Source organism: Staurois parvus, unplaced genomic scaffold, assembly GCF_062004578.1.
Source record: "Staurois parvus isolate SC_StPar_1 unplaced genomic scaffold, SC_StPar_1.0 ptg000456l, whole genome shotgun sequence".
Taxonomy (NCBI): domain Eukaryota; kingdom Metazoa; phylum Chordata; class Amphibia; order Anura; family Ranidae; genus Staurois; species Staurois parvus.
This window is the reverse complement of record NW_028318252.1, coordinates 1,554,926-1,699,104: the sequence shown is the minus strand read 5'-3', so window position 1 is coordinate 1,699,104 and position 144,179 is coordinate 1,554,926. Positions and strand designations below refer to the sequence as shown.

The 144,179-nt window shown below is 44.4% G+C and overlaps 1 protein-coding gene across 1 annotated transcript; it reads right to left on the bottom strand.

The window, feature by feature from the left end:
* Positions 1 to 63,874: 63,874 nt before the first annotated feature.
* LOC149452908 (TLC domain-containing protein 4-A-like) lies at positions 63,875 to 122,736 on the bottom strand. The gene is made up of 8 exons (XM_089688856.1): positions 122,605 to 122,736; positions 117,352 to 117,454; positions 108,886 to 109,213; positions 106,241 to 106,330; positions 93,100 to 93,158; positions 72,043 to 72,137; positions 69,965 to 70,038; positions 63,875 to 66,748 (listed from the first exon to the last, which is right to left on the bottom strand). Exons 3-8 carry the CDS (start codon positions 109,038 to 109,040, stop codon positions 66,439 to 66,441), a joined length of 783 nt encoding a protein of 260 aa, XP_089544982.1. The 5' UTR covers positions 109,041 to 109,213; positions 117,352 to 117,454; positions 122,605 to 122,736; the 3' UTR covers positions 63,875 to 66,438.
* Between the last annotated feature and the right edge of the window lie 21,443 nt (positions 122,737 to 144,179).

Sequence of the window (144,179 nt, the reverse complement as noted above, 5' to 3'; positions counted from 1 at the left end):
CCCAGGACCCTGCATTCACTATATCTAGTCTCCCTGCACCCTGCATTCACTATATCTGGTCTCCCCAGGACCCTGCATTCACTATATCTGGTCTCCCAGGACCCTGCATTCACTATATCTGGTCTCCCCGGACCCTGCATTCACTATATCTGGTCTCCCCGGACCCTGCATTCACTATATCCGCTGTCCCCGGACCCTGCATTCACTATATCTGGTCTCCCCAGGACCCTGCATTCACTATATCTGGTCTCCCCGCACCCTGCATTCACTATATCTGGTCTCCCCGGACCCTGCATTCACTATATCTGGTCTCCCCAGGACCGTGCATTCACTATATCCGGTCTCCCCGGACCGTGCATTCACTATATCTAGTCTCCCAGGACCCTTCATTCACTATATCTGGTCTCCCCGCACCCTGTATTCACTATATCTGCTCTCCCTGGACCCTGCATTCACTATATCTGCTCTCCCTGGACCCTGCATTCACTATATCTGGTCTCCCCGGACACTGCATTCACTATATCTGGTCTCCCTGGACCCTGCATTCACTATATTTGGTCTCCCCGGACCCTGCATTCACTATATCTAGTCTCCCCGGACCCCGCATTCACTATATTGTGTCTCCCTGGACCCTGCATTCACTATATCTGGTCTCCCCATACCCTCAATTCACTATATTTGGTCTCCCTGGACCCTGCATTCACTATATCTGGTCTCCCCAGTACACAGAACATGGAAATGCAATTATTTTAGTAAATATAAACTGCTAAATACCTTTTCTCCTCAGCAGTTGGAGCAGCCTTCTGACTTCTATCAGTGTCCAGCCCAGCACTAGCTAAATCTTGTAGGAGGAGTTTTCTTTGTGCTCTAGGAGGATGCAGAACCCCTGACCTCTGTCTGGACAGTGCTGATTGGCTCTGTGCTGATCACATGCACTCTCCCAAGAAAAAAACCTCTCTAGCAATACACACCAAACTGAGAATGTGCATGCCTACGGTTTGGTCTGGAGATAAGCGGTGGTTGCTTGAAAAAGGGGAGGAACAGAGAAGAAAGGATCAAACATTCTTTTTACACAATACAGAGGATTAACCCCTTAGGTTCCACAGTGAGTATAACAAACATGCTTTACTGCATATACAGACTGATTGTACTGTTGTGGGTTTAGTAACACTTTAAGCTTACATTGTGTCTCTGGATCACTAAAAAGCAGTATGTAAAATGTCAGAACCTAGAGCAGGGGTGTCAAGCTGTTGAGAACTAGTCGCATCATGCCTGTCTTTGGGAGTCATGCTTGTAACTGTCAGCCTTGCAATGCCTCCTGGGACTTGTAGTTTGGCAACAGCTGGAGGGCCGCCAGTTTGACACCCCTGACCCAGAGCGTTAGAAGAGCTGGGAAGTTCCCAGGATCAAGGCAGCTCGAGAGGACAGGCATCATCCAGCGGCCCTTACGGGGGTAGCGCTACATATATATAAATATATATACAGTATAAATACTGTATAAGAATTATGGTTCATTTTCCCTGTTACACAGAAATTTAGAACACTAATGCTTTATGTTAGGAAATATATTTTATGTGTTTGTAGGCACAATCAATTATAAGAGTGAATTAAACCAAGAAAACAATTACTAACACACACTTCTGATAAAAAAAATACTTGTGTCACCCACAGCAACCAAATTCTATCATTTTTCTAAAGGAACTTAGAAAATGAAAATACACCATTTAACAACTACTATGGACAACATCAAGGATGGCTGAATTCAGCAGTGCAGGATTAAATTAAAACCTAAAAGCAATTTAAATACTTTTGGTAGTTAAAAGGGACATTTGACTATACAATCTATAAATCAGATCCAGGAGATTGTGGATGAAAGAGAAGCAGAGGAATTTGGATCCAAACACTGGAGAGTTAAGAGCTACAGTAACTAAGAAATAATAATCTAAATTAAGAAGAGAGGAAGCTAAAACAAAATTAAATTTGAAATGTAACACTTGCCAAAAAGAGTTGTCATTCTGTGCAGCCAGTCTCGTGATTTACAATGCCACACCCCTGACACTCTACACAGTCAGGCAAATGACACACCTATTTCCTTTTTGGTCTTTAAAGCTCTTTGTGTCCCTTCTTTTCCTTCAGCCTGTTTATTGCTTAGAGGGTCAGCACTATTGCACTGCAGATTGGCTGTTCAATAAGCAGGCAGGTGAAATAAGAAGCTGTAAAGCTGTTCCAGGAAACAGTGGTGTCACCCACCTGGATGTGTGAATCACAAGACTGAAAAAACAAAATTACAAATCCCTTGGCAGGTTAAACAATTCTCATATATGCAATTTCAATTGTGTGTTTGGGCTCATGTACACTGCAGCTGATAAACTGATGTTCAGGAGAACAGAGTTGTTTACAGTCGTTTACAGGCAGTTGAGTTTACAGTGGTTTTTTTTAACGCACCAAACTTGCGTTCAGGAGTAGATTTTACCGGTGTTTCAAATGCCTGTAAACGCGATCAACCGCGTTTACAAGCGCTTGCGTTTAAAAGCGGTTTTTAACTGTTCCATGTTCAGACGCTGTCCACAGCCTTTTTTCATCATCAGAAATGCATACAAAGCGTTTTCCATGTATTCAAATGGACCCGGTACACCAGCGCAGTCAGTTCCAGGTTTGGCGTGAAGGGAACAATGGTAGAACGTGCCGCATTATGCTCATGATGGGATCCATAGTGAATACAACCAGAAAAGACAGATCATCTCAACACATACTGCTCTCTCTGCCTCTGCTTCTGCTCTCTCTATTGCTCTCAAAATGTCTGAAATTGTGAATTTTTTTATTATTTATTTTTCAGTGCATTCTGGGCATTTGGGAAGGTCTCCTGAGGTTATCTTTTAAAATGCTTCTAAACACAAACGGACATAAACGCGGTATACAAACGCGGCTAAACTGACATTTTTTAACCTACGTTTTCCAGCAGTCAGTTTCCATCGTTCAGAAGAGTTTTCCAAATGCCCCGTGTACATGAGCCCTTTGCCTGTTTTTCTGGAATAAAAATCCCACTCCCCCTGCATTTATTTTTCTGATGATGGTTTGAAAAGAATAAGGAGTGTGTTAGAATGCCTTAGCCCAGTCTTCTTCCAATAACTGCCTTCCCAAAGCCCATTCCCAAGTCCATTCAAAGAGATATTTTTTCTCTATTGGCCATCTCTCTGAATATTGCACATACTGTAGGCCTGAGGGACTGCTGCTGAGAAGGTGCACAAGCATTCAAGCATTGTCATGGGCCGATTTAAGGTCCCTTCTTTTCATATTGACCTGATATAGTCGGAAAGCTGCCATGTCTGGTACCACTCCTTTATGGTGGGTTGAGATTGGGGCTCACAGTTGATTACAGTCCGGTTGGTGAAAATTAAGGATTTGCGTTTTTGTAATATTATCTGGATTGCAGAAGGTGACTGGGGACTTTCTGGGGGTTGTGGTAAAATAGGGGTGAATGGGTCAGGTCTGGAGGATAATTTCGTAGGAACCTAATATGGCATCCCAGTGTTGCAGGAGGTAGGTGTGTCAGTCAAGGGACGGTGTGCTCCATGGAAAGGATGTGAGTGGGAGAGAGAAGTCTCTTCCCAGTATTATTCCCATCTTATATGTGGAATCAGTATAGGATCCTCACTAAAAGTGATGCTTTACGGGACAGTGCAAAATCTGGAAGCCCTCTGCCACTTTGGATTTGATGGGTTTGAGTTCTATTCCCTAGCCTTGGGAGCCCTTGTCCCAAATTAACCTAATGGTTGCTGAGTGTAAATGTTGGAAGTAGGCAAGAGGTAATTGCATGAAATTATTTAAAATGTATGTAGCATAGTAGGTATCGCATTTATTTGTACTCACTTCTTTTTGCAGCTGTCTTCTGTCCAGTCTTGTCGTGAAGGTGGTTTCATTCCTCCCCTTTTTTTCCTCTGGCACTGGGTGGTCCTTACTGTTGAACATGTAGTGATGTGTGAGCGCTATTCTGTGCACTAGTACTTTGAGCCCAGGCCAGCATGGTGGTGCACCTCCAGGAGGTGTATCTTTGATGCTCTTGGCCCACAGAAGTGGATTAAATGACCCTGGGTGTTATTCAGCACAGAACAGCAAGGGCAGGAGAACGATGGGTGGGAAGTCTATGTTGGACAGCGCCAGAAAGAAGATGACTATTGCATTGGAATGTAGCACCAGCTGGTGGCCTTTCTAGGCCGTCCAGCAGGACATTGCACCGTGACCACATATAGTTGCTCCCTCCATCCTGGAGATTGACATTGACGGTGTAAGAAGAGGAAAGCAAAAGGAAGACTTTAACTGGCTGCTGGAGGAAGCCTACTCCTAGCCACATGGCAGGTGGATATAAATTTGGGGCTGCATCTGGAGAGTAACTCACGGAGTGTGCCCATGGGTGCTGTTGGTGCCAGGACAGAGCTCTTGGGTGTCTGGGGGAGAGGCACTTAGACCAATGAGAACTGGGCAGAGAGAACTATTGTGGGCTGCAGAGCAGACTGAGATATAAAGAAACAAAGCTACAAATGTGGCTGCTGTGTGTTGTGGCTGGGCTGAGCTCCTGGAGAGTCTGCAGGACTATGAGCTCTCAGCTGGGTGCTATCCTAAGAGCTAAGCTTCTGAAAGCTCATATGTTCTGAACTGCTGTATGGTCTAGTATAACTTCATCCAGAGGTACTGCGGCCTATTCTTCAATCCCATACCATCCTGACCGCAGGAGCAGACATTGAAGAACAGACTGCTCCTATGAGGATATCCCCAGAGCATCAGGGTGGGGAGAGGCGTATTGGCAACCGCTGTGTGTTTAATTGGCTTCTGCCACAAGAGGTAGATGGCCCCAACTCTGGCAGGACTGTATCTAATACTCCACTGGCCAATGGTTTAGGTAGACCCCATCAACTGTCCTCAGTGCTATAACGCTGACGTTGCTTGTGCATGTATTGATGATCGTTCTGGATTAATTGTCTTGCATTTGTCTAACTCAGGAGTTTTCAAACTTTCTAAACAAAAGGTCAGTTTATTGTCCTTCAGATTTTAGGGGGGGGGGGGGTAGAGAAACTGTGGCCAGAGGAATTGGAAGTTTTCCTGGCATTAGTGGGAGAAAACATCACCACATTTGGTATTATGAGGAGGAATAGTGCCCCATCATTGATATCATTGGGAAGTATAGTACCCCATTGTTGCCATCAGTTGAAGAGATGGTGCCCCATTGTTGACAAATAAGGGCCAAATAAAGGCAAGCAAAGGGCTGCATGGGGCCGCAGTTTGAAGACCAATGGTCTAACTCATACTTCCATTCCAGGGTTTTTCCCTGATTCAGTAAAACCCATTCAACTTTTACTGATATCTCAATGAATGTATGGTCCAGGTACATGGCATGTCATGAGAGCGGCAGAAGGACTCTTCTATCCAGTGGCACCTTAAGATGTAGGTCTTTTTTAACTAGTCTGGGCTATGATATTATTTGTCAATTGTAAAACCAGGCTTTACCTAAATGGATCTCTGACAGTCCCAATTAATGATCCAGCAATAAAGAAACTGTTAGTTTCTTTGACAACTTGCTTACATAAATTACCCTTTCTTGGTCCCAAGACATTTGGCCATTTCGAACAGTCTCATGTAGCCAGTCCATTACTCAGTTCCCTGTCATTCCCTAATCTTCCATATAGCTTATCAGTTTTTATTTTCTTTATGGCAACTGTACATACCATATGAACTAATCTCAAAGGTATTTTGCATTTTAACATAGTTCAGATCTAAGGTGCCTTACTGCCTTGGAAGTGCGCAGGTGAAGAGGCTCCCTTGTAGCCTGCTGGAGTATCATACAGCAATCCTGGCCCAGTGCAGCCTTCCACTCACTGAGCTCCTTATAAGTCCCTCTCCGGGAATCTCTGGGTTTTCACTCTTAAATAAATCTGGTAGCAATGCAGAGAGCAGGAGCCTGAGCGAGCGAGCCTGGCAGAGAGCCGGAGGGAGGGAGAAAATCACAGAGGAAGATAAATTCCTGTCTTTAAACCGACTTTTATAAACAGATGAATGTGCCACTGCTTTAGTCTTTATATGGAGCGGAGGGTCGCTGAGCCAGAATCTGACATACAATCCTCTTCTTCTCGACATACACTTCACACCTCTGAACCTGGAGAGCTTACATTCTAGAGTACACAACGAAACGTGCCGTACTGCACTGAAATAACATGATGTCTATTTATCACATTAACCCAGCTCATGTCTACTTACCCCTGTAATACCGTATTGTGTCAGCCCGGGTCCTCGTTGTCTTCTCATCCCTGTAATGTCTTTTCAGAGAAAAACTGGCCATACATTATTTATTGTTTTCATTGTACCAGGGGGTTGAGCAAAAAAATAATGGTTCGATTTCCATATCCACACACTCGATGTATTATTGTGTTTGGAGAGCACACTGATCAATGTTGCCATTGTTCAGGAAAACCACAACAGGCTGATTGCACAGAACTCGATCGTGAGATCGACTTCTGTACAACCGTCCATCCCATATATGGATCAAAATTCGGCTCATCCTTGCTGAACCGGCAGAATTTCAATTCATGTATGGCTGCCTTACCCCGGCTCCCGAGTGTCTTATTCCCCCTGTAATATCTTATTACAGTAACCCGGCTCCCGAGTGTCTTATTCCCCTGTAATATCTTATTACGGTAACCCGGCTCCCGAGTGTCTTATTACCCTGTAATATCTTATTACTGTAACCCGGCTCTTGAGTGTCTTATTACCCCTGTAATATCTTATTACGGTAACCCGGCTCCCGAGTGTCTTATTCCCCTGTAATATCTTATTACAGTAACCCGGCCCCCGAGTGTCTTATTCCCCTGTAATATCTTATTACAGTAACCCGGCTCCTGAGTGTCTTATTCCCCCTGTAATATCTTATTACAGTAACCCGGCTCCCGAGTGTCTTATTACCCTGTAATATCTTATTATGGTAACCCGGCTCCTGAGTGTCTTATTACCCCTGTAATATCTTATTACAGTAACCCGGCTCCCGAGTGTCTTATTCCCCCTGTAATATCTTATTACAGTAACCCGGCTCCCGAGTGTCTTATTCCCCTGTAATATCTTATTACAGTAACCCGGCTCCCGAGTGTCTTATTCCCCCTGTAATATCTTATTACGGTAACCCGGCTCCCGAGTGTCTTATTACCCTGTAATATCTTATTACAGTAACCCGGCTCCCGAGTGTCTTATTACCCTGTAATATCTTATTACGGTAACCCGGCTCCCGAGTGTCTTATTCCCCCTGTAATATCTTATTACAGTAACCCGGCTCCCAAGTGTCTTATTACCCCTGTAATATCTTATTACGGTAACCCGGCTCCCGAGTGTCTTATTACCCTGTAATATCTTATTACAGTAACCCGGCTCCCGAGTGTCTTATTCCCCCCCTAATATCTTATTACAGTAACCCGGCTCCCGAGTGTCTTATTCCCCCTGTAATATCTTATTACGGTAACCCGGCTCCCGAGTGTCTTATTCCCCCTGTAATATCTTATTACGGTAACCCGGCTCCCGAGTGTCTTATTCCCCCTGTAATATCTTATTACGGTAACCCGGCTCCCGAGTGTACTATTACCCCTGTAATATCTTATTACAGTAACCCGGCTCCCGAGTGTCTTATTCCCCCTGTAATATCTTATTACAGTAATCCGGCTCCTGAGTGTCTTATTCCCCCTGTAATATCTTATTACAGTAACCCGGCTCCCGAGTGTCTTATTACCCTGTAATATCTTATTACAGTAACCCGGCTCCCGAGTGTCTTATTACCCCTGTCATATCTTATTACAGTAACCCGGCTCCCGAGTGTCTTATTACCCTGTAATATCTTATTACAGTAACCTGGCTCCTGAGTGTCTTATTACCCTGTAATATCTTATTACAGTAACCCGGCTCCCGAGTGTCTTATTCCCCTGTAATATCTTATTACGGTAACCCGGCTCCCGAGTGTCTTATTACCCCCGTAATATCTTATTACAGTAACCCGGCTCCCGAGTGTCTTATTCCCCCTGTAATATCTTATTACGGTAACCCGGCTCCCGAGTGTCTTATTCCCCCCGTAATATCTTATTACGGTAACCCGGCTCCCGAGTGTCTTATTACCCCTGTAATATCTTGTTACCGTAACCCGGCTCCCGAGTGTCTTATTCCCCCTGTAATATCTTATCACGGTAACCCGGCTCCCGAGTATCTTATTCCCCCGTAATATCTTATTACAGTAACCCGGCTCCCGAGTGTCTTATTCCCCCCGTAATATCTTATTACCGTAACCCGGCTCCCGAGTGTCTTATTCCCCCTGTAATATCTTATTACAGCAACCCGGCTCCCGAGTGTCTTATTCCCCTGTAATATCTTATTACAGTGACCCGGCTCCCGAGTGTCTTATTCCCCTGTAATATCTTATTACGGTAACCCGGCTCCCGAGTGTCTTATTCCCCCCGTAATATCTTATTACAGTAACCCGGCTCCCGAGTGTCTTATTACCCCTGTAATATCTTGTTACGGTAACCCGGCTCCCGAGTGTCTTATTCCCCCTGTAATATCTTATTACAGTAACCCGGCTCCTGAGTGTCTTATTCCCCCTGTAATATCTTATTACGGTAACCCGGCTCCCGAGTATCTTATTCCCCCGTAATATCTTATTACAGTAACCCGGCTCCCGAGTGTCTTATTACCCTGTAATATCTTATTACGGTAACCCGGCTCCCAAGTGTCTTATTCCCCCTGTAATATCTTATTACAGTAACCCGGCTCCCGAGTGTCTTATTACCCTGTAATATCTTATTACGGTAACCCGGCTCCCGAGTGTCTTATTCCCCCTGTAATATCTTATTACCGTAACCCGGCTCCCGAGTGTCTTATTCCCCCTGTAATATCTTATTACAGCAACCCGGCTCCCGAGTGTCCTATTACCCCTGTAATATCTTATTACAGTAACCCAGCTCCTGAGTGTCTTATTAACCTGTAATATCTTATTACGGCAACCCGGCCCCCGAGTGTCTTATTACCCCTGTAATATCTTATTACAGTGACCCGGCTCCTGAGTGTCTTATTAACCTGTAATATCTTATTACGGCAACCCGGCTCCCGAGTGTCTTATTACCCTGTAATATCTTATTACGGTAACCCGGTTCCCGAGTGTCTTATTATCCCTGTAATATCTTATTACGGTAACCCGGTTCCCGAGTGTCTTATTCCCCTGTAATATCTTATTACAGTAACCCGGCTCCTGAGTGTCTTATTACCCTGTAATATCTTATTACGGCAACCCGGCTCCCGAGTGTCTTATTACCCTGTAATATCTTATTAAGGCAACCCGGCTCCCGAGTGTCTTATTCCCCCTGTAATATCTTATTACAGTAACCCGGCTCCGGAGTGTCTTATTCCCCCTGTAATATCTTATTACAGTAACCCGGCTCCCGAGTGTCTTATTACCCTGTAATATCTTATTACAGTAACCCAGCTCCCGAGTGTCTTATTACCCCCGTAATAGATTATTACAGTAACCCGGCTCCCGAGTGTCTTATTACCCTGTAATATCTTATTACAGTAACCCGGCTCCCGAGTGTCTTATTCCCCCTGTAATATCTTATTACAGTAACCCGGCTCCCGAGTGTCTTATTACCCTGTAATATCTTATTACGGTAACCCGGCTCCCGAGTGTCTTATTCCCCCCATAATATCTTATTACAGTAACCCGGCTCCCGAGTGTCTTATTACCCCTGTAATATCATATTACTGTAACCCGGCTCCCGAGTGTCTTATTACCCCCGTAATAGATTATTACAGTAACCCGGCTCCCGAGTGTCTTATTACCCTGTAATATCTTATTACAGTAACCCGGCTCCCGAGTGTCTTATTCCCCCTGTAATATCTTATTACAGTAACCCGGCTCCCGAGTGTCTTATTACCCCCTGTAATATCTTATTACAGTAACCCGGCTCCCGAGTGTCTTATTCCCCTGTAATATCTTATTACAGTAACCCGGCTCCCGAGTGTCTTATTACCCCCGTAATATCTTATTACAGTAACCCGGCTCCCGAGTGTCTTATTACCCCTGTAATATCTTATTACGGTAACCCGGCTCCCGAGTGTCTTATTACCCCTGTAATATCATATTACTGTAACCCGGCTCCCGAGTGTCTTATTACCCCCGTAATAGATTATTACAGTAACCCGGCTCCCGAGTGTCTTATTACCCTGTAATATCTTATTACAGTAACCCGGCTCCCGAGTGTCTTATTACCCTGTAATATCTTATTACAGTAACCCGGCTCCCGAGTGTCTTAATCCCCCTGTAATATCTTATTACAGTAACCCGGCTCCCGAGTGTCTTATTACCCCCTGTAATATCTTATTACAGTAACCCGGCTCCCGAGTGTCTTATTCCCCTGTAATATTTTATTACAGTAACCCGGCTCCCGAGTGTCTTATTACCCCCGTAATATCTTATTACAGTAACCCGGCTCCCGAGTGTCTTATTCCCCCCGTAATATCTTATTACAGTAACCCGGCTCCCGAGTGTCTTTTTGCCCTGTAATATCTTATTACCGTAACCCGGCTCCCGAGTGTCTTATTCCCCCTGTAATATCTTATTACAGTAAACTGGCTCCTGAGTGTCTTATTCCCCCTGTAATATCTTATTACAGTAACCCGGCTCCCGAGTGTCTTATTCCCTTGTAATATCTTATTACAGTAACCCGGCTCCCGAGTGTCTTATTCCCCCTGTAATATCTTATTGCGGTAACCCGGCTCCCGAGTATCTTATTCCCCCGTAATATCTTATTACAGTAACCCGGCTCCCGAGTGTCTTATTACCCCTGTAATATCTTATTACAGTAACCCGGTTCCCGAGTGTCTTATTACCCTGTAATATCTTATTACAGTAACCCGGCTCCTGAGTGTCTTATTCCCCCTGTAATATCTTATTACAGTAACCCGGCTCCCGAGTGTCTTATTACCCCTGTAATATCTTATTACGGTAACCCGGCTCCCGAGTGTCTTATTCCCCTGTAATATCTTATTACAGTAACCCGGCTCCCGAGTGTCTTATTACCCTGTAATATCTTATTACAGTAACCCGGCCCCCGAGTGTCTTATTCCCCCTGTAATATCTTATTACAGTAACCCGGCTCCCGAGTGTCTTATTACCCCTGTAATATCTTATTACAGTAACCCGGCTCCCGAGTGTCTTATTCCCCCTGTAATATCTTATTACAGTAACCCGGCTCCCGAGTGTCTTATTACCCTGTAATATCTCATTACGGTAACCCGGCTCCCGAGTGTCTTATTCCCCTGTAATATCTTATTACGGTAACCCGGCTCCTGAGTGTCTTATTCCCCTGTAATATCTTATTACGGTAACCCGGCTCCTGAGTGTCTTATTCCCCCTGTAATATCTTATTACGGTAACCCGGCTCCCGAGTGTCTTATTACCCCTGTAATATCTTATTACGGTAACCCGGCTCCCGAGTGTCCTATTACCCTGTAATATCTTATTACAGTAACCCGGCTCCCGAGTGTATTATTACCCCCGTAATATCTTATTACTGTAACCCGGCTCCTGAGTGTATTATTACCCCTGTAATATCTTATTACAGTAACCCGGCTCCCGAGTGTCTTATTACCCTGTAATATCTTATTACAGTAACCCGGCTCCCGAGTGTCTTATTACCCTGTAATATCTTATTACAGTAACCCGGCTCCCGAGTGTCTTATTACCCCTGTAATATCTTATTACGGTAACCCGGCTCCCGAGTGTCTTATTACCCTGTAATATCTTATTACGGTAACCCGGCTCCCGGGTGTCTTATTCCCCCTGTAATGTCTTATTACTGTAACCCGGCTCCCGAGTGTCTTATTACCCTGTAATATCTTATTACGGAAACCCGGCTCCCGAGTGTCTTATTAACCTGTAATATCTTATTACGGCAACCCGGCTCCCGAGTGTCTTATTACCCTGTAATATCTTATTACAGTAACCCGGCTCCCGAGTGTCTTATTCCCCCTGTAATATCTTATTACAGTAACCCGGCTCCTGAGTGTCTTATTACCCTGTAATATCTTATTACAGTAACCCGGCTCCCGAGTGTCTTATTCCCCTGTAATATCTTATTACAGTAACCCGGCTCCCGAGTGTCTTATTACCCTGTAATATCTTATTACAGTAACCCGGCTCCCGAGTGTCTTATTCCCCTGTAATATCTTATTACAGTAACCCGGCTCCCGAGTGTCTTATTCCCTCCGTAATATCTTATTACAGTAACCCGGCTCCCGAGTGTCTTATTACCCTGTAATATCTTATTACGGCAACCCGGCTCCCGAGTGTCTTATTACCCTGTAATATCTTATTACAGTAACCCGGCTCCCGAGTGTCTTATTCCCCCTGTAATATCTTATTACAGTAACCCGGCTCCTGAGTGTCTTATTACCCTGTAATATCTTATTACAGTAAATCGGCTCCCGAGTGTCTTATTCCCCCTGTAATATCTTATTACGGTAACCCGGCTCCCGAGTGTCTTATTACCCCCGTAATAGATTATTACAGTAACCCGGCTCCCGAGTGTCTTATTACCCTGTAATATCTTATTACAGTAACCCGGCTCCCGAGTGTCTTATTACCCTGTAATATCTTATTACAGTAACCCGGCTCCCGAGTGTCTTATTACCCTGTAATATCTTATTACGGTAACCCGGCTCCCAAGTGTCTTATTCCCCCTGTAATATCTTATTACAGTAACCCGGCTCCCGAGTGTCTTATTACCCTGTAATATCTTATTACGGTAACCCGGCTCCCGAGTGTCTTATTACCCCTGTAATATCTTATTACCGTAACCCGGCTCCCGAGTGTCTTATTCCCCCTGTAATATCTTATTACAGCAACCCGGCTCCCGAGTGTCCTATTACCCCTGTAATATCTTATTACAGTAACCCAGCTCCTGAGTGTCTTATTAACCTGTAATATCTTATTACGGCAACCCGGCCCCCGAGTGTCTTATTACCCCTGTAATATCTTATTACAGTGACCCGGCTCCTGAGTGTCTTATTAACCTGTAATATCTTATTACGGCAACCCGGCTCCCGAGTGTCTTATTACCCTGTAATATCTTATTACGGTAACCCGGTTCCCGAGTGTCTTATTATCCCTGTAATATCTTATTACGGTAACCCGGTTCCCGAGTGTCTTATTCCCCTGTAATATCTTATTACAGTAACCCGGCTCCTGAGTGTCTTATTACCCTGTAATATCTTATTACGGCAACCCGGCTCCCGAGTGTCTTATTACCCTGTAATATCTTATTAAGGCAACCCGGCTCCCGAGTGTCTTATTCCCCCTGTAATATCTTATTACAGTAACCCGGCTCCGGAGTGTCTTATTCCCCCTGTAATATCTTATTACAGTAACCCGGCTCCCGAGTGTCTTATTACCCTGTAATATCTTATTACAGTAACCCAGCTCCCGAGTGTCTTATTACCCCCGTAATAGATTATTACAGTAACCCGGCTCCCGAGTGTCTTATTACCCTGTAATATCTTATTACAGTAACCCGGCTCCCGAGTGTCTTATTCCCCCTGTAATATCTTATTACAGTAACCCGGCTCCCGAGTGTCTTATTACCCTGTAATATCTTATTACGGTAACCCGGCTCCCGAGTGTCTTATTCCCCCCATAATATCTTATTACAGTAACCCGGCTCCCGAGTGTCTTATTACCCCTGTAATATCATATTACTGTAACCCGGCTCCCGAGTGTCTTATTACCCCCGTAATAGATTATTACAGTAACCCGGCTCCCGAGTGTCTTATTACCCTGTAATATCTTATTACAGTAACCCGGCTCCCGAGTGTCTTATTCCCCCTGTAATATCTTATTACAGTAACCCGGCTCCCGAGTGTCTTATTCCCCTGTAATATCTTATTACAGTAACCCGGCTCCCGAGTGTCTTATTACCCCCGTAATATCTTATTACAGTAACCCGGCTCCCGAGTGTCTTATTACCCCTGTAATATCTTATTACGGTAACCCGGCTCCCGAGTGTCTTATTACCCCTGTAATATCATATTACTGTAACCCGGCTCCCGAGTGTCTTATTACCCCCGTAATAGATTATTACAGTAACCCGGCTCCCGAGTGTCTTATTACCCTGTAATATCTTATTACAGTAACCCGGCTCCCGAGTGTCTTATTCCCCTGTAATATCTTATTACAGTAACCCGGCTCCCGAGTGTCCTATTCCCTCCGTAATATCTTATTACAGTAACCCGGCTCCCGAGTGTCTTATTACCCTGTAATATCTTATTACGGCAACCCGGCTCCCGAGTGTCTTATTACCCTGTAATATCTTATTACAGTAACCCGGCTCCCGAGTGTCTTATTCCCCCTGTAATATCTTATTACAGTAACCCGGCTCCTGAGTGTCTTATTACCCTGTAATATCTTATTACAGTAAATCGGCTCCCGAGTGTCTTATTCCCCCTGTAATATCTTATTACGGTAACCCGGCTCCCGAGTGTCTTATTACCCCTGTAATATCTTATTACGGTAACCCGGCTCCCGAGTGTCTTATTACCCTGTAATATCTTATTACGGTAACCCGGCTCCCGAGTGTCTTATTACCCCTGTAATATCTTATTACGGTAACCCGGCTCCCGAGTGTCTTATTTCCCTGTAATATCTTATTACAGTAACCCGGCTCCCGAGTCTCTTATTACCCTGTAATATCTTATTACAGTAACCCGGCTCCCGAGTGTCTTATTCCCCCTGTAATATCTTATTACAGTAACCCGGCTCCCGGGTGTCTTATTCCCCCTGTAATGTCTTATTACTGTAACCCGGCTCCCGAGTGTCTTATTACCCTGTAATATCTTATTACGGAAACCCGGCTCCTGAGTGTCTTATTAACCTGTAATATCTTATTACGGCAACCCGGCTCCCGAGTGTCTTATTACCCTGTAATATCTTATTACAGTAACCCGGCTCCCGAGTGTCTTATTCCCCCTGTAATATCTTATTACAGTAACCCGGCTCCTGAGTGTCTTATTACCCTGTAATATCTTATTACAGTAACCCGGCTCCCGAGTGTCTTATTCCCATGTAATATCTTATTACAGTAACCCGGCTCCCGAGTGTCTTATTACCCTGTAATATCTTATTACAGTAACCCGGCTCCCGAGTGTCTTATTCCCCTGTAATATCTTATTACAGTAACCCGGCTCCCGAGTGTCTTATTCCCTCCGTAATATCTTATTACAGTAACCCGGCTCCCGAGTGTCTTATTACCCTGTAATATCTTATTACGGCAACCCGGCTCCCGAGTGTCTTATTACCCTGTAATATCTTATTACAGTAACCCGGCTCCCGAGTGTCTTATTCCCCCTGTAATATCTTATTACAGTAACCCGGCTCCTGAGTGTCTTATTACCCTGTAATATCTTATTACAGTAAATCGGCTCCCGAGTGTCTTATTCCCCCTGTAATATCTTATTACGGTAACCCGGCTCCCGAGTGTCTTATTACCCCTGTAATATCTTATTACGGTAACCCGGCTCCCGAGTGTCTTATTACCCTGTAATATCTTATTACGGTAACCCGGCTCCCGAGTGTCTTATTACCCCTGTAATATCTTATTACGGTAACCCGGCTCCCGAGTGTCTTATTTCCCTGTAATATCTTATTACAGTAACCCGGCTCCCGAGTCTCTTATTACCCTGTAATATCTTATTACAGTAACCCGGCTCCCGAGTGTCTTATTCCCCCTGTAATATCTTATTACAGTAACCCGGCTCCCGAGTGTCTTATTACCCCTGTAATATCTTGGTACAATAAACCAGCTCCAGCAGGGCCTTATTACCCAGCTTTATAGTACATGATAATTGCAGCAAATGATTGCTGTGTGGAATGAGTTAATGACCGAGTTCCGGAATTGTTAGGAAAGTGATTTTCCCTTTCTGTACATATTTAGTGAACAATGTATGTTTGTCAGCTGAACGCCGTGTTACACTCCCCAGGGCATGGAATCTTATTGAATTAGGATGTGCCCCAACCTGACACACAAGCGTGCAGAAGACAGAGGTTTGCTGCCACTTTACAATCTGATCACCAGCTTGCCATGCACCCATCACCATTTTCCATAGCTCTATAATCACTCTGTTATTCTTTTTCTTTCTGTAAGGTTTATAGCAGATTATTCAGATACAGAAAATCCATCTGCAAGAGCAGACACTTCCAGAAGAATGATTCAATTCACATCCAACAATGTGATCATTAAAAGGATTGTGTTAGGAAAATACATTTTATTGGCCCTGGCAGAGTTAATCATTCTGCAATTGACACAAACATCTTATGTGAAGGGATAGAATTTAATATTGTTAGGAGGTTTGACTACACGGAATATTTTCTGAATTTTGTTATAGGTCCCTATGTGGAAAATGGTGGACTTTTTACGGTTATAAGAACCTTGGCAGTTTGAAACTCTTCAAAAGGCATTGCCAATTTTCTCCATTTTGTCGTGAATATATACCGTATTGTATAGTATGCAGGTATCACAGAAAATGTTAGGGGGTTCCCACTGTTGTATGCAGCTTTCATTTACTGGTTTTACCCGAATAAGTCGTTTCAGTATGAAATCAAGTCTAAAGAGATAATATGCGAGCACTATCCGGGGATCTCAAAAGGACTGCAGCTAGAACATCAAAAAAGGTAACCAAGAAAGAACCTTCCAGTAAAGTACATGTAAATATATATAAGGTGCAGCGCTAAAGTAACATAAATACCATATTATAAATAAAGTGCAAATATCAGATCACACTAAGGTGAGATTGAGTGAAATGAAAAGTCCCAAAATAAGGCCCAGCGTGGGGATCCGATAGATCCTAATGGATGCGTAGGATAAAGTTCCAGTGTACCACACGGTGAATCTGGGGTAAAAATTGCGCACTCACCAGAAGTGCGTCAAAAATACGCATGTAAGATTTATCCTGTAGTATCGGGTAGCGGTCATCAATTGCCAAGATAAGGACAGGGTCATACACCTTCCAATCGCAACTTGGGTTGGATACTCCAAAATTCATAAACGTGTCTCAAGCGTGTCACCACCTGGGGTCCCCTTTTTGAACAGGTTCTGCAAGTAGGGACTCTCATTGAAGAGAGCCCAATAAGGGACACCACATAGCGTGATACCGTATACACTGAGTTTATTGAATCAGAAGGTAACACAACATGAATTGTAGAGGTAAATGAAAGTAAACACTGACCAGATATTACTCAGGATGGCCACCTTCGGTGGTCAGACGTCCGGATACTGTAGCCCCCTTGACGCGTTTCGTGCGATGCACATTATCAAAGGGTCCTGGGCTTGAAACCAAGTCTGGCAGAATAACAGGGAGTTTTAAAGGGAGCAGAAGGTAAAGCAGCACTCCGGGTAAAGCACTACATATACAGTGGGGGCTCTTTGGATCCTAACATGACTGTCATACTGCACATATAGGCAGCTGGAAAAGTATTCCGGTAAAATGTAGAGAGAAAGTGGCAATAAGAATTGCTGGGTGATTGGCACTTCCCACCCCATGTGACTGCACTCACCGCTGTCACATGGGGTGGGAAGAGAGTCCTCGGCCCTCTGTAAGTGTTAGGTCACCATTTAGGCTGCATTCACACCTGAGCATTTTGTAGCAGGAAGCTCGAAGCTCCAAAATGCACGGGGGGGAATCATTATTACTCTATGGAGTAATACGGATCGTTCACATCTCCACTCCAAGTCGCCTGAAGCAGAATGCCTGAAGCCTAAAAACATTTTGGAGATACTTTTGCAGCTCAGTTTGAGCAGATGTGCACGTTTTTATACCCATAGAAAAGAATAGAAACGCGTCTGTGCGATTTTCTGCTCAAATGAAAAAATGTGAAATAAAAAAATAGTAAGGGTATATGAATAAATAAATGTAAAATAAATAAACCTATAAATAAAAATTCATGATCAATAAATCATACATAAATAAATAAATATTAATTAACCCCTAATCTTAAAAAATTTAATAAATAATAACAACAATAATAATAATAACAATAATAATACGTATTATTATTATTATTATATTATTATTAATAATAATAATAATAATAATAATAATAAATGAACACCCAAACAAAAAATACAATATTAATTATAATAACAATAATAATAATAATTATTATTTATTTATTTCTGGTACTTATATAGTGGTGTCAATTTACATATATACTGTACATTCACACCATTATTATTATACAGGATTTATATGGCACCAACAGTTTGCTCAGCGCTTTACAATATAATAGGAGACAATACAGCAACAATACAGTTCAATACAAGAGGGATAGGAGGGCCTGATCCTTGGAGCTTACAATCTAAGAGTATAATAAATTATTGTTATTATTATTTTATTACTTTTTTAGATTTTGGGGTTAAAATTATGGGTTAATTATTATTAATATACTAATTTACTATTACAAGTATTTATTTAGAATTATTTTTATTTATTTGTGGATTTATTTTACATTTATTTATTCATTCATTACTATTATTAATATTATTATTAATAATGTACTTTTTTTGTTCGGGTTTAGATGTTTAGGTTTAGGTGTTTATTTTTTTTTATTATAATTAATAATAATAATAATAATAATAATTTGTTATATTTTTTAGGGGTTAGAGGGTTAGGGGTTAATTATTATTTATTCATTAATACCTAGCATTTATTTATAATAATTTTTTTTATTTGTGTATTTATTTTACATTTATTTATTCATTTTATTAGTATTATTACCCTAAAAATAAATAAATACATAAATAAATAGAAAATAATAAGTAAAATACTAATCCCAACCCAAACACAAATCTAACCCTAATCTAACCTTAACTAACCCCTTACCCTAACAAAAAACAAAATAATAAAAAATGAATAATAATAATAAAAACTAAAGCTATTAAAAAAACTAAATTAGCAACAAATGTAGTAACAGATTATATTTTTGTCTATTGCTCTATTGGCTAATAAAAATACCACCAAAGTTCAAAAGCGTCTAAAAACCCGCAAAAAACACACGCGACAAAACGCGACAAAAACGCAGAAAAACGCTATGCTCAGATGCCAATGGAGCTTTAGGGTTTACACAAGGCTAATTATCTTAACTCCCAGTGGTTGAAAAGAGAATAGGGGGGGGGGTGGGGGTAAAGAAGGTAAAAAATACTGATTGGCTGCCATTAAAAACAAATAACAGTTTCACTCTAAAGTGAAATTATAATGGTTTTTGGTCAAGTAAACTTATTTTTTTAGGATGATACATTATTAAATTGATATTGTATAACTGTAACATTACAAATCTGGTGTGCATGTGATCTGTTATACACATTTACATTTAATACATGACAAAGGTCAAACCCACTATGGGTTAGCTAAAGTGACAGTTCAGCAGATGCTGCTTGTTTTGCAACTCTACTGGTCTGACTGAAACCTTGTAATGAATCATCTCATGAATGAAAAGCCACCGCTCTAATGATACATTGTGTTCTGTAAACAATGGCCTTTCTCCAACATCGTATCAGCAATGATATCATGCTAACCGTGAGAAGAATTTTAATGTTGCAGCTGCCCTTAAGAACATTGCAGACATTAACATACGATCGTTGTCTAATGTTTATGGCTCGTCCCAATGAATCAGTCCAAGATATTTCTGTGCAGGGGTGGACTGACAACTCATGGGGCCCCCGGGCAATAGGGGATCATGGGGCCCCTGTGTCCTTGCCCAAACTCAAAAAAGCCTATGAAAAAGTACCAGGGGCATCTCATGGGGCCCCCTACTGACCCCGGGCCCATGGGCAGTGCCCAAGTTTCCAAATGGTCAGTCCGCCCCTGGGACCAAGTGACTTGAGAAACTTCAGTTGAAAGAAAATGATGGAGCCGGGCACCACCTAGTTTGACAAAAGTCAATTTAGAAATCCATGGAGCATAATCGGTCAAACAGTGACAGCATCCTATCAGATAAAACAGTCATCAGCAGGGGAGGATCCTCCATCCACACTGTTTAGCACTTAACGTGATTGGGATTTAATTTTTGCTGTGGCCACGCATGCATACAACCCTTTCCAATCTTCGTACAACCCAGTCCAATCCCTGTACAATCCCCGTACAAGCCCGTCCAGCTGCGCTTGGAGTGTAATGGGACAGTCAGGTGGCAATAAAAAAAAGGTCCTAACTAAACCACCTATTTTTACTGCCCCCAGTCACAAGTGTAACCACTTACAGACCGCCTCATACTGCGGGGGGTGGCTGTTCTGCGCTGGATCATATAGATGTACATGATCCAGCATTTTTGGGTAGGGGGTGCGCACCCGCTGCCCCATCTATGTTGTCATTCGGCACAACACAAGTCGATTAGTAGGTCCTGACCAATGATTTATGGCTGGGACCTGCTCATTGGCTTAGTGACAGTACAGAAGTAGATAAAACAGTCACATCTCTGAGGAAAAGCAGCATACATTACACTTGTTAGGCACACAGTTACATAGTTACATAGTTAGTCTGGCTGAAAAAAAGACAAAAGTCCATCCAGTTCAACCATTAAAAAAAAAAAGTTATAATCCTATACCCACAGTTGCTCCAGAGGAAAACCCAGCAAAGCATGATCCAATTTGCTCCTGCTGGGAAAAAGTTCCTTCCTGATCCCCTGAGAGGCAATCAGATATTCCCTGGATCAACTTTACCTATAAATGTTATTATCCAGTTATATTCTGTGTAACTAAGAAACAATCTAGGACTTTTATGTATTATACATGGAGATCATATCCCCCCTTATGTATTATACATGGAGATCATATCCCCCTTATGTATTATACATGGAGATCATATCCCCCTTATGTATTATATATGGAGATCATATCCCCCCTTATGTATTATACATGGAGATCATATCCCCCCCTTATGTATTATACAAGGAGATCATATCCCCCCTTATGTATTATACATGGAGATCATATCCCCCTTATGTATTATATATGGAGATCATATCCCCCCCTTATGTATTATACATGGAGATCATATCCCCCCTTATGTATTTATATATGGAGATCATATCCCCCCTTATGTAATATACATGGAGATCATATCCCCCCTTATGTATTATATATGGTGATTATATCCCCTTATGTATTATACATGGAGATCATATCCCCCTTATGTATTATACATGGAGATCATAACCCCCCCTTATGTATTATACATGGAGATCATATCCCCCCCTTATGTATTATACATGGAGATCATATCCCCCCTTATGTATTTATACATGGAGATCATATCCCCCCTTATGTATTATATATGGTGATTATATCCCCCTTATGTATTATACATGGAGATCATATCCCCCTTATGTATTATACATGGAGATCATATCCCCCCTTATGTATTATACATGGAGATCATATCCCCCCCTTATGTATTATACAAGGAGATCATATCCCCCCTTATGTATTATACATGGAGATCATATCCCCCTTATGTATTATATATGGAGATCATATCCCCCCCTTATGTATTATACATGGAGATCATATCCCCCCTTATGTATTTATATATGGAGATCATATCCCCCCTTATGTAATATACATGGAGATCATATCCCCCCTTATGTATTATATATGGTGATTATATCCCCCTTATGTATTATACATGGAGATCATATCCCCCTTATGTATTATACATGGAGATCATAACCCCCCCTTATGTATTATACATGGAGATCATATCCCCCCCTTATGTATTATACATGGAGATCATATCCCCCCTTATGTATTATATATGGTGATTATATCCCCCTTATGTATTATACATGGAGATCATATCCCCCCTTATGTATTATACATGGAGATCATATCCCCCCTTATGTATTATACATGGAGATCATATCCCTCCTTATGTATTATACATGGTGATCATATCCCCCTTATGTATTATACATGGAGATCATATCCCCCTTATGTATTATACATGGTGATCATATCCCCTCTTATGTATTATACATGGAGATCATATCCCCCCTTAAGTATTATACATGGAGATCATATCCCCCTTATGTATTATACATGGTGATTATATCCCCCTTATATATTATACATGGTGATCATATCCCCCCTTATGTATTATACATGGAGATCATATCCCCCCCTTATGTATTATACATGGTGATCATATCCCCCCTTATGTATTATACATGTAGATCATATCCCCCTTATGTATTATACATGGAGATCATATCCCCCCTTATGTATTATACATGGTGATCATATCCCCCCTTATGTATTATACATGGAGATCATATCCCCCCTTATGTATTATACATGGAGATCATATCCCCCCTTATGTATTATACATGGAGATCATATCCCCCCTTATGTATTATACATGTAGATCATATCCCCCCTTATGTATTATACATGGAGATCATATCCCCCCTTATGTATTATACATGGAGATCATATCCCCCCTTATGTATTATACATGGAGATCATATCCCCCCTTAATCTCCTCTTCTCAAGAGAGAATACATTCAGTTCCTCTAATCTTTCCTCATAGCTGATCTCCTCCATGCCTCTTATCAGTTTGGTTGCCCTTCTCTGTACTTTCTCCAGTTCCCCAATGTTCTTTTTGTGAATTGGAGCCCAAAACTGAACTGAATATTCCAGATGAGGTCTTACTAATGATTTGTACCGGGGGAAATGATATCTCTCTCTCTGGAAACTGCAGCTTGGCAGTGCATGCCATTATTAAGCTTGTGATCTACCAGAACCCCAAGATCCTTCTCCACCATTGATTCCCCCAGTTGTACCCCCCTAGTATGTATGATGCATGCTTATTCTTAGCCCCCAAGTGCAGAACCTTACATTTATCAACATTAAACCTCATTTGCCACATAGTTGCCCAATTACACAGAGCATTGAGGTCGGCTTGTAAGTTGGAGACATCCTGTAAGGACGTTATTCCACTGCACAGCTCATCTGCAAAGACTGAAATGGGATTTTTAACCTAACGAACGACAGATTGCAAAAGATAGCAGGACCAACCCCCAAAAATTCTTCAAATATATTAATAGTAAAAAGGTTCGGTCCGAGCATGTAGGCCCTTTACAAAATAATCTAGAGTGGGTGACTGGGGACAAAGAGAAGGCAAGTTTGTTAAATACCTTCTTCAGCTCTGTGTATACAAAAGAGCATGGGGGAGCTCGGTACTGACACAGCTCCAGATGATCCACATTGGCTCACAAATATTTAGACAGAATAAAGGTGAATAAAGCACCTGGACTGGATGGCATACACCCACGGGGCCTTAAAGAATTACATTTATTATTATATTATTATTATTTTTTATGATTATTTATTCAATTATAATTTATGATTTCATGTTTCAGATTTTATCCTACCCGGGATGTTTACTAGCCTCTTGTTTGGACAGATTTCAGTGAGTTATTCCTAAAAATTACAGGCCTACAATAAAAAAACAACATATTTCCATGCAAAAAAATGTAGCACTTTGAGCACAGAAATACTGACATAATCAGACTGCTAGGGAGGTTGAAGTGACTCTTTCAAGTAAGGGGACTGCCAGTGCTGGCCTCTCCTTTGAGGATGTTAATTCTCTGGCCTTCATGTTGATACCATAGCCTCAGTCCTTTCTGGGTCTCTGACCTGAAACAAACATAGAGGTAAGGTATTCCGACACTCATTTACAAGGCTTGTTCCAGGTTTCTTTGTGACTAAATGGCAGATGAATTTGCAGAAACATTTGCTGTGTATTTGAAAAGTAACCTTTTTTTTCCATTAACCTCCTAGGTGGTATTCCCAAGTGTAGCTCGGGGTAAAGTTTCAGTACCACAAACGGTAACCCCGAGCTGCACTCGGGAATACACTGCGGCGCTGCTCTGCGATCCCTCGATCACTTACCTTGTCCTGCGCTCCCGCGATGTCCCTCCTGCAGTGTCCCCTGTAATGTCCTCCGGCAGATGCCGGCATCTGTCTTCTGGGTTCCATTCCCTGCGACGTCGGGACGTATGGGGACAGAACGGCGGGAAATGTGAAAATGACAAAAAGTGACATTCACTAAAATCACATAGTATAGCATTACTGTATCAAACCATTTCACATACATTTTGTCCCGAGTGCTTTGTCCGGCGCCCTGCCTGCATTTTGACTGTTCTTTCTGCCTGGAAACTTAGAAAAGTCCATGGCGTCCAAAAAGCGTCCCTTTAGGTCAAAAGCGGTTTTAGACCGGCTAGAGAACAGCGATAGTAAATCAGAACCACTTGCAGAATTGAGTGATAATGATTCGTGGGGGAAATTCGTCATCAGACACTGAAAACGATTCTGCGACTTTGCTCAGCGATGTGCGAATTTGCCTCTGTATTTCAAATTTCAGTGTTTTTGGTTTGATTATATTATTGAATTAAATGTATTATTATATTATTATTTTTTATGATTATTTATTAAATTATAATTTATGATTTCGTGTTTCAAATTTTATTATACCCGGGATGTTTACTAGACTCTTGTTCGGACAGATTTCAGTGAGTTATTCCTAAGAATTACAGGCCATGCAAAAAAATGTACCGCTTTGAGCACAGAAATATTGACATAATCAGACCGCTAGGGAGGTTAAAGTGACTCTTTCAAGTAAGGGGACTGCCAGTGCTGGCCTCTCCTTTGAGGATGTTAATTATCTGGCCTTCATGCTGATACCATAGCCTCAGTCCTTTCTGGGTCTCTGACCTGAAACAAACATAGAGGTAAGGAATTCCGACACTCATTTACAAGGCTTGTTCCAGGTTTCTTTGTGACTAAATGGCAGATGAATTTGCAGAAACATTTGCTGTGTATTTGAAAAGTAACCTTTTTTTTTCCATTAACAGACATTTTAGGCTGAGGAGAGGCTGACAGGTGCATCCTTCCCTTGGACCATTGCGCAGGAAAACTCTAGTGTTGGAAAACGCCCAGCAGGCTTGTGGTTGATTCTCAATGCTCTTCACGCTTGATAAATGTCCCGAAATGTATTCTGTACATTTCATCCATAGTTCCAGTCTATAAACCTGCTTGTATTTGTTTTACAAGACCATAAGTCTAGAAAAAGGGCCATGTTGAGAAATATGGCTTTACATGTGAGAACTGGCAAAACTACAAAAAAGAAGAGAATTTTCTGTTTTATTTGTCACTTGAGAGAAAGCCAAGAGAGGAGTCCCCATACCAAGTTCCCATACCATGATGTCTCATCAACTGCTCTGCACTGCTTTTTTTTATAGCTCGTATAATTATAGAAGAAAAACAGTGTGCGAATACCAGTCTGTGTGGTTTCGGGTTTCGTTTTCCAAGGAAAAATATAACTTTTTCTTGGGGCAAGAACTCATTTGAGATGAACATTTCCTCTTCTCTATCTAAAAACAGAAAGTGCTTCCTGACAGCAGGTACCACAAGGTCCAGAAAAGTGTCATCGGGGGACAAGTTTCAGATTACTGTGGAGGCCTTACTTTCTTGACCTGGGCACAAAGCCCACAAATACCCAGGTCAATAAGTTGCCTAGTGGGCTGGATTTAGTCTGCGTTTTCAGAAGAAGTGCAAGGACTTCATCCCTGCGTGTCTCGGGGCTGGGGAGTCCATTCAAATGAATGGACTCTTGTGCCCATGCAAAACGCGGCCCGCATGGCCGCATATATGTGAACCAGGGCTTAGGAGGAACTTTTTGCTTTTGATAGTCATAGCTCCAAAATGTCCTTCATCTGTCTTTCTGTTGGATTCAGATCCTCATTCTTTAGCTCTGTTGTAGAGATCTGTATAAATAAATGTACCCAATAACTGCCAAGGTTGTTTATATTGCACTAACTTTAATTTCATCAGTTATTTTTAAACGCTAATATAAAAGTAGCAGTGAAATCCAATCAAGTGGGTTATTCGTCATGGTCCACGTGATTGTGGGGTGCAACAAGGGTGTGATCCTTGCCTAAATATCTTGTGCTTGAAGATATCTAACTTTCCCAATATCATATTGTGGAGTATATTCCACTGGGGAGATTTACTAAAATTGGAGCACTCAGAATCTGGTGCCGCTATGCATGGTACTCAATCAACTTCTAACTTCAGCTTGTTCAATGAAGCTTGGACAATAAAATCTGGAAGCTGATTGATTTCTATGCAGAGTTGCGCCAGATTTTGTACTTTCCAGTTTTAGTAAATACCCTCAAAATCTATTTTTAGGTTCACGTAGAAAACTCTGGGGGTAAGTGGTGCAAAATATGAGGGGTTAATAATGGTGCACTAATTGGGGGCATGGGCAAAATACTGCCATGTTCAGGGTTGTGGTTTGATGGTGACTGGGATTAAATTATTGTATTACAGTCTTTAAACAAGGAACGGTGACTTGACAATATACGGGATAGCCCAAAGACCTGTATGTGGGCTACAAATGGGAAATCACCACAATACCTAGGAAACAAATGTCTAATTGCGGCATTACATGGACAACAAATGGACTTGGTCCTAAAAACGAAATCATTACAATATACACTATATTGCCAAAAGTATTGGGACACCCCACCAAATCATTGGATTCAGGTGTTCCAATCACCTCCATGGCCACAGGTGTATAAAATCAACACCTAGGCATGCAGACTGCTTCTACAAACATTTGTGAAAGAATGGGTCGCTCTCAGGAGCTCAGTGACTCCAAGCGTGGTCCCGTGATAGGTTGCCACCTGTGTAATAAGTCCATCTGTGAACTTTGCTTGCTACTAAATATTCCACGCTCGTCTGTTAGTGGTATTATAGCAAAGTGGAAGCAACCGGGAACAACAGCAAGGTCACGTAAAATGACAGAGCTGGGTCAGCGCATGCTGAAGCGCAGAGTGCGCAGAAGTCACCAACTGTCTGCTGAGTCAATAACTAAAGACCTCCAAATTTCATGTGGCTTTCAGATTAGTGCAACAGTGCGTAGAGAGCTTCATGAAATGGGTTTCCATGGCCGAGCAGCTGCATCCAAGCCTTACATCATCAAGTGCAATGCAAAGCATCAGATGCAGTGGTGTAAAGCATGCCACCACTGGGCTCTAGAGCAGTGGAGACGTGTTGTCTGGAGTGACCAATCATGCTACTCTGTCTGGCAATCCAATAGACATGTCTGGGTTTGGCAGTTGCCAGGAAAGCCTGACTGCATTCTGCTAAGTGTAAAGTTTGGTGGAGGGGGGATTATGGTGTGGGGTTGTTTTTCAGGAGTTGGCCCCCTAGTTCCAGTGAAGGGAACTCTTAAGGTGTCAGCATGCTAAGATATTTTGGACAATTTCATGCTTCCAACTTTGTGGAAACAGTTTGGGGATGGCCCCCGCCTGTTCCAACATACCTGTGCACAATGCAAGGTCTATAAAGACATGGAGGAGCCAGTTTGGGGTGGAGGAACTTGACTGGCCTGCACAGAGTCCTGACCTCAACCCAACAGAACACCTCTGGAATGAATTAGAGCTGAGACTGTGAGCCAGGCCTTCTCATCCGACATCAATGCCTGACCCCACAAATGCACTTCTGGAAGAATGGTCAAACCTTCCCATAGACACCCTCCTAAACCTTGTGGACGGCCTTCCCAGAAGAGTTGAACTTTTATAGCTGCAAATGGTGGGCCAACTCAATATTGAACCCTACAGACTAAGACTGGGATGCCATTAAAGTTCATGTGCGTGTAAATAAGGGCATCCTTATACTGTTGGCATTATAGTGTAGGGGCTACAAACAACTGATTCTTACAACACAACAGTAACAGACAGACATGCGTGACAATACATGGGCAGCAAAGGGGAATTTTCTATAATACACAGGAAAAAAAATGCATAATTGTAACAATATGAGGGCAACAAACAGGCATTTGTTACATTATGCAGACAGTGATAACAATCAGCCACATAATAACATAAAGATAAGCCTCCCAACTTTTTAGGAAAAGAAAGAGTGAGGCCATTTTGCACAAATATGTAAGCAAAGGACAAGTCCCCAGTTACTTGGACCATAAAAATAAATTTGCAGTCAATTATCATTTTTTCCAATACATTTCCTTTATGCTGGCTTCTTAAAATAATTGATAGTCAAATAGTATTTTCATAAAGGGGTATTGTAACAGAACCGACCCCAGACTGTGCTTGGGTACTTTCGTTAGACTCCCGCTTCCCCGTCCGAACACCGACCACAGACACCACAGCAGACCATACAAGACTAGTTTATTTGAACACAGATACAAGATATATACATTCAAGGGGAAAATCCTCCCTCCCTGCATAATGACGCAGGGCGGGGCAATCTACATTTAGTAACAAGAGACACACCAACAGACAGTCCCATCAGGAGGGAGAGCTGCTGGAGACACCCCCCCCCACCAAGCCAATACACATAAACACATACATCCCATAATAGTTTGCTCCCAAGCCAGATACACAATAGAAAAATGGGATGCAACCACATAACATCAATAACATCAATCAACAAACCCCCACCCCAATATTAGGACAGATCACCCTGTACCCCTAACAGGCACAGGGTGATGTACACATAAGAGGGATATGGGGAGCTGAGATAGGGGTCTCCCCACCTCTCCAATGGGAGCTGTGTTCCATGGGCCCCCCACCCAAAGTGACTCCCGTGACACACGTCCCGTCAGAACAAGAAGAGGGGCAGCTGAGAAAGTAAAGAGGGACAGAGGGATTAGTTCAAAAAAAGGGATAATCCCTCCAAATAAAGGTCAGTCCTCCTATACCCCCATCTTGCATAGCTTCCAACATTCCTGATTTTCCTATCCTGAAAATGGTGAATGGCTGGTCAAGAGTAGGTGTCATCTGTCAAATATAATCAATTTAGGTAAGCTCTTGGGCTTTAAAGATACAGGCTTTCAAAATGCGTTAGGTTCCTACTTTTTTTTCACACATTATTTGAGCAAGAGACATGGGTTTTGTAGGCTGTAATAACCTACAACAGAACTGTGGCCAAGCTAATGACATTCAGATACAGTCAGGTCCATAAATATTGGGACATCGACACAATTCTAACATTTTTGGCTCTATACACCACCACAATGGATTTGAAATGAAACGAGCAAGATGTGCTTTAACTGCAGACTGTCAGCTTTAATTTGAGGGTATTTATATCCAAATCAGGTGAACGGTGTAGGAATTACAACAGTTTGCATATGTGCCTCCCACTTATTAAGGGACCAAAAGTAATGGGACAATTGGCTTCTCAGCTGTTCCATGGCCAGGTGTGTGTTATTCCCTCATTGTCCCAATTACACTGAGCAGATAAAAGGTCCAGAGTTCATTTCAAGTGTGCTATTTGCATTTGGAATCTGTTGCTGTCAACTCTCAAGATGAGATCCAAAGAGCTGTCACTATCAGTGAAGCAAGCCATCATTAGGCTGAAAAAACAAAACAAACCCATCAGAGAGATGGCAAAAACATTAGGCGTGGCCAAAACAACTGTTTGGAACATTCTTAAAAAGAAGGAACGCACCAGTGAGCTCAGCAACACCAAAAGACCCGGAAGACCACGGAAAACAACTGTGGTGAATGAGCGAAGAATTCTTTCCCTGGTGAAGAAAACACCCTTCACAACAGTTGGCCAGATCAAGAACACTCTCCAGGAGGCACATATGCAAACTGTTGTAATTCCTACACCGTTCACCTGATTTAAATTAAAGCTGACAGTCTGCAGTTAAAGCACATCTTGTCCTTTCATTTCAAATCCATTGTGGTGGTGTATAGAGCCAAAAATGTTAGAATTGTGTCGATGTCCCAATATTTATGGACCTGACTGTATTTACATATTCTCAACAAGTGCTAACTGACCTTTGTAGCTGCAGGCACTGCAATGAATTTGTCCTCAAAATTTACAGCAGAAGCTTTGTGGTTTCAATTTTAGTAGCATGGCAAACCCTTTTTAGCAGCGACTTTGCAGTATGCAAACCTTTAATGTATATACAGAGCATGTGCAGGGGAAGAAGGGAGAGCAGAGTGCTAAGATTCAGCTTGAACCACTTCACAGCTTTTATTGGGAACTTTGAGAATGTCCAACACTACACGGGACAGTGATGGCTTATTTTATAGTTTACAGTATTTACTGCTTTTCAGAACATGTAAATATTTGAACGTCCATAGTCTGGCCACATGGGTGTCATTTAAATTGCAAACTTTCTGCATTATTCAATAGCTAACTTGGTACAACACGTTTCTAACCTAATAAAGTGCATAAACTGAAATCAGAAGGTAGCTGCAAGCAAAGGAACTACTGGTATATATATATATATAAATTGGGAGATGGGATCAGTCTTTGCAATAATTCTTTTACTTCAAATATTCATCTTCACACAAGATTGAGACATGAAGCGACTGCACAGTTTCAAACATATCCATGTTCTTCATCAAGCTGCATGTGTATGACTGCTCATCTTCCCCTAGTCTATATCCCCACACAGGGTGTAAGTTACTCAGGTGTATCAAATCAATCTCCCAACCAAACTGGTGATTGCAAATGAATTACCTAACAAACCCATATTACAAAAGAAGAAATATTTTACATACAAATTAGACACTTACATATAATGCTTAAAGCGGAGCTCCAGTCAAACCTAAATAAAATAAAAGACAGCAGCTACAAAAACTGTAGCTGCTGCCTTTTAAAAAACAGCCACCTACCTGTCCCACAATCCAGCGGTGTCTTCACTGCATCCGGTTTCATCGGCCATCCTCTTTCCCCGATGTCGGCAAGTGTGGGCTCTTGGCTGTGACAGCTTACGGATTCACAGCCGGGTGCCCACTGTGCATGCATGAGTAGCACTGCGCCTTGTGAATGGTCCCGCAGTTTTCTGGGACCTGTCACGTGTCCCAGAAGACAACAGGGAGGGAGGGCTGAGGACAACTTCCGCTTCTGATCACCTAGGCAATTGTAGTGGAAGTGGGAGTGGGTACCTGTCAAAATCAGGTACTCGCTCCCCAAATGTGCTAATTCCTCACAGGGAGCGGGGGACCAGTACTTCAAGCAGAACTTCCTCTTTTGGGTGGAGCTCCACTTTAATACATAATATCTAGTATAGTAATACTCAGTATCCCCCCACTGTATCCTATATTCAAACAAGTATCAAAAAAACTCTAAAAAGTCTATTGTTCCATCACAGCAATGATTCCATTTCACCTTCCATATCTACAAAAGATCATATCAATAGTAAAAAATGAGTATCAGATCTATACACTGTACAATACATAATGTCTCACAAAAATAAATATAAATCGTAATCTCTATTCAAGCCATGTTGATGTAATGAATGGAGTTCATTTTCCACCATACCTCCCTTTGTTTTAATTTTACAATTCGGAAACCTCCTGTCAGGAATGGACTCAGCACTGGTGGTGGGACTCACCTGCCGTGTGGGCTGCAGTACCAGGGCTGACCAGCGGGTGCTCTCAGCAGCCAGAAGCTCACTCCTGCAGTCAGCCAACACCTGGGGCTGATTGCAGGAGGTGTATTTAAGGAATGACCAGGCCTGTGATCAGTACCTTGGTGTATGTTTCCCATGTGCCCCCTGTACCGCGTATCCTGTGTTCCTGTTCTGCTGACTATCTGATTTGTTGCCGACCCTGCCTGATCCTGACCTCTGCTGACTTCTCCTGCTTGATCCCTGGCTTGCTTGACCATCCTTCTGCCTGATCCTCTGTACCGCGCTGCCCGTGAGTTACTGAACCCGGCTTGTGACCCTGACTATTCTCTGCCTGCTCCTCCGGTACCTCGCTGCCCGCACGTTGCTGACCTGGCCTGCCTGACTACGCCTGACACTACCCAGACGATCCATCCATCCGTCCCGCATGGATCTGTCCCTGTTACCAGGTCTGCCAGCCTCTTCACGTCAGGCTTTCCCATGGTACATACCCTCGGTGGACCCCTCTACCACAGTTGGGTCCACTCAGGGGCCGCGACCTGGTCTCAGTCCTGCGCCAAGTCCATCCCCACCATCAGGGGCTCTGGTGAAAAGGCAGACTGGGGCTTAGACTCCGTGCCCTGGGGAATCCCGTTCTGTGGGTACAGTACCTAACAACCTGCCTGACCATTCCGCCTCTCCAGCCCTGACTACGCCTGTGTTCCCACACATTTCTGGTCATACCCGGATCTCTAACACCTCCCTTCCTATCTTTTCATATTTCCTCCAAAACCAAGAATTGTAGATCAGTGTCTTTATTTGGAAACACGTAAACCAGGATGTCTTCCATGAATGGAAGAACGATGTTGGGATACGTGGTCCATGATTTTTCGTATGGTCTCTCCAACATACAGTTAGGACCATATATATTTAGACACAGGCACAATTTTTGTTTTTTTCAGGTATTCACTAAAACACATTCAAGCTATAGTTATATAAAGGATATGGGCTGAAAGTGCACACATTTAATTTAGAGGGTATGTACATCCAAATTAGAGGAAGGGTCCAGGAATTACAGCTCTTAAGAGTAGCCATCCCCCCTTTTTCAAGGGACCAAAAGTACTTGGACAATTGAATAAAAATGTGTTTCATGGCCAGGTGTGGGCTACTCCTTCATTATTTCTTCAACATCACAACATCCAGACAAGTGAAGGACACTCTCCAGGAAGTGGGCGTATTATTGTCAAAAATCTACCATCAAGAAAAAGACTTCAAGAGAGCAAATACAGAGGGTTCACCACAAGCTGCAAACCATTCATAAGCCTGAAGAATAGAAAAGCCAGATTAGACTTTGCCAAAAAACATAAAAAAAAGCCAGACCAGTTCTGGAAAAGCATTCTTTGGACGGATGAAACTAAGATGAATCTGTACCAGAATGACAGGAAGAAAAAAGTGTGGAGAAGGCTTGGAACCGCTCATGATCCAAAGCACACAACGTCATCTGTAAAACATGGTGGAGGCAGTGTGCTGGCATGGGCATGCATGGCTTCTAGTGGCACTGGGTCATTGGTGTTTATTGATGATGTGACAGAAGACAGAAGCAGCCGGATGAATTCTGCAGTGTTTAGAGATATACAGTCAGCCCAGATTCAGCCAAATACAGCAAAGCTGATTGGACGGCGCTTCACAGTACAGATGGACAATGATCCAAAACACACTGCAAAAGCAACCCAGGAGCTTTTGAAGGAAAAGAAGTGGATTATTCTGCAATGGCCGAGTCATTCACCTGATCTCAACCCAACTGAGCATGCATTTCACTTGCTGAAGGCAAAACTAAAGGCAGAAAGACCCACAAAAAAAGAACAACTGAAGACAGCTGTAGTTAGAGCCTGGCAAAGTGTCAGAACGGAGGAAACACAGTCTTTGGTAATGTCCATGGGTTCCAGACTTCAGGCAGTCATTGCCAGTAAAAGATTCTCAACAAAATATTAAAAATTAACATTTTATTTATGATTATATTTATTTTTCCAATTACATTTCAGCCCCTGAAAATGGAGAGACTGTGTATAAAAATGGTTGCAGTTCCTATAATTTCTATTTGATATTCATGTTCATGTTGAATGAAAGCTGAAAGTCTGCACTTCAAATTCATTTGCATGGTTTCATTTTAATTTATTCTGGTGGCATACAGAGCCAAAAGTATGAAAATTCTGCCTGTGTCCAAATATATATGGACCTAACTGTATATTAAATTGCACGGGCAATTTAATAAATAGACTACATATGAGGTTTGACATGTATAAAAACCCCGAATTGTATTTTTTGCCACTTGTAGGGTGTACTAACGCTTCTCCTTTTCTCCTTAAATTACATTGCACACAACTGAGACAGGGATAAGATCCATTTCTCCTACTCCCCAAAAAGGTCTTTTTCTCTACACCTCCAGGTATTCTGAAATCTGAGTGTACTAGCAAATCTCTCAATGTTTTATTCCTATGGTAAGCATTAAGCGGTATTTGCTGAAAATTTTCAATCTCATGATATGCACGTTGCAGAAGAGGCCAATGTTTCTTTAACAATTTTAAAAATGTCTTCACTATAGCTATGATATTAGATAGAAAAGGGTAAACATTTACAGTATTTATTTTGTTTTCTATCTGTATATGGGGGTTTCCTGATCATATTGCTATACTAATGTTTCCAATTTTTGTTGTACTCTCTGGATATCCTCGATGTCTGAATTTTTGACACATTTCTCCTATTCTTTTTTTAATACCTTTCTTCATTGTTAACAATTCTTTTTACTTTGCATATATCTGAATTATTGACACATTTCTCTTATTCTTTTTTTAATTCCTTTCTTCATTGCTAACAATTCTTTTAACTCTGAATAGATCTGAATACATGCAGAGGATGGAAATGATCAAATGATAGCAACTGATTCTTATCTGTTGGTTTAACAAAAATATCATATTCTATTTTTCCCTCCTCAATACAGACCGCAGTGTCTAAAAAAGGACACCGATTTACCACCAAAATATATACTGAATTTTATGTCTGAACTAAAAATATTCCATACCTCATCAAATGCATATAGTGCTCCAATGTCGCCCCGCCAGATCCCGAACACATCATCAATGTAGCGCCACCATGTGACGCAATGTTTCTTGAATGTCTCCTCTACGTACTGTATATGTATTTTCTTTCAAAGTCATGCATAAACGCACGTAAGAAAGACGGAGCGACATTGGAACCCATAGCAACACCTTTAAACTGATGAAAGTATGTATCTTGAAAAAGAAAATAATTATTACTCAAAATTAAAACCAGTAGTTTTTTTGAACTGCAAAATTTGTGATGTTATATACATGTGAATACAGATTTCTTCCTCTAATCAGCTCTGTAGCTGCACCGATCCCTGATTTCTGCGGTATAGATGTATACAGACTATTTACATCCTATGTCAGCAGAATTTCATCCTCATGACATTCAGGTAAAGATTTTAACTTATTCAAAAATTAATTTGTGTCATTGATATATAATGTAGTGTCTCGTATCAGAGGAGATAGAATTCCGTTCAAAAATTGTGAAATGGGTACAAAGTTAGATTCCCTACCCGAGACTATACAGCATCCCCTCCCTCTTAGATTGTAAGCTCCAAGGATCAGGCCCTCCTAACCCTCTTGTATTGAACTGTATTGTTGCTGTCAGGGGCGGACTGACAACTCATGGGGCCCCCGGGCAATAGGGGATCATGGGGCCCCTGTGTCCTTGCCCACACTCAAAGCACACCCAAAAAAGCCTATAAAAGGTACCAGGGGCATTTCATGGGGCCCCCTACTGACCCCGGGCCCTCAGGCAGTGCCGAGTGCTCGGATGGTCAGTCCGCCCCTGGTTGCTGTATTGTCTCCCTTTATATTGTAAAGCGCTGAGCAAACTGTTGGCGCTATATAAATCCTGTATAATAATAATAATCCTGGAGGGTTTTCACTACCCTTGTGAATCTTCAGTGATGTGTATAATACAGGAGTCTTTGTATGTGTAGGTAAGAGGTATTCAAATAAATCTTGAGTGATTATATCCTCCTTAAGGGCTCATTTTAAGATTCCTTCTAGTTGCTTATGTATATTCCAAGTGGGATCACCCGTTAATTTTTTATACACATCCTGGTCCTCCAATTGTCTACTGATCTCCCTCTCATATACAGTACTACTCATCTCTTTCCTGGCCTACCAGACTGCATGCTTTTTTTTTCCTTGATTTTTATTAGGGTTAAGGGGAATCTAAAGTGTTGAGCATGAATTAGGTGGCAACCTGCCCATGGTTTTCTTTTTTAAACCATCCCAGCTTGATTGCACCTGGCCATGTAAGTGAGTGGGACCAGTGAAATCAGTTCATCAATCCATATGGAAGAAAAATATATTTGAAATATATTTGAAATATATATTTTAAAAATATCATTATCAAATATATTGACATATATTTGAAATACTACAATTTTGGCCATATTCGATATATTTAAAAACAAATTATATATATATATATATACATATATATATATATTGAAATGCATTTTTATTACAAAGTTATATGAAAAATATTTTTAAAAATACATTTTCAAATATACTGTATGTCTTTAAAGATACAAATCTACATTTTTGGAATGCATTTACAAATATATGTAAAAATATGTTAAAATATGTTATATATATGTTAAAATTACTTTTTTATATGTAAAAAAAATCTGAAGAATATATTTTAAAAAAATATATTTTTAAAAATATTTTTCATATATTTTGTAATATATAAAAAACGCATTTCAACATACAGTAATATATATATATATATATATATATATATATATATATATATATATATATATATATATATATATAGCACAGCACATATGTCCGCGACTCCCAGAAAGGTCCCAATCTCCCCTTTCGATCGGGACCTTTTCCGACCATGTGACCTCCATGATGACGAATCACGGCGGTCACATGACCCCAAAACCCCGCCCCGCCTCCCAGCTTCTGAAGCTCTTAAAGGGCTGGGAGGCGCCGGTGAGAAGAGGTTAAGTTCATCCCTACTGGTGATTGTTGTCACGTGGACTGAAAATGAGGGCGTAACCAAAATTAGAGGGGAAATATTCCAATGGGGACAATTGTTTCATTGACAACTGTCTATGAGAGAAAGAAATATTTTCTCTGAAATCTTGTTGTGTCTACAGAACAGGAAATGTAAGGAAATCTACCCAATGGGGCACAAGTGGAAAATATAACCTGACAGGGTTTTACCTTCCCCTACAAATGAAAAGTTTTGACTTTAGTTATACTTTAATCAACTGTGCCACCATATTTATTATTATTATTATACAGTATTTATATAGCGCCAAAAAGGTTTGCTCAGCACTGTACATTATAGTGGGGGACAGAACATGTGACAATACAGCAACAAACAATACACGAGGGGTTCAAGGGTCCTGCTCTTTCGAGCTTACAATCTAGGAGGGAGGGGATATTATTCCTGTGACGCTATAACAGGAACGTAGAGGTACAGCTAGTAAATTCAAGATTTGTTGGCGTTAAGAGTAAAGGTCTCACTGGGAGCACGGGCAGCAATATACCAGTGAGGGGCAGTCGTACAGACACTCATGCCATGGTAAAATGTGAACTTTTGCTAAATATCCAGGGTACTCTCCTCTAGCACACTCCTCCCCAGCAGCTCTCAGATGGATTTGTGGCCTTGAAATCTTTGGTACCTAAGAGAGCACCTCACCCTACATACTTCCTCATTTCATGAACAAGTCTAAGCCATGGACTTATCACCACTCCATTACTACCTCCTTTGTCCTGGACAGTAAACCACCCTCTCTGTACTCAACTTCACCCCAGATGGACTATGGCCAAAGACTAAGGACTGGATTGGCTACAGTGCTACTCAACTTCACCCCAGATCGACTATGGCCAAAGACTAAGGACCGGATTGGTTAAAGTGCTACTCAACGTCACCCCAGATGGACTATGGCCAAAGACTAAGTGTCAGACATCTGGGTATGACCAGAAATGTGTGGACTGACACAGGGAAGTAACAGGCTTCAGGAATGATATAATAATATAATTTATTATTAGCTACCCAAATATACAATGCTCAGTAAATAAACCAACCTTCCACTAATCTTAGTATGTGCAGGAACACAGGCACAGTCAGGGCTGGAGAGGTGGAAGGGTCAGGCCGGCCATATGGTTCTGTTAACGACCGTCTGGTGATACCCCTAGCAGTCCTCAGGACAGGATTCCCCAGGGCGCGGAGTCTAAGTCCCAGTCTGCTTATTCACCAGGGCCCCTGATGGTGGGGATGGACTTGGAGCAGACAGGAACCAGGTCGCAGCCCCTGAGTACACCTGCTCGTGGTAGAGGGATCCGCCAGAGGTATATGCAGGTAGGAAGCCTGATGTGAAGAGGCAGAAGGTGTGAGCAGGGATGGCTGGATCCGTGCAGGATGGATGGATCGTCTGGGTAGCGTAAGGCGTAGTCAGGCAGGCCAGGTAAGCAATGTGAGGGCAGTGAGGTACCGAAGGAGCAGGCAGACAATAGTCAGGGTCACAAGCTGGGTTCAGGAACTCACGGGCAGTGCGGTACAGAGGATCAGGCAGAGAATGGTCAGGGTCACAAGCCGGGTTCAGTAACTCACGGGCAGCATGGTACAGAGGATCAGGCAGAAGGATGGTCAGGCAAGCCAGGGGTTCAACAGGAGACGGTCAGCAGGGTCAGGAACAATGCAAAGTCGGCAGCAAATCAGATAGGCAGAGGAACAGGAACACAGGATACAAGGTACAGGGGCTCATGGGAAACATACACCAAGGCACCGATCACAGGCCTGGTCATTCCTTAAATACACCTCCTGCAATCAGCCCCAGGTGTTGGCTGACTGCAGGAGTGAGATTCTGGCTGCTGAGAGCACCCGCTGGTCAGCCCTGGTACTGCAGCCCACACGGCAGGTGAGTCCCACCACCAGTGCTGAGTCCATTCCTGACACTAAGGACCGGGTTGGCTAAAGTGCTACTCAACTTCACCCCAGATCGACTATGGCCAAAGACTAAGGACCGGATTGGTTAAAGTGCTACTCAACTTCACCCCAGATGGACTACGGCCAAAGACTAAGGACCGGATTGGCTACAATGCTACTCAACTTCACCCCAGATGGACTATGGCCAAAGACTATGATATGTATCAATAAAACCTCTCTTTCAGAAGTTTCTGGGCACAGGGAACTGGTTGCCCTTTCTGATGGGGGCCCAACATAAAAGGTGATCAGCTCACCATGCCCAGCAACATCTAGACAGTGGTACACTGGCAATCATGTCACTGTCAGTGACAAGATCGCTTTTTGGAAGACACAGCAGGGAGTAAAAACACTCACCTGCTTCCATGTGCTGCTCCTTTGCCAGGTGGAGGAGTGAGAAAATGCTGTCAAGTCAGGTTTTTGAGGGTTTCTGGCAGCAAGGGAAGAATGCCGTGTTCCCAAATTTGAGAGTGATAGATAAAAAGCATGTATGTATCCTACCTGCATTTTTTAGCAATCCTGATGTTGAGGAATACTCACTAGTGGCAGGATCACAAGTGTGACATAGGGCTTGGTTACCCTAGATGCTCAGGGCCTAACTGCTTTCTCCTTGATACTGACCAACTCTGCACTCTTGACTTCTCTGTAGGCAGTTTTCAAACTGTTCCCCTTTCAGTGATCTCATTACCGGTTATCTGTTATAGTGCAATGGGGTAAATGGAGTTCACACTGTTGGGTTTTCTTGCAGAATATCAGCTTTCTACTACAATGTTTCTCTTTCTATATTAAAAACGTTCTCAATTAAATTCATGGTTCACAAGGATCACTCAATGCAGTAACATGTGCACTATCCTCTATTCTTGACTCTGATAGGGAAGAATACTTGGAAACCCCAGGGGGTACACAGCCAGCACTGCCATGCTTTTCCAAGAATGAGAACACCATTAATTGCTAACATGACAGTCTTTCACCTACTTACTCTTCAGAGACTTCTAAAAAGGCAAAACCGCTTTTCACCAGGCCTTCTCTACACTATGAACCCTACACAACTGGGAAAATCCACCAATCCGAAAAGTGACCTTATCGGAGATTAAAGCTGATGTTTAGAGATGGCAATTTTTACATAGTTACATGAATCTAGGCTAGACCAGTGTACTGTAAGTATGAAGGTGCCATACCTGGGGAATCCACCTGGACGCTGGAAATCACTGTAGTAGGGCCCACTGCTCCAATGATCTCTACTTGCTTCTGGGTCCCATGTTGAGCAGCTTCCCTGCTGCATTGTGAACAGAGGAGGCCACTTGTTTGGCACAGCGCCATTCAGGTATCACTTTGCATTTTCCTAATGCTTGTAAAGTGTTATCTGATTGGATTAAGTGGAGATCACAATATCTCAGCCTCGCCTCTCCACCTTGTCCAATAAGAGAACGATTTGCATTAATTTTGAAAATACAAAGTGATACCTGATTTGCACCTGTGCAGATTGATTACCCTCCTGTGTTTACAGTGCAGCAGGGTAGCCTCTTGGCATAGGACCTGGAAGGCAGTGGAGGTCACTGTAGTACAGGTACCTACTACAGTCACTGCCAGCTTCCACAGAGATCCTACAGGTATGGCACATACACTCACCAGCCACTTTATTAGGTACTCCAGTTTAATTGCTTGTTAACACAAATTGCTAATCAGCCAATCACATGGCAGCAACTCAAGGCATCTAGATGTGATGAAAACGACTTATTCCAAGCGAGCATCAGAATGGGGAAGAAAGAGGATTTAGGTGACTTTGAATGTGGCATGGTTGTTAGTTTCAGATGGGCTGGTCTGAGTATTTCAAAAACTGCTGATCTACTGGGATATTCACTCACAACCATCTCTAGGGTGTACAGAGAATGGTCCAAAAAAGAGGAAATATCCAGTGAGCGGCTTTTGTGTGGACAAAAATGCCCTGTTGTTGTCAGAGGAGAATGGGCAGACTGGTTGCTATGACACTCAGATGGTAGGGTCAGAATTTGGCATAAACAACATGAAAGCATGGATCCATCCTGCCTTGTATCAACAGTTCAGGCTGGTGGTGGTGTAATGGTGTGGGGGATATATTCTTGGCACTAACAAGGTGCACCTAATAAAGTGGCCGATGGGTGTATTTATTTACACTGGTCCAAGCTGGACTAGTGTAACTAAGTAAAAATGACCATACCTAAATTTCAGCTTTGAAAGCACCTCTCAAAGACCCTCTAGCATACACCCAGTGGTGGTTCTAACTCCACCCTACACAACCTTTACTAGTTTGGTGCCCGAATAATTTGTTTCAGTGGTGTTATCACCATTTGCTTAGGGCAGGGCAAGCCTGGCCTATCGGTTCTGATGACATCAAGGGAAGTGATGTCGCTGTTGCTGATGGTGCCAGAAAGACAGTAGAGCAAATGAACCAGTGAAGGGTGTTGCACAACAGCTGCAGCACAAGTACATCCAAAAAATAGCGTAGGTTCTACTGTTGGGAATCAGCTTTAGTGACACGGTACCATGAGGTTGGAGGACAAACTCATATGGTGCAACAGTAAAAAGGGTCAAAGAGAATCCAAAATATTTCTCCACACAGGTGTGTCCACCACTGACCATAACTATTCACACTGGTAGCCAAAATCTGGATCATATACAATATTCCCAAATAGTTAGATCCCAACATCTGGCGCCTTAGTCTTTTAATCCACCATTATAACATACTGTATACAACCCATTCCTACGGTGTTGATTTGACAGTTCTGTCGTGGGGAAGCCTTTTCAGTGATATCATAGCATGTCATGGTGGCACATTCTTGCTCCTGCCTGTCAGGATGCAGAAATTCCCATTGAGTGAGGTCCGGGTGTGTAAGGAGGTGGAAGGGATGTCTTACATAAGGGTGGCAGCATAAGTACATCCAACAAATAGCGTAGGTTAAACTGCTGGGGATCAGCTTTAGTGACACAGTACCATGAGGTCAGAGAAACTCATATGGTGCAACAACAGTAAGTATCCAAGAGAATCCAAAAGCTTTCTCCACACAGGTGTGTCCACCACTGACCATAACTCTTCGCACTGATGGCCAATATCTGGATCATATACAATATTCACAGTTAGATCTCAACATCTGGTGCCTTAGTCTTTTAATCCGCCATTATGATATACTATATACAACCCATTCCTATGTTGTTGATTTGACAGTTCTGTCGTGGGGAAGCCTTTCAGTGATATCATAGCATGTCATGGTGGCACATTCTTACTCCTGCCTGTCAGGATGCAGAAATTCCCATTGAGTGAGGTCCAGGTGTGTAAGGAGGTGGAAGGAGTGTCTTACATAAGGGTGGCAGCATAAGTACATCCAACAAATAGCGTAGCTTCTACTGTTGGGGATCAGCTTTAGTGACACAGTACCATGAGGTAGGAGAAACTCATATGGTGCAACAACAGTAAGTATCCAAGAGAATCCAAAAGCTTTCTCCACACAGGTGCGTCCACCACTGACCATAACTCTTTGCACTGGTAGCCAAAATCTGGATCACATACAATATTCACAGTTGGATCCCAACATCTGGCGCCTTAGTCTTTTAATCCGCCATTATAACATACTGTATACAACCCATTCCTATGTTGTTGATTTGACAGTTCTGTCATGGGGAAGCCTTTCAGTGATATCATAGCATGTCATGGTGGCACATTCTTGCTCCTGCCTGTCAGGATGCAGAAATTCCCATTGAGTGAGGTCCGGGTGTGTGAGAAGGAGGAAGGGATGTCTTACATAAGGGAGGCAGCATAAGTACATCCAACAAATGGCGTAGCTTATACTTTTGGGGATCAGCTTTAGTGACACGGTACCATGAGGTTGGAGGACAAACTCATATGGTGCAACAGTAAGTGTCAAAGAGAATCCAAACGTTTTCTCCACACAGGTGTGTCCACCACTGACCATAACTCTTTGCACTGGTAGCCAAAATCTGGATCATATACAATATTCACAGTTAGATCCCAACATCTGGCGCCTTAGTCTTTTAATCCGCCATTATGATATACTGTATACAACCCATTCCTATGTTGTTGATTTGACAGTTCTGTCGTGGGGAAGCCTTTCAGTGATATCATAGCATGTCATGGTGGCACATTCTTGCTCCTGTCTGTCAGGATGCAGAAATTCCCATTGAGTGAGGTCCGGGTGTGTAAGGAGGTGGAAGGAGTGTCTTACATAAGGGTGGCAGCATAAGTATATCCAACAAATAGCGTAGGTTCTACTGTTGGGGATCAGCCAGGGGCGAACTGACCATTTGGAAACTCGGGCACTGCCCGAGGGCCCGGGGTCAGTAGGGGGCCCCATGAGATGCCCCTGGTACCTTTTTCATAGGCTTTTTTGAGTTTGGGCAAGGACACAGGGGCCCCATGATCCCCTATTGCCAGGGGGCCCCATGAGTTGTCAGTCCGCCCCTGGGATCAGCTTTAGTGACACGGTACCATGAGGTTGGAGGACAAACTCATATGGTGCAACAGTAAGTGTCAAAGAGAATCCAAACGTTTTCTCCACACAGGTGCGTCCACCACTGACCATAACTCTTTGCACTGGTAGCCAAAATCTGGATCACATACAATATTCACAGTTGGATCCCAACATCTGGCGCCTTAGTCTTTTAATCCGCCATTATGATATACTATATACAACCCATTCCTATGTTGTTGATTTGACAGTTCTGTCGTGGGGAAGCCTTTCAGTGATATCATAGCATGTCATGGTGGCACATTCTTACTCCTGCCTGTCAGGATGCAGAAATTCCCATTGAGTGAGGTCCAGGTGTGTAAGGAGGTGGAAGGAGTGTCTTACATAAGGGTGGCAGCATAAGTACATCCAACAAATAGCGTAGCTTCTACTGTTGGGGATCAGCTTTAGTGACACAGTACCATGAGGTAGGAGAAACTCATATGGTGCAACAACAGTAAGTATCCAAGAGAATCCAAAAGCTTTCTCCACACAGGTGCGTCCACCACTGACCATAACTCTTTGCACTGGTAGCCAAAATCTGGATCACATACAATATTCACAGTTGGATCCCAACATCTGGCGCCTTAGTCTTTTAATCCGCCATTATAACATACTGTATACAACCCATTCCTATGTTGTTGATTTGACAGTTCTGTCATGGGGAAGCCTTTCAGTGATATCATAGCATGTCATGGTGGCACATTCTTGCTCCTGCCTGTCAGGATGCAGAAATTCCCATTGAGTGAGGTCCGGGTGTGTGAGAAGGAGGAAGGGATGTCTTACATAAGGGAGGCAGCATAAGTACATCCAACAAATGGCGTAGCTTATACTTTTGGGGATCAGCTTTAGTGACACGGTACCATGAGGTTGGAGGACAAACTCATATGGTGCAACAGTAAGTGTCAAAGAGAATCCAAACGTTTTCTCCACACAGGTGTGTCCACCACTGACCATAACTCTTTGCACTGGTAGCCAAAATCTGGATCATATACAATATTCACAGTTAGATCCCAACATCTGGCGCCTTAGTCTTTTAATCCGCCATTATGATATACTGTATACAACCCATTCCTATGTTGTTGATTTGACAGTTCTGTCGTGGGGAAGCCTTTCAGTGATATCATAGCATGTCATGGTGGCACATTCTTGCTCCTGTCTGTCAGGATGCAGAAATTCCCATTGAGTGAGGTCCGGGTGTGTAAGGAGGTGGAAGGAGTGTCTTACATAAGGGTGGCAGCATAAGTATATCCAACAAATAGCGTAGGTTCTACTGTTGGGGATCAGCCAGGGGCGAACTGACCATTTGGAAACTCGGGCACTGCCCGAGGGCCCGGGGTCAGTAGGGGGCCCCATGAGATGCCCCTGGTACCTTTTTCATAGGCTTTTTTGAGTTTGGGCAAGGACACAGGGGCCCCATGATCCCCTATTGCCAGGGGGCCCCATGAGTTGTCAGTCCGCCCCTGGGATCAGCTTTAGTGACACGGTACCATGAGGTTGGAGGACAAACTCATATGGTGCAACAGTAAGTGTCAAAGAGAATCCAAACGTTTTCTCCACACAGGTGTGACCACCACTGACCATAACTCTTCGCACTGATGGCCAAAATCTGGATCATATACAATATTCACAGTTGGATCCCAACATCTGGCGCCTTAGTCTTTTAATCCGCCATTATGATATATTGTATACAACCCATTCCTAGTTGTTGATTTGACAGTTCTGTCGAGGGGAAGCCTTTCAGTGATATCATAGCATGTCATGGTGGCACATTCTTGCTCCTGCCTGTCAGGATGCAGAAATTCCCATTGAGTGAGGTCCGGGTGTGTAAGGAGGAGGAAGGGGTGTCTTACATAAGGGTGGCAGCTTTTCCTAAAATAGGCATAATAGAGAGAACATAGCAGAGAGTATAATGCGAGGACTTCTGGTGATCATCACTGTGCAATTTAAACACTGGAGCTAATGCTGGTCCTGAAGGGGAGGAGGAGGAGGAGGGAGTGCAGAGAACACAGAATTATAGAAAACCTTTCTTCCCAAAGTCTAAATAGAATTCCATTATCCCCCGTTTTTTAAATGTGTACTTCCTGGTAATAATTTTGTCCTGTTTTTGGGAGGGCAATTTACATGCTAATTTACTGATGTTGCAAGCCAAAGAATCTGCGTTGCTTTGTGTCTTCTGCTCTGCATTCCTGAACTGAAACAAGTATGCCGATCTGGAGTTCTGATTCTACTTTGACATCAATGGATACAAAAAGAAAGCGCACCAGCCTTGCGCATTACCTCAATAAAAAGATGAGATTTTATTAAAATAAGATGTACACTCACAAACGTGGCAGTATAAAACACAGGCAAGTACACGCCGCAGCGGCTGACACAGGATTGATTGTTGCTTTGTGATTTTATTTTTATCTGAAATGTGAGTGTAATTGGGATTGATTATAGAATAAAATCACACTGTTTTAAGGATAAAGCACTATGGTGTCCGTTTATGAACCAGCGGTAACAGATCGCTGCTCAGTTCTCCGGCATTCTCGGAGAACACAGTTCTCCTGTGAATGCCGTTTATGAAGCAGTTCTCCGAACGAAGGGAGAACAATCTCCAAACGCTGGAGAACGGTCTACAAACTCTGGAGAATGGTCTACAAATGCTGGAGAACGGTCTACAAACTCTGGAGATCGGTCTACAAACGCTGGAGAACGGTCTACAAACGCTGGAGAACGGTCTACAAACTCTGGAAAACGGCTCATTTTACTATAATCTCGCGAGATTACAGTAAAAGATCAGTTTACTAAGCAGAGGTAAATTATCTCTGCTTAGTTTGCGGTCCCTCTGATTCTCCAGCTCTGGGACGGAGAATCTGGAGGGAGAACACAGATCTCCAGTGAAGGGCTGAACATATTCTCCTGGGTGTTATAAACTGTGAATGACCAGAGAATAGCTGCGATCCTCTGAATCTCAGCTATTCTGTGTGTCATAAACGGACACCTATGTCTCCAATTTTTATTTATCACTGAGGAACGAATAAGGTGGAGACAATCAGGAGAGATAAGCAGGTGATTCCTGGCAAATCAAGGAGGGATCAATCCCTGCAGGGATATCCAGCCAACAAAGGGCTAATCGTGCTATCAACAGGAAAAGATCATATATCCATGGCATGTTGCAGTTACCCCAGCAGGTTCCAGGTTATGTGAACCACAAGCGGGTATAGCCTATTTTGTTAGGCGTAAAAGGAGGTGAGCGCAAAATCTTATTGGTTGGAGGATCACGGAAAGTCACTATTGCATGATTTAAAATCATCACGTCACAAACAAATTTTCTGAATCACTTAATTGATGGATGGGACTATAAATATATATTTTTAAATTAAAATAATAATCACAAAGTTTGAAATATACTGTATATATAATTATTTGAGATAAATAATAATCACAAATTTTGAAATACACTGTATATATAATTATTTGAGATAAATAATAATCACAAAGTTTGAGAAATATATATATTTTTTATTTTTATATATCACTATAAGTGGATTTATGTGTAAAAATATGGTTTGATTATGTTATGTGTTTATCACAGATTATGAGCATATATTGATTTCAGGAGCGCTGCGTTTATAAATATATCAGTATAAAACACGTTCCTATCTTGGATTTTATATGCCTTTTATATTTCCACGTTTGTGAGTATACATCTTATTTTAATAAAGTCTCATCTTTTTATTGAGGTAATGCGCAAGGCTGGCGCGCTTTCTTTTTGTTCCTATTTGCAGTACTGGTCGGGCTTCCCCAGCTTTGTGCACAACCTTTGATCCGTTGGTGGACGAACTTCCTTAGTGGTTGATCCATCCACCCACTTCTGATCTGGGTCCCTGAGGGCAGGAGGTGTTGTTTCTGTTATCACTGGATACATGCTTACTGTAGTACTGAAAACAGAGGACCTGTATGACTGCCATTAATATATGAGGGAGATTTTCATTACTGGAGTTTGCTTCATTTAAACATGTTTTGCTGTTGTGGTAATTCACCACTATCTCGCATCTGTGATATACAGTCCCTTATCTGCAGCCTTGTATTAGTGGTGGTCAACCTTCTTGATATGGGGGACCTCAAGTGTGGCCCTCAACATCACCAAAGGGCCGCACATAAAATTCAATGATAATTCAGTGTCAGTGACAGCAGGCGCACAACATTATATAGTGTGAGACAATGGGCATGATAGATGAGATGGTCAGAGACTGCAGACATGATACAAAAGATGGTCAGAGACTATGGGCATCATACAAGAGATGGTCAGAGACTGTAGACATGATGCAAGAGATGGTCAGAGATTGTGGACATGGTAGAGGTGTTGCTTAGTGACTGCAGTCATAATACAAGAGATGGTCAGAGACTACAGACAAGACACAAGAGATGATCAGAGACTTTGGGCACAGTACAGGAGATGGGCAGAGACTGCATACATGGTACAAGAGGTTGTCAAAGACTGGTGACAGGTTAAAGAAAATGGTCAGAGACTGTAGACATTATACAAGAGATGATCAGAGACTGTGGGCACGGTACAGGAGATGGTCAGAGACTGCATACATGGTACAAGAGATTGTCAAAGACTGGTGACAGGTTAAAGAAGATGGTCAGAGACTGCAGATATTATACAAGAAATGATCAGAGACTGCAGACGTGATACAAGAGATGATCAGAGACTGTGGACATTGTACAATAGATTGTCAGAGACTCCTGACAGGCTACAGAAGATGATCAGAGGCTGTAGACATAATACAAGATATAGTCAGAGACTGCAGACATGATGCAAGAGATGATTGGAAACTGCAGACAAGATACACAAGATGGTCAGAGACAGTGGAAATGGTACAGGAGATGGTCAGCGACTATAGACATGATACAAGAGATGGTCAGAGACTACAGACAATAAACACGAGATGGTCAGAGACTGCAGACATGGTACAGGATATGGTCAGAGACTGCAGACATGATACAAGAGATGGTCAGAGACTGCAGACATAGTACAAGAGATTGTCAAAGACTGCTGACAGGTTACAGGAGATGGTCAGAGACTGCAGACATAGTACAAGAGATTGTCAAAGACTGCAGACATGGTACAGGAGATAGTCAGAGACTGCAGACATGGTACAGGAGATGGTCAGAGAATGCAGACATAATATAATAGATGCTCAGAGACTCTAGACATGGTGCAAGAGATTGTCAGAGACTGCTGACAAGTTACAGAAGATGGTCAGAGATTGCAGGCATAATACAAGAGATAATCAGAGACTACAGACACGATACAAGTGATGGACAGAGGCTGTAGATGTGATACAGGAGATGGTCAGAGACTGTGGAAACGGTACAGTAGATGGTCAGAGACTACAGCCATGGTCCAAGAGAAGATCAGAGACTGCTGACATGTTACAGGAGATTTGAAAAATGATGAAATGAACTAAAATGGGTTTTTTTTCACAAAATTGTCATTTTTCACACACATCATAGGCATATTTGCACCTACACCCAACAAAAAACCACATTGTACTACTTTTCCTGAGTATGGTGATACCACATGTGTGAAACATTTTCACAACCTAGCCACAAAGAGAGGCCCAACATCCAAGGAGCATTATCCACTTTAAGACCAAGCCTTCTTCTGATATTGTTTGTGTACAAGTAAAAATCAGAATTTTTGCTAGAAAATGACTTAGAACCCCCCAAACATTATATGTATTTTTTTTAGCAGAAGCCCTAGAGAATAAAAAGGTGGGTTTTGCTAATATTTTTGTCATGTGGCATTTGCACAGTGGTTTTTTTCTAAAGCAATTTTACACACCAAAAAATCCACTTTAATGAATTTTAATGCACACAAACACAATATAATACCCAACTTTTTGGTAAAATATAGAATATGGTGTTGCACCAAGTAAATAGATACCAAACATGTCACGCTTTAAAACTGCGCATGCTTGTGAAAAGGCACCAAACTTCGGTATTTAAATCTCTGCATAGGCGACGCTTTATAAGCCTTTACAGGTTATCAGTTTAGAGTTACAGAGGAAGTCTGATGCTATAATTATTGCTCTCGCTCTGACGTTCACGCCAAAACCTCACGTGTGTGGAGCGGGTGCTGTTTATTTATGAGTACAAGACCAACATGTGCTTTTGCCTTTGCATATGAGCACAGGGGGACGGGGGAATTTTATATTTTTTATTTATTTTTTGGTGGGACAGTAGTACACTGACAGATGTTTTTGCGCACTTGTACACTGTGACAGATCTTTATTGTCCACTCACAGATGTTGACGATCCACTAGGGACACCGACAGATGTTGATGTTGCAATGGAAAACTATTGCAGATGTTTTGGTACACTGTGACAGATGTTGATGGGACACTAGTACACTGTGACTGATTACATTGTGATGGCTGTGATTGGTCACAGCCATCACTGTGACGGGAGTCACTTTGGGTGGGGGGCCCATGGAACACAGCTCATTTTGGAGAGGTGGGGAGACCCCTGTCTCAGCTCCCCATATCCCTGTTATGTGTAAGTCACCCTGTGCCTGTTAGGGGTACCTATACTATCTAGGTTCCTATAGATAATATGATGCCCCGGAAGATGTCATCTGTGACAGAATGCATAGGGAAATGACGTCATCATGTTTTGCTGGAATTGTGATGTCTGCTCCAGTTTTGGTATTTTATTACTGCTGATCATATTTTAATCTCCTTTAAGTGCAATTTTAGCTACTTTTATTAAATCTTACTTATCTGCATGCACTGATCTATGACCTGGTGGAAATTGTGGTGGCTTTCCCAAGCAAAGTGGGGTCATCTTCTAAAGAGAGGGTTGCCTGGAGAGCATTGCAGTTGTCCCAGGATGGTGTTCTTACAAAGTATTATATGACTTTATGATATGAGATTCATATCTATTTGGAAAGCACATTTAAGTCTCCTTGCGGTGGGAGTGGAGCACATGTGGTGGCTTTTGAAGGTTTTTCTTCCCTTGCATTTATCACAAGAGACTCGTATACTTTGAACTTTTATATTACATGTTTTGTTCTTTTGGATTAGTAGTGCATCACATTTTGCAAAAATTTTCTTTGCTGGCAGCTCTTTTATTTGCTTTATCCTTTTTTTCCTTTTTGCTTTCCACAAGTGCAGTAACCACTTTATTTACATTATGTGTAGTATAGCCATACCTGGAGTTCTTTAAAGTGTGTGGTGACCAGGGGCGGACTGACCATTTGGAAACTCGGGCACTGCCCGAGGGCCCGGGGTCAGTAGGGGGCCCCATGAGATGCCCCTGGTACCTTTTTCATAGGCTTTTTTGAGATTGGGCAAGGACACAGGGGCCCCATGATCCCCTATTACCTGGGGGCCCCATGAGTTGTCAGTTGCCCCTGGTGGTGACATGTTGTGGCATGTAGATGCCCTCACTTACAATACTGAGGGCATCTAATAGAAGAAAGAAATTAGTGCCGGTGATAGCACTGGAAAGGGGATGAGTATTGCAGCTGCAGAAGTTTTTTAACACCTCCAGGGAGACTATTTAACCAAAAATATTACATTTACCCAGGTTTGACTTCAGAAATTTTACTGTTTATCACAAATATAATTTCATTAAATATTAAAATCCCCAGGTGTGTCCTTTGCCTACATATTTTGTACTAAAAGGTGTCCTCCGGCTCATCTCAGAAAATTTGGAAGTTTGCCCTACTATAGTATTCCAATACTTATAGCCGAAGCAGTATTGAGAATGTGCCAATCCTCTAAGTGTCAATGAACCCTAAAAGCAATGGGTGGGGGAGCAATTCCAGCTGCAATGACTACAGCCTGATACAATGAGTCCTCCACACCTGCCTTCTGACACTTTGCAGAGGCTGAGCTGTCCCTTGACTAATCCAGACTGTTCTTGCTGTCCTTGACATCTTCCTTGTGGTTGCTGGCTGATCTCCAGAACTACCTCTGGTCTAGTTAGTGAGGAACTAGAGAAGGAATGTATATTGTTTAGTGTAGGATTTCCATAGGAAAGATGGATGTTAAATGTTGGCTGCACTCTGGGACTGGAAAAATCTAGGAGTGAGCCATCCTTGAAGGCCTCATGCACACTGGGTGTTTCCCCACTCTGGTGTTTAGGTGTTGCTGGTACAGGGGCAGACTGACTATTTGGAAACTTGGGCACTGCCCGAGGGCTCGGGGTCAGTAGGGGGCCCCATGAGGTGCCCCTGGTACCTTTCATTGGCTTTTTCATAGGCTTTTTGGGGGGGGGCGAGGACACAGGGGCCCCATGATCCCCTATTGCCCGTGGGCCCCATGAGTTGTCAGTCCGCCCCTGGGCTGGTAGGTACTGGTGCACCATCCAGCCCTGCTGCTGGCAGCCTGTAAAAGTCTATGAGAGGCTGAGAGCTGCTGTGGCTAACTGTATTGTGGAAGTGGAAAAAGTCAGATACTCCTGCGCTTAGGGATGGGCTCTATGTCATAGGGACCACACAATGAAAATCTTGAGATATGCACGCCTTGCCGCCCTCAAAGAACCGGGGAGTCCAAAAGTACTAATAGAGAAAAATAAAACAGAGGGCGCACTGGCCTTGTGCATTACCTTTAAAAGTGTATTTATTAAATATAAAAATATATTCTACTCACAATAGTAAATAAATATAAGGCACATCATGAAGGGACCGATCTGTCCAAGTCGCACTGCGTTTCTGTCTTATAATGAGAATGATGGACATCCAAAAGTTTGACGCGTTTCGAGGACTAGCCTCTTCCTCAGAGCCTCGAAACGTGTCAGCCTTTTGGATATCCATCATTCTCATTATAAGACAGAAACGCAGTGTGAATTGGACAGATCGGTCCCTTCATGCTGTGGCTAACTGGGCTGGACGGTAATTTTTTACCCTGAGGAAGTCACGTGACTAACATGATGCAACGCGTAGGTACGCGGTGGCATAGTTCCGGTACGCGGTGACGTAGTTCCAGTGTGGACGCCATCTTGGCACACCTGAAACCCATGCAGAGGTACACCCATAGCATGTGGTTTGAAAGCTTATGTTATACTGGCAACAAATGAGTGGGCAATTGGCGTTTTTTGTGCTTTATTGAAGTAATAAACCATATTACACTATGGAGGATCTTTCTTTTCTATTATAATCCTTATGGGAGAGTGAGCTTTATTGTGTCTACCTGTATCTGGAGGGGACCTGAGATGTGTAAGTGCCACCATTGATGGGATTGCTTACGGATACCATCCAGTGATGAGTTACTGCCCGTGAAGGATCCTGGTGTGATCCTAAAGGTGCGCTGGCCCAGTGGGTCGCAGTAAGAAGGTGAGGGGGCAATTTAGCCATTTGAGGATTTCACTATTGGTGTGAATGCGCTTCACCTCATCACCTCCATGAATCTGTTCCATTGGATCACGGCTTGCTATTTACACTATTTTTTGGACTTTTTATGTGTATTTTATATTTGACATATATTTCACTTTATTTATTCATATTGGAGCATTGTGTTTGTTTATATTTATATATTGTCTTTGATTGAGTGTTTATATTTATTTTTTGAATATTTAAGCACTTATCACTTTAAGCACTTTAACTTTAATTACTTTGGGCAGCACAGTGGCTAAATGGTTATCACTTCCGCCTGGCAGTACTAGGGTTGTTGGTTCGAATCCCAGCCACGGCACCACCTGCCTGGAGTTTGCATGTTCTCCCTGTGCCTGCGTGGGTTTCCTCCAGGTACTCCGGTTTCCTCCCACACTCCAAAGACATGCTGGTAGGTTAATTGGCTCCTGTCTAAATTGGCCCTAATATGTGTATGTATGAATGTGAGTTAGGGACCTTAGATTGAGGGTCAGGGACTGATGTGAATGTACAATATATATATGTGTAGAGCGCTGCATAAAATTGATGGCACTATATAAGTATCTGAAATAAATAATTAGGTGGATTATCCCCCTTTTTGGGGCTTCCCTGTTGATTGCACTAGTTCTTATGAGATTTATGTATTGATCCCAATTTAGGGATTTGGGGGGATTTTTGTTGGTGTTATTTGGATTTTTCACCATACTGGGTCCTAATTGGGACCATTTCGCTATTTCACATTTTCGAGTCACGTGTATGTGTATCACAAATAGTTCCCATTTGGATCAGATCACTTTGGATTTGTTATTCTATTTATTTTTATGGTTTATGTATGTTTATTTATATGTGGTATATTGACTAGCGCTACACTAATTTATTTATACATTTTGCACTTACACCTATAAGGTCTAGGTTTTGGGTGTTAGCAGCTTATAAAGTTCATCACTAATATATTAGGAGTGCAGAAGGATCACATTATCTGTTTAATGGTAATTATGTTTAGTACGTATGTGTCCCGGGACAAATGCAATAATGCAAGCAGTCTGTGTTCCGGGCATCCCATGTAGCATACTGCCCTAAAAGTAAGTACCACACCGTGCACCATTCAGCCCCATCCAGCTGCAGGAACATTCATCCTATTATAGAGTTTTACAATCTGCCAGTAGTGGGGCTGGATGGTGTGCCTGTGCCATCTGCTTGCACCAAAACACCGAAATCTCATGAAGCAGGGCTAAACGGTCCTCCAACATCCTTGTTTACCTGTTAGAGCCAAGATTAAAAAACGACCCGTGCAATTTGGTTTGTTCACACAGGAATGAGGGCCCTTCTCCCACCTGAACATTACAGCATTTGGACAGCTAACTGACCACTCAGGCACCAAGTGTTGATTTGTAGGGGAAAAAGTCACATGCTCCCCACACTTAGAGATTTCAAGCATAGAGACAGGTTGAGAGGTAGGCAGAATGTAGGCAGGTGCCTACAGGTTAAGCTGTTTGATAGGGATTTTGGGCTGCCCAAGTTGGTTAATGCTGGGTTTGTGCTTTACTGGGCTTTTCTAGGCTATGCCTTCTGCCCCGTGGTTCTTAAAAATATGGGAAAGCCTGGGTCCAAAGGAGCTGGGAGGACCACATGGAAGGGCAACAAGGGTCCACACAAGAAGATGTAACCTGCAGAAACCTGCAAATGCTACCACAAATGAACCTACCAGTAATGCATTCTTACAGAAATTGACTTCTGCCTGTAAAGGTATGCCTGGGCAGCCCAGAAAAGCTAGTTAGGGAATGATGTGCACTTTAAACTGTATTGATGCAGAATCTACAAGTAAAATTTTCTTAACCTTCTCTGAGCCTTTTCTGAAATGATGGGGTCCATGGTGGCACATGGTGTATTGAAGAATGGGGCCTATTATGCACACTTGGGGTTAAGAGACAGACATGTGGTTGCCAAGGGTAACCAGCGCAGGGGAATGAGGTGACAGCCAGTCAGTTGGAGAGTGGTACCAGCAGGGGCGACGGGTCTCATGCAAAAAGAAGGAAGCGGTTCGCTGCCCCTCTTCCCGAGTGGTCAGTGCCCCAGTTACTGGGACCAAAGCCGCATGGTGGAGATCCTAGGGAACTAGTCGCAGGTACAAGGGGGGTCAAGACCAGGGGCGGACTGCCCATTTGGAAACTCGGGCACTGCCCGAGGGCCCCGGGTCAGTAGGGGGCACCATGAGATGCCCCTGGTACCTTTTTCATAGGCTTTTTGGAGTTTGGGCAAGGACACAGGGTCCCCATGATCCCTATTGCCCAGGGGCCCCATGAGTTGTCAGTCTGCCCCTGGTCAAGACAAGTCATGCACACAGTTGGGTACACACTACACCTGGCAGAATTAAGGTGGAACAGGACATTGCTCTGTGGTGCCTCCTTCAAAATTTAGCATTCTTACAGGTGTACAGATCATGGGACAGTGTGGCACATACATTAAAGCAGAAAGTTATGGTACAACTGCACCAGGGTGTACTGCTGGCTTCTAATTTGGGGCACCACCTTAATGTTGAAGTCACATGACCACGGCTCTATCTTGTCCTGGGTATTAGCAAGTGCGTACGCTGGAGAAAGAAATAGAGAAAAATGCCCCATATGCACGGGCAAAGAGGTCACCTTGGGTGCCTCAGCAAGATTGGGCTTAAAAAGGACAACCTAAGTTGCTGAGGCAGTTCAAAATGTACAAGTGGGCAAGGTTTGATCTTTTCGATTTGGGTGCTAAACAACCTTTCCCCAGCACTAATTAAGCATTCCCCTTTGCTACAGTGGGCAAACTGGGCAGTAGGGAACATGTTGGAGGAGAGTATTACTTGAACCTGATTTACTTTAAGTTTGCTTCTTTGCATCTAGTCCCACCATTGTGGTCACCAGGATCCGACATCCCACAACAGTGGTACAGTCAATTTGTTGTGTCGATTTAGGAACTTCTTGTGTGTACAGGTCACTGACGGCAACCAATAAATACATTATGACTAGATAATAATAACATCCAGATAAAAGAGTCAGGCACATATCTGCAGTATCATTTTCTAGAGAGGACAAAGGAAGAACATGGGGCAAATCCCACCAGATCCAGCAGATTAAAAGGCCTGGACTCTGTGTTCCACCTCTACCAGCAGAGACAATAGATCTACCATCACACAGATGCCTCAGATTATCAGGATTACTCATGATGTGTGTCACACAACCAGGAACAGAGTGACACAACGGCACATGTCACACCAACCAAATCCTACAGATTAGTAGCACCAAGGCCCGAACGTGTCACTAGAAGGGCACACTATACATATCCTGTTGTTGGACCTACTATAAAGGTTCCTGGTGAAAAAAAAAGTTATTTTTCCCTCAACAACCATTCATCTTCCGTCTTTCTTTTATGATCTCAGTACTATACTGAGGATGACAGGAAGACTCTAATTGATTGCTATGAGCAGCAAAAACAGCTGTTCCATCAGGCCTATTTAAAGTATCTCCAATACCCATTCTGGATAGGGAGTAGGGAAAGGTTTAAACCACTGTTAGATTATTTTTGTCATCTGTATTCCACTGGGGAGATTTTCTTCTACATCCAGTCTTGGGGACACAACATAAATGTCTCCAGTCTGACATTAATCTCCTCTTGGCTGATTGTCATCAGAACAAGTGTCTCCAATGGAAGATCTCTCCTATGCTGCTGTACCCTTACTTTCAGTCCCAATGACGTTGGTCACCGGGACAATGGAAGATCTCTTCTATGCTGCTGTACCCTTACTTTCAGTCCCAATGACGTTGGTCACCGGGACAATGGAAGATCTCTTCTATGCTCCTGTACCCTTACTGTCAGTCCCAATGACGTTGGTCACCGGGACAATGGAAGATCTCTTCTATGCTGCTGTACCCTTACTTTCAGTCCCAATGACGTTGGTCACCGGGACAATGGAAGATCTCTTCTATGCTGCTGTACCCTTACTTTCAGTCCCAATGACTTTGGTCACCGGGACAATGGAAGATCTCTTCTATGCTGCTGTACCCTTACTTTCAGTCCCAATGACGTTGGTCACCGGGACAATGGAAAATCTCTTCTATGCTGCTGTACCCTTACTTTCAGTCCCAATGACGTTGGTCACCGGGACAAATACAATGGATGAAAATGCTTTTTTTTGTGAGTCCGTACTCTTGCTATTCTGGACAATTTCAGGCTTCAGCATTTTTGTTTTAACCAATGGAAAGCTAGTTACTAGGAAGAGGACAGGCAAGATAATGCTCATTATGCTCATTTTCAGGCACTTTCACTGATATCTATGGAGCCAAAAATGTGCGTTTCTACCGAAAAGTACTTTCTTTAACCTAAAGCGACAAACTTCAAGCGACAAAATACTCTGGTGTTAACGAGCCCCTTTGAAAATAATGGAGATCTTAAAGCGGTACTCAACTCCCGCCAGACCCCATGTTTTTTCACATTTACCTGCAGTGCTGTAGTGCTCTTCCAAGCTCATACTCACCCACACAGCAAATCCATTACTGTTCCTCTGCATATCCACTATTCGGGTTCCACACAGCAGGCCCCCTTGCCGCCATCTTGGTCCTGTTCAGCTCGCTGCTTCTTCTGGGTGCAGGTAGCAAGCTCTGATGATGCGCTGGACCTGCCCCAGGACCACCTTCCAGCTGCTCTGTGTGCTGATCCTGCATTCTCCTGGAAGATGTGATGTAAGTATCCCAGGACTGAGTACAGGTCATTTTGGCCTAAACCGAACGGTGAGCCTAAAAATTAAAAAAAAAACAAAAACACAAAAAAAAACAAATGTAAAAAGAAAAAAGATTCCCTGCTATTCTTGCAGATAAGGGGAGAGCTGAAGTGGAACTAACTTCCTTTTGGGAGTTTATTTCCACATTAATGTTGAAGCTCATTGGGAAATGGGCTTCAGATTACTGAGGTGGGAATGGGGTCTCAAGGGGACAAAGGCAGCAATATAACCCAACAGAGGACTTTTTTTATTCACAAATAATTATGACAGCTTGGACTCTCACACTCTGTATAAAATAGTTAAGTATATAATTTGTATAAAGAGGAATGTCTTCTATGTTGGCATGCTTACAAGTGAATGAAATATTAACATAAGGAACAAGAAGCAGTCAGAGTTAGTTAAAAAAAAAAGAAAGTACATCAAGTTCAATTTAAGAAAAGCACCTTCATCCTTAGAAACACCAGCTAATCCCGAGGAAGGCAGAAACACAATATATTATCATTTTGTTCTTTCAGGAAAACATCCAGACCTTTTTAGGGAACAATCAGCTGCTTGTGTTAAGAACTAGTCTACATTTCTAAAGCTTTTACAGTAAAGAACCCTTTTTTTTGTAGGTGGTAAGTGAAAATCCTAGCCAAACGGCTATTTAATTTTTTGTAGATCTCGGGAGAATTTACCTACCTGGCAGTTTCTTCTATCTCCTATGGACTTATGGTGAGATCTTTGCACCAGTTCTTGGATCTGCACCTGCTGTGGCCCTTGAGAGGAGCTCCCACCATTCTTGCCACCAGTGGGTGTTTAACCCACTGGTTGAACGAAAAAAACGGACTCATCTATGACCAGCTTAATGCAGGCCATAGACAAGTCGAAAACCGGCTGTTTTTTTAAAAAAAAAGAAGAAAAATGGGTCGTTCGATCAGCCGACGTTACCACCAACGGTAAAAAAAATTCGCCGATTTTCATCCCGTCGACGGCCGACATTTAACCCCATAATTACTTCTGTCCCTGCAGAGAGCTCCGCTATTATATTTTACATGAAAAAGTCTTGCGGTTGCAACAATTTATCCATTTGTATCTATTTCAGATACAGATGGATCTTCTTCTTCTTTCTTCTTCTTTCTTCTTCTTTCTCCTTCTTCTTCTTTCTCCTTCTTCTTCTTTCTCCTTCTTTTTCTTCTTCTTCTTTCTCCTTCTTTTTCTTCTTATTCTTTCTCCTTCTTTTTCTTCTTTCTTCTTTCTCCTTCTTCTTTCTTCTTCTCCTTCTTTCTTCTTTCTTCTTCCAGGTCACGGCTCATGCGCATATTTTTTATCGGTAAAACATTCGTCCAATTTGCCCATCATTGCCGGGAAAATCGGCTGATCGTCAAAATCGGCCACAAATTTTCCAACATGCCCGATAAAAAAAAAATGTGCAAAAAGCCCCAAAAACGGCCAACCAATTAACCCACTAATGGTGCGAAAATCGGCCGATTTTTTTTTTTTGGCCAAAAAAATCGGTTGATTTTCGACCCGTCTATGGCCCCCATTAGGCTGGCCATACACTATACAATTTTCTGGCCAATTTCTGGCCAATTTCCTTTAGATTTACCTTCAACTATGTAGCACAAGGGCCTGCCTAAGTGGATACAACTGAAAGTGTTTAGGTTTGACCTCATATTATATGGTTTTTTGGTAAATCTAACGCAAAATTCTCAAGAAAATTGTATCATGTATGGCCAGCCTAAGGCTAGGAAAGGAAGGGTCAGCACTACTGTTCAGTCAGACTCCACTGCATTGCACAATGCTCTTGGGGCCATGTCAGATGAGTAATTTATCTTGCTTTTTTAAAAGCAATTTCTTGTGAAGGAAATAATTATTTTCTATGGAATTGCTCACTTTACAATAATTCATTGCACACTGGCTTGGTGATCGAACATGTGCAGCAACAAGCTTACTAGCACAATCGCTCATCATTCACCTCTGTGGTGCAGCGTAATGATGTAGCTCTAGTTTGAACTGTATAGCAGCAACAAATCACTTCTTGGTGACAACTCCCCGACAACTACAGCAATCAAATAGCTAGCTACAAATTGTTTGCATCAGTGATTTTACCCGCTGCTACAAAAAGGCCTATTTGACATGGCCCTTAACCCCTTCCCGTCTGCCCTGGTATCCCTTTAAAAAGTTCCAAACACCCAGGGGACGACAAGGAGCAGGGATTATGTGACCGCTGTGATTGGTTTTCACAGTGATCACATGGTTGGGAGCCAGTCTCATTGGCTGCTGATTATTAGTCCGGACAGAGAGCTGTCTTTGACAGATCAGGCTCTGTGCTGGGAGCAGGGGTGGACTGACCATTTGGAAACAGTCAGTAGGGGGCCCCATGAGATGCCCCTGGTACCTTTTTCATAGGCTTTTTTGAGTTTGGGCAAGAACACAGGGGCCCCATGATCTCCTATTGCCCGGGGGCCCCATGAGTTGTCAGTCCGGGACCCTGCATTCACTATCAGGTTGGCTGTAGGGCCCCCGTGGTTTCTAACAGCAGCCCTGGATAATGTCATACGTCTCATCTTGCTCATGCACCTTATTAGACTTTGTTTTTACAATTTGCAACTGGCGGGGCACGAAAAGCACTAAGAGTGGAGAAACTGTGCAAGGAGGGGGAGGTAATTAACACTAACTTGATTGGTTTTAGTTAGTGGAATGTTTTTAGGTAGTCAGGTTTATTAGGTTGGAGTGTGGAAGGGTCCGCTTTACAGGATAGAACCATTTACTGTCATTGAGTACACATCTTGAGGGGGGGGGGGGAGAGAAGAGAGAGAGGAGAGAGAGGGGGGAGAGAGAGAGAGGAGAGGAGAGAGAGGAGAGAGAGAGAAAGAGAGAGACTGTTCAGCATAGGCTCAGTGGTACATGTGCAGCAAACACAACCATTATAACTTTGATGAAGGTACAACAGTGACCTCCACAGGCTACTATGTGGAATCACATCTTCAGCAAAAATAAAATGCGTCATAGTAAAACGCATTTTTTTTCTTGGTCAGTTACATTTTAATAAATAATATCTGTAATAAGATGCATTTTATTGGTCATATTTCATGACTTATAAAAAAAAAATACATTTATGCATGTACATATACACACACACACTATATTGCCAAAAGTATTGGTCGGGTGGCCTTTACACACACATGAACTTTAATGGCCACCCAGTCTTAATCCGTAGGGTTCATTATTGAGTTGGCCCCACCCTTTGCAGATATAACAGCTTCAACTCTTCTGGGAAGGCCGTCCACAAGGTTTAGGAGGGTGTCTATGGGAAGGTTGGACCATTCTTCCAGAAGCACATTTGTGAGGTCAGGCACTGATGTCGGGGGAGGAGGCCTGGTTCACAGTCTCCACTCTAATTCATCCCAAAGGTGCTCTATGGGGTTGAGGTCAGGACTCTGTGCAGGCCAGTCAAGTTCCTCCACCCCAAACTCGCTCATCTATGTCTTTATGGACCTTGCTTTGTGCACTGGTGTGCAGACATGTTGGAACAGGAAGGGACCATCCCCAAACTGTTCCTACAAAGTTGGGAGCATGAAATTGTCCAAAATGTCTTGGTATGCTGACGCCTTAAGAGTTCCCTTCACTGGAACTAAGGGGCCAAGCCAACCCCTGATAAACAACCCCACACCATAATCCCCCCTCCACCAAACTTTACACTTGGTACAATGCAGTCAGGCAAGAACCGTTCTCCTGGCAACCACAAAACCCAGACATGTCCATCAGATTGCCAGACATAGAAGCGCAATTGGTCACTCCAGAGAACACGTCTCCACTGCTCTAGAGTCCAGTGGCGGCGTACTTTAGACCACGGCCTCCGACGCTTTGCGTTGCACTTGGTGATGTAAGGCTTGGATGCAGCTGCTCGGCCATGGAAACCCATTCCATGAAGCTCTCTACACACTGTTGTTATGCTAATCTGAAGGCCACACCAAGTTTGGAGGTCTTTAGCTATTGACTCTGCAGACAGTTGGTGACTTCTGCACACTGTGTGCTTCAGCATGCGCTGACCCCGCTCTGTCACGTTACGTGGCCTACCACTTGGTGGCTGAGTTGCTGCTGTTCCCAGTTGCTTCCACTTTGTTATAATCCCACTAACAGTTGACCGTGGAATATTTAGTAGCCAGGAAATGTCACGGATGGACTTATTGCACAGGTGGCAACCTATCACAGTAACACGCTTGGAGTCACTGAGCTCCTGAGAGCGACCCATTCTTTCACCAATGTTTGTAGAAGCAGTCTGCATGCCTAGGTGAGGATTTTATACAAAAGAAGTGGGTCATCGCCCTGGTCTATAAATGGCTTTTTCAGCAGTGAACATGAACAGGCATTAAACACAAACTACCAAGGCTACCCAGTTTAACTTGTCAGCCAGCCCAAGTCTAACAATGGCTTTTCCACAAGGAACATGGCTAGGTATAACTTATCAAAGAGGGGGATAAGATAACCAGTTCAACATGCCAGCCAGCCAACAACCAAATTAACCTGTCTAACAGTATGCCTTTAAAAACAGGGGTTTAGTTAGCACACATTTGCAAATACATACGTAAGCCACAGAGCCACATCATGGCACCCCGATATTCTGTGGTCCTAACTCTATAATTTTTGGAGTCCTCATAGTAGAGGCACATGTATTTAATGGATAGACCAAGGGCAGGTGATCCGAGGGAGCCCTCCCCTCCTTAAAGGTGGGTGTATTTGATACCCTGGCTGCCATTGTGCTAGATGCTGGGTGTCCTTTTTGCTCCTGTACCTTTAAGGAGGGGTAGCTCAGTTTACAATTTTTTTTCGCAATACGAACGGATTAATTGGTTTTCAATGCATTTACAAATTTTTTTTCTAATAATGTTCATGTACAGTATTTATGCCTTTAAAGTGCACTTTATAAAGAGTTTTGAACAGATAAAACTTTTTTTGGACTTTTTCCTGACCTCCGGAACGGATTAATTGGTTTTCAATGCATTTACGAATTCATTTTTAATCATGTCCCTGTACAGTATTTATGCCTTTAACCACTTGAGCTCCTGAGGATTTACCCCCCTTAATGACCAGGCCTCTTTTTGCTACTCAGCGCTGCACTAATTCAACTGATAATTGCGCAGCGAAATTTACGTCCTTTTTTTCACACAAATAGAGCTTTCTTTCGGTGTAATTTGATCACCTGTGCGCTTTTTATTTTTCACGCTATAAACAAAAAAAGGCCAAAAATTTTGAAGAAAAACAATATTTTTTACTTTCAGCTATAAAAAATATATAGTAAACTCAAAGTTGGTTATAAATTTAGGCCAAAATGTATTTTGCTCCATGTTTTTGGTAAAAAAAATCCCAATAAGTGTATATTGATTGCTTTGTGTGGAAGTTATAGCGTCTACAAACTATGGTATAGATACTGCAACTTACGCCATTTTTCTGCTATACAGCACTGCGCTAGTTTAACGGACAATTGCGCGGTCATGCAATACGGTACATAAATTAAATTTACATCCTTTTTTTCCCCACAAATTGAGCTTTCTTTCGGTGGTATTTGAGCGCCTGTACGGTTTTTATTTTTTGCGCTATAAAAAAAAAAAGGCTGACAATTTTGAGGAAAAAAAAACAATATTTTGGACTTTTTGCTATAAAACATGCCCAGTAAAAAAAAAATGCAAAAATCAAATTTAGTCATAAATTTCTGCCAAAATGCATTCTGCGACATGTCTTTGCTAAAAAAAAAAAACAATACGTGTAAATTAATTGGTTTACGTGAAAGGTATAGCGTTTACAAATGGCGGGAAAGATACTCGGATTTTTAGTTTTTTTTTATACTAATAATGGCGGCGATAAGTGAATTATGGCGGCGATCAGGGACTTATGGCGGGACTGCGGCGGATATTCTGACATTGGGGGGTACTGACTTGGGGGTCACTGACATCCCCAAAAACACTAATACAGTGATCAGTGCAAAAAAAAAAACACCGACACTGTACTAATGGCAATGGGGAGGAAGGGGTTAACTTTATTTTGCAGGGAAGGGTTATAGGAGTGAGGGGAGTGTTTTACTAGGGGGTGGGGGTGTGTACTGGACGGGACAAGGCTGATCGAGAAAGAGAAAAACTGTTCTCTCTCGATCAGCTCATCCTCGAGCTGACAGGGAAGTGACAGACAGCACAGCTACTGCAGCTGTGCTGTTTGTCACTGTTTGTCGCCGATTGCCGGGAAACAGCCGCTAAGGACCGGCTGTGACCTGGCGACTCACATCTGCGGCGTGATCGGCGGGACAGATAGGGCGGCGGCGCGCCTCGCGCGGGCCCCCTATTTGTTTACAAAACACACGTTTTAAAACGTGGTTTTGCCTGCGAGTGCCGCCCTGCCGCCGTATATGTACAGTGGCTGGGCAAGTAGTTAAAGTGCACTTTATAAAAAGTTTTGAACAGATAAGACTTTTTTGTTTTACTTTTTTCTGCCTTCCGCAACAGATTAATTGATTTTCAATGCATTCCTATGGGCAACTACGTTTCGGTTTACAAATTTTTCACAATACGAAAAGTCCCGCAGAATGAATTAAATTCGTAAACCGAGGTATGCCTGTATTTACCTTGTTATTGCATTGGGATTGTGTTGAGCGGGTGGTGTAAACGAGCCCAAAATGTCCTTATTTCTGCTGTTTTTTTTCTCTAAGTCAGAAATGTAATGAGACCGTTTGGATGGTTTTATATTTATTTTAAAACTAGTTTGCACGTATCACTGGAACATGGTAATAACAAGTAATAAAAAGTTAGAATGGATTTCATATACCAGTATGTATTGCATTGCTCCTACATAAAAATAATCACATATCTGTTTTGCAATCTCTGAGGCCATCTGTGCCCATGTTACAACACATTTTGCACTTAAATGAAAAACAATCCAGGAATGAGAACGTTTCAGAAGTTCTACCTTCAAATTGAGAAAAAGACTTCTGGATAAATACCATTTTTACGTGGTAGCCCCATAAGTTTACCGCACACTAGATTTCAAAATATCCTCTAGCCTCCCCACCCACGAACATTACTTTTTTTTTTTTTAAGTGATACTAAACCTAAAAACATTTTTTACCTTAATTCACTGCTTGCATTAAGGTAAAAAATGTTTTCTATTTGTCGGTGCTCCCCCTTCCCTGTGTGAAAGGGAGAAGAGATCAATGCTGTGCACGGCTGCATCTCTTCTCCCCTCTCTTCCTCTTTACACAGGGACTCTAGCAGCAGCAGGAGCCATTGGCTCTTGGTGCTGTCAATCAAATGAAGAGGAAGTGTGGGGGAGGGCTGAGTCCCACTGTGTATGTCTATGGAGTGCGGCTCCATAGACACACAGGTCGGGAGTGTGCACGCAGCATGTGTCCCCACAGCAAACAGCTTACTGTGGAGGACACACAAAGAAAAGGAGCCGAGATTACTGGTGGGGGACCCGAGAAGAGGAGGATTGAGTCCGGTCTGCGTAATACCACTGCACAGAGCAAGTGAGTATATCATGTTTGATATTTTAATTGGAAAAAAAAAAAAAAAAAAAAAAATCAGACTTTAGTAACACTTTAACCTAACCAGATATTCAGCCTTGTCCCTTTGCTACCCACTAGTTGTTACTCAGCAGTGCCACATTCTGCAGCACACACCTGTCCTAATCAAGAAAGCGCTTTAGAAGACTGCTGGACGTTCAGCCTGTTCCTGATAAATAGGTTATTCTATTTGCTAATGCCCTGGACACAGGTCTGTCTGACTGGTTGTTCATGTCTTTGTTTATTCCTGTGCATTGTTTGGACTGTTTTTGTAGCTGTCTGCGCTTATCCTAATTGTCAGCCTATTACCTAAATTGTCAACCATTGCTCAGTGTACAGGTCTGGATCCTGGCCTATGTTTAGGATTAGTATGCCTGCTCCTGTTCTATCAACCTGCTAACTCGGCCACTGTCTGCTCTGGCATCTGTCCTGCCCATTAGCCTTCATCTCTAAGTGGCACTTTGGGGTTTATTTACTAAAGCTGGAGAGTCCAAAATCAGACTCCCTTCTGCATAGAAACCAATCAGCTTCCAGGTTTCATTGCCAAAGCTTCATTGAACAAGCTGAGGTTAGAAGCTGATTGGTTTCTATGCAGAAGGGAGTCTGATTTTGGACTCTCCAGCTTTAGTAAATAAACCCCAATGGGTCTACCAAGCTAAATGACACTGGAGTAAAATTTAGAAAAAAAATGTAAGGGGATATATATACATACATTGCTTCTCAGGCTGCAAAGAACAATGAGTCTCACACTGATAAAATGAAAAAGTACCATCCTACAAACTATATATAGTCATAGATCAATCATTTTTCTTTCTTTCCACCCCAAATCACTCAATTCCACCATCAAAATAGTCAGTGTTGATGGGGGAATGCCTCATACAGTACCATTGTGTTCTGCCAACGGGGAGGTGCAGGAGTCTTCACAACCGGCAAAACACGATTACTGCTAGCGACTATAGCTGCCGGCAGTAATCGTATGAAAAAATTCCGACAGGCTGGTTCTATGGATGTATCAACTTGGGTACAATCAGCCTGCCCAAACATGGATCGATTAACGGCTGGTCCCTGCTGAACCGTCCAAATTTCAATTCATGTATGGCCAGCTTAGGTGTCCTGGCTTAGCAAGCACCAGATGCTTTAGAAGCAACGTGGATTGGACGCTCATTTACCATGTAAAATGGTATTTACCCAAAGACCTTTCTTTATGTGGTTAGCTTATCTGCATATATATTTCCTGAGCAGCATTTGAAGACCCCTTACTTGGCACTCAAAGTCCTGAAGTCTTGTCCAACTAAAAAAAAATAAAAAATTTGGCACTTTGTAGAACTAGTTTTGCAGTGTTAACTGGTTGCAATATATGGTCTTGTCATTAAGCTGTGATCATATCTTGGTGGAATTAGGGCTCCTACTTACCTCAATTTATCAAAAAGTTCCACATTTTACCCTGGAAGCTTAAAACCCAGAGCAATTATATTTCTAGAATTTGTCATCAGGCAGATTCAAGTAACTGGCATTAGTACCACAAACCTTCTCAAACACAATTTTGGATAGTGGTTAGTATAAAAAACACTGATTAAAATGATCTCAAAAGGCATCCTACTTATACATTCAAAAAACTAGGACTAGGAATGTGACTTTTCTGAAGTATCACATGAGGTGGTCTCTTCCACAGGAAGGCTTAAAATTTGGAGTCTCTCTTGGTAGGTTGGACATTATGGCAGTTCACATGTTCTCATTCTGCATGGTTTCTTTTAGGCTTGCCTCCAGGTTTGCCTTTTGTCACTACCCGGTAAAATCCAGCTGCGATTTTATACATCCAGAAGACATTGAGAATGTCCAAGATGACACAGGAGACAATCCACGCCACTTGTGGGCCAATGCCCAGCCTGATGTAACCTTCCGTGCCAAACGTGGCAAAGACTTGTGAGTAATAGCTGGGAATGACGGCAATTCGGACAATGAAGAAGACCACGGCCATTGCCAAGCCATTGATCAGGACGGGCTGGGAGGAACGTGGCAGTCCAACAGCATCGAAGAACCACCTATATTGAAGGATAGAAATGCATTAAATCACCAAATGTGAATATACTGTACATCAGGCTTTAGAAACCCTATGAGCCTGGTAAGGAACGCATGAAAGATCAGCTTTTTTTAAAGCCTTGTGGTTTGTATACAGTTGAAGCACATGTATCAGGATTAAAAACAGCGGATTACCTGCTGACATATCTAGGAATTGGTCATTTGATCTCTGATGAAGGAGAGAGTCTATGTTTAGGTAGAGAAGATGGTGGTAAGCCAGTTCCCTCAGCCCCTTCAGCTTCTTGGCTGCTATACTGGACTGAATGGACTGAAATGTTTTAAAGCCTTTTTTAAAAAAAATCAGGCCTAAGACCAGGTACAATGAGGCTCCTGCTGACACCTTGTTAGCCTGAAAACCTTTTCGTTGTGCCCCAATTATTTTGCTTTCACCTTGTACATAAAGGTTTGCTCATTTTGACTGTGGGAGTAAACTCTACTCACTTCCATCCACCAACATCCCCTGATAAGTGAGAGTGCACCACTGGCCAATAAAGGGTGCTCTCCATTGACAGAATAGGAAGCTAGTTGGTTGCAGCTTAGCCCAAGGTTACAGAAGTCAAATCTTTGGTACCAAAGTGAAAGCAATTTCATAGGGAAGCATGGAAGATGACAGCAGTACAAAAAGCAACTAGTAAAAAATAAAACAGAAATTGTAAATCTTAAAGACGATAAAGAAGGAGGTAGCATGTCACCTGAACTTCCTCTTCATTTATATTGCAGTGTGATAATAAACAGAAGAATTGCATCCTTTTCCACATCAGAGCCCCCCTTATATCAGGGGGTTCACCTTAGGCGTCCCCCTTACATCAGAGTTCTTCCTTACATTAGGGTCCCCATCAGAGACCTCTCTTACTTCAGGGTCTCCATCAGAGCTCCCCCTTTACATCTGGGTCCCCATCAGAGTGTCCCTTATATCAGGGTACCAATTTATATTGTGGTATGATAACAGAAGAATTGCATCCTTTTCCACATCAGAGCCCCCCTTACATCAGGGGGTTCACCTTAAGAGTCCCCCTTACATCAGAGTTCTTCCTTACATTTGGGTCCCCACCAGAGACCCCTCTTACTTCAGGGTCTCCATCAGAGCTCCCCCTTTACATCTGGGTCCCCATCAGAGTGCCCCTTATATCAGGGTACCAATTTATATGGAGGTGTGATAATAAACAGAAGAATTGCATCCTTTTCCACATCAGAACCCCCTTATATCAGGGGGTTCACCTTAGGAGTCCCCCTTACATCAGAGTTCTTCCTTACATTAGGGTCCCCCATCAGTGACCCCTCTTACTTCAGGGTCTCCATCAGAGCTCCCCCTTTACATCTGGGTCCCCATCAGAGTGCCCCTTATATCAGGGTACCCATCAGCAGAGGGTGCACTCTGCTCGTGCATTACCATGATAAAAAAGAATTATTGAAAATGACAAAAGTGTATACTCACAAACCAAGAGTCATAAATAAAAGCAAGGAACCAAAGTGACAGTCCCAGCAAATGGTGGTCTTGCGACAGGGTGTGCTAACGCATTTCGGGAGCCGAGCTCCCTTCCTCAGAACTGAAACAACTAGACATGGTTGAAGCCTCAGAGCTGAAAGAACTGAAACAACTAGAGCTGAAACAACAAGACATGACTGAAGCCTATATAGGGAAACAGGATCCTGCTCCCTTATACAGGCTTCAAACATGCCCATTTGTTTCAGCTCTGAGAAAGGGAGCTTGTCTCCCGAAACGCGTTAACACACCCTGTTGCAAGCCCACCATTTGCTGTAACTGTCACTTTGGTTCCTTGCTTTTATTTATGACTCTTGGTTTGTGAGTATACATTTTTGTCATTTTCAATAATTCTTTTTTATCATGGTAATGCACGAGGAGACTGCGCCCTTTTTTACCTTTTTTCAGTATAATCAAGATTCCCCGATCTTTAGAGGGCTGCCCCTCAGCGAGTGACTGGTACCGAATTCTTAGGACGTGTATGGACCTGAGCGCTGGTTTTGCTTTTCTTTCATGTATTACCCATCAGCAAAGATGAACTGACCCGGATCCTCAGTCTGTGCACATCAGCTGCATGCCAGATAAAGTTTTGTGGCAGGCCACAGTCTGGAGACCCCTGCTCTAAGTTATTAAAGTTACTGTCATGTATCTAATTATTTTTTTCCCCATTTGGATTAGGAAACACGAGCAGTAAAATGCCATCCCATATGAATGCTAGGATGGAAATATAAATGCCAGATGGTGAGTTGTGTCCTTAGTCATTTTAAAGTGAACCCGTCACACACAGACAATTTCAGTTGGACAAATGATGAAAAAAAAGTACATATATGCAGGTTGCCTTCAGTAAAAACCTCACAACACAATTGTTATTGTCGCCTAGGCAATAGGCAAGAAATGCGGACGTCCTGCGTTACAGCACACATTTTTTACCCCCTTCATGACCAGGGCATTGTTTGCTATTCGGCACTATTATTTATTTATTTATTTCAAGTACTTATACAGCGCCGTCAATTTACACAGCGCTTTACATATATATTGTACATTCACATCAGTCCCTAACCCTCAAGGGGCGTACAATCTAAGGTCCCTAACTCACATTCATACATACACATACTAGGGACAATTTAGACAGGATCCAATTAACCTCCCAGCATGTCTTTGGAGTGTGGGAGGAAACCGGAGTACCCGGAGGAAACCCACGCAGGCACAGGGAGAACATGCAAACTCAAGGCAGGTGGTGCCGTGGCTGGGATTTGAACCAACGACCCTAGTACTGCCAGGTGGAAGTGCTAACCATTTAGCCACTGTGCTGCCCAATAAGTGTCATTAAAAGATTATATAATTTACCTGTATATACAATTTCTAGAAAGGAAGGGGGAGGAGGCAGGACAATAAGTCATGTACACTGGAGTGAAGGTCCACTTTAACTATCATACTTTACTTCACCTCCACCTATCACATTAAAGGGCCAATAAGGAGGTTCAGCAGCTGGAAGAGGATGGAGCCAAAGTACAACAGTTTAAATGTACATATAAGTTCAGCCATCCATACCTCTGGATCTAGTGATGGTTTTAGCATGAAGCTAACCTCAGTTGTTCTTTTGTTTTGCCATCTTAGTCTCAGTTTGAATTTCCCAGGTTTGTCACAGATTTTATTTTTGCACTTTGGCAATTTTCCTAATAAGTAGGATTCTCACCTCAGATTTACAAAGGGCGTTGAAAGTTCAGATATCAACCGAAAATTGGCAAAATATGGCAGCACTCCTCGGTTCTGTAAGGTAAAATAATGACTTTTTAATCAGCAATTGCATCAATAAATAATAGAGCAAACGAAGCATATAGTAGTTCTATAGTTGTTTAACCCCTTCCTAATATTAATGCACAGCAGAATGATGCATTTGGGGTGTTAATAAATACCCCTAAACAGAACAGGTCTAGTTTGTCAGATACAGTGATCAAGAACCAGTCAGTATTTTTCCCAGTCATGTTCAGGTTCCCAATCCATGTACCTTGGCCCCAACCCCCCTCCCCCCAAACATTTCCCCTTTCCTAATGTGGACACTGAGAAGAGAAAAAAAAGGAAGCGCCAAGAACTAAGCGCAGATTATTGTTGTATAGCACTTTTTATAGGCCTCCTGGATACAGACGCCATTGATGGGCTCCAGCCCAGCCACACACCCAGGGGAGTCCCTCCACTGCACCCACGGCTCCAGCTGTCACTCTGGCTTGCCCGGTGGTACCCTATAGGATGGAGGAGAGTGGTCCCACACAGATGACCTTTTATACAGATGAGCTTTATTATATCTTTGTTCTTCTGAGTGTTTTTATACCTATCCATTAAATGTGACAACAATAATCTGCACTTAGTTTTTGGCGCCTCCTTTTTTCGCTTCTCTATTTCTGCATGCAGAGTTGGTCTTGCTCTATAGGACGGCAGCCATTAACCACTTACCACCTCATTATACAGAGACTCTTTATGTACTTTATGTATTTACCACCTGTGTGCCTACAGCACTTATTATGGTTTTTTGCTAGTTCATGTTGAACTATACTTTTCATTTTTATCCCTATTTTCCCCCAAAAAAACCCTCCCCTTCCCCTCCAACTCCCTTTACTGTATTGTGGAGTATCTATGGACTGAGCGCCGGATCCTTCTCCGTTTCTAATGTGGACACTGGACTGTCACACTTAATGTAAGGCAAAAAGTGCATGAACTCCCCTTCAAACAATGGAGTAAAGGTTTTTCCAGTGAAGGGTACAAAGACATTTTGTACACAATTGTGTGCTTTCATACAGTTTGGAGACAGGTCTTTTTCTCTTGTAGCATGAATGCACCCCTGTGCACAAAGACATTGCTTCCTGAGTTTGGTATGGAGGAAATGGAGTGTCCTACACAGAGCCCTGACCTCAACCCTACTGAAAACCTATGGGATGAATAGGAATTCAAATTGTGAGCCAGGTCTTGTCCAAAACCAGTACCGGACTTCAAAATGCTGTTTTGGCACAAACTTCCTACAGGCATCTAAAGCTCTTGTGGAAATCCTTCTCAGAAGAGTGGAGGCTGTTATAGCCGTGGGGAACAAACTCCATTTTAATGCCCATAATTTTGAAATGGGACATCCAACAAGCTCATAGGGGGAAAATGGTCAGGTGTCTACGCAGAGCCCTAACCTCTACTGAACACCTATGGGATGAATTGGAAAGACAATTGCAAGCCAAGTCTTCTCAACAAACATCAGTACCTGACCTCACAAAATGTTTTTTGGATGAATGAGCTCAGAATTCCTACAGACATCTACAAATCCTGTGAGAATCCTTCCCAGAAGAATGGAGGCTGTTATTGCTGTGGGTAACCAACTCCATTTTAATGCCTGAGATTTTGAATGGGGTGTCCAACTGGCTCACAGTGGGGGAATGATTAAATGTCATCACACAGTCCTGACCTCAAACCCACTGAACAACTAGGGAATAAACTGGAATGCCAATTGTGAGCTAGGTCTTCTCATACAACAAATGCTCTCTTTCAGGGGCACTTCAAATCTTGTGAAAAACCAACCCAGAATAATGCAGGCTGTTATAGCTCTGGGGAGCCAACTCCATTTTGATGTCCATGGTTTTAGAATGGGATGTCTAAGAAGCTCATAGGAGGTGGTATGGTCAGGTGTCCACAAAATTTTGGCAATATAATGTTTATGTCAAAAGAATATGATTTATGAAATATTATAATCACATTTCCTGTGATCAGAGTGTACTGTACTTGCAAGTAGTGACATACCAGCACATATCCGTATGCGTAGATCACTGCAAAGTGGTGGCAGACCATATAAGGGTCTCTCATTTCCTTCCAATAGCGAGCAAAAAGCAACAAATCTGGTGGAAAAAAACACAACATGTTAAAAAAAACAGATAGATTTCACTAGCATAATTTAAAAATGTACTCTATATTTAAAGTTGAACTCCAGGAAAATATAAAACCTATTTAAAATTGTTATTTATTCATTAAAATCGTAACTTTACACTGATAGCACAAGTACATCAACTAAAAATAAGGTTTCATAAAACAGTTGTCTTATGGGTAGCCATAGAGCCTTTTTGTATGGAACTTCACATTTGTCAACAGTTCTGACGGTGATTCAACAACAAAAGCAGACCTACCACCAATGTGAACAAACTCCACCCAGCACTGATTCAGAGAGAAGACAGGCACTGGCTGAAAGCGAACATCAGGGGGTGATAGGGTGAGTTTACAGGAGGAGCAGAGCTTTATATGGGCACATAGTCTGAAGGACTGCAGGCTCTTGGAAGCATTGTCACTATACTATGCAGCTTTGTAGCACTACAAGGATGGGATTACATGAGTTTCTAAATGTATTTAGAATTAATTTTATGTGAAACAACTTCTTTACAGCTCTGATAAAAAGTTGGTAAATCTCCAATAATTTTTTGGATCCGAGCCTGAATGGCTTTGTCCAAGTCATACTACAAAAAACTTACAAAATCATGCCATGTCAGGTTATTAATGATCTATGGGTAAAACTTTAAAAGGTAATGGATAGAAAAGTGCAAGTTAAAGCAAATTTAGGGTAATTAGAGTCAAGGGATCCCCGTTGTGGAACAAATTGTTTATAATTGGATTTTACTAACCACAATATAGTCCAGGGGATTTCAGAAGTCAGCTGAAGAGTTGTTTACACTTACAAGTCTAAAAAGGATATCTATAGGCATGGGTCTCCATCAATTTGCATCAAAGAAGACATTGTGAACTATCACAAGTAGAAAAACCGAGAACAAGAACAGTGCACATAGGAGCTTAGAGAAAACATTTTTAGAGATCACCTAGATGTTCCTTCTAAAGATCACCTTGATGTCCCTTCTAGAGATCACCTAGATGTGCCTTCAAGAGATCACCTAGATGTGTTTTCAAGAGATCACCTAGATGTGTTTTCAAGAGATCACCTAGATGTGCCTTCAAGGAGATCACCTAGATATGCCTTCAAGGAGATCACCTAGATGTGCCTTCAAGGAGATCACCTAGATGTGCCTTCAAGGAGATCACCTAGATGTGCCTTCAAGGAGATCACCTAGATGTGCCTTCAAGAGATCACCTAGATGTGCCTTCAAGAGATCACCTAGATGTTCCTTCTAGAGATCACATAGATGTTCCTTCTAGAGATCACCTAGATGTTCCTTCTAGTGATCACCTAGAAGTTCCTTCTAGAGATAAACTAGATGTTCCTTCTAGAGATAAACTAGATGTTCCTTCTAGAGATCACCTAGATGTTCCTTCTAGAGATCACCTAGATGTTCCTTCTAGAGATCACCTAGATGTTCCTTCTAGAGATCATCTAGATCAGGGGTCTCCAAAGTTTCTAAACAAAGGGCCAGTTTATTGTCCTTCAGATTTTAGGGGGGGGGGCAGACTGAGACCAGTGGGATTGAAATATTCTCTGGCATCAGTAAGAGTAAACATAATATGTTTGGTATTAGGGGGAGGAATAGTACCCCATCATTGATATCATTGGAAGGAATAATGCCCCATTGTTGGTGCCAGTGGAATAAATGGTACCCCATTGTTGATATCAGTTGGCAGAACAGTTTCCTATCAGTGGGAAGAAAAGTGCCCCAAGGGCTAGATCAAGGGTTGCATCCGGCCCCCGGACTGCAGTTTGGAGACCACTGATCTAAATGTTCATTCTAGAGATCATCTAGGTGTTCCTTCTAGAGGACATCTAGATGTTCCACAGCACTGTTTTGTTGGCAAATTAGAAAAAATTTTTTGAGTATATGCATAGTAATTAGAGATGAGCGAATCGAAGTATCCGAAGTGGAATTCGAGTCGAATATCGGAAAAATTTCGATTCGTGCCGAATCCGAAAAACAGCCTAATTCGGACGCGCGAATCGAAATTTTTCCGAAAATGGCGGCTGACATGTGCGGCGACGGAGCGGGGATGTCGGGGAAGGCGCGCAGACAAGGCGCGCTGCCCCATAATGCATTCCTCAACGACATGTGATCGCATCAGCCAATCAGCAGCCAGCCAGCCAGCACTGTGTAATGGTCGAGGTATATATAGCGGCCATTTTGGAAATCTTCATTTGCCTGCAGTCATTGAACAGAGGCAGACCGCTCTGTACTAGGGACAGGGACAGAGTTAGGGCCACAGAAACGAGAATTGGGGACAGAGAGAAGTTACTTAGGGACAGAGAACCATTACTCAGGGACACAGACTTGTTAATGAGGGCCACAGAATCGTTATTTAGGGACAAAGAAACGCTAGTTAGGGCCACAGAATTCATACTCAGGGACAGACAGAATTGTTACTCAGTGCCAGAGAATTGTTACTTAGGGCCACAGAAACGTTATTAGGGCCACAGAATTTTTACTCAGGGACAGACAGAATTGTTACTGAGTGCCAGAGAATTGTTACTCAGGGACAGACAGAATTGTTACTGAGTGCCAGAGAATTCTTACTCAGGGCCACAGAATTCATTCTCAGGGACAGACAGAATTGTTACTCAGGGACAGACAGAATTGTTACTGAGTGCCAGAGAATTGTTACTCAGGGACAGACAGAATTGTTACTGAGTGCCAGAGAATTGTTACTCAGGGACAGACAGAATTGTTACTGAGTGCCAGAGAATTGTTACTCAGGGACAGACAGAATTGTTACTGAGTGCCAGAGAATTGTTACTCAGGGACAGACAGAATTGTTACTGAGTGCCAGAGAATTGTTACTCAGGGACAGACAGAATTGTTACTGAGTGCCAGAGAATTGTTACTCAGGGACAGACAGAATTGTTACTGAGTGCCAGAGAATTGTTACTCAGGGACAGACAGAATTGTTACTGAGTGCCAGAGAATTGTTACTCAGGGACAGACAGAATTGTTACTGAGTGCCAGAGAATTGTTACTCGCACAGACACAAAATTGTTACTTGCACAGACACAGAATTGTTACTCGCACAGACACAGAATTGTTACTCAGGGCCACAGAATTCATACTCAGGGACAGACAGAATTGTTACTGAGTGCCAGAGAATTGTTACTCAGGGACAGACAGAATTGTTACTGAGTGCCAGAGAATTGTTACTCGCACAGACACAAAATTGTTACTTGCACAGACACAGAATTGTTACTCGCACAGACACAGAATTGTTACTCAGGGCCACAGAATTCATACTCAGGGACAGACAGAATTGTTACTGAGTGCCAGAGAATTGTTACTCAGGGACAGACAGAATTGTTACTGAGTGCCAGAGAATTGTTACTCAGGGACAGACAGAATTGTTACTGAGTGCCAGAGAATTGTTACTCGCACAGACACAAAATTGTTACTTGCACAGACACAGAATTGTTACTCGCACAGACACAGAATTGTTACTCAGGGCCACAGAATTCATACTCAGGGACAGACAGAATTGTTACTGAGTGCCAGAGAATTGTTACTCAGGGACAGACAGAATTGTTACTGAGTGCCAGAGAATTGTTACTCAGGGACAGACAGAATTGTTACTGAGTGCCAGAGAATTGTTACTCGCACAGACACAAAATTGTTACTTGCACAGACACAGAATTGTTACTCGCACAGACACAGAATTGTTACTCAGGGCCACAGAATTCATACTCAGGGATAGACAGAATTGTTACTGAGTGCCAGAGAATTGTTACTCAGGGACAGACAGAATTGTTACTGAGTGCCAGAGAATTGTTACTCAGGGACAGACAGAATTGTTACTGAGTGCCAGAGAATTGTTACTCAGGGACAGACAGAATTGTTACTGAGTGCCAGAGAATTGTTACTCAGGGACAGACAGAATTGTTACTGAGTGCCAGAGAATTGTTACTCAGGGACAGACAGAATTGTTACTGAGTGCCAGAGAATTGTTACTCAGGGACAGACAGAATTGTTACTGAGTGCCAGAGAATTGTTACTCGCACAGACACAAAATTGTTACTTGCACAGACACAGAATTGTTACTCGCGCAGACACAGAATTGTTACTCAGGGCCACAGAATTCATACTCAGGGACAGACAGAATTGTTACTGAGTGCCAGAGAATTGTTACTCAGGGACAGACAGAATTGTTACTGAGTGCCAGAGAATTGTTACTCAGGGACAGACAGAATTGTTACTGAGTGCCAGAGAATTGTTACTCGCACAGACACAAAATTGTTACTTGCACAGACACAGAATTGTTACTCGCGCAGACACAGAATTGTTACTCAGGGCCACAGAATTCATACTCAGGGACAGACAGAATTGTTACTGAGTGCCAGAGAATTGTTACTCAGGGACAGACAGAATTGTTACTGAGTGCCAGAGAATTGTTACTCAGGGACAGACAGAATTGTTACTGAGTGCCAGAGAATTGTTACTCAGGGACAGACAGAATTGTTACTGAGTGCCAGAGAATTGTTACTCGCACAGACACAAAATTGTTACTTGCACAGACACAGAATTGTTACTCGCACAGACACAGAATTGTTACTCAGGGCCACAGAATTCATACTCAGGGACAGACAGAATTGTTACTGAGCGCCAGAGAATTGTTACTCAGGGACAGACAGAATTGTTACTGAGTGCCAGAGAATTGTTACTCAGGGACAGACAGAATTGTTACTGAGTGCCAGAGAATTGTTACTCAGGGACAGACAGAATTGTTACTGAGTGCCAGAGAATTGTTACTCAGGGACAGACAGAATTGTTACTGAGTGCCAGAGAATTGTTACTCAGGGACAGACAGAATTGTTACTGAGTGCCAGAGAATTGTTACTCGCACAGACACAAAATTGTTACTTGCACAGACACAGAATTGTTACTCGCACAGACACAGAATTGTTACTCAGGGCCACAGAATTCATACTCAGGGACAGACAGAATTGTTACTGAGCGCCAGAGAATTGTTACTCAGGGACAGACAGAATTGTTACTGAGTGCCAGAGAATTGTTACTCAGGGACAGACAGAATTGTTACTGAGTGCCAGAGAATTGTTACTCAGGGACAGACAGAATTGTTACTGAGTGCCAGAGAATTGTTACTCAGGGACAGACAGAATTGTTACTGAGTGCCAGAGAATTGTTACTCGCACAGACACAAAATTGTTACTTGCACAGACACAGAATTGTTACTCGCGCAGACACAGAATTGTTACTCAGGGCCACAGAATTCATACTCAGGGACAGACAGAATTGTTACTGAGTGCCAGAGAATTGTTACTCAGGGACAGACAGAATTGTTACTGAGTGCCAGAGAATTGTTACTCAGGGACAGACAGAATTGTTACTGAGTGCCAGATAATTGTTACTTAGGGCCACAGAAACGTTATTAGGGCCACAGAATTGTTACTCAGGGACAGACAGAATTGTTACTGAGTGCCAGAGAATTGTTACTTAGGGCCACAGAAACTTTAGTTAGGGCCACAGAATTGTTACTCAGGGACAGACACAGAATTGTTACTGAGGGCCACAGAACTGTTACTTAGGGCCACAGAATTGTTACTCGCACAGACACAGAATTGTTACTCAGGGACACAGAATTGTTACTCAGGGACACATAATCGTTGAATTAAATAGTATGTCAGACAACATGCAGAGGAGTGGCAGAGGAGGCAATGTTTTAGGAGCGAGCAGACGTGGCAGCAGAGGAAGGGGTCGAGGCAGCACTATTCGCAGCCAGAGGCCAGTGCTCCCGGTGTCATCCAGCGGTCGTGTCTCCACCGACAACCCTGCCGTTATCGATTGGTTGGCTCGGTCGTCTTCCTCTTTCCAGGTCACCTCTGACACCTACAGCCAACGGTCGGTGGGTACGTCAGACACAAACGTTAGTTGGCATGGCCCGGGACCTAGCCCACTGAAATCACGTGTCCTCTACCTGCCCCTGTCCTTTGGTGTTCCCTCACCAAGCGAAGTATCGCATGCTGTGGGCTCAGCCCCACTGTACAGTGAGGAAGAGCTAACAGAGGGCGGTCAGGAACGGGGGGAGACATCCGCCTTTTCAGCAGCTAGGCGAAGAAGTAGTGGCGAGGAGAGTGGCCCGGTAGCCGGTCTGGAGACAGGTCTGTCTCCTGACCCAGACGCAGCCGAGGGGGCTAGTAGTGAGGCGGAGACCCTACTTGATGATGAGGAGGTTGATCGCACTTGGCAGCCTCGTCGTCATCAGGCAATTTCTTCCGCATCATCAGGAGAAGAGGGTGGCAGCTTGGCAGTGAGCGAAACAGTCGGTGGGTTGCCCAGGAGACAGCAGCAGGGTCGCAGCAGTGTCAGTGGAAGCAGTGTCAGTGGAGCCAAACGGCCACGGAGTAGAGCACCAGCTCCACTGCAGCCTACCACCACGGCCAGTAGTGGTGCCGGTGTGCACGGAGGAAGCAGCAGTCAGCCAGTGAGGAGTATCGGGGGCAAAGTTTCCTACTCGGCGGTGTGGCAATATTTCGTCAAGCCGCCCGAGGAAGTAAACGTAGCCGTATGTCGACTATGTGGCCAGAAAGTCAAGCGTGGCCAGGGGGCCCATGTTGGGACTATTTGGGCCATGTTGGGACAATGGGAGACCTCCCATTGCTGCTGTCTCCATCGCCACACTCTGCCATGTGCCACTTTCAGGTCTCCTCACACACTGCTGGTGTGTTCAGTTTTTTGACATAGGGTGCTGGCAGATTACGGGCCTCCCATAGCTGCTGCCAGGCCCCTAATCTGCCATGGGCCCCTATATACCGCCTCCTCATGCTGCTGCCAGGTCCACAGTGTCTCATGCCATGTGCCACTTTCAGGTCTCCTCACACTGCTGGTGTGTTGAATTTTTTGACATAGGGTGCTGGCAGATTATGGGCCTCCTATAGCTGCTGCCAGGCCCCTAATCTGCCATAGGCCCCTATATACCGCCTCCTCATGCTGCTGCCAGGTCCAGAGTCTCTCATGGGTCCCTGTACGGCCTCCCATTGCTGCTGTCTCCATCGCCACACTCTGCCATGTGCCACTTTCAGGTCTCCTCACACACTGCTGGTGTGTTCAGTTTTTTGACATAGGGTGCTGGCAGATTACGGGCCTCCCATAGCTGCTGCCAGGCCCCTAATCTGCCATAGGCCCCTATATACCGCCTCCTCATGCTGCTGCCAGGTCCAGAGTCTCTCATGGGTCCCTGTACGGCCTCCCATTGCTGCTGTCTCCATCGCCACACTCTGCCATGTGCCACTTTCAGGTCTCCTCACACACTACTGGTGTGTTCAGTTTTTTGACATAGGGTGCTGGCAGATTACGGGCCCCTAATCTGCCATAGGCCCCTATATACCGCCTCCTCATGCTGCTGCCAGGTCCAGAGTCTGTCATGGGTCCCTGTACGGCCTCCCATTGCTGCTGTCTCCATCGCCACACTCTGCCATGTGCCACTTTCAGGTCTCCTCACACTGCTGGTGTGTTGAATTTTTTGACATAGGGTGCTGGCAGATTACGGGCCTCCCATAGCTGCTGCCAGGCCCCTAATCTGCCATAGGCCCCTATATACCGCCTCCTCATGCTGCTGCCAGTGCCAGAGTCTCTCATGGGTCCCTGTACGGCCTCCCATTGCTGCTGTCTCCATCGCCACACTCTGCCATGTGCCACTTTCAGGTCTCCTCACACACTGCTGGTGTGTTCAGATTTTTGACATAGGGTGCTGGCAGATTACGGGCCTCCCATAGCTGCTGCCAGGCCCCTAATCTGCCATAGGCCCCTATATACCGCCTCCTCATGCTGCTGCCAGGTCCAGAATCTCTCATGGGTCCCTGTACGGCCTCCCATTGCTGCTGTCTCCATCGCCACACTCTGCCATGTGCCACTTTCAGGTCTCCTCACACACTACTGGTGTGTTCAGTTTTTTGACATAGGGTGCTGGCAGATTACGGGCCCCTAATCTGCCATAGGCCCCTATATACCGCCTCCTCATGCTGCTGCCAGGTCCAGAGTCTGTCATGGGTCCCTGTACGGCCTCCCATTGCTGCTGTCTCCATCGCCACACTCTGCCATGTGCCACTTTCAGGTCTCCTCACACTGCTGGTGTGTTCAGTTTTTTGACATAGGGTGCTGGCAGATTACGGGCCTCCCATAGCTGCTGCCAGGCCCCTAATCTGCCATAGGCCCCTATATACCGCCTCCTCATGCTGCTGCCAGTGCCAGAGTCTCTCATGGGTCCCTGTACGGCCTCCCATTGCTGCTGTCTCCATCGCCACACTCTGCCATGTGCCACTTTCAGGTCTCCTCACACACTGCTGGTGTGTTAAATTTTTTGACATAGGGTGCAGGCAGATTACGGGCCTCACATAGCTGCTGCCAGGCCCCTAATCTGCCATGGGCCCCTATATACCGCCTCCTCATGCTGCTGCCAAGTCTAGAGTCTCTCATGGGTCCCTGTAAGGCCTCCCATTGCTGCTGTCTCCATCGCCACACTCTGCTGCCATGTGCCACTTTCAGGTCTCTTCACACTGCTGGTGTGTTAAATTTTTTGACATAGGGTGCAGGCAGATTACGGGCCTCACATAGCTGCTGCCAGGCCCCTAATCTGCCATGGGCCCCTATATACCGCCTCCTCATGCTGCTGCCAAGTCTAGAGTCTCTCATGGGTCCCTGTACGGCCTCCCATTGCTGCTGTCTCCATCGCCACACTCTGCTGCCATGTGCCACTTTCAGGTCTCTTCACACTGCTGGTGTGTTAAATTTTTTGACATAGGGTGCAGGCAGATTACGGGCCTCACATAGCTGCTGCCAGGCCCCTAATCTGCCATGGGCCCCTATATACCGCCTCCTCATGCTGCTGCCAAGTCCAGAGTCTGTCATGGTCCCTGTACGGCCTCCCATTGCTGCTGTCTCCATCGCCACACTCTGCTGCCATGTGCCACTTTCAGGTCTCTTCACACTGCTGGTGTGTTTAATTTTTTGACATAGGGTGCAGGCAGATTACGGGCCTCACATAGCTGCTGCCAGGCCCCTAATCTGCCATGGGCCCCTATATACCGCCTCCTCATGCTGCTGCCAAGTCCAGAGTCTGTCATGGTCCCTGTACGGCCTCCCATTGCTGCTGTCTCCATCGCCACACTCTGCTGCCATGTGCCACTTTCAGGTCTCTTCACACTGCTGGTGTGTTAAATTTTTTGACATAGGGTGCAGGCAGATTACGGGCCTCACATAGCTGCTGCCAGGCCCCTAATCTGCCATGGGCCCCTATATACCGCCTCCTCATGCTGCTGCCAAGTCCAGAGTCTGTCATGGTCCCTGTACGGCCTCCCATTGCTGCTGTCTCCATCGCCACACTCTGCTGCCATGTGCCACTTTCAGGTCTCTTCACACTGCTGGTGTGTTTAATTTTTTGACATAGGGTGCAGGCAGATTACGGGCCTCACATAGCTGCTGCCAGGCCCCTAATCTGCCATGGGCCCCTATATACCGCCTCCTCATGCTGCTGCCAAGTCCAGAGTCTGTCATGGTCCCTGTACGGCCTCCCATTGCTGCTGTCTCCATCGCCACACTCTGCTGCCATGTGCCACTTTCAGGTCTCTTCACACTGCTGGTGTGTTTAATTTTTTGACATAGGGTGCAGGCAGATTACGGGCCTCACATAGCTGCTGCCAGGCCCCTAATCTGCCATGGGCCCCTATATACCGCCTCCTCATGCTGCTGCCAAGTCTAGAGTCTCTCATGGGTCCCTGTACGGCCTCCCATTGCTGCTGTCTCCATCGCCACACTCTGCTGCCATGTGCCACTTTCAGCTCTCTTCACACTGCTGGTGTGTTTAATTTTTTGACATAGGGTGCAGGCAGATTACGGGCCTCACATAGCTGCTGCCAGGCCCCTAATCTGCCATGGGCCCCTATATACCGCCTCCTCATGCTGCTGCCAAGTCTAGAGTCTCTCATGGGTCCCTGTACGGCCTCCCATTGCTGCTGTCTCCATCGCCACACTCTGCTGCCATGTGCCACTTTCAGGTCTCTTCACACTGCTGGTGTGTTTAATTTTTTGACATAGGGTGCAGGCAGATTACGGGCCTCACATAGCTGCTGCCAGGCCCCTAATCTGCCATGGGCCCCTATATACCGCCTCCTCATGCTGCTGCCAAGTCTAGAGTCTCTCATGGGTCCCTGTACGGCCTCCCATTGCTGCTGTCTCCATCGCCACACTCTGCTGCCATGTGCCACTTTCAGGTCTCTTCACACTGCTGGTGTGTTAAATTTTTTGACATAGGGTGCAGGCAGATTACGGGCCTCACATAGCTGCTGCCAGGCCCCTAATCTGCCATGGGCCCCTATATACCGCCTCCTCATGCTGCTGCCAAGTCCAGAGTCTGTCATGGGTCCCTGTACGGCCTCCCATTGCTGCTGTCTCCATCGCCACACTCTGCTGCCATGTGCCACTTTCAGGTCTCTTCACACTGCTGGTGTGTTAAATTTTTTGACATAGGGTGCAGGCAGATTACGGGCCTCACATAGCTGCTGGCAGGCCCCTAATCTGCCATGGGCCCCTATATACCGCCTCCTCATGCTGCTGCCAAGTCCAGAGTCTGTCATGGTCCCTGTACGGCCTCCCATTGCTGCTGTCTCCATCGCCACAGTCTGCTGCCATGTGCCACTTTCAGGTCTCTTCACACTGCTGGTGTGTTAAATTTTTTGACATAGGGTGCAGGCAGATTACGGGCCTCACATAGCTGCTGCCAGGCCCCTAATCTGCCATGGGCCCCTATATACCGCCTCCTCATGCTGCTGCCAAGTCCAGAGTCTGTCATGGTCCCTGTACGGCCTCCCATTGCTGCTGTCTCCATCGCCACACTCTGCTGCCATGTGCCACTTTCAGGTCTCTTCACACTGCTGGTGTGTTAAATTTTTTGACATAGGGTGCAGGCAGATTACGGGCCTCACATAGCTGCTGCCAGGCCCCTAATCTGCCATGGGCCCCTATATACCGCCTCCTCATGCTGCTGCCAAGTTCAGAGTCTGTCATGGGTCCCTGTACGGCCTCCCATTGCTGCTGTCTCCATCGCCACACTCTGCCATGTGCCACTTTCAGGTCTCCTCACACTGCTGGTGTGTTGAATTTTTTGACATAGGGTGCTGGCAGATTACGGGCCTCCTATAGCTGCTGCCAGGCCCCTAATCTGCCATGGGCCCCTATATACCGCCTCCTCATGCTGCTGCCAAGTCCAGAGTCTGTCATGGGTCCCTGTACGGCCTCCCATTGCTGCTGTCTCCATCGCCACACTCTGCTGCCATGTGCCACTTTCAGGTCTCTTCACACTGCTGGTGTGTTAAATTTTTTGACATAGGGTGCAGGCAGATTACGGGCCTCACATAGCTGCTGGCAGGCCCCTAATCTGCCATGGGCCCCTATATACCGCCTCCTCATGCTGCTGCCAAGTCCAGAGTCTGTCATGGTCCCTGTACGGCCTCCCATTGCTGCTGTCTCCATCGCCACAGTCTGCTGCCATGTGCCACTTTCAGGTCTCTTCACACTGCTGGTGTGTTAAATTTTTTGACATAGGGTGCAGGCAGATTACGGGCCTCACATAGCTGCTGCCAGGCCCCTAATCTGCCATGGGCCCCTATATACCGCCTCCTCATGCTGCTGCCAAGTCCAGAGTCTGTCATGGTCCCTGTACGGCCTCCCATTGCTGCTGTCTCCATCGCCACACTCTGCCATGTGCCACTTTCAGGTCTCTTCACACTGCTGGTGTGTTAAATTTTTTGACATAGGGTGCAGGCAGATTACGGGCCTCCCATAGCTGCTGCCAGGCCCCTAATCTGCCATGGGCCCCTATATACCGCCTCCTCATGCTGCTGCCAAGTCCAGAGTCTGTCATGGGTCCCTGTACGGCCTCCCATTGCTGCTGTCTCCATCGCCACACTCTGCCATGTGCCACTTTCAGGTCTCCTCACACACTGCTGGTGTGTAGAATTTTTTGACATAGGGTGCTGGCAGATTACGGGCCTCCCATAGCTGCTGCCAGGCCCCTAATCTGCCATGGGCCCCTATATACCGCCTCCTCATGCTGCTGCCAAGTTCAGAGTCTGTCATGGGTCCCTGTACGGCCTCCCATTGCTGCTGTCTCCATCGCCACACTCTGCCATGTGCCACTTTCAGGTCTCCTCACACTGCTGGTGTGTTGAATTTTTTGACATAGGGTGCTGGCAGATTACGGGCCTCCTATAGCTGCTGCCAGGCCCCTAATCTGCCATGGGCCCCTATATACCGCCTCCTCATGCTGCTGCCAAGTCCAGAGTCTGTCATGGGTCCCTGTACGGCCTCCCATTGCTGCTGTCTCCATCGCCACACTCTGCCATGTGCCACTTTCATTTCTCCTCACACACTGCTGGTGTGTTGAATTTTTTGACATAGGGTGCTGGCAGATTACGGGCCTCCTATAGCTGCTGCCAGGCCCCTAATCTGCCATGGGCCCCTATATACCGCCTCCTCATGCTGCTGCCAAGTCCAGAGTCTGTCATGGGTCCCTGTACGGCCTCCCATTGCTGCTGTCTCCATCGCCACACTCTGCTGCCATGTGCCACTTTCAGGTCTCTTCACACTGCTGGTGTGTTAAATTTTTTGACATAGGGTGCAGGCAGATTACGGGCCTCACATAGCTGCTGGCAGGCCCCTAATCTGCCATGGGCCCCTATATACCGCCTCCTCATGCTGCTGCCAAGTCCAGAGTCTGTCATGGTCCCTGTACGGCCTCCCATTGCTGCTGTCTCCATCGCCACAGTCTGCTGCCATGTGCCACTTTCAGGTCTCTTCACACTGCTGGTGTGTTAAATTTTTTGACATAGGGTGCAGGCAGATTACGGGCCTCACATAGCTGCTGCCAGGCCCCTAATCTGCCATGGGCCCCTATATACCGCCTCCTCATGCTGCTGCCAAGTCCAGAGTCTGTCATGGTCCCTGTACGGCCTCCCATTGCTGCTGTCTCCATCGCCACACTCTGCTGCCATGTGCCACTTTCAGGTCTCTTCACACTGCTGGTGTGTTAAATTTTTTGACATAGGGTGCAGGCAGATTACGGGCCTCACATAGCTGCTGCCAGGCCCCTAATCTGCCATGGGCCCCTATATACCGCCTCCTCATGCTGCTGCCAAGTCCAGAGTCTGTCATGGTCCCTGTACGGCCTCCCATTGCTGCTGTCTCCATCGCCACAGTCTGCTGCCATGTGCCACTTTCAGGTCTCTTCACACTGCTGGTGTGTTAAATTTTTTGACATAGGGTGCAGGCAGATTACGGGCCTCACATAGCTGCTGCCAGGCCCCTAATCTGCCATGGGCCCCTATATACCGCCTCCTCATGCTGCTGCCAAGTCCAGAGTCTGTCATGGGTCCCTGTACGGCCTCCCATTGCTGCTGTCTCCATCGCCACACTCTGCTGCCATGTGCCACTTTCAGGTCTCTTCACACTGCTGGTGTGTTAAATTTTTTGACATAGGGTGCAGGCAGATTACGGGCCTCACATAGCTGCTGCCAGGCCCCTAATCTGCCATGGGCCCCTATATACCGCCTCCTCATGCTGCTGCCAAGTCCAGAGTCTGTCATGGTCCCTGTACGGCCTCCCATTGCTGCTGTCTCCATCGCCACACTCTGCTGCCATGTGCCACTTTCAGGTCTCTTCACACTGCTGGTGTGTTAAATTTTTTGACATAGGGTGCAGGCAGATTACGGGCCTCACATAGCTGCTGCCAGGCCCCTAATCTGCCATGGGCCCCTATATACCGCCTCCTCATGCTGCTGCCAAGTCCAGAGTCTGTCATGGTCCCTGTACGGCCTCCCATTGCTGCTGTCTCCATCGCCACAGTCTGCTGCCATGTGCCACTTTCAGGTCTCTTCACACTGCTGGTGTGTTAAATTTTTTGACATAGGGTGCAGGCAGATTACGGGCCTCACATAGCTGCTGGCAGGCCCCTAATCTGCCATGGGCCCCTATATACCGCCTCCTCATGCTGCTGCCAAGTCCAGAGTCTGTCATGGTCCCTGTACGGCCTCCCATTGCTGCTGTCTCCATCGCCACAGTCTGCTGCCATGTGCCACTTTCAGGTCTCTTCACACTGCTGGTGTGTTAAATTTTTTGACATAGGGTGCAGGCAGATTACGGGCCTCACATAGCTGCTGCCAGGCCCCTAATCTGCCATGGGCCCCTATATACCGCCTCCTCATGCTGCTGCCAAGTCCAGAGTCTGTCATGGTCCCTGTACGGCCTCCCATTGCTGCTGTCTCCATCGCCACACTCTGCTGCCATGTGCCACTTTCAGGTCTCTTCACACTGCTGGTGTGTTAAATTTTTTGACATAGGGTGCTGGCAGATTACGGGCCTCCTATCGCTGCTGCCAGGCCCCTAATCTGCCATGGGCCCCTATATACCGCCTCCTCATGCTGCTGCCAAGTTCAGAGTCTGTCATGGGTCCCTGTACGGCCTCCCATTGCTGCTGTCTCCATCGCCACACTCTGCTGCCATGTGCCACTTTCATTTCTCCTCACACACTGCTGGTGTGTTGAATTTTTTGACATAGGGTGCTGGCAGATTACGGGCCTCCTATAGCTGCTGCCAGGCCCCTAATCTGCCATGGGCCCCTATATACCGCCTCCTCATGCTGCTGCCAAGTTCAGAGTCTGTCATGGGTCCCTGTACGGCCTCCCATTGCTGCTGTCTCCATCGCCACACTCTGCTGCCATGTGCCACTTTCAGGTCTCCTCACACTGCTGGTGTGTTGAATTTTTTGACATAGGGTGCTGGCAGATTACGGGCCTCCTATAGCTGCTGCCAGGCCCCTAATCTGCCATAAGCCCCTATATACCGCCTCCTCATGCTGCTGCCAAGTCCAGAGTCTGTCATGGGTCCCTGTACGGCCTCCCATTGCTGCTGTCTCCATCGCCACACTCTGCCATGTGCCACTTTCAGGTCTCCTCACACACTGCTGGTGTGTTGAATTTTTTGACATAGGGTGCTGGCAGATTACGGGCCTCCTATAGCTGCTGCCAGGCCCCTAATCTGCCGTAGGCCCCTATATACCGCCTCCTCATGCTGCTGCCAGGTCCAGAGTCTCTCATGGGTCCCTGTACGGCCTCCCATTGCTGCTGTCTCCATCGCCACACTCTGCCATGTGCCACTTTCAGGTCTCCTCACACTGCTGGTGTGTTCCATTTTTTGTCATAGGGTGCTGGCAGATTATGGGCCTCCCATAACTGCTGCCAGGCCCCTAATCTGCCATGGGCCCCTATACCGACTCCTCATGCTGTGACGTTGCAACAACGTGGAATTCAACCCTACATATGTTAGACCGCCTTTACGAACAGCAAAAGGCCATCACAGATTTCCTGATGTTAAAAGCAGATAAAGGTACTCCCTGTGTAACTTAGATGTCAGCCATTGGCAGCTCATGCGTGACACCTGCGCTTGCTCAGGCCCTTTGAGGAGGCCACGCTATTCGTGAGTCGGCAGGACTATGGGATGAACGACGTCATTCCTCTGTTGCACGTCCTGGAACAAATGCTGTTAACAATGGCTGGTCAGGGTGCGGTAGACGTGGCGCACAGATCTCAACGCCACATGGCCCCTGTGGGGGCAGGACTGGAAGAAGAGGAGGAGGTAGAGGAGGACATTGGTGCTCAGGAATTATTGAGTGAAATGGGTGGTTTTTCCACTCAGCGGACAGGAGTGGAGGAGCAGGAGCATCTGGTAGAGGAGGAGGAAGAGGAGACAGAGGACCTAGACGCACCGTGGCAGTATGCTGTGGAGATGGAGGCAGGGAGTCCCTCGCATTCCTTGGCACAAATGGCCCATAGCATGCTCGGTTGCTTGCGTAGCGACAGCCGAATAATAACCATCAGACAGAGGGATGACTTTTGGCTGTCCACCTTGTTGGACCCTCGCTACCGTTCAAAAATGGTGGCCTTTTTCACACCTGCTGAGAGGGAGGCCAAAATAACGTACTATAAAAAACACCTATGTAGTCAGCTGGTCTCTGCCTGTCTGCGCCAACGTCCATCCTCAGACACTGTGGGCCCTGTGCGCTCGTGTTCCGCTGCCATGGCAGCAGGGGAGGGGTGGGGTGGTAGGAGCAGTGGCAGCTCCACCAGCAGCGGCTGCCTCAGTCTGCAGTCGATGATGAGTAGCTTTCTTCACCAGCGCAGTGAGGAAACTACTAACCAGCCGCAGCAGCAGCAGCAGCATCAGGTGGACCTGGAGCAGGACCTCAAACAACAGGCTTAGGCCTACTTGGACAGCACCCTGCCAACCGAGGTAGACAATCCCCTTGACTACTGGGCAACGAAACTTGACCTTTGGCCCCAACTAGCTGAATTTGCCCTTGAAAGGCTGTCATGCCCGGCCAGTAGCGTGGCATCGGAGCGCGTGTTTAGTGCGGCAGGAGGTATTGCAACTCCGCGGAGGACACGACTGTCCACCCAAAGTGTGGAGAGACTCACGTTTGTGAAAATGAATCAGGCGTGGATTAGTCTGGATTTCAAACCACCAGTTCCTGACACAACTGACTAAATCCGCCATGAATCATGCCCCAAACATGTGCCACTTTCAGGTCTCCTCACACTGCTGGTGTGTTCCATTTTTTGTCATAGGGTGCTGGCAGATTACGGGCCTCCCATAGCTGCTGTCAGGCCCCTAATCTGCCATGGGCCCCTATACCGCCTCCTCATGCTGCTGCCAAGTCCAGAGTCTCTCATGGGTCCCTGTACGGCCTCCCATTGCTGCTGCCTCCATCGCCACACTCTGCCATGTGCCACTTTCAGGTCTCCTCACACTGCTGGTGTGTTCCATTTTTTGTCATAGGGTGCTGGCAGATTACGGGCCTCCCATAGCTGCTGCCAGGCCCCTAATCTGCCATGGGCCCCTATACCGCCTCCTCATGCTGCTGCCAGGTCCAGAGTCTCTCATGGGTCCCTGTACGGCCTCCCATTGCTGCTGTCTCCATCGCCACACTCTGCTGCCATGTGCCACTTTCAGGTCTCCTCACACTGCTGGTGGGTTCCATTTTTTGTCATAGGGTGCTGGCAGATTACGGGCCTCCCATAGCTGCTGCCAGGCCCGTAATCTGCCATGGGCCCCCGTACCGACTCCTCATGCTGCTGCCAGGCCCGTAATCTGTCATGGGCCCCTGTTGTCGCTTGTTGGCATATTCCGCTCGTTCAGATGCTCCTTCTCCTGCTACTCATCTTCACGGATTCCGTCAGCAGTCTTTCTTGGAATCCGTTTCCAAGAGACAACAGTTTGCGAGCACGCACCCGACGGTGCAGAAGCTGAACGTCCTCCTGTCCAAGTTGCTGCTGCCAGGCTCGTAATCTGTCATGCGCCCCTGTACCGCCTCCTCATGCTGCTGCCAGGTCCAGAGTGTGTCATGGGCCCCCGTACCGACTCCTCATGCTGCTGCCAGGCCCGTAATCTGTCATGGGCCCCTGTACCGCCTCCCCATGCTGCTGCCAGGTCCAGAGTGTGTCATGGGTCCCTGTACGGCCTCCCATTGCTGCTGCCAGGCCCGTAATCTGCCATGGGCCCCTGTACCGACTCCTCATGCTGCTGCCAGGCCCGTAATCTGTCATGGGCCCCTGTACCGCCTCCTCATGCTGCTGCCAGGTCCAGAGTGTGTCATGGGTCCCTGTACGGCCTCCCATTGCTGCTGTCTCTATCGCCACACTCTGCCATGTGCCACTTTCAGGTCTCCTCACACTGCTGGTGGTTTCCATTTTTGTCATAGGGTGCTGTATGGCCTCCCATTGCTGCTGCCTCCACCGCCACACTGTGGCTCCACACTCTGGTTTTGGCCCCGTGACTGCCCAAATGAGTGAAGTGTGCGGTGATTCTAAGATCGACGGCACTCATCTGCATGTCATACTGACTGACAGTATTATTTCTCTTCCCCAGCAGACTCCAAGGGCATTTAAATTAAAGGTACAGTGTTCTGCACTAATATTAAGTCTCTCTGAAGCCTAGAAACACCCTTTTTTAAGTTAAATTCACAGCGAATTTATTCGACTCGAATCGAATATTGTCCACGAATTCGCCGAATCAGTCGAATCGAATTTTTCATTTCTTCGCTCATCTCTAATAGTAATACATTTGGAGAAAACTGAACACTGCATACCAACATTAAAAACCAATACAACTCTAAAGCAAGGTGAAGGGGATATAATGTTGGCTGATTTTCTGATGCAAGGCCCAGAAGGCTTGCTGCTTGCCTGGAAAATATCTTTACAATGTCAAGGCATCAATCAGTGGTTAAAATCTGAAATTGGTTGCAACATGACCATGAGCCAAAACAATAATGTACATCAACAAAAAAGCAGATTGGACAACATAAATTCCATATTGTAGAAACACCAAGCAGGATATCTCAATACAATTTCTCTGAAATGTGGCATGATCTGAGGGGAGCTGTTCTGGCAAGACTTTTCACTACAAGGCCTGAAGCTTGTGCACTCCTGACCATCACACCTATCCACTATATAGGTTCAAAAGGATGTTGACACCTCTCTAATGCCTCATTCACACTTGATTGTTCTATAGCGTGAAGCTCCAAAATGCTCACCATCCAAAATCCCATGATTTTCAGCTGTGCCTGTTCACATTTGAGCGTAGTGTTGCTTGAAGCTTGTGGCTAGCAAAAGTACATGAGCTTCCTTTTGTGCTACAAGCTGCAGGTGTTTTTGGTCCCAAAAGACTTTAATTGGCACACCTAAAAAAATGTGTGAACATACACAAAAAAAAATTCAAAAAATATGCACAGATTGTTATTTTTGTTTCTAGTAGTCCCAACCAAAGGTGCTCAGTTCAAATGTGTATCTAGCCTAAATTATTGAGTTCAGGTTTCCAGTGAAGAGCACAGATAACTCTACAGCATACAAAAACATTTTAGACAATGTGCATATCCAGCCTTGTTTGGCAAACAACCGTTTCTGTTCCAGCATGACTGTGTCCCTGTGCATGGAGTCAGCGCCATAACGACTTGGTTTGATGAGCATGATGTGGAGGAACTTGAGTGTTCCACACTCAACGCAACCCTACTGAACACCATTTGGATGAGCTGGACCAGGTCTTTTCATCCAACATCAGTACCTGACCTCACAAATTTTTTTTTTTTGGCTGAATGGATGTAGATTCCCACAACCTCCAAAATTTTGTGAAAAGCCTTTCCTAAAGAGTAGAATCTGTTACAGCCGCAAAGGGGAGGGGAAACTCCATGTTAATGTCCATGATTTGGTGTAATTGTCAAGTGTCCACAATACTTTTGGCCTTATGGTATAAATTCTACTGTTTTTACACACTCAAACAGGAATTATTTTATGTTTCATGTTTAAAATGTCAGCCATTAGTCGGAGCTTTAGGTTCAATTACATATGTTGACTAAGCTACCCTTAAAGAGGTTATGTAATGGAGGGGGAAAAACAAAATGCTGCAGGTTTAGAGAATAGCACTTACCTGCAGCAGCCTCGAAAATAAGATGATACAGATAATTGCCAATTTGACAGGCCAAGCACCAACACTGTTACGCAGTATCAGAAAGTGCTAGGGCTTTTCCTGTTACATTGGTCCTTATTCCTTCTTACCTTACTGCAGTGTTTCTCAACTCCAGTCCTCATGGACCCCCAACAGGTCATGTTTTCAGGATTTCCATTATTTTGCACAGGTGATTTGATCAGTTTCACTGCCTTAGTAAATTACCACAGCTGTTTCATCTGAGGGAAATCCTGAAAACATGACCTGTTGGGGGTCCATGAGGACTGGAGTTGAGAAACACTGCCTTACTGTTAAATAAAACACAATGTTCTCTGACACCACAGTTATGTGGGAACCCTTAATATTTACATTATATATAAAATAAAGATTTCATATACATAGTAAAATACAGCAAAAAAAAAAGATATTCAACAGATTAACAACAAAAAATTAAATCGTATCTAAATAAAACTGTGCCCAAACTATTATAGTTCCTCTTTAATCATTTTCAAACTGCGGAGCATGATGGTCCATATGTAAGAAGCTAGTGGATAATTCAGTAACTGAAAAAATATAACTTTTGATCAATAGAGTTCTTATTATTGAGTACTTATTCTTCAAAATAAACTATAACAATCAACCAGAATCCACTATATTAAAAGTGTATCTAAAGCGTTTTTTTCTTTTTTTGGGACAATGTGGTAAGGGGCTAGAACCTCTTTCAAGTTTTTAATACTTCTGTGTCCCCACTTGGGATATTCACCCTCTGTATTTGTCCTGGTGACCACTGTCACCAAGACTGAAAATAAAGGAAAATCCTGCATTTTAATTTCTTAGAACTGGGACAAAATGGAAATCTTCAAATGGGGACACTTCTTTCTGTGACTGTGAGTGGTTTTTCCCTACTTTCGAAAGATTACCTCTCATTTATTATGTTCGTAGGACGTGATGTAAAGGGAAGTTTCCCAAGTGGGACACCAAAATTAACAGGGGTTTTAACCATTCCCTACTCTAAGTAAAAAAAAAAAATATGTTATGGCTTTAGATATACTTGGAGACCAGACAGATTCTGGTTAGATGCATGTCAGTGGGGTGGCATCATGAAAACCCTTCTTGAATAAAATCAGGAGTCTCATACATGAAACTGTTTGAAGGAAGAACTATTCGTACCGCCCAGAGCATCCAAACACCCCCTCTTTAATTATTCCAGAGTGAGAGTCTGGTTGGCTGCATGCTAATACCTGTTCTTCCTTTTGGGTATGAGCCCCAATACTCCAAACAGTTATGGAACCTTCAGTGGCTCTTTCAATCTGATCAGACTCATGATTTATCTCCTTGTTCCTGATATTGTTACTATCATACATTTGATATTTATATATATATGTATGTTTACCATAAACGAGGTAGCCACAAGTGATTGCAACATTCATTTTCACCTGAAAAGGATCACCCCTGAAATGAGAACAGGGAGGTTAGATGTTGTCCTTCAGGGTTTGGGACCTAAAGAGGTAGAGGACAGAATGGAAGGAGGGAAGTAAAGGTGAAATTTGCCCTATATGGAATATGGTGGCTAAGTGGTTAGAGTTGTGACCTTGCATCACTCAGGTTCTGTGTTCAATAATTATGATGTTTGTATGTTCTTCCAGTGTTTGTGTGGGTTTGCTCCTACAACCTAAAAATATACTAGGAGATTAAATTTCCTTCTACTCCACTAAGACAGTGAAGGTCTGCTCACCTTCATGGTGAACACAGAGGGTTATCATGGATGTAAAGTGGTCCTCAACCATTCATAAGAAGCAAAGGACCTCTGCCTCTTTGTGTCAGCTTACGTTATTCAGTATTAGTGTTTAAACTGACCCTAAATAATGACTGTGTCTTTAAGGGAACCAGTCATAATGCAATAATCTGGAATTTCAGTGTTAGGCCTGTATTCACACCTGCGAATGGGGTCATTTGTAGTTAGCTGCAGGAGACCCAGTGGGGCTCCCTTCGATTAGCGGCAAGCAGAAAACCTCATCGAAAGCACAGAGACTACCTGCAAATAATCAGCCCAGCCACTCAAGATAGCCAAAGATCCTGATTCTGGAAGAAGACCAGGTACTGGTAAGGAAGCCTCATGGAAAGCACTGAGAGGCTGACAATTCCTGCAGCTATTCATGGCCGTTCGCATGTAATTGCCCGTACAGAGTCTACCTGCAAATAATCATCCCAGCCACTCAAGATAGCCAAAGATTCTGATCCTGGAAGAAGACCAGGTACTGGTAAGGAAGCCTCATGGAAAGCACTGAGAGGCTGACAGTTCCTGCAGCTATTCCTGGCTGTTCGCATGTAATTGCCCATACAGAGTCTACCTGCAAATAATCAGCCCAGCCACTCAAGATAGCCAAAGATCCTGATCCTGGAAGAAGACCAGGTACTGGTAAGGAAGCAAGAGAATGAAAGCAGATGAGTATAGTTTTGCTTTAAGTCATTCAAACTCCAATGTCACTTTATTAATTCAGGACAAAGTGAATGTGACTCCTGGTAGCCGCCTCCTCAAGCAAGGTACGCTCACCAATGCACACTCCTTCAGTGTCTTCCTGGTTCATCAAAGTCCTCACTTTGGTGCTCTGACAGAGCATGGCTTCCAAGTTTGGGGGACCATGAGACCTTCCCGTGTGATAGTAATTGGATTGGAGTGACACTCTCTGTCCAAGTAAGCCCCAACACCATCCAACACTGAACTTACTTGGGTTGCACTGCTACAGCTGGGAAGCAACTAAAGGAGTGTGGATCTGAGTATACCTTGCAGGAGGTAGAGGGGCTATCAGAAGGCAAGGTTACATTGCCATAAATAAACAGATGACAGTCAGGGTTATTTACTAAAACTGCATGGTGCAAAATCTGGTGCAGCTCTGCAGAGAAACCAATCAGCTTCCAGGTTTTATTGTCAAGCTGAAGTTAGAAATTAATGGGCTACCATGCACAGTTGCACCAGATTCTGAGTGCTTCTGTTTTTAGTCAACCTCTGGCTTAGTTTTCTTAAGCACTATATAACATTCCTTTTTTGTTTGTTTTTTTTGTTGAAATCTTCTGCAGATTTTTTGCAGCCACCTCCTGTCCAAATGCACTCTGGCGATGGCTGCATGGCATATCTCAAGGTGGCTTTTCTGGTGCTCTTTTGATCTCTATCCGAAGTCCCTGTACCAGGGTAACAATGCAGGAACACCCTTGGAAGACAAGGACAGTGTTGTCACCCTAAGGCCTGATTCACACCAATGCGTTTTTTGGTGCACCAGTTTTAGTTAATCTCCCCTACTGTCTTGAACAACTTCAATACCGGGCACTTTCACCCTCTTCCTGCCTAGGCCAATTTTCAGCACTATCACACTTTGAATGACAATTGCGCAGTCCCATAACTGTACCCATATGAAAATGTTATCACTTTTTTTTTTTCTAGACAGATAGAGCTTTCTTTTGGTTGTATTTAATCACCACTAGGGTTTTTTTTTCTAAACAAAAGACTGAAAATTTTGGGGACAAAAAACAACTTTTTTTTTTAATTTCTGTTATTAAATTTTGCAAATAAGAAATTTTTCTTCTTCACTGATATGCACTGTTGAGGCTGCACCGATGGGAACTGGTGAGGCTGCACCAATGGGCATTGATAGGTGGCACTGATAAGCTGCACTAATAAGCTGCACTAATTGGCACTGATGAGACTGCACTGATGATCAGGAAAATGATGATCAGTGCCCGGATTATCAGTGTAAGTGTGTTCTGTCTGGATTGCCAGTTATCGGCTCTACACCATGTTCCAAATTATTATGCAAATTATATTTTTCTCATTTCCCTAAATAATTGATTTAAATAACAGTCGGCATAATTCTCATGTTATCAACTATTAAGAGTACAATTCACATTTTATTGAACAAACCTCGTAATAACAGGATTTTTGTTCCAAATTATTCCGCACAGTAAGTTTCAAAACACTTTATAGGTTGTAAAGAACTGAAAATTGTCATTTGTTGTGTTTGCAGCATATTTACTGAAATCAAAAGCTATTTCAAATCAAACTTGTAACAATATTTTAACTGTTTAAACATTTTAACAGGTCACGTTACATTGTAACATAGGACCCCTTATTTGATAGCAGCTTCACAAGTCTTGCATCCATTGAACTTGTGAGTTTTTGGACAGTTTCTGCTTGAATTTGTTTGCAAGATGTCAGAATAGCCTCCCAGAGCTGCTGTTTGGATGTAAACTGCCTCCCACCCTCATAGATCTTTTGCTTGAGGATGCTCCAAAGGTTCTCAATAGGATTGAGGTCAGGAGAGGATGGAGGCCACACCATGACTTTCTCTCCTTTTATCCCCATAACAGCCATTGATGCAGAGGTATTCTTTGCAGCATGAGATGGTGCATTGTCATGCATGAAGATGATTTTATTACGGAAAGCATAGTTCTTCCTTCTGTACCAGGGAAGAAAGTGGTCAATCATAAGCTCCACATACTTTGCAGAGGTCATCTTTACACCTTCGGGGGCTCTAAAGGGGCAGACCCGCTCTGTTCCCATGATTCCGGCCCAAAACGTGACTCCACCACCGCCTTGCTGACGTCACAGCCTTGTTGGAACAGGGTGGCCGTCCACCAATCATCCACTACTCCATCCATCTGGACCATCCAGGGTTGCACGGCACTCATCAGTGAACAGGACTGTTTGAAAATTAGCCGTTTCTGCTTGTGAGCATTGGTTAGTGGTGGCCGAATAGAAGGTTTATGCACAGTTGCAAGACTCTGGAGGACTCTACACCTTGATGTCCGTGGGACTCCAGAGGCACCAGCAGCTTCAAATATCTGTTTGATGCTATGTAATGGTATTTTAGCAGCTGCTCTCTTGATCCGATGCATGGATCTGGCAGAAATCTTCCTCAATGTGCCTTTATCTGCACGAACCCATCTGTGCTCTGAATCAGCCACAAATCTCTTAATAGTGCGATGATCACGCTTAAGTTTTCGTGAAATATCGAATGTTTTCATACCTCGTCCAAGGCATTGAACTATTTCACTCTTTTCGGCAGCAGAGAGATCCTTTTTCTTCCCCATATTGCTTGAAAATGGTGCTCTGCTTAATAATGTGGAACGCCCTCCTTTAGTAGTTTTTCCTTAAATTGGGTTCACTGGCCAATCAAATTATCACAGGTGTCCGAGATTGTTTTCAGTGATCAAAAGAGCCCTGACACACAATGCTATCCATGAGTTAAACTGAAAAACAAAATATTTAATCTTTGTGACACTTAAATAGAATTTGCATAATAATTTGGAACGCGGTGTACTTTCCACACACAGAGACATTACGTGAAGAAAGGAAATGCCGATAACTGTCCAGTTTGTTTACATGGGATGAGCTGTGATTGGACACAGCTCATCAAATGGTAAAGGGTTGTTGAGATTGCCCCTTTACCTAGATCTATGATCAGCTGTGTCCGAAGGACACAGCTTCACATAGGGCATCTGATGTGCACCCCAGGGGGCCGCACGTTTTGGGAGGTCGTCTATGGACACCTCACCCCCCAGAACAAGAGAGCCATGGTGTAGACATCTTTCGGCTATGGCTTGGTAATGAGGTGCTTAAATTAGAATGTATATTTGCACCCTTAGTTTTATCATAATTCCCTAAGCTATGCAGAAGAGTTATATGCCATAACAGATGTACTTTTCAGCCATGTGACTCTTAGGCCCCATGCACACTATCTCTGGTGCATGATTCTCTGGTGTTTAGCGGCAGGTAGACGGTACAGGTGCATTGTTCAGCCCCACTGCCAGCAGCCTGTCAAAGGTCACCTCGTTCCCCAAGCTAAGGGAAAGTTCTCTTGAAATGTAAACGGCCTATTTACCTCTAGAAGTTTCCCCGCTCCCGTAAGAGAATGACAGTATGAAATAATTCTGTTGAGTACTAAGCTCCAGTAGAGCAGGATATCGCGCACTGCGCATACGCACACTTTTAACAGCTCGGAGTGGCCATTACTAAGCTCAGCTGAAGCTGGGTGAGAACACACTGCACATGTGCACAGTTTGAACACCCCGGAGAAGCTGCTAGGGGGCGCATTATTCTGATATTCAACCTGTCCTGCAAGCAGCAAGATGGAAGGAAATGAGGGGCTAGCGCCCCCCCCAACACCTACATCTGTAATGGTATGACCTTCACCATTTACGTGTTATCAGGCAGCACAGTGGCTAAATGGTTAGCACTTCCTCCTGGCAGTACTCGGGTCGTTGGTTCAAATCCCAGCCACGGCACCTCCTGCCTGGAGTTTGCATGTTCTCCCTGTGCCTGCGTGGGTTTCCTCCCAACCTCCAAAGACATGCTGGTTGGTGAATTGGATCCTGTCTAAATTGTCCCTAGTATGTGTATGTATGAATGTAAGTTAGGGACCTTAGATTGTACGCCTCTTGAGGGTTAGGGACTGATGTGAATGTACTATACCGTATTTTCCGGCGTATAAGACGACTTTTCAACCCCTGAAAATCTTCTGAAAAGTGGCGCGGCGCCGCCCCCCCTCCTCCTCCAACGGACACTAAGTACAGGGGTGGGCAGAGGGCTGCTGTACCTTACCTGGCTCCGGTCCCACGACGATCCGGTCCAGGAAGCGCAGCTGCTCCTTCTTTCAGTTTGGCCGCTCGATGGTCACGCGGCCGCTCGGCTCCGCCTCCTCACCGGTGATTGGGCGCCAGCACTGGAAAGGCACACAGGCGACCATTCACCGGCGAGGAGGCGGAGTAGAGCGGCCCCACGAAAATCGAGCGGCCGAACTGGAAGAAGGAGCAGCCGCTCCTCTCCCCCACTGACACTAACGATGGGGCACTATTCCTCCTCCACACTGACACCAACGATGAGGCACTGTTCCTCCCCCACTGACACCAACGATGAGGCACTGTTCTCCCCACTGATACCAATGATGGGGCACTATTCCTCCTCCCCACTGACACCAATGATGGGGCACTATTCTCCCCACTGATACCAATGATGGGGCACTATTCCCCCCACTGACACCAATGATGGGATACTATTCCTCCCACTGATACCAATGATGGGATACTATTCCTCCCACTGATACCAATGATGGGGCACTATTCCTCCCACTGACACCAATGATGGGGCACTATTCCTCCCACTGACACCAACGATGGGGCACTATTCCTCCCACTGACACCAACGATGGGGCACTATTCCTCCTCCACACTGACACCAACGATGAGGCACTGTTCCTCCCCCACTGACACCAACGATGAGGCACTGTTCTCCCCACTGATACCAATGATGGGGCACTATTCCTCCTCCCCACTGACACCAATGATGGGGCACTATTCTCCCCACTGATACCAATGATGGGGCACTATTCCCCCCACTGACACCAATGATGGGATACTATTCCTCCCACTGATACCAACGATGGGGCACTATTCCTCCCACTGACACCAACGATGGGGCACTATTCCTCCCACTGACACCAACGATGGGGCACTATTCTCCCCACTGATACCAACGATGGGGCACTATTCCTCCTCACTGACACCAATGATGGGGCGCAATTCCTCCCACTGACACCAATGATGGGGCGCAATTCCTCCCACTGACACCAATGATGGGGCGCAATTCCTGCCACTGATACCAATGATGGGGCGCTATTCCTCCCACTGACACCAATGATGGGGCGCAATTCCTGCCACTGATACCAATGATGGGGCGCTATTCCTCCCACTGACACCAATGATGGGGCGCTATTCCTCCCACTGACACCAATGATGGGGTGCTATTCCTCCCACTGACACCAATGATGGGGTGATATTCCTCCCACTGACACCAATGATGGGGTGCTATTCCTCCCACTGACACCAATGATGGGGTGCTATTCCTCCCACCGATACCAATGATGGGGTGCTATTCCTCCCACCGATACCAATGATGGGCCACTATTCCTCCCACTGACACCAATGATGGAGCACTATTCCTCCCACTGACACCAATGATGGGGTACTATTCCTCCCACTGATACCAATGATGGGCCACTATTCCTCCCACTGACACCAATGATGGAGCACTATTCCTCCCACTGACACCAATGATGGGACACTATTCCTCCCACTGACACTAATGATGGGACACTATTCCTCCCACTGACACCAATGATGGGGCACGATTCTTCCCACTGACACCAATGATGGGGCACTATTCCTCCCACTGACTAATGATGGGGCACTATTCCTCCCACTGACTAATGATGGGGCACCATCATTGGTGTTAGTGGGAGGAATAGTGTCCCATCATTGGTATCAGTGGAAGGAATAGTGCCCCATCATTGGTGTCAGTCGATGAAATAGTGCCCCATCACTGGTGTCAGTGGGAGGAGTAGTGCCTCATCATTGGTGTCAGTGGGAGGAATAGCACCCCATCATTGGAATACCATACTGAAATAGCATACCATATTGAAATCAAATCTGATGTTTTTTCATTTTTATTTGGTGTGTGTTGGAAGAGGGGTAGTCTTATACGGCGAGTATAGCTCAAACCCTATATTTTAACAGGAAAAGTAGGGGGTCGTCTTATACGCCCAGTCGTCTTATACGCCGGAAAATACGGTATATATATATATATATATATATATATATATATATATGTAAACTGATGGCACTACATAAGTACCTGAAAAAAATGTTTTGCTTTCAAAAAACTCCCTGACCCTTTCCAAAAAGGCAGAAGCTGAAAAACGCATAGATGTGAACGTGTCCCATAGGAAGCCATGTTAAATGGACTGTAGTGTGTGTCTGTAAAAAGCACCGAAAAACACATAGGTGCGAACCAGGCCTTAGGGTGACAACACTGTCCCTATCTTCCAAGGGAGTTCCTGCGTTGTCACCCTGTTACAGGGACTTCGGATAGAGATCAAAAGACCAGTATATGAAGTATATGGGGCAGCACAGCGGCTAAATGGTTAGCACTTCCACCTGGCAGTATTAGGGCCGTTGGTTTGAATCCCAATTATGGGACCATCAGCCTGGAGTTTGCATGTTCTCCCTGTGCCTGCGTGGGTTTCCTCCGGGTACTTTGGTTTCCTTCCCCACTCCAAAGACATGCTGGTAAGTTAATTGGCTCCTGTCTAAATTGTCCCTAGTATGTGTATGTATGGATGTGGGTTAGGGACCTTGGATTGTACGCCCCTTGAGAGCAGGGATTGATGAGAATGTACAATATATATGTATGTAAATTGAGTAATAAATTTGAAGTATGTTGTGGACGGACAGGGTTGGCGCGGTGGCATTGCGGGGTAAGTCTGACTGCTCATGGGTTAAGCGGCAGCACCGCTCGGAGTTGTGATCAAGGCAGGGGGGTCAGATTAACCAACTTGACATAACAATGAATGAATTATACCCAACATGAGAGAGGCCATTGTGTGCGAAGGGATGAAAAATGGAGTAGAAGAGCAGGATAATGAAGGGAGGGGGGTGAGAGCAGTGCAGGCACAGCCGAGATAACATTGGAACTCTTTAGTCAAAGAGTATAAAATATGGAAATGTCTATTATAATCCAAAGCAACCAATGGATTCTCCTTTTCAATCTCCAACGCCAATTTTCTAATACAGACCTAGATTATGTGATCGGCTACAGAGGGCACACAGTTTTTTAACATATAACTGGGGGTTTTGTTTCAGCAGGAACGTGGGGGGGGAACGCAGTTTCGGCACCTCCATCACTGAATGTATATAGTGGCAAGGGGTGTTTGGATGTGCTAAAGGGTCCATGACTGCTAGGGGGCTCTATTGTTGCTGGGGGTGATCTATTGTTCAGGGAGGGATCTATTATTGCTGGAAGGAGGGTTCTTATGTTGCTGGGGGTCAATTGTTTGCTGCTGGCTGCTGGAGGATCTATTAATGGTGGCTGCTGAGAGATCTATTTATATTGATCCTGATATATATTACTGGAGTAGATCTGTTACTGTGGGGTATTTTGTTGCAGTGGGTCTATTGTTTCTGAGGGGATCCACTGGTCTTTTGTTGTAGGGGGGGGCTGTTGCTGGGGGATCTATTGTTGCTGGGAGAGATATTTTTGCAGGTTGCAGAGGATCCATTTTGCTGCTGTTCTTGATATCGTTAACAAATTCCATACAAACTACTTAGAACCACAAATTGATACTTGGTTTTGTTTTCTCTACAATGGGTGGTACTGAGAGGTGGGTATGGGGTAGAACCAAGGAACGGCGCTCAGAGGTGGGTGTGGGGTGGAACCAAGGAACTGCGCTCAGAGGTGGGTATGGGGTGGAACCAAGGAACTGCGCTCAGAGGTGGGTGTGGGGTGGAACCAAGGAACGGTGCTCAGAGGTGGGTAGGGGGAAGAGACAAGGGGTTACTCAGAAGGGGAGAATACTTGTACCGAGTCTCTAAAAAAATAGCATATAACTAAAGGCAGTTTTTGAATAGTTTTGAATAGAGTGGAGGTGGATTAGAACCCCTGTCAGGTTTTATTGCGGTCTGTGCCCCCATTAGATGGATTCACCATCTAGAATTGTCCTGTTTACTGTTATCACCAAAAGAAAATCCAACATTTTGGATTGTCACCAAAACAGGATTGGAACACTAGTTGGGATTCCCTCACTTTGGAGGAATTTCCTTTCACCTCCTGTTCGGCTATGGGAAAGAAAGTGAAGAGAAATATCCAAAATGAGACACAGATGGGCAGAAATGATCAGCGTTGCAACCCTCCCTTACTTTGTTTTGGATAGAACGACAAAGACTAGAACGCTAGCCAGTTATTTTTTATTGTGATCTCTGTTCCCATGAAGATTTACCTATTTATTTTTCTGATCACTGTTACCGAGACTTAAAGTGATATAAAATCCAAAATGTTGTCACCACAACAGAAAAAGAGGGGAAATCTTCCAATTGTAAAAGTTGTTAAGAGGGGATTTCCCCTCACTTTGGAGGGATGTCCTCCCTTTTCCTGTTATGTCTACAGGGCAGAGAGGTAATGTGGCCAGTCGCAAATCTATAAAATGAAGGTTCCCCTGGAAAGAAGAGATATTATAGAGACCTGTCCAGCCACACATGCAGCTGATCTTCAGTCTCTTTAAAGGCCAAGTTCATTTTTTTGTGAAAAAGGAAAAGGTGAGCTAGCTCCAAATATGCTGGCCACCCCTCCGAACCTTACTGTGCATAGAGGCCACAATGCCCAATGCCCCCGGTGTAGTGGGCCGTACTTACCTTTCCCACCAACCACGTCACTAATCTTTGCTCACTAGTAACATGTAGGCCTGCAGAAGAAACCACAGCACTTGGTGAGCGGCCAGGAATCTGACAATCCTGGAATTGTGTCAGAAAAAAGGTTTCTCAGGAGCAGAGTAGCTCTTAAAGTGGTATTAAAGCCTTAAAGTGATATTACAGGCAATTATTTAAAAAAAAAAAATAACAAACATGTTATACTTACATGTTCTGTAAGTTTTGCACAGAGCAACCCCGATACTCCTTTACTCAGGGACCCCACTGGTGCTCCTGGCCTCCCCTTGCTGCTGGGTGCCCCCAGAGCAAGCAGCTTGCTATGAGGGCACCCAAGCATGCTCGCTCCCAAGCCGCTGCTCTGCATGTCCATTCGCACACTGAGTGGTAGCTCAGCCATGCCCCCTCTCTCCTCATTGGATTATTGGCTGTGATTGACAGCAGTGGGAGCCATTGATTCCCGCTGCTGTCTCAGCCAATGAGGAGGGACAGCCCCAGGACAGTGGAGGCCCTCGTGCACAAAGCTAGATTGCAATGGGGTTCAGGTAAGTATTAGGGGGCACAAGGGGAGGGGGCAGGGGGGGGTGTGTGTGGCACAGAAGGTTTTTTACCTTCATACATTCAATTCCTCGGGCGTACGCAATTTTACAGCGTGACATGTTAGGTATCTATTTATTTGGTATAACATCATCATTTACATTTTACAAAACAATTGGGTATTATATTGTATGTGTGTGTACAATAAAATTCATTTAAGTGTATTTTTTTTCCAAAAACAATTGTGTTTTTCAAAACTATTAATTTTAAAAAATTGCAATACCCATCATTTTATACTATATGACCGCTGCTAAAATATATATATAATGTTTGGGGGTTATAAATAATTTAGATTTTTACATGTATGTGACAAGTGTCAGAAATGGCCCGGTTGGGAAATGGTTAATACTCTCTAAGCCAATAACTTGGAAAAAAGTGTGTAGGCAGTGAAGTCCAAAGTCCCAATCCTCATACTTGCTATATGTCTGTGGCTCCAAAAATGCTGTTGTTGCATAAGATCCATGCAATTAGAGGAGGTCACAGAAGTCAACGGCAGCCTACTTCTCATGACACATTGACTTTAACAACACAGGTAAGGACATCAGAGATGGAGGTCAGTATTTATTTGTCTAGTGGCAGTTTACATTGTGTTCCTAAACCCCCCCGGACAGACCTGTTCTGAACTTTACTTTTGCCGGTCGATTAGGTACTAAAAGGAAAACATAATGACCTGGCAGTGTCAGAATAAAACTCAAATCCCCCTGAAGGGGGTCACCAGAAGCTCAGGCCACCATAGCAACTAGAAAACTTCAAAACAGTAGGAGAAAAAAAATTAAAAATGTATGACAAAAGAAATAAAAGATATACTTAATGGCCACACTTATATGGGCTTCCCTTCACATCGAGTTCAGGTGTTTTGAGGGAAGGGCAGTGATAATGCCACATCATACAAAGACATTTTAGACAACTGTACGATTCTAACGATGTGGTAACAGTTTGGGGATGACCCTTTTCTGTTCCAGCATGACTGTGCCCTTGTGCACAAAGCCAGCTCCAAAAAAGACATGGTTTGACGAGTTTGGCATGGAGAAACTCGAGTGCCACGACCTCAACCCTACTGAACACCTACGGAATAAGTTGGAACACTGATCACGAACCAGGTCTTCTCTCCATCAGCAATACCTGATTTCACAAATGTTCTCTTGGCTGAATGGCACAAACTACCCACAGGCACCTAAAAATCTTGAAGAAACCCTTCCCAGAAGAGTACAGACTGTTATAGCTGTGGGGTACCAACTCCAGTTTAATGTCAATGACTTTGGAATGGGATGTCCAACAAGCTCATAGGGGTAGAATGTTCAAGTGTCCACATAGACCTCAACCCTACTGAACACCTACGGAATAAGTTGGAACACTGATCACGAACCAGGTCTTCTCTCCATCAGCAATACCTGATTTCACAAATGTTCTCTTGGCTGAATAGGCACAAACTACCCACAGGCACCTAAAAATCTTGAAGAAACCCTTCCCAGAAGAGTACAGACTGTTATAGCTGTGGGGTACCAACTCCAGTTTAATGTCAATGACTTTGGAATGGGATGTCCAACAAGCTCACAGGGGTGGAATGTTCAATTGTTTACATAGACCTCAACCCTACTGAATACCTATGAGATGAATTGGAATGCCATTTGCGAGCCAGGTCTTCTCATCGAACATCAGTACCTGATTTCATGAATGTTATCCTGGCAGAGGCACAAATCCCAAAAGGCACCTAAAAATCTTGTGGAAAGCCTTCCCAGAAGAGTGGAGGCTGTTATAGCAGTGGGGAACCAACTCCAGTGTAATGCCCATGACTTTGAAATGGCATTTCTAACAAGCTCATAGGGGTGGAATGGTCATGTGTCCACAGAGACCTTAACCCTACTGTATATCTACGGGATGCTAGGTCTGCTCGTCAAACATCAGTACCCTGACCTAATCTTCCAAGAAGAGTGGAGATTGTTAAATCTGCATGGGAAGAAGTTGGGGTGGAGCAGGGGTTGAAAGAAACTCCATATTAATACACATAGGGGTTGCTTTACTAAAACTGAAGAGTGCAAAATGTGGTGCAGATCTCATAGAAAGCAATCAGCTTCCAGGTTTTTTGTCAAAGCTTTATTGAGCAAGCTGAAGTTAGAAGCCGATTGGCTACCATGCAAAGCTGCAGTAGAATTTGTGCTCTACAATTTTAGTAAATCAACGCTACAGTTTTGGAATGAGATGTACATCAAACTCATAAATGCGATAGTTAGGTTCCAAAACTTTTGGCCATTTACTGTTTATAACATTATAAAAAAAGAGGCATTTCCTTAGACAGAAAACATGAAGAGGGTTCTTTTAGGCATTTGAATGAAATGCCATATTTTCCTATAAATGTAATATCTGGATGGGTATAACTTAACCTTTATGCTGCTGGATGCTTTGTCTAGTTGATGCAAACAATAAGATTGTAGGATTCCTTGGGGTAGAAAACATATTGGATACTATAGGCTGCAGTTCTATGTATTCCCTGGTATAACATTCACAGCCCTGGTGTGCAGTAACTGATGTGGGAAGAACTTCATATAGGCGATGGAAAAGTAAGGCAAAAAGAGGAATGAATGAGTATAGACAGAAAACATACAAAGAAGAGGTAATGACACCTATTACAAGTGATGAGAAAGAAAGAGAACTTTTATAAGCAAAAATAAAAACACAAAATTAATATTCACCATATGGGGTCCAGGTTCACTGCATCATCGTAAGCTAATATGTAGAGACAAAAAGATCCAACAATCAATGCATGCACTGTGGAGACAACCCTGAAAGACAGAAGACATTACTGCAACAATATACACCAAGCTGGATTACTGTAATAAGATATTACAGGGGGAATAAGACACTCGGGAGCCGGGTTACCGTAATAAGATATTACAGGGGGAATAAGACACTCGGGAGCCGGGTTACTGTAATAAGATATTACAGGGGTAATAAGACACTCGGGAGCCGGGTTACCGTAATAAGATATTACAGGAGAATAAGACACTCGGGAGCCGGGTTACTGTAATAAGATATTACAGGGTAATAAGACACTCGGGAGCCGGGTTACCGTAATAAGATATTACAGGGGGAATAAGACACTCGGGAGCCGGGTTACTGTAATAAGATATTACAGGGTAATAAGACACTCGGGAGCCGGGTTACTGTGATTAGATATTACAGGGGGAATAAGACACTCGGGAGCCGGGTTACCGTAATAAGATATTACAGGGGAATAAGACACTCGGGAGCCGGGTTACCGTAATAAGATATTACAGGGGGAATAAGACACTCGGGAGCCGGGTTACCGTAATAAGATATTACAGGGGAATAAGACACTCGGGAGCCGGGTTACCGTAATAAGATATTACAGGGGTAATAAGACACTCGGGAGCCGGGTTACTGTAATAAGATATTACAGGGGGAATAAGACACTCGGGAGCCGGGTTACCGTAATAAGATATTACAGGGGAATAAGACACTCGGGAGCCGGGTTACCGTAATAAGATATTACAGGGGGAATAAGACACTCGGGAGCCGGGTTACCGTAATAAGATATTACAGGGGGAATAAGACACTCGGGAGCCGGGTTACCGTAATAAGATATTACAGGGGGAATAAGACACTCGGGAGCCGGGTTACCGTAATAAGATATTACAGGGGTAATAAGACACTCGGGAGCCGGGTTACTGTAATAAGATATTACAGGGGGAATAAGACACTCGGGAGCCGGGTTACCGTAATAAGATATTACAGGGGTAATAAGACACTCGGGAGCCGGGTTACCGTAATAAGATATTACAGGGGAATAAGACACTCGGGAGCCGGGTTACCGTAATAAGATATTACAGGGGGAATAAGACACTCGGGAGCCGGGTTACCGTAATAAGATATTACAGGGGAATAAGACACTCGGGAGCCGGGTTACCGTAATAAGATATTACAGGGTAATAAGACACTCGGGAGCCGGGTTACTGTAATAAGATATTACAGGGGAATAAGACACTCGGGAGCCGGGTTACCGTAATAAGATATTACAGGGGGAATAAGACACTCGGGAGCCGGGTTACTGTAATAAGATATTACAGGGGAATAAGACACTCGGGAGCCGGGTTACTGTAATAAGATATTACAGGGGGAATAAGACACTCGGGAGCCGGGTTACTGTAATAAGATATTACAGGGGGAATAAGACACTCCAGAGCCGGGTTACTGTAATAAGATATTACAGGGGAATAAGACACTCGGGAGCCGGGTTACTGTAATAAGATATTACAGGGGTAATAAGACACTCGGGAGCCGGGTTACTGTAATAAGATATTACAGGGTAATAAGACACTCGAGAGCCGGGTTACTGTAATAAGATATTACAGGGGGAATAAGACACTCGGGAGCCGGGTTACTGTAATAAGATATTACAGGGTAATAAGACACTCGGGAGCCGGGTTACTGTAATAAGATATTACAGGGGAATAAGACACTCCAGAGCCGGGTTACTGTAATATACTGTATATTAGAGGTACAGAACATGAACTGGGTTACTGCTGAGACACTTAGGATAACTGGCCAATCTAAAACTGACTTTTCCATTGTGGAGGACCTGTTGTTGGGTTGTATATGAATCCTTCATTCGGGTGCTATTTCCCACCCCACATGCTGACAGATCCCCAGGCTCTGCCACCTCTCTATTGGTCATTGAGCTCTCTGCACTGCATTGTGGAATGACTGGGGAGAAGCAAGAATAAATCTCCAAAAGCAACCCATAGTAGAGTAAAGGAAAGCCAGAACCCCTGTCCACATTTTATTGCTGTCCTTATTTCAGATTTTCCTCATTTTTTGTCTGGAGACAAAGACAGTCACCAAGACAGTAAATGAGGGGAAATCTCCCTGGCGAAGCCCCTGATTATTTATTTATTTCAGGTACTTGTATAGCGCTGTCAATTTACACAGCACTTTACATATATATTGTACATTCACATCAGTCCCTAACCCTCAAGGGGTGTACTATCTAAGGTCTCGAACTCACATTCATACATACACACATACTGGGGCCAATTTAGACAGGAGCCAATGAACCTACCAGCATGTCTTTGGAGTGTGGGAGGAAACCGGAGTACCCAGAGGAAACCCACGCAGGCACAGGGAGAACATGCAAACTCCAGGCATGTGGAGCTGTGGCTGGGATTCGAACCAGCTACTCTAGTACTGCCAGGCGGAAGTGCTAACCATTTAGCCACTGTGCTGCCCTATAGCAGTAAAATCCAGACAGGGGTTCCAATCCATCCTCTTTTATATATGAAAGTTAGATAGAAACACTATTTATTCCATTGACGTTTACCTGGAGTCCCAATCACACTGTTTTGCCCCGGTAAGCTGTTTGTAGGTGCCGCAACATCTGGAGGAGATGGTAGGGCTTATGAAGGAAAATAGCAGCTGGAAAAACATAAAGCTTCCAGTTACCACGCAGTAACTGACCAACACACTGTCCACCATTGTTATTTTGCTGGTCACAACCACCACACGCGACACATGAGGAACAGTGGAATCCTCTGCAGTCAGAGCTGGGGGAGGGGCACTCTGCAGACTCCACCCTTTACCGCGAGAATCCCGGATCCTCTATAACCTTAGGATGTGTCCAGAATGCAATCTTCCGTGTGGAGAACCATCTACAAAAAATAAGATAAAACAATAAATAATTTGTACTTCTATATTACAACACTTCAACCTATAATATCCCAGAAAAGCGATCTGCCTTCACCCTTGAAGGCCAACTGAATAATCACATAAATAATTTGACTTTAGAAGCAACATTTTCTTACATGCTGCTACAGAATTTGTACCTTTTTTTTTACTCAAAAATGTATTTTGCCCGTATATAATTGGAATAAAATGCTTTGACGAACATAAAGAGTTCATTGTCTTCGTAAACAAGCAACGCAATGTTTTAGACACAAAATATCAGAAGACAAATGATCATAGATATTGTCATTGGTTAGTGACCCATTATACATCACTTACAACTCAGTAAAAACATAATCTGTAAATTATTATTATTATTATACAGTATTTATAAAGCGCCAATAGTTCGCTCAGCGCTGTACATTACAATGGGAGACAGAACATGTGACAGAACAATACCAATACAATGCAAAACATGAGGGGATTGAGGGCCCTGCTCTTTCGAGCTTACAATCTAGGAGGGAGGGGATGGTGGCACAGGAGGAGATAGCTGTGGGGGATGGAGTGGTAGGAAGAGTGGAGGAGGTCGGCAGGTTAGCAGGGGGTGGGGTAGGCTTCCCTGAAGAGATGGGTTTTCAGGGTGCGCCTAAAGGAGAGGAGAGTATGTGATAATCTGATGGGTTGGGGCAGGGAGTTCCAGAGGATGGGTGACACCCTGGAGAAGTCCTGGAGGCGGGCATGGGAGGAGGAGACCAGGGAACTAGAGAGAAGGAGGTCTTGTGAGGAGTGGAGTGTGCGTGCTGGGCGGTACTTGGATATTAGGTCAGTGATGTAGTTCGGGGCAGTATGGTGGACAGCTTTGTACGTCAGTGTTAGGATTTTGAATTTGATCCGTTGCGCAATCGGAAGCCAGTGGAGGGATTGGCAGTGGGGGGTGGCGGAGATGGAGCGGTTGGAAAGGTGAATAAGTCCATGTTGCTCAAAATTCCCATTAGATCCTAGATTGTAAGCTCCAAGGATCAGGGCCCTCCTCTCCCTCTTGTATTGAACTGTATTGTTACTGTATGGTCTCCCTTTATATTGTAAAGTGCTGAGCAAACTGTTGGAGCTCTATAAATCCTGTATAATAATAATTAGATACTTCTCAGAATTATCCAGTTTAAATTTAAATATTTAATACATATTGACTATGGATCATTGAGACAACGCCTTTTTTCTTCACACTCAAATCTATCATCTCCTGCTATTTGTATTAGCAGAAATATAAAATAATCTCTAGATCAGCCATTCTCAACAAGGGTTCCTCCAGAGGTTGCTAGGTGTTCCTTGTTGCTGGCTGACCTCCCATCTGATGGCGTCTGCATAGTTCTTGATTCAACAGTACTTGGCTGAGCCAGAGGAATGTCACCAATGATCTTTTTTGCTGTGTATAATGCAGTTCAAACTGGAGTCCCTAGTCAGAAGTGCTAGCCTCTAAGCCACTGTGCTGCCCTTGCTTATCATAGAACACTTTCAATAACAATATGAAGAACTGGAAGGAAATCTGAAAGCTCTGAAGTCTAGCTGGGGTATAAAACCACCTACAATAACTTGTATGCTCCCTCTTTGAGGTTTACAATATGTGAATTGAGGAAAGTTTTAAAAATATTTGATTCCATGTGTGAAGCTGGGGGTCCTAGATTCTTTTACCACTTGGTTACAAAGGAAGGTAGGTCCTGATTTAACAAGTCTTGCCTATGAGTATAAAAGGTCGAGATGAGCTCCTTTGCTCTAGGCATTGTGTTGCAGATAGTTTAAAAGGGTTTTAGGGACAAATCTGGCAGTTTTTCTAGGTTAGGAGAGACAAAGTATTTGAGCTGGTGGTATCTAAGCAGCTCCCGCCGAGGTGCCCCCTCTAGTTTTCTGTAGCAAGTATAAAGAGATCAATCTCTTCCCCCTGCCAAAGGCCTTTAATGCAGCAGATCTTTTGTATACACCATCAATGAAATGCTGACTCTTGGTATGCCATTGAGAATTCTGAGTTGACAAAAAAGGGTTGTAGAATAGAGTGCCCATTCACTAGTATATATTTAAGCCAGAGGGATGAAGAGAACCACATTATTTATTTGCACCTGCAGATATGTATTCTGATGGTTGAGAGCCCCACAGCAGCAGCTGCATTGATATAGAGTGGATCATATGAAATTCAAAGTGGAAAATGAAAATACATTCCAAGGACTAAATTGGCTAAGTTGAGCTGCAAAAATATAAAAAAATAATAATAGATTATTCCCTCTCCCCACTATGGGAGAGATGGGAATACAAGAAAATGGACTTTGAATTTGCCATAATAGGAAACATAACTAATACAAAAAATACAAATCTTTATTACAAAAAATAAACACAACATTACAAGAATATGTATAAAAACCATCATAAGTGGAGCCATATACAATGTATCACCATGGTTGGTGGCTTTTTGGAAGAGTGGGACCCTTGTTACTTTGGTCTTAGTTTTCTATTTTCTGGCTTAGTAGGAATGTTTTTTTTTCTACATATTTGGTTTATAAGCAGACCATTTTCTGAAGCCTCGTGGTTGTGTAGATGGCTATTTTCATATTTCCCTTGGACCCGATTACCCTCTTTCCATTTTCATAGTTGTGGTAAGCTATTGTGTTCCTTTCTGCTGGCATGGATCCTGATGAAGCCGTGTTAACAAAAACGCGTTGATCCTATACGCCTTCTCATAATACGCCCAGACAGAATCAAACAAAATTTTCTGAATTTCATAATGTTTCTTTCCTGTCCGATGATACATTGTATATGGCTCCAGTTATGATGGTTTTATACATATTCTTGTACTGTGATTTTTATTTTTTGTAATACAGAATTGTATCTTTTATATTGCTTAGGTTTCCTATTATGGCACATACATACAAAGTGCCTTTTCTTGTATTCCAATAGTGGGGCGAGGGAATAATCTATTTTTTGTACTCTCTATAGCAGGGGTGTCAAACTGGTGGCCTTCCAGCTGTTGCGAAACTACAAGCCCCATCATGCCTCTGCCTTTGGGAGTCATGCTTGTAACTGTCAATCTTGCAATGCCTCATGGGACTTGTAGTTTGGCAACAGCTAGAGGGCTGCCAGCTTGACACGCGTGCTCTATAGGGATGGTGCTTTTATAAAAGTTTATTATACTTCATCCACATATCTAAGATGCAAAATAATAAAGATTATTGAGGTGTATTTCTAATAAGAGAAGCTCCCTTAGTTTTAGTATCTGCTGTGGTAAGCTGGGGTAGAAGACGAGGGACATGTGCCTCTGGAAGTATGATTATATCATCTTTTTCCATTAACTCCAGCACAGCTTTCATTCATTTACGTGGGGCCTTTAAGCCTTTAAAAAGTAACTAAAAAGGCAAAACTTTTCTTTTTGGATAAGGTAAGAAAGCTTTTATGACCCCTGTATTTTTTTTTCTATCTGAATCACATAGGAGAGATTTCCCTTTACTACCTGTCCCATAGCCAAAACATGAAGAGAGAGGAAATCCCTCCATAGTGAGGGAATCCAGGTGTGACATCCGAGTCACAAGAACTAGTGTCCTCATTGGAAGATTTCCCCACTATAAAGTGTTCTGATGTAAACCCAAAATATGGGGTTTTGCTTTTTTCCCCCAGGTATGTGGAGTGAGCATCTGTACGTCTATATATTCCATTTGTGCAGATGATTAGGAATACTAAATCGTATTTGGACTTCATAAAGGAGTCAGTAATGCTTGTAACGTCTGTTGAGTAAGGGGGCTCAGGCCAGTTTCCAAGAAGAATATAAGGAAGTGAGCGCCTTGAAAGTCACATCAATATATAGCCCAGCCTTTCTCAACACAGAGGAACCCTTGAAACAACTTCCAGGTCTCAGGGAACTCCTAAAAAAAAAATGACCATATCTACAACTCATGATACATTGGTGTGATGGTCAATGGGAAGAATGTTCCTTACACTTGTGGTCATTGCAAAGAATTCCCCCCTTAAAGATAGCTAAAAAGATCAATGGTGTCAGAGGAAATTTATCTAAGAGGCAGAAATTGCTTACTTCTCAAAGAACCCCCAGCAACCTGTGGAAGAACCGTAGGTTTCCACGGAACCCTGACTGAGAAACCCTGATATAGATTATAACATTGTAAGAAACAACCACTTAAAAGCAATTGCTGTTGTAGAGAATAAACAAAAGTTTCTAAAAACTCCATTATAACTTCATAAATGTTTAAAAGCTAAGAGAGGTGTCATTAGTGAAGATAGAATGGGGTTCATCTGAGGGCAATAATGGGTTGGCAAATGTTGTCCAAGTATAGGATGGAGAATTAATAAAGCCGAGCAAAGTATCGCTAGAACAACAAATCTTCCAATAAAGTTGAACACAACCTCTACAGAACTATAGATTCCTTCCTGAAATTCCTAGTATGTTCTGTAATCACTTTTCATCCTTAAGGAACTTGGGGTATTTTCCATAAATGAGATCCAGGTACAATAAATCATATCCATCTATATCTAGCAATGCCAATTAAAATAGTGCCGGGCAGCACAGTGGCTAAATGGTTAGCACTTCCGCCTGGCAGTACTAGGGTCGCTGGTTCGAATCCCAACCACGGCACCACCTGCCTGGAGTTTTCATGTTCTCCCTGTGCCTGTGTGGGTTTCCTCTGGGTACTCTGGTTTCCTTCCACACTCCAAAGACATGCTGGTAGTTAATTGGCTCCTGTCTAAATTGTCCCTAGTATGTGTATGTATGAATGTAAGTTAGGGACCTTAGATTGTAAGCCCCTTGAGGGTTAGGGACTGACGTGAATGTACAATATATATGTAAAGCGCTGTGTAAATTGACGGCGCTATATAAGTACCTGAAATAAATAAAGGAGGGTAAAGAAAAAAAACTCATGCACAAAGTGGCCTATCCAAACAGTGGAGCAAATTTAGTTCAGTTGCTGCCATTTGAAAGTATAAAAGAGGGGGAATTGACTGTAGGGCTGGATCCTAGTGCTATCGTAAATCCGGTCTGACTAGGTTTTCTTTTAACTTTGAAGAACACAAGGCGTAGTAGAATACTTATTGGAGGGTCTACAGCTGGGGGTTTTGGGAGAAGAGCTCTTCAGTATGTATGCAATCTCATTCAAAGTTTTCTTGGACTGTATCAGGAAGCAGAAGACTGATGAGGCTTAGGACGTAAACCTGGAGGTCCATTACCCTTTGTGATACTCCACGGATGCATATGTTGGTTCATCTTGTATGGTTCACCAAATCTTCTATTTGGAGGGTGAGGGATTCTTGGAGAGTCTTAATGAGGGTCATTATGAGCCAGTTCATCGTGCTTAGTTCTAGCATATCTGTTCGATCACCTAGGTCCGCAATCTGATCTGAGCTTGTAGGAGATTACATGGTTTAGGATATTTCAGTCTGTATACTGTAGCATTGGAGACATTGCCATACAGGTTCTCCAGGCTCTGCTCAAGGTCTAGTTTTGCGAGATTCCACTCTCAGGATTTGGATTGCAGGAGAGTTAAAGAGGGGTTGAGAGAGAGGGGAGGGAGGCAAGGCCCCAGGATGGCCATGCTGCTCCATCTTGGATCATTTTTGTAACCCTGAGTCAAAGTTGCGGTTTGATATCCATTTCCATTTAGATTCACCTCAACAGGATCACCATACTACCCGTGGAGATGGGCCAGATCAGACTACTAATGCCCATGTGAATGGGGCCTAGAAGTGGATTTTATAGGAACACTGCCAGAAGGTCTGTTGTACTCTAAGACCTTTTTTTTTTATACACAGATACCTTTGAGCCCTTGTCAGGGCCAATCTGGTTTTTCCTGTACTCTTGTGTTTTTTTAAGAGACAGATAAAAAACAGATCCATTGTCTCCCTAAAAGGAAACTGATGTTGATGGATGTAAATCAGTCACCATTGGTTTCCCCATGCTGAATTACTATGCTCTGCTTTTATATCCGTCTCTTGACGGATGAAAGATGTATATCCAAGGCGTCCTTGTGAAAAGATGCCAAAAATTTCTGAATTTGATGTGGCGGTTACACATGGCAAAAGAATTGCTGCTCGCAAAGGCGAATGCGGTCTGCGTCTTTCCTGAGGCATCTATGCGCCAAAAAGTAGATAATGAATTCTTCCATGAAGGTCAAAAGGAGGAGCTACATGCTGTAAAGCACCCTATTGGATGGTTTACAACACGAGCAGTCCTGAATTTATGGCTGATTAGTAAAATGCTACATTAGATCATCCAGTTCTTGGCCATATCTGATCACCTGTCCATGGTCATCCTTCCTTTAGTCCTCACATTATAAGGCTGTTAGTAAATATGCAGAAGATTGAAAAAAAAGATTGTACTATCAACATGTGACTCACTCTGCGACTTTGTATTTCCCAGATGTGTTCACTACAAGAATGTGCGTCTGTCTGCTGCACTATGAGCTCAAACATCATTAATATTCGTCTCATCGCTCTTCTGACCTATGTACACACTGAACACACACAGCCAGGGAAAAGGGCAGATGAAATCACTACTCACATTTCTTATTAACCCAGTTATCTTATTACCTATAAATCTTATCATCCCTGTAATATCTTATTACAGTAACCCGGCTCCTGAGTGTCATATTACCCTGTAATATCTTATTACAGTAACCGGGCTCCCGAGTGTCTTATTCCCCCTGTAATATCTTATTACAGTAACCTGGCTCCTGAGTGTCATATTACCCTGTAATATCTTATTACAGTAACCCGGCTCCTGAGTATTCCCCCTATAATATCTTATTACAGTAACCCAGCTCCCGAGTGTCTTATTCCCCTGTAATATCTTATTACAGTAACCCGGCTCCTGAGTGTCTTATTCCCCCTGTAATATCTTATTACAGTAACCCGGCTCCCGAGTGTCTTATTCCCCTGTAATATCTTATTACAGTAACCCGGCTCCCGAGTGTCTTATTACCCCCGTAATATCTTATTACAGTAACCCGGCTCCCGAGTGTCTTATTCCCCCTGTAATATCTTATTACAGTAACCCGGCTCCCGAGTGTCTTATTCCCCTGTAATATCTTATTACAGTAACCCGGCTCCCGAGTGTCTTATTCCCCCTGTAAGATCTTATTACAGTAACCCGGCTCCCGAGTGTCTTATTCCCCTGTAATATCTTATTACGGTAACCCGGCTCCCGAGTGTCTTATTACCCCTGTAATATCTTATTACAGTAACCCGGCTCCCGAGTGTCTTATTCCCCTGTAATATCTTATTACGGTAACCCGGCTCCCGAGTGTCTTATTACCCTGTAATATCTTATTACAGTAACCCGGCTCCCGAGTGTCTTATTCCCCCTGTAATATCTTATTACAGTAACCCGGCTCCTGAGTGTCTTATTACCCCTGTAATATCTTATTACGGTAACCCGGCTCCCGAGTGTCTTATTACCCTGTAATATCTTATTACGGTAACCCGGCTCCCGAGTGTCTTATTCCCCCTGTAATATCTTATTACGGTAACCCGGCTCCCGAGTGTCTTATTACCCTGTAATATCTTATTACAGTAACCCGGCTCCCGAGTGTCTTATTCCCCCTGTAATATCTTATTACAGTAACCCGGCTCCCGAGTGTCTTATTCCCCCTGTAATATCTTATTACGGTAACCCGGCTCCCGAGTGTCTTATTCCCCCTGTAATATCTTATTACGGTAACCCGGCTCCCGAGTGTCTTATTACCCCTGTAATATCTTATTACGGTAACCCGGCTCCCGAGTGTCTTATTCCCCCTGTAATATCTTATTACGGTAACCCGGCTCCCGAGTGTCTTATTCCCCCTGTAATATCTTATTACTGTAACCCGGCTCCCGAGTGTCCTATTACCCTGTAATATCTTATTACAGTAACCCGGCTCCTGAGTGTTTTTGTTATTTTTTCTTATTTGTCCCAGTTAGAAAGATTTCTCAGTGAAAATGGCATGGTAATAAAACCCTGCAGACGATCCAACGCTTCCCAGTCTATCCATAGTTTTTAAAAGCATCCTAGAGTTAGCCTTTGTAATACAGAGATATATATATTCTACAACAGCAGACATAGTTTTATCTGGAGTTCAGAGTACAATATATTGCAGCCCACCTGTTCTTAGAGGAGATGGTTGCATTCGTCTTTATATTCAGCAAATACAGATAATACTTGTTGCTCTGACCAGCAATGCGGTGTCCTCGTCACTTCCTGTGAGCTGAAAAGACAGCAAAAACAATAACGGACAATCATTCATCCAATGTTCTCAACATGTATATGGGGTTTAGTGTGCTAGGCAGGCCATAGATTATGCAATTTTCTTTCCTTCTATCACAGGTAAAAGTAAAGGAAATCGCTCAGTTCCCCCAACAACACAGTCAGTGTTGGTGGGGGAATCCCTCCCTCAGTGCTATTGTGTTCTGCCAGTAGGGAGCCTTCCCAGCCGGCAGAGCACAGTGATTAGTGTTGCCGGCTAATAATCGGTTCTGCCGGCACTAATTGTCTTCGAAAAACACAACAGGCTGCTTGTACCAAAGTTGATTGATAGACAAAAGTGTAAGCTCTCTGTCTATATTCTATGGGCAGAAAAGTATATGCAATGGAAGAGACTGACCAACAGCTGGCTGTGTGAGCAGCTGTTAACTGACCACACGTGTAAGGGGGCCCTCCACCTTCCGCCACCAGTGTAAGGGGGCCCTCCACCTTCCGCCACCAGTGTAAGGGGGCCCTCCACCTTCCGCCACCAGTGTAAGGGGGCCCTCCACCTTCCGCCACCAGTGTAAGGGGGCCCTCCACCTTCCGCCACCAGTGTAAGGGGGCCCTCCACCTTCCGCCACCAGTGTAAGGGGGCCTTCCACCTTCCGCCACCAGTGTAAGGGGGCCCTCCACCTTCCGCCACCAGTGTAAGGGGGCCTTCCACCTTCCGCCACCAGTGTAAGGGGGCCTTCCACCTTCCGCCACCAGTGTAAGGGGGCCTTCCACCTTCCGCCACCAGTGTAAGGGGGCCCTCCACCTTCCGCCACCAGTGTAAGGGGGCCCTCCACCTTCCGCCACCAGTGTAAGGGGGCCCTCCACCTTCCGCCACCAGTGTAAGGGGGCCCTCCACCTTCCGCCACCAGAGTAAGGGCGCCCTCCACCTTCCGCCACCAGTGTAAGGGGGCACGCTACCACTGACCACCAATGTAAGGGGGAACGCTACCACTGACCACCAATGTAAGCGGGCCCTCTACGTCGACCCCCAATGTAAGGGGGCCCTCTACGTCGACCCCCAATGTAAGGGGGCCCTCTACGTCGACCCCCAATGTAAGGGGGCCCTCTACGTCGACCCCCAATGTAAGGGGGCCCTCTACGTCTAGGATGACATTCTCTGGAAATGTTTTCTGCAATGAATGGGCCTGGCCTTCAAGTTATATAATGCCCTGCAGAAAATGATAACATGATGCCCACTTTTACCGAATTGGTGACAAAGTCCAGATCCAGCGATATATATATATTTTGCATTATCTTGGGGGAAAAAAAAAAAAAAAAAAAAAAAAGCAGCCCCAGAAAATCTCTGTGAACTGACATATTCTTGTTCTTATCCTCTTGCTGACCATGGCCAACTGTTGTCACTATCGGGAAATGTCATGCAGCCTTCCTGTCTTCTCTGATCCTCCTCTTCTTCCGGTGTCCCCCTGTTATCTCCTGATAAGACATATTGTGTGGAGTCACTGTGCACATGCTCAGTTTGGTGTGTATTGCTAGAGAGGTTTTTTTTTTTCTTGGGAGAGTGCATGTGATCAGCACAGGACCAATCAGCACTGTCTAGACAAAGGTCAGGGGTTCTGCATCCTCCTAGAGCAACATGAAAACTCCTCCTACAAGCTTTAATCAGTATTCTGCTGGGCAGTGATAGAAGTCACAAGACTGCTCTAACTGCTGATGAGAAAAGGTATTTAGAAGTTTATATTTACTAAAATAATTGCATTTCCATGTTGTGTGTACTGTGGGAGACCAGATATAATGAATGCAGGGTCCTGGGAGATCGGATATAGTGAATGCGAGGTCCGGGGAAACCGGATATAGTGAATGGAGGGTCCGGGGAGACCGGATATAGTAAATGGAGGGTCCGAGGAGACCGGATATAGTGAATGCAGGGTCCGGGGAGACCGGATATAGTGAATGCAGGGTCCGGGGAGACCAGATATAGTGAATGCAGGGTCCAGGGAGACCAGATATAGTGAATGCAGGGTCCGGGGAGACCAGATATAGTGAATGCAGGGTCCGAGGAGACCAGATATAGTGAATGCAGGGTCCAGGGAGACCAGATATAGTGAATGCAGGGTCCAGGGAGACCAGATATAGTGAATGCAGGGTCCTGGGGAGACCAGATATAGTGAATGCAGGGTCCGGGGAGACCGGATATAGTGAATGCAGGGTCCTGGGGAGACCAGATATAGTGAATGCAGGGTCCGAGGAGACCAGATATAGTGAATGCAGGGTCCTGGGGAGACCGGGTATAGTGAATGCAGGGTCCGGGGAGACCAGATATAGTGAATGCAGGGTCCTGGGGAGACCGGGTATAGTGAATGCAGGGTCCGGGGTTTAGTGACACTTTAACCTCCCTAGCGGTCTGATTATGTCCAAATTATAATTTAATAAATAATCATAAAAAATAATAATATAATAATAATAAATTTAATTCAATAATATAATCAAACCAAAAACACTGAAATTTGAAATATAGCGCCAAGTTCGCACATCGCTGAGCAAAGTCGCAGAATTGTTTTCAGTGTCTGATGACAAATTTCCCCACGAATCATTATCACTCGATTCTGCAAGTGGTTCTGATTTACTATCGCTGTTCTCTAGCCGGTCTAAAACCGCTTTTGACCTAAAGGGACACTTTTTGGACGCCATGGACGTTTCTCAGTTTCCAGGCAGAAAGAACAGTAAAAATGCAGGCAGGGCGCCGGACAAAGCACTCGGGACAAAATGTATGTGAAATGGTTTGATACAGGAATGTTATACTATGTGATTTTAGTGAATGTCACTTTTTGTCATTTTCAGATTTCCCACCAGTTCCGTCCCCCGTACGTCCCGACGTTGCAGGGAACGAACCCAGAAGACGGATGCCGGCATCGGCCGGATTGCATTGCCGGGAACACTGCAGGGGGGACATCGCAGTGCAGAAGAGATCCCGGAGCAACGCCGCATGGTAAGTCTGAGTGCAGCTCGGGGTTACTGCTTGCGGTGCTGAAACTTTACCCCGAGCTACACTCAGGAATACCGCCAGGGGGGTTAAGCTGGCCATACATTATGAAATTTATCTTTACCTTCAACTATGTAGTTCAAGGGCCTGTCTGATTGCATACACATTGAAAGTGTTCAGGTTTGACCTTCTACTATATGGTTTTGTTCAATCTAAAAGGAAAATTGTACAATGTATGGCCAGCCTTCATTATGGAGTCTCATATCATATGTGGGCTTTACCTAGAATGGTCTGCATGCAATTACAACTTGCCTAGACACGCCGACTCCTCCAGACTGACACCTGCCCATCAAGGCATTTTGATTTCTGCATAACTCCTCCCAAGAACCAACCCAAGGTTTGCATCAAGGCTGAGGGAGGGGCTTGTGAGGAGGACTAAGGCAGATTGCTGTGATGGTTTCAGGAAGCTATGTACTACACCCTGCTGGTCCCTCCCATCAGCCATGATTTTCCTACTTTACATAGAGAAGTACAGAGACCAAGTGACGTCATCACTAGGTCTAAAATAAGGTATGTACTGAAAATCTTAAGATTTTACTTAAAAATGGTAATAGCATGATGATGAGGGGAGAAAGGAGGAAAACGGAAAGGCAAAATATAAGCAGAATACGCTTCAACAATCATTCATTATACACATCACTTTAGCAATCTCAATGTTATCCAGTTAGAATTTATGTCTACTACAGAGCCTTCAACCTCCAATCAGAGTTTGCATCTACTATGGAGCCTTCAACCTCCAATCAGAGTTTGCATCTACTATGGAGCCTTCAACCTCCAATCAGTTTACATCTACTATGGAGCCTTCAACCTCCAACCAGAGTTTACATCCACTATGGACCCTTCAACCTCCAATCAGTTTACATCTACTATAGACCCTTCAAACTCCAACCAGAGTTTACATCTCTGGAGCCTTCAACCTCCAACCAGAGTTTACATCTACTCTGGAGCCTTCAACCTCCAACCGGAGTTTACATGCGCTGTGGAGCCTTCAACCTCCAACCAGAATTTACACCTACTACAGAGCCTTCAACCTCCAATCAGAGTTTACACCTACTACAGAGCCTTCAACCTCCAATCAGAGTTTACACCTACTACAGAGCCTTCAACCTCCAATCAGAGTTTACACCTACTACAGAGCCTTCAACCTCCAATCAGAGTTTACACCTACTACAGAGCCTTCAACCTCCAATCAGAGTTTACACCTACTACAGAGCCTTCAACCTCCAACCAGAGTTTACACCTACTACGGAGCCTTCAACCTCCAATCAGAGTTTACATCCACTATGGAGCCTTCAACCTCCAACCAGAGTTTACATCTACTCTGGAGCCTTCAACCTCCAACCAGAGTTTACATCTACTCTGGAGCCTTCAACCTCCAATCAGAATTTACATCTACTATGGAGCCTTCAACCTCCAATCAGTTTACATCTGCTATGGACCCTTCAAACTTCAACCAGAGCTTACATCTATGGAGCCTTCAACCTCCAATCAGAGTTTACATCTACTATGGAGCCTTCAACCTCCAATCAGAGTTTACATCTACTATGGAGCCTTCAACCTCCAATCAGAGTTTACATCTACTATGGAGCCTTCAACCTCCAATCAGAGTTTACATCTACTTTAAAGTCATCTACAGAGGCTCAGTAAGCTGCAAGCTGGCTGGTCATGCTGGAACTTCTGGTTCTGCAATGGAGGAGGAGGTATCAGGCGAGGAATGGGATTGGCCATCGCTCAGGAATTGTTGGAACTCCCTTACAAATGCAGAAAAGAATCATCTATAATGTATCTCTATCTATACCAATCCATCTGGAGATGAAATGTCTGTTGCTGTCTGTAGGACACATGTGGTCATGAGTCCAGCTGCCAATGTGGTCCCAGCGCCCCTCCCCCACCCTGTGTCACACATGCCTGGTGTCAGCTCCCCCAGCACTGCCCGTCACTCTATACAGTCCGATCACATCCATAGTGATACATAGGAGTGCAGAGAGTTACATTGTATCCCTGTGAAGGATTCCCTGCTACCTCCGCTGTGTGAAGGATTCCCTGCCCCCCGCCTCCCCCTGTGCTGTGTAGGTGAGTGCGGTCAGTAGGTGGCAGTGTGCTGGCAGAGCTCTTACCCCGGCCACAGCTGTGCTCCTCCTGTGCCAGGCTGGACACTGCCCCCTGCCCTCCGCACAGGGACAGTCGCCGCAGCTGCTGCTCTCCCCGCTCCGCCAACGCGACAACAACTACCAGCGGACACGCCCACACTCCGCCCTTTCCCCGCCCCCTCAGCGTGGGAAAAGCCTGCTGATCCATTCATCTGGGACACGCCCAGCTCGCTCCGGCCCCGCCCATCCGCCTGCCTTCTGCCTGTTGCCTAATACTTAACCCCATCACTCCCGCCGGGACCGAGGAGGCTGACCACACACTCTACAATCTGATTGTACAACGTGTCAGCTGCCTGATTGGATACAAATTCAACGGCTGGTTTCTCTTCCTATTGGCTCTCCAGTGGGGGGAGATTTACTAAAAGTGGAGAGTGCAAATCTGTGTGCAGCTCTGCAGAGGAACCAATCAGCTTCCAGCTTTTTATTGTCAAAGCTTCATTGAACACTCAGAAGATAGAAGCTGATTGGCTGCCAGGCGCAGCGGCAGATTTTGCACTTTCCAGTTTTAGTAAATCTCCCCCCATAATAAATCTGAATAATTGATATCCAGACAAATCCGATACCCACATGGGAGAAAAATATATTTGAAATCTATTTAAAAATATTCTTCTCAAATATATTGACATATATCTGAAATGCTACAATTTGGGCCATATTCAATATATATTTCAATAAATAAATAAAAAAAAAAAAATATATATATATATATAAATGTATATATTTATTACAAAATCTATGAAAAATATTTTTAAAAATACATTTTCAAATATACTGTATGTCTTTAAAAATGGAAGAAAAATATATTTGAAATATATTTTTAAAATATTCTTCCCAAGTATATTGACATTTATTTGAAATGCTGCAATTTTGGCCGTATTCAATATATTTCAAAATATAATTCAATAAATATATATATATACTGCATGTTGAAATGCATTTTTATTACAAAACATATGAAAAATATTTTTACAAATACATTTCAAATACACTGTATGTCATTAAAAATACAAATCTACATTTTTGGGAATGCATTTACAAATACCTATAAAAATATGTGTTAAAATGCCTTTTTTTATATGTTAAAAAAAACCTTAAGAATATATTTATAAAAAGTACATATTTTTAAAATGTATTCTTCAGAGCAAAAACGGCTCTGGCAGCGAAAGGGTTAACACCCAGGAACTCGGCATGGCTCCTGTATCATGTGATTGCTGTGATTGGTTTGCATGGTGTCCAGGGTCCTCTTCGCCTGTGTGCTGGTGTTGGGTTATCTTCAATGATGGCATCATTACACTGGTGGGTACGGTGCACTGGTAGGCACTGATATGTGGCAATGATGTGGCACTGATGGGCACTGGCAGGTGGCATGGATGAGCACTGAGAGCTGGCACTGATGGACACTGGCAGGTGGCACTGATGAGCACTGACAGCTGGCACTGATGAACACTGACAGGTGGCACTGATAGACACTGACAGGTGGCACTGATGAACACTGACAGCTGGCACTGATGAACACTGACAGGTGGCACTGATAGACACTGACAGGTGGCACTGATGGGCACTGGCAGCTGGCACTGATGAACACTGACAGGTGGCACTGATAGGCACTGACAGGTGGTATTTATGGGCACTGGCAGGTGGCATGGATGAGCACAGAGAGCTTGCACTGATGGGCACTGGCAGGTAGCATGGATGAGCACTGAGAGCTGGCACTGATGGACACTGGCAAGTGGCACTGATGAGCACTGACAGCTGGCACTGATGAACACTGACAGGTGGCACTGATGGGCACTAGCAGGTGGCACTGATGAGCACTGGCAGCTGGCACTGATGAACACTGACAGGTGGCACTGATGAACACTGACAGCTGGCACTGATGAGCACTGACAGCTGGCACTGATGAACACTGACAGATGGCACTGATGAGCACTGACAGCTGGCACTGATGAACACTGACAGGTGGCACTGATAGCTGGCACTGATGGATACTGACAGGTGGCACTGCTGGGGCTACACAGATCATCAGGGCACACTGATCATCAGTGCCCTGATGATCAGTGTAGATGTCTCCTCTGAGGAATGCCGATTACCGGCTCTCCTCTCCTCTGTCAGTGTGACAGCTCGTGAGGAGAGAAATGTATATAACCGGCATTTCCCTGTTTACATGCGATCAGCTGTGATTGGACACAGTTGATCACATGACCGAGCCGACATCTTCGGCTCTTTCCGTTGATCGTCGCACTACGTGTTCCGGGAGCCGCACATGCGCTGTTAGAATGGGAGGACTTCATATGACGTCTTCCTAGAACGAGAGAACCGCCTTGCGCCCGTCATTGTACTGTATGGCGGTCAGGAGGCGGGTAATAGGCTAGCAATAGCCCTCTCGTGGGTTGGTTCATCGACCTCTTACATAACCTGACTCTGCCTTACCCCCTGATGTTCGACCAGAGTGCCCATACATATACCCCTCCAATATTTTACCGTGACCTGCATCACGTGGTTCCCACCCCTTGTAGTCCTGCTTCCCGCTCCCCCCTACCCCCTTCTACTCTTAGGCCCCGTACACATGATGAGAATATTGGAAGAACGATCGTCCGATTTTTTTTGCCTGCTCGTTCGGTTCGTTTATTGGCCAATTTTTTGTCTGAAAAACGAAACGTCGGTCACATGCGATATACCGCACCACACAAGTGTGAACCCAGCCTAATGCAGGCCATACAAGGATCAAATTCCAAACAAATTTTCTTTAGAAAATCTGAAATTTTATGCGTTTTATAATCCGATGGCGCCACCATTGATTTCGAAAATTCAACTGACTCAGCCTTTCATTTCTCCTCATGTTGCCACAGAAAAGGATTTTCATGTCCAACAATTTTCTTTTCAGGTCACAGCTCAGGCTCATTAAATCAAAATAATTACATAAATAAATAAAACATCAAATAAAATAAAAATGTAAAAACATTTTGGAAAAAAAAATTAAAAATGTTTTTATATATATATATATATATATATATATATATACTGATTTGTTTGTTTTTTTTAATTGAAAGGTAGCGGAATACATTTTGGCCTAGATTTATGAAGAAAGATTATTTATTTGCAAAATTTTTACAAGAAAAACGCACCAAAGGGCACCAAAATGTCACAGCAGCCTTATACCATGTGATAAGCTGTGACCAATCACAGCTCTCTCTCCATTCACAAGAATGCAGCCAGAGAGAGTGAGAAATTATTGCTTTTACAGCCAGCAGGGCTGCAAAAGCAAGCAGTGTAAAAAACAAATCCTGATCATCTCCCACGGTACTGCTAGGGTAGGGGTATGTAAAAAATAAATAATTACAAAATAAATAAAACATGTAAAATAAAATAAAAAATGTAAAAAATAAAAAAATAAATAAAATGTTTTTTTTATACATGTACTGATTTGTTTGTTTTTTTTACTTGAAAGGTAGCAGAATACATTTTGGCCTAGATTTATTATTATTATTATAAACATTATTTGCTTGCAAAAATTTTATAAGAAAAACATGTTTTTTTTTTTTGTTTGTTTCTTTTTTTATTTTTTTTATTTGAGATCTTTTTTCATTTATAAAGCGAAAAATAAAAAACCCAGCTTTACCTATCTAAAAAAATTATTAAAATGTCATGTGGGTACAGTGCTGCATGCCTGAGTAGTTGGCATTCAAACGTGAGAACTGGCCTGGACTGGAAGGGGGTGAAAGTGTCCGGACGTGAAGTGGTTAAAAAAGGAAAAGTAAAAAGAACACTCTGGCTTCAGTACTCATCTGCTTTTACCTTTTCCCACCAGTAGATGTCCTCAGTTTTCCAGGTGGTATGATGTCCTGTGCAGGGGTGGACTGACAACTCATGGGGCCCCCGGGCAATAGGGGATCATGGGGCCCCTGTGTCCTTGCCCAAACTCAAAAAAGCCTATGAAAAAGGAACCAGGGGCATCTCATGGGGCCCCCTACTGACCCCGGGCCCTTGGCTGGTGCCCGAGTTTCCAAATGGCCAGTCCGCCCCTGGTCCTGTGTCATACAGCCCTGAGGACTGAGGACATCCTGTGAGTGTGGGGTGTCACAGATCCGCCACATATCAGTGCCTACTAGTGCACATCAATGCCACATATCAGTGCCCATCTGAGCTGCCTTTCAGTGTCACCCATCAGTGCCAGTCAGTGCCGCCTATCAGTGCCAGTCAGTGCCACCTATCAGTGCCGCCTATCAGTGCCTGTCAGTGCTGCCTATCAGTGCCACCTAACAGTGCCAATCAGTGCCACCTAACAGTGCCAGTCAGTGCCGCCTATCAGTGCCACCTATCAGTGCCTCCTCATCAGTGCCCATCAGTTCCACCTATCAGTGCCCATCAGTGCAGCCTCATTAACGCACATCAGTGAAGGAGAAAAATCACTTATTTACAAAATTTTATAACAAAAACTAAGAAAAATAAAAAACCCTGAGGTGATTAAATACCACCAAAAGAAAGCTCTATCAGTCACAAAAAAATGATAAAAATTTCATATGGGTACAGTGTTGCATGACCGCGCAATTGTCATTCAAAGTGCAACAGCGCTGAAAGCTGGAAATTGTCCTGGGCAGGAAGGGGGTAAAAGTGCCCGGTAGGCGAGGGGTTAATCCATGCAGATGAGGTCTAGGGAGGCACTACAAGTGACAACATCTCCCTAAGGGCGTTTATAAGCGTTTGCGTTTAGAAGCGATTTTAACTGTTCCATGTCCAGATGCTGTCCAGAGCCTTTTTTCATCATCAGAAATGCATTCAAAGTGTTTTCCATGTATTCAAATGGACCCGGTACACCAGCGCAGTCAGTTCCAGGTTTCGCGTGAAGGAAAAAATGGTAGAAGGTGCCACATTATGATGGGATCCATAGTGAATACAACCAGAAAAGACAGGTCATCCCAACACATACTGCTCTCTCTGCTTCTGCTCTCTCTATTTCTCTCAAAATGTCTGAAATAGTTCATTATTTACTGTTTTCAGTGCATTCTGGGCATTTTGGAAGGTCTCCTGAGGTTATCTTTAAAAAAACGCTTCTCAAAAGCAAACGCGCATAAACGCAGCTAAACAGACATTTTTTAACCTACGTTTTCCATCATTCAGAAGTGTTTTCCAAATGCCCCGTGTACATGAGCCCTTAACTGCCATTTTCTCCTGTGTGTGTCACCTTGTGTGTCTGTATCAAGGCCAAACATTCCAGGGGAGGGAAACTTTTGATCTTTTTGTTATCATTATGATTTTAAAAGAAGCCAAACAACTACGTGACAATAAACGGCTTCATATGATCACCATCCTTAACCACCTCCCATCCGGCCATTGTATATAAACGACCAGACGGTGGCAGTGCAGGGGCGGGTGGACGTTTATAATTTGCCTCTCCGCCCCCTGCTTGTGCGCGCTCCCTGGGAGCGTGCAGCACCGCGATCCGCGACTCCGGACACAGTGGAACACCGATCGTCATACAGGACCTCTGTGTGAGGTCCCCATCATGTGATCACTGATTGGCCAATCAGTGATCACATGAAGAGTAGTAAGCAAGATGTCACTTCTGACATCATTGCTTACTACGTGTGAAATCTGTGAATGATCACAGAGATCACATGGTACAATGCTATTCACAACATCCTTGTACCATGTGACAAGCTGTGACCAATCACAGCTCACACAGTAGTTCTCAATGGCTGCAAGAATGCAGCCAGAGAGAAGGAGAAATTATTGCTTTTACAGCCTTTATGGGTGTAAAAGCAATCAGTGTAAAAAAAAAAATCTTCATCACCCCCCACAAGTAGTACAGTGTCACCATGGTGACACTGTACTGCTAGAGTGACAGTATGTAAAAACAAAAAAACATAATATAAAAAATAAAAATGTCAAAAAAATGTTTAAAAATTACAATTTTTGGTTATAAAGTAATTTGGGGTTTTTTTTTTTTTTAATAAAAAGATAACTGAATAAATTTTGGCCAAGATTTATGATGAAATATTATTTATTTGCAAAACCTTATAAGAAAAATGCTTTTTTTCAAAATGTTTGGACTTTTTCGTTTATATAGCAAAAAAAATAAAAAATCCCAGTTGTGTATAAATACCACCAAAATAAAGCTTTATCTGTCTCAGAAAAAGGCTAAAAAATTTCATATGGGTACAGTGTTGCATGACCGCGCAATTGTCATTCAAAGTGTGATAGCTCTGAAAGCTGAAAATTGGCCCGGACAGGAAGGGGGTGAAAGTGTCTGGACCTGAAGTGGGTAAGTAAAAGGCAGTTTTTGGCACGATCTGTGATATTATCAGTGGCAACATTTCCCGATTTCTGCCAGGGGATGCAAACTGTTGAGCCCCCATCAGGGGCGGACTGACAACTCATGGGGCCCCCATGTAATAGGGGATCATGGGGCCCCTGTATCCTTGCCCAAACTAAAAAAAGTCTATAAAAAGGTACCGGGGCATCTCATGGGGCCCCCTACTGACCTCGGGCAGTGCCGGAGTTTCCAAATGGTCAGTCCACCCCTGGCCCCCACTGAACGCTGCGACATGTCAGGAATGGATTCAGACTTTACCTTTCATGTGATGACAATCTCCCCCAATAGCTGGAAGTCCTGATTGCGATCGCTCTGTGTATCCCGAAGGCCTAGTTGTTGGGATTGCTCAGCTACAGCGTCTCTAAACTGGAATGGAGCGATCGATATCCCTTATCAATACGGCTTTATCAGTCCCGGGAAAAGTGCAACTTCTCTGATTGCACACGTATGTAGTAGCTGCACGCCTCCCTCACCTTGAACTTCAGATTGATGATCAGGGAGAACTCTGTCACCTATCGCTTCTCCCATGGACTCTACTCTGTGCATGCCATGCTGTCATCCAGACGCTGCAGGGACCAAAAATGTCATACGTTGCAGCCAGGGGCAGACTGACAACTCATGGGGCCCCCGGGCAATAGGGGATCATGGGGCCCCTGTGTCCTTGCCCAAACTCAAAAAAGCCTATGAAAAAGGTACCAGGGGCATCTCATGGGGCCCCCTACTGACCCTGGGCCCTCAGGCAGTGCCCGAGTTGCCTAATCACAGCTGATTGCATTTAAACAAGGAAATGCCGGTTATTGGCGGTCCTCTCCTCCCACTGACAGCGCGTGAGGAGAGGAGAGCCGGTAAGAGGCATTCCTCAGAGGGGACACCTACACTGATCATCAGGGCACTGTAGCCCCATCAGTGCTACCTGTCAGTGCCCATCAGTGCCACATATCAGTGCCTCCCAGTGCACATCAATGCCTCATATCAGTGCCTATCAGTGCCCATCAATGCCACATATCAGTTCCTACCAGTGCACATCAATGCCTCATATCAGTGCCTATCAGTGCCCATCAATGCCACATATCAGTGCCTATCAGTGCCCATCAATGCCACATACCAGTGCCCATTAGTGCACATCAATGCCTCATATCAGTGCCTATCAGTGCCCATTAATGCCACATAGCAGTGCCTATCAGTGCCCATCAATGCCACATAGCAGTGCCTATCAGTGCCCATCAATGCCTCATATCAGTGCCCATTAGTGCCCATCAATGCCACATAGCAGTGCCTATCAGTGCCCATCAATGCCTCATATCAGTGCCACATACCAGTGCCCATTAGTGCACATCAATGCCACATATCAGTGCCCATCAGAACTACATTTCAGTGCCAACTATCAGTGCCAGACGGTGCCGCCTATCAGTGCCGCCAATCAGTGCTGCCTCTCAGTGCCAGTCAGTGCTGCCTATAAGTGCACATCTGTGCCGCCTATCAGTGCTAGTCAGTGCCGCCTATCAGTGCCATATATGAGTGCTGCCTTTCAATGCCCATCAGTGATGCCTGTCAATGACCATCAATGCCACCTACCAGTGCCGCCTCATCAGTGCCATCTATCAGTGCCCGTCAGTGCAGACTATCAATGCCCATCATTTTATCACAGAAACTAAGAAAAACTTTTTTTTTTCAAAATTTTCAGTCTTTTTTAGTTTGTTTAGCAAAAAATAAAAACGCCAGGGGTGATTAAATACCACCAAAAGAGATCTCTATATGTCTCAAAAAAATAATAAAAATTTTGTTTGGGTACAGTGTTGCATGACCGCGCAATTGTCATTCAAAGTGCAACAGCGCTGAAAGCTGAAAATTGGCCTGGGCAGGAAGGGGGTAAAAGTGCCCTGTAGACAAGTGGTTAAAGGCAAAATCCACCTTTAAAAATTCAGTTTGGGCTGGAGCTAGGCTTCAATCACACAATGCTGGGTGACAGTGACACATAATTAAGAAAACAATGGTGTCTACATGATAAGAGCGCCCCTCCCCCACCCCCACCCCCGGCTCTAGTGTGCTCTAGTCTTGGCATCATTTCACCTTTACACAAAGTTCCGCATACATTTATTAGTTAATCAACAGTCAAAGGACCATCCAAACATCTCAGCTATGTCTGATTGATCTTTACAAATGACGTCTGAAGGCCAGGGTCATCTGTCACGGTTCTTTCTGCATGGCATGGCTTCTAAGAACTCCAGCTACAACATGACCAGGCTACGGGGAATCAACAGCTTTAATACGAGGAGGCTCCTTTACAGTCATGGCCAAAAATATTGGCAGCCCCGCATTTCTATCACGTAATGCACCACTTCGCCCAGAAAATTGTTCAATTTACAAATGTTTAGGCATTCTCATGTTTATTTCTTTTGTTTGTATTGATAGGACCAAAAAAGTGGAGAAACAAAAGCCAAATCTGACACGTTCCACGGAAACCCCCCCCCCCCCCCCCAAAATGGGCTGGACAAAATTATTGGCACCCTCAATTTAATATTTGGTAGCACACCCCTTAGAAAAAATAACTGAAATCAATGGCTTCCTGTAACCATCAATGAGTTTCTTCCACCTCTCTACTGGAATTTTGGATCACTCTTCTTTCACCAACTGCTCCAGGTCTCTCAGATTGGAAGGTTCCTTTTCCCAACTGCTGTTCTGAGATCTCTCCACAGGAGCTCTATGGGATTGAGATCTGGACTCATTGTTGGCCCGTTCAGTCCTCTCCAGCGCTTGGTCTGAAACCATTTCTGGGGGCTTTTTGACGTGTGATTTGGGTTGTTGTCCTGCTGTAAGACCCATGACCTCTGACAGAAACCCAACTTTCTGACACTGGGCCCTACATTGCGCCCCAGAATTCTTTCGTAGTCTTAAGATTTCATAATGCCATGCACACGGTCAGGACATCCAGTGCCTGAAGCAGCAAAGCAACCCCAAAACATCAGTGACCCCCACCATGTGTGACTGGAGGGACTGGATTCTTTTCTTTAACCACTTGCCTACAGGACACTTATACCTCCTTCCTGCCCAGGCCAGTTTTCAGCTTCAGCGCTGTCGCACTTTAAATGACAATTGCGTGGTCATGCAACACTGTACCCATATGACATTTTTATAATTTTTTTGGAGACAGATAGAGCTTTCTTTGGTGGTATTCAATCACCTCTGGGATTTTATTTTTTACTAAACAAACCAACAACAACTGAAAATTTTGAAAATAAAACGTTTTTTCTTACTTTTTGTTATAACATTTTGTAAATAAGTGATTTTTCTCCTTCACTGATGTGCACTAATGAGGCTGCAGTGATGGGCACTGATAGGTTGCACTGATGGGCACTGATAGGTGGCACTGATGGGCAATGATCAGGAGGCACTGGTAGGTGGCACTGATAGGCATTGACAGGCATCACTTACGGGGAATGAAAGGCAGCACTCATATATGGCACTGATAGGCGGCATTGACTGGCACTGTTAGGTGGCACTGGCTGGCAGCACTGACAGGCGGCACTGACTGGCAGCACTGATAGGCGGCACTGATTGGCACTGTTAGGCGGCACTGATTGGCACTGTTAGGCGGCACTGATTGGCAGCACTGATAGGTGGCACTGACTAGCATTGATAGGTGGCACTGTCTGGCAATGATGGGTGACACTGAAAGGCAGCTCAGATGGGCACTGACATGTGACATTGATGTGCACTGGTAGGCACTGAAATGTGGCATTGAATTGGCACTGATGGGCACTGACAGGTGGCACTGCTGAGGCTACACTGATCACCAGGGCACACTGATCATCAGTGCCCTGATGATCAGTGTAGATATCCTCTCCGAGGAATGGTGATTACCGGCTCTCCTCTCCTCTCCTCTGTCAGCGTGACAGCTCGAGAGGAGAGAAATGCCGATAAACGGCATTTCCTTATTTACATGTGATCAGTTGTGATTGGACACAGCGGATCACATGACCGAGCCGACATCTTCGGCTCTTTCCGTTGATCGGTGATCCGCTGTGCTGGAGGGACGCCCCCGGAGCCGTGCATGCGTGGTTAGAGTGGGAGGATGTCATATGACGTGCTACCAGAACGAGAGAGCCGCCTTGCGCCCGTCATTACCTTATATGGTGGGCGGGAGGCAGTTAAAGGTCTCATTTCTTTTTCTGAAAACAGTAGAATGATGGACTTTACAAAAAAGCTGTAATTTTGTTTCATCTGTCCACAACACATTCTCCCAAAAGGATTTTGACTTCTTCAGGTAAGTTTTGGCAAACTCCAATCTGGCTTTTTTATGTTTCTGTGCCAACACTGGGACCCTCCTGGGTCTCCTACCATAGCATCCCTTTTGATTCAGATGGCCACTTATAGTGGGAGCTGACATAGTTCTACCCTGTGTCTGAAGGTCAGCTTTAATTTGTCTGGAAGTTGATGGAGGTTCTTTAGCCACCATTCAAACAATCTTTTTTTGCAATCTTTGATCAAGTTTTTCTCTTTTGTCCACATCCAGGGAGATTAGCTACAGTCCCGTGGGCTGTAAGCTTCTTAACAATGTTGCGCACAGTGGACACAGGAACATTAAGATCTCTGGAGATGGACTTGTGACCTTGAGATTGTCCATGCTTTTCCACAATTTGTATCCTTATCCTCCATGCTCCATGTGGCACACAGAGACACCCAATAGAAAGTCTGAGTCAATTTTTCACCATTTTAACTGGTTGCCGCTGTTATTTCTATATTGTCAGCACCTGTTAATTGATACCGGTGAGTTTAAATACAAATTATGGGAGCATCACAAACTTGGAATGCAATTATTTCTTACAATTTTGAGAAGGTGCCAATAATTTTCTCCAGTCTGTTTGTGGAGTTTTGCATGGAATGATTCAGATTTGGCTTTTTGTTTCTCCACTTTTTTATGTCATACCAATACAAACAAAATAAATAAACATGAGAACATTTGTAACTGCAACAATTTTCTGGGCGAAGTGATGCATTATCTGACAGAAACGCAGGGGTGCCAATATTTTTGGTCATGACTGTTTAATGGAGCTCCCTCTCCTTCAAGTGCCCCTGTCACCACAAGGTCACATTTACTTAATAAGCCACCTGTAAACAACAATTATACTTACCTTTCCATCGGCCTTGTGTCAATGAGCTCTCATTTCTCCATTCTACAGCCACTGCATGTGATCTACACTGAGGGTGTGGAATATTTGCTCCCATACCGGTCATACCGGCCAACAGCCATTGTGGTTACCCGCTCATAGGTCACTACAGGATGTACAAAAAAGCGTCTGGGGAGTGGGAAAGTGACAGCAATATAATACTTGGACCATTGGAAAGGTAAGTAAGTTACCTCTTGTTTTACAGGTGGAGCTATGAATATAAATGACTCTGTGATGACAGGAACACTTTAGGGCAGCAGAGAAAACTCCGTGACTGGAAACCTTGATGGAGGACTTTAATATGCTATGTGACTCGGCTCTCCTCCTGGCTTGCTGTTCCTTCTACTGACACCAGAAGGAAGGGGCATTATTCCTTCACCTGACACCAACGATTGGTCACTGTTCCTTCTACTGACACCAAGAAGAAGGGGCATTATTCCTTCACCTGACACCAACGATGGGTCACTGTTCCTTCTACTGACACCAAGAGGAAGGGGCATCATTCCTTCACCTGACACCAACGATGGGTCACTGTTCCTTCTACTGACACCAAGAGGAAGGGGCATCATTCCTTCACCCGACACCAACGATGGGTCACTGTTCCTTCTACTGACACCAAGAGGAGGGGTCATCATTCCTTCAGCCGACACCAACGATGGGTCACTGTTCCTTCTACCGACACCAAGAGGAAGGGGCATCATTCCTTCACCCGACACCAACGATGGGTCACTGTTCCTTCTACCGACACCAAGAGGAAGGGGCATCATTCCTTCACCCGACACCAACGATGGATCACTGTTCCTTCTACCGACACCAAGAGGAAGGGGCATCATTCCTTCACCCGACACCAACGATGGGTCACTGTTCCTTCTACTGACACCAAGAGGAAGGGGCATCATTCCTTCACCCGACACCAACGATGGGTCACTGTTCCTACTACTGACACCAAGAGGAAGGGGCATCATTCCTTTACCCGACACCAATGATGGGTCACTGTTCCTTCTACTGACACCAAGAGGAAGGGGCATTATTCCTTCACCTGACACCAACAATGGGTCCCTATTCCTTCTACTGACACCAAGAGGAGGGGGCATCATTCCTTCACCCAACACCAATGATGGGTCACTGTTCCTTCTACAGACAGCAAGAGAAAGAGACACCATTCCTTCACCTGACTCCAATGATGGGTCACTGTTCCTTCTACTGACACCAAGTGGAGGGGGCACCTCTCCTTCCCCGACACCAATGATGGGTCACTATTGCTTCTACTGACAACAAGAAGAGGAGACACCATTCCTTCCCCTGACACCAACGATGGGTCACTAATTCTTCTACTGACACCAGGAGGAGGGGGCACCATTCCTTCCCCTGACATCAACAGTGGGGCATAATTTATTTTCCTGACACCAATGGTGGGGCACCACTCCTTCCCCTGACACCAATGATGGGGCATAATTCCTTTCCCTGACACCAATGACGGACAACCATTCCTTTCCCTGACACCCATAATGGGGTACTATTCCTTCAGCTGACACTAATAATGGGGCGATATTCCTTCCCCTGCTACCAACGATAGGGCATAATTTCTTTCCTGACACCAACAATGGGGCATAATTCCTTTCTCTGACACCAAAGATGGGGTCCCATTCTTTTCCCTGACACCAATGATGGGGCACTGCTCCACCTACTGACACCAACAATGCTACACTATTCCTCTCACTGACACCACTGACAGAGCACTATCCCTCCCAATGACACCTGTGATCAGGGCTGACAACTCATGGGGCCCCCCCGGGCAATAGGGGATCATGGGGCCCCTGTGTCCTTGACCAAACTCAAAAAATCCTATGATAAAAGGTACCAGGGGCATCTCATGGGGCCCCCTACTGGCCCCGGGCCCTCGGGCAGTGCCCGAGTTTCCAAATGGTTAGTCCGCCCCTGCCTGTGATGGAACACTATTCCTCCCACTGACATTCCTTCTCAAAAGATCACAACAAAAACTCTAAAGTCAGGTTTCAGGCAGATTCTAACAGCTTAGCAAACACCCGCTGTGTGTTTACATTAGTAGGCAGGCAGGCTGCCAATATTCTATTGTAATAGAAATAAATAGGAGACAGGATAAGATTTTATTCCCTCTGTTGTAAACTTTGAAGCTGAATTTCTCCACAATGCCTGTAGCTACAGAAGTGAATGAAAGCTTATTTAAAGTCCTCTTGCTTTTCGCCTAGAATATGTAAAGACTTTGCACAGCCTGCGCACAGCTTCAAGTAAAGACAACTTTCATATCAGAAGAACCAGCAGACCAATACCAAAGAAGCAAAAAGTGATATGGTCCATAATGTGTACAGGGAGCTCTCATGAATAAAAGAGCCCTTTTAAAACATTTTACATTTTTATTGTCCCCACACATATATGTACCTAATAGAAAAAGAAAAGAAAAGAAAGTTCCCTTGTAAAAGATTTGTGGCAAATGCTGTATATTTTCCTATGAATGCATGAACTGATTACTTGGAAGTCCCGTCATCTGCCACTGCCAAGCAGGGTGAAAGGACTAATTAAGGTCACAGATCAGGAGATGGAGTGATCCCTGCAGCCTCGGTCATGTGATAAGTGGTTATCCAGAACAAACAGGAACATAACACAGAGCCACAAAGCCTCATCATGGTCTTTATTCAAATAACTTGCTACATGTTACAGGCAGGACTCAGCTGGCCATGACACCCTCTGGTTCAGTAATGGTGTGACGTCAATGTCCCTCCAAGCCAGGTAGATGATGTGAGATACATTAAGGAAATTCTATGTAAACCTTCACCTTGTAACACAACCCATTCAGTTTAAAATGGAAATGAAAGGCAATATACACGGCTCAAAAAAATAAAAGGAACACATCAGATCTCAATGGGGAAAAATCTCATGCTGGATCTCTATACTGACATGGACGGGGTAATTTGTTAGGAACATAAGGATGCCCCATCGTTTGATGGAAATGAAAATTATCAACCTACAGAGGACTGAATTCAAAGACACCCCGAAAATCAAAGTGATAAAAGGATGCAGCAGGATAATTGATTTTGCTGAAATGTCATTGCAGCAACTCAGAATGGTCCTCAGTAGTTTGTATGGCCCCCACGTGCTTATATGCATGCCTGACAACATCGGGGGAGGCTCCTAATGAGACGATGGATGGTGTCCTGGGGGATTTCCTCCCAGATCTGGACCAAGGTATCACTGAGCTCCTGGACAGTCTGAGGTGCAACCTGGCGGTGTCGGATGGACCGAAACATGATATCCCAGAGGTGTTCTATTGGATTTAGGTCAGCGGAGCGTGGGGGCCATTCAATGGTATCAATTCCTTCATCCTCCAGGAACTGCCTGCATACTGAGGCCGGGCATTGTTGTGTACCAGGAGGAACCCAGGACCCACTGCACCAGTGTAGGGTCTGACAATGGGTCCAAGGATTTCATCCCGATACCTAATGGCTGTCAGGGGGCCATTGTCTAGCTTGTAGAGGTCTGTGCGTCCCTCCATGGATATGCCCCCCAGACCATCACTGACCCACCATCAGAGCAGTCATGCTGAATGATGTTACAGACAGCAGAACGTTTTCCACGCCTTCTCCAGACCCTTTCACGTCTGTCACATGTGCTCAGGGTGAACCTGCTCTCATCTGTGAAAAGCACAGGGGGCCAGTGGTGGACCTGCCAATTCTGGTGTTCAATGGCAAATGCCAATTGAGCTCTATGGTGCCGGGCAGTGAGCACAGGGCCCACTAGAGGACGTCCGGCCCTCAGGCCACCCGCATGAAGTCTGTTTCTGATTGTTTGGTCAGAGACATTCACACCGGTGGCCTGCTGGAGGTCATTTTGTAGGGCTCTAGCAGTGCTCATCCTGTTCCTCCTTGCACAAAGGAGCAGATACAGGTCCTGCTGATGGGTTAATGACCTTCTACGGCCCTGTCCAGCTCTCCTAGAGTAACTGCCTGTCTCCTGGAATCTCCTCCATGCTCTTGAGACTGTGCTGGGAGACACAGCAAACCTTCTGGCAATGGCATGTATTGATGTGCCATCCTGGAGGAGTTGGACTGCCTGTGCAACCTCTGTAGGGTCCAGGTATGGCCTCATGCGACCAGTAGTGACACTGACCCTAGCCAAATGCAAAACTAGTGAAAAACATTCAGAAAAGATGAGTAGGGAAAAAATGTCAGTGGCCTCCACCTGTAAAACCATTCCTGTTTTGGGGGTCTCCTCATTGTTGCCCATCTAATGCACCTGTTGTTAATTTCATTAACACCAAAGCAGCTGAAACCGATTAACAACCCCCTCTGCTACTTACCTGACCAGATCAATATCACAGGAGTTTAATTGGCTTGATGCTTTACTCTGATTAAAAAGTGTTCCTTTAATTTTGTTGAGCAGTGTGTATATATATTTATAGAAAAAGTATACTTTTATTTTTCTTTCATTTATATGTGATCACATAATTTCTGTTCTCAGCTGAATAAGAAGCTTAGAGAGGTGGGGGCGGAGAAACAGCAGCACACTGATCTTCCCAGTGAATGGCTGTGCACGATGGGGGGCATGGGGCGTGTCAGCACAAAGTCTAATCATTGAAGTTCTCAGCACAGCCAGAAAACCGACCACACTAGTATGGATGTGCTCTCATGCCTAGCATGGTCAGTTTTTAAATAGGAAAGCAGGCAGGATCCCCAGGTATTTCACACAAAGGAAGCAATACAAAGAAAACAGGATATGGTTTCACACAAGCACAAGGTACAACAGACACATATAAGGAATATGAAATGTAGGGGTGACATATTCTTTAATGAAAGTAGATGTCAACCTTAATTGGGTATATTTAGTTTACTTACCCCTTGGCGCCGACGTCACACAAATATGCGGCCTCACAGAACTGGGCTTTTTTCCGTGGGGCCGCATATTTGCGCACCTGTCTTTCTGCTGGGAGCGCGCTGCTCGGCGCACTCCCAGCACAGAGACCGCAATGTCACTGAGAGCCCCGGGTCCAGTTCTAATGATCAGAACCCGGGACTCCCGATTCCAGGTCACATGATCGCTGTGATAGCCTCTGATTGGCTATCACAGTGATTAGTCACTGTACAGCTCGGCCCCCTTGTTTTTTTCCTCTCTCTAGGAATGGAGGAGAGAGATACATTGTATCTCTCTAACTCCTGGCATAGAGGAAAAAAAAATGTTTGTAAAAAAAAAAAGATAAATAAACATTAACAAATAAAAAAATAAATAAAAATACCTAGATCAACGTTTGATCTAGTTCAGTGCCAGGGTTAGTGTTTGGGTCAAGGTCAGGGTCAAAGCTCAGGATTTAAAAAAAAAAATTGTTATCAGTGTCAGTTAGTGTCAGTGTGTTTTAGGTAAAAAAAAATGACAAAAACAAAATGTGCACTATTGTTTCTGGGCTGTACTACGGGTACAAACAACAAATAACACACATATATGGTAACGTTGCAATCGTCAAGAGCTGGAGAGTTTATTTTGGGTTGTTCTTTGGTGGTAGGTTATGGTCGAAACAAGAAACACACAGCTAAATAAAAAAAAATGATTTTTTTTTTTACTATTTTGGGCCAGTTTTTCTTTGATAATAAAAAAAATCAGGAGCTATCCATTACCATTTACCACCAAATGAAAGCCCAATTTGTCCTGAAAAAAACGCAGTATAATCCACCTGGATGTACAAAGTAGTTGTCATGATATGTACAGTTTGACTACCACATGGCAATGTTGCAGAATTGTGCTTAGGCATTTAGATTTGTTTTACCCCTTAGACCTGAAGGGGTTAAAGCAATGTATATCATACACAATGACTTTGACAGGTTATGTGACCAGGATGTCCTCCTGGCTTTTATTGTTTTTTTCTAGCTCTGCCCATCAATAGGATACTATTCCTCCCACAGATACCAGCGAGCTATTATTCCTCTTACTGACACCAACAAGGTGGCGCTATTCCTTCTACTGACACCAATAATGGGGCACTATTCTTTCCACAGACACCAATGGTGAGACACTATTCCTCCTGCTGACAACAATAAGGAGCAATATTCTTCCACTGACACCATTGATGGGGGACTATTCCCCCCAATTACACCGATAATGGGGCAGTATTCCTTCTACTGACACCAGCAATGGAGGACTGTTCCTCCCACTAACAATAACGGGACACTATCCCTTCTACTGACACCAATTTGAGCACTATTCCTTCCACTGACACCAATAAGTGGCACTATTCCTCCCACTGACACCAATGATGGGGCACTATTCCTTCCACTGACACCAATAAGTGGCACTATTCCTCCCACTGACACCAATAAGGGGCACTATTCTCCTTACAGAAACCAAAAATGGGGCACTAGTCCTCCAAGTGACATCAATAATGGGGCATTGTACTTCCCACTGAAACCAACAAAGGGGCATTATTCCTTCTACTGACACCAATAATGGGACACTATTCTTTCCACTGAAACTAAAAATGGGCACTATTCCTCCCACTGACACCAACAAGGGGCACTATTTTTCCCAAAGCAACCAATAATGGGGCACTATTCCTTCTACTGACACCAATAATGGGGCACTATTCTTCCCACTGAAACCTACAAAGGGGCACTATTCTTTCTACTGACACCAATAATTGGACACAATTCTTACCACTGACACCAATGATGGGGTACTATTCTTCCCACTGACACCAATGATGGGGTACTATTCTTCCCACTGATACCAATAATGGGGCATTGTTCTTCCCACTGAAACCAACAAAGGGGCACTATTCCTTCTACTGACACCAATAAGGGACACTATTCTTTCCACTGAAACCAACAAAGGAGCACTATTCTTCCCACTGACACCAATGATGGGGTACTATTCTTCCCACTGACACCAATGATGGGGTACTATTCTTCCCACTGATACCAATAATAGGGCATTGTTCTTCCCACTGAAACCAACAAAGGGGCACTATTCCTCCCACTGACACCAATAAGGGGCACTATTTTTCCCAAAGCAATCAATAATGGGGCACTATACCTTCAAGTGACACCAATAATGGGGCACTATTCTTCCCACTGAAACCAACAAAGGGGCACTATTCTTTCTACTGACACCAATAATTGGACACAATTCTTATCGCTGACACCAATGGTGTGGTACTATTCTTCCCACTGACACCAATAATGGGGTACTATTTGTCCCACTGACACCAATAGTGAGATGCTATTCTTCCCACTGACACCAGTAATGGGGCACTATTCTTCCCACTGACACCAGTAATGGGGCACTATTCTTCCCACTGACACCAGCGATGGTATGGCATGGGTGGCAGCATCATCAGGTATTATTTCAACAAAGCCTGCAGATTTAAAAATATCACACAATTTTGAAAAAACATTTTTTACAGTTTATTTCTTTGGAAAACAGCCACAGCTTGAGTAGAGTAGCCTGTCCCCTGCCAGCTCCAAAGATGGACATTGCTCCCTGTGTGGAAGCAGTGGTGTCTCTGCAGAGGTCTACCACTGAGTCAGAGCTCATGCCCTCTATTCAGCTCATAGCCAGTAGCGTATTCACCACAAGGCAAACAAGGCATATGCCTAGGGCGCCAATTTTCAGGGGGGGCACCACCCCCCAGAAGAAGAGACACACGTGGCATGGATGGAGACCTGGTGAGCCTCCACCATAGAATTCGAGGAGGCTGCACGCTGCTGGAGGGTGTAAGCTTCCCGCACAAGGAAGGAAGACACTGGGCTTGGCTCTGGGGATGGCCGGCTGCTTTCCAGAGGGGTTAAGGTTAGTGACTGACTAACTTTCTCTCTCTGTGGGTGGGACATGTTTGGCAGAGAGTGGCGGCGGGGTCCCGGGGTGGGTTGGCAGAGAGTGGCGTGGGCTGGCTGGGTCTTTGGTGCTGGCGGTTGTAGGTGTCGGGGGGGCGCCCAATTTTAGTGTTGCCTAGGGTAGCACAAGAGCTGAATACACCACTACTCATAGCACAGGCTTTGCTGAATGCAGAAATCTATAGGGCTGATTCAGCAAAGGGAGTATCAGTCCCCTGCAGGGAGATCATTGCTTCCGAACAGGGAGTAGGGGGTCCCTTCCCTGCGACATGCTGGCAGAGGACAGGCTTTTCTTCTCACACTGTGGCTGCTTTCTAAGGCTCCATGTACACTGCAGCTGAAAAACTGACATTTAGGAGCTTTTCTGCGTTTTTTTCAGCAGCCCCTGAATGTTCTCCTATGTGTCCATGTACACAGAGTCGTTTACAGGCAGTTGAGTTTATAGTCATTTTTTTTAACGCACCAAACTTGCGTTCAGGAGTAGATTTTATCAGTGTTTCAAACGCTTGTAAACGCGGCTAACCGCGTTTAGAAATTTTTTTTAACTCTTCCATTTCTAGTTGCTGTCCAGAGCCTTTTTCATCATGAAAAATGCATGTGAAGCATTTCCCGGTACTCAAATGGACACGGCACACCATACTTTGAGGTTTTGCATGAAAGAAAATATGTTAGTCACTGCTGCAATAATTTCTGCACAGAAATGAGCCGGAACACATCCAAACACCACAAAAACAAAAAAGACAGCTAATCTCAACAAATACTGCTCTCTCTGCTTCTGCTCTCTCTATTTCTCTCAAAATGTCTGAAATAGTTATTTTTTTACTGTTTTTCAGTGCATTCTGGGCATTTGGGAAGGTCTCCTGAGGTTATCTTTAACGGCATCCAGCCCACTGTATAAGGAAATGATGGGCACAAGGCGGTTCTCTTGTTTTGGGAGGACGTCATATGATGTCCTCCCACTCTAACCACGCGAGCATGGCTCCGGGAATGCGCAGCGATCGGTGGTGTGCTATGTCCCTGGGACACAGTGGATCACCGATCAACGAAAAGAGCTGAAGACGTCAGCTCGGTTTTGTGATCAGCTGTGTCCAATCACAGCTGATCACATGTAAATAAGGAAATGCCAGTTATCGGCATATCTCCCCTCACAAGCTGTCACGCTGACAGAGGAGAGCCAGTAATTGATTCGTCAGAGGGGACATGTACACTGATGATCAGTGTGGCCCCAGCAGTGCCACCTGTCAGTGTCCATCAATGCCACCTGCCAGTGCCCATAGGTGCCACATCAGTGCCACATATCAGTGCCTACCAGTGCACATCAATACCACATATCAGTGCCCATCTGAGCTGCGTTTCAGTGCCACCTATCAATGCCAATCAGTGTCACCTATCAGTGTGCATCAGTGCCGCCTATCAGTGCCCATCAGTGCTGCCTATCAGTGCCAGTCAGTGCCACCTATCAGTGCCATATATGAGTGCTGCCTTTCAGTGCCCATCAGTGATGCCTGCCAATACCCATCAGTGCCTCCTCATCAGTACCACCTATCAGTGCCCATCACTGCAGCCTCATTAGCACACATCAGTGAAAAAGAAAAATCACTTATTTACAAAATTTTATTACAAAAACTAAGAAAAATTTTTTTTTTTCAAAATTTTCAGTTGTTTTTGGTTTGTTTAGCAAAAAATAAAAAACCCAGAGGTGATTAAATACCACCAAAATAAAGCTCTATCTGTTTAAAAAAAATGATAAAAATTTCATATGGGTACAGTGTTGCATGACCGCGCAATTGTCATTCAAAGTCTGACAGCGCTGAAAACTGAAAACTGGCCTGGGCAGGAAGGGGGTATAAGTTCCCTGTAGGCAAGTGGTTAAAAACGCAGCTAAACGTGCATAAACGCAGTATGAAAATGCGGCTAAACTGATGTTTTTTAACCTACGTTTTCCAGCAGTCAGTTTCCATCGTTCAAAAGTGTTTTCCAAACGTCCCGTGTACATGGAGCCTAAAGAAAACTAACTGTGAGACTTAAGCAGGCCATAGATGGGTCAAAAATCGGCCGTTTTAAAAAAAGAATAAACGAAAAATCGGTTGTTCAATTGGCCGACGTCACCACCAACGGTAAAAAAAATCGGCCGATTTTTGTCCCGTCCATGGCCGGCATTTAACCCCATAATTACTTCTGTCCCTAAGAATTCCAGTCCGCTATTAT

Coding starts and splice junctions, on each gene's coding strand:
- LOC149452908 (XM_089688856.1), bottom strand. CDS start 109,040: ATGGTGGACAGTGTGTTGGTCAGTTACTGCGTGGTAACTGGAAGCTTT. Junction 106,331..108,885: donor CAGTGTGATTGGGACTCCAG/GTAAACGTCAAT, acceptor TCTGTCTTTCAG/GGTTGTCTCCACAGTGCATG. Junction 66,749..69,964: donor ACGCCCTTTGTAAATCTGAG/GTGAGAATCCTA, acceptor CCTTCAATATAG/GTGGTTCTTCGATGCTGTTG.